Genomic DNA, 144,179 nt, shown 5'->3' with positions numbered 1-144,179 from the left:
GAGAATCCCCTCACCATGTATGCATACTTGCCAAGTACCATTTCTAGAGCTAATTTCCATCCTAGTAACCAAAGTGTGAGGTCATAATACACCCAGTGGGTAGAACAAAGGCTATGAGACATGAGACTTTATTGAAAGAACCCTTTTGCTTTCAAGATCTCTATCTTAATCATGTTGAATTTTTTTTAATATTTATCTGAGGAGGACAGAGGGGGTGCAGAGGGAGAGGGAGTCTTAAGCAGACTCTGCCCACCGAGGGCATGGAGCTTCATCTTACCACCCTGAGATCATGACCCTGAGATCACAACCTGCGCTGAAATGAAGAGTTGGACACTCTGCCAACTGCACCACCCGGGCACCCTTCTCATGTTGAATTTTTAAAGTACTAAATAAAAGTGGAAAGGAGAAGAGAGTGAAAAAATGATTTTTTTTTCTTGGCTTCTACAAGACTGGACAAAAGCCTATGTTAAATCTTATAGGAAATCTAGGTTATTGGATATTTTTTTTAATTTTTATTTATTTATGATAGTCACAGAGAGAGAGAGAGAGAGAGGCAGAGACACAGGCAGAGGGAGAAGCAGGCTCCATGCACCGGGAGCCCGACGTGGGATTCGATCCCGGGTCTCCAGGATCGCGCCCTGGGCCAAAGGCAGGCGCCAAACCACTGCGCCACCCAGGGATCCCGGTTATTGGATATTAATGTAATGACTGCAAAAGGGGAAAAAATGTAATCAGATAAACATTAAATTACAAGGGGACGCCTGGGTGACTCAGCAGTTGAGTTGTCTGCCTTCGGCTCAGCGTGATCCTGGAGTCCTGGGATTGAGTCCCATAGTGGGCTCCCAGCATGGAGCCTGCTTCTCCTCCTCTGCCTATGTCTCTGCCTCTCTCTCTCTCTCTCTCTCTCTCTCTCTCTCTCTCTCTGCGTGTGTGTGTGTGTGTGTGTGTCTCACGAATAAATAAATAAAATCTTTTTTAAAAAAACTAAAAAATAAAATAAATTATGAAATGTGACCTGCATAAGTATTTCTCAGCCCCAGTACATATTAGAATCACCTGGAAAGCTTTTAAATACTATGAAATGCCTGGGCCCCCTGAGATTCTGACTAAATTGTCATATAGTGGAGGCTATGCACTGGCATTTTTCAAATCACTGAGATGGTTTTAATGTGCAAAAGGGCTGATAACACAGATCAACATCTAGCCAATTAAATACTTGGGCAGATTTTTAACCAAAGAAACTTGTTGCTTTAGCACCAATAAATACTTACAAAGGGTCTGCACATACCAGGCACTGTATTAGGCTTGGAGAATACAAAAATTTGAAAATGAACAACTTTGAAAAATAAGAACAGAGCAGCCCTGGTGGCACAGCGGTTTAGCGCCGCCTGCAGCCCAGGGTGTGATCCTGGAGACCCTGGATCGAGTCCCACATCAGGCTCTCTCTGTATGATGCCTGCTTCTCCTCTGCCTGTGTCTCTGCCTCTCTCTCTCTGTCTCTATGAATAAATAAATAAAATCTTTAAAAAAAGAAAGAAAAATAAGAACATAAATGGCAATAACAGCTAAGGTATTTAGTAATAAGAAATGAAGATCGATGGTTCTAGGATTCAGGTCAACACTAGAAATATGAGTCGAAAGTAAGATAGCCAAAAAAGCCTCCTGTCAGATTTACACACAATCAGGTTTTAATGAAAAATCCTGGGACACCTGGGTGGCTCAGTAGTTGAGCATCTGCCTTTGGTTCAGGTCATGATTCTGGGGTCCTTAGACCAAGTCCCACATCGGGCTCCCCACAGGGAGCCTCCTTCTTCCTCTGCCTATGTCTCTGCCTCTCTTTCTGTGTCTCTCATGAATAATTAAATAAAATTTAAAAAGAAAAATCCTGACAGTAAAAATGTCCATCATTTCACTATGAATAAGCCAAAAGACCTCCCCTAATACAAAGGAGATGGAAATCACAAATGCTGAAAAGCAAGAAAATGCAAAGAAATCAGTTCACATTAGTGCTTTTTGGTAGAGAGAGGGGGGCTGTTTACATCAAACAAGTAAAGTTGGGGAAAAGTCCAACTTCCTCAGCCAGAAATTTAATATGGCTTTATTTTTCTTGATATATAAATTCTAAGGAACCATGACAATCCATATTCAACTGTAATGGCATAAAGATACTCCAAAGTTAAGTGAAATTACCTGCAGATTATTAATAAATGAATTTAAAACCTTAATTTGATCCATAAGGGGGGGCACTTTCACAAAAGTTGACAGTGTGACCTTAAAAAAACATAAACAATATCTTGGGCTTCATTTGAATACCCGAACAATGAATATCAGTGCTAGCGTGTCTGATTCCAGAGTGAGAGCTAATAATTGTGTTTCAGGAGGAAAATCTGGAGAGTACATATCACCTGTTAGAAGATATTGATTAAAAGTATATCAAGTTTTCTTCAGATTTCAAGTTAATCTCTAAGCAAAGCCACCTGTAAGAAAGCATTCTTCTTGAGAAAACTGTAGCATTTATCTTTACTCTCCTTGTACTTCATTTCCTGAGAATTGCAATGCTTTTTCAATGGTGAGTTCTCTGAAGGAGTTCTTGTCAACTGATATCTTTAGAAGAGTCCACTACTTTTTTTTTAATTTTTATTTATTTATGATAGGCACACAGTGAGAGAGAGAGAGGCAGAGACACAGGCAGAGGGAGAAGCAGGCTCCATGCACCGGGAGCCCGACGTGGGATTCGATCCCGGGTCTCCAGGATCGCGCCCCGGGCCAAAGGCAGGTGCCAAACCGCTGCGCCACCCAGGGATCCCGAGTCCACTACTTTTATGTCAAAGATGTTTACTACCATCCCCACCACTAGTAATAATAATGTTTTTGGTAATAAGACCATCCATTGGGCCCTATTGTATACCAGGTCCTTCGTGCATACTAAGCGTTTTCTATATTACCTCATTTCATCCTGATGATTAACTTATTTGTTCATATTTTAAGAATGAGAGGACTGCAGCTACTCAAGATTTTAAAATTTGCCCAAGGTTACAGAACTAGGAAGTAGCAAAACTAAAACGCAAGTTCTCCAGTTTCCTTTCTCTTTTCCAATTTGGAAATCTAACACATTCCAATAATACATATATACTGTAGGAAAATCCTGAAATATAAAAAAAAGTTGACAAGAATAAAAAGGCATAGCTGTGAAAAGGTAACTGTACAAGGATTTTCTGTGTGATTTTTTTCTATCTTTTTGATGTACCTGTTCAGCAGCACCTATGATCTCAAGTACTGAGCATGGCAACCCCTCTGTGCTTCCTTCTACATGCAGTCAAAACCTGCCCTTTTGGAGATTTCCTGATCAGGCTCTGTGCCCCATACCTAATGCTTTAGATAGAAGAACACCCAAATGTACAAAAGGTATATCTCCTTTCCTACTTCCCCCATGGTTATCATTCTTTCTGCCCCATCTCTCCCTTGTCAAAAAACAAAAACAAAACAAAACAAAAACTGGCAGAAGAAACAAAATCCAAATGACCAGACAAACCAAGAATTTCCACCAAAACACACACCAAAACAATATAACAAATCACAGGGAAACAATGTCTCATGTCTGAGTATAGAGCTAGAAGTTACCATCAACCCGGATCTCAGAGAATGAGACAGCATTCAAGCCTTAGAATTCAACAGGAATCTTATAAAGTATGCTTTAATCTCTAATGAACACACACACAGACACACATACATAGCTTATAGCTGCCTCCCTACTACCTTTCTTCTTGGGTCAATATTTCTGAAATACAAATTTCAGGAGTATAGATTATTGTGACTTCTTGAAGGGCATTTTGGAAATAGCTACAGGAATGTAAAATATAGTTAATCTATAATCAGCAGTTTTGTTTCCAGAGATCTTTTCTTTAGATCTACTGAAATTCGTACACAAAAATTATGCACAGGATATTTAGTAGTGCATGGTTTGTAAATGAGAAAAATTGGAAACCACTTACATAGCCCATCAATGGAGGGACTATTGCAGATGCTGGGGTGATAGTGGTGCCACCCTCGCTGAGTTTGATTCCAGTGGATATCTGATTTATACTGCAGGAGCTGTCTTAGCCTGAAGCACATTCGGAGTCTGCATTCTGGAACCCCTCCATTGCTACCTCAGACAGTACCACTGGGACATTTTAATATTAGCTTTTTTGTAATGCTGGCATAGCAGGAACAACTAAATGGAGGACTGACCAGCTACGTTGTGTCATTATTTGTTTTCTTTAAATGTTCCAAGAGTGCCATGAAATTAATCCACTTTTAAATTTTTTTTCTATCCAATATGCTTTTCTCCCTCCAAAGTGACAAGGGATTCACATTTCTCTGTTTGCCTTTCAGATTCCCTTACAGTGTGACAGTGGCAGTCCGGTATCCAAGTCACATATTAAAACATCAGAGCCACCACTAGGATCCTTCCAGAGTTTCCATGGTTTTCAGAAATTGGGAGGCATATGGAAAAGAGTGAAAGTCCTTTATAGCCACTTTCCCCAAGCAGAGAGTTTCAAGCAGAGGGACAAGGATTATAATGTATGTTATACCACAAACGCAAACATTTCAGAATGTAAGCAAATATTATCTTTTGGAAACTAATTGAACAACATCTACTGTGAATCTTTGAAAGGGGTTATAGCCAGACATTGTGTGCATTTTCCAGAAGTTATCTACTAACACAACTAATTAGGGAAAGATGGGAAAGATCAAAATCAATGTCTAGACTATATATTTACTTTAAATAAATACAATTTTATTATTTTTCCTATAGTAATATGTATTAAACTACCACAGGGATCATGCCAAAAGTATTAATAAAAGATACAGAGTATCCAGTTTTAGATTACACATTAACTATATGTAAATTAGATTTTAAAACAATTTGTCTAAAACAGTCCCTAAAATCTTACACCCACTATAAATTTCTATATCAAGCCATTTTGATAGGTCTTAAGAAAAACTTTAGCATAATTAAATTCACTGTTAGCACAAATTCAGAATTAGTTAAAATTTAGAATCTTAAGGTTGGAAGAGATCTTAATTAGTCTAACAATCCAACACTCTATAATATCCTTACCAGTTAGTAAGCATATATTTGTTGAGCACATACTATGTGATAATCCCATTGTAGGTGGTTTTTAGCCTATTCTGAAGAAATCTACAAAAGGAGGAACTCCTCACCTCACAAAGCAACGCATTCCTCTTTGAGAAGCTCTGACAATTAACCATAAGCTGGCAGCAATGTATCCTCGGAAACTTTTCTTAGTACTTTTGGCTCTGACTTCCCTTTTGCACATATCAATATTCTGTTTTTAGTTTCATACTGCTTAAACTACTTGGAGCACTTAACACTAATGAACACACCTTCTTTTGAATTTCTGTTCTAGTTTCATTTCTTCTCCTCAAATTACATCTGATCCCCTAGTTATAACCTATTATATATATTGCACCCTACACTTTTCCTAGACAACTTATGAGAGTTTGTAAATAAATGCTTAAAAGCATGGACCTTGGTGCCAAGCTGCCTGTATTCAAGTCCTGCTCTAACATACCCTAACTTATTTATACTTATTTAGTATAAATAAATACTTTAGTTTCCTCGCCTATAAAACAAGGGCAATAATGGTACCTACTTCATGGGTTGTTGAGTATTAAAGAAGTTAATATTTATAAAGTAGTTAGAACAATATAACTGACAAGTACTAAGCACCATTTATTTGTAAATTAAATGGATGATTCTGTAGGTCTCTGCTAGATTGTAAATTGTACCAGGATAAGAAATCGTGTCTACTCTGCTTAACATGTTATCTTCACTGCCTAGTTCTGTGTCTTTTGCATCAGAGTGCTTGTTGAACAAGTGAAGGAATAAGTGTATAAGTGAAAGAAGACTGAAACAATGTAACTGAGACAGATTTTATTGTTTTATATGGAAAGAGTGCACACCCACCTAAGGCTCATCCCTATTCTAGACAATTTCCCTGGAACGTTCCTTCCTTGAAAGCACTTCACTGACTGCCCTTGGTCTTTTCCTCTGACTTTCACATTTCTGATTACAGGAGCCCAGTGTTGGGAAATGCTTCTGGCCCCTTTAGTCTTGGCAACCTGCATAGATACCACTTTCTAGCATTCTGAATGGGCTCCCTGTTTGGCCTTCAGTTTTGTTCCTGCCCTTGATATTGGTGTTTCCTCAAAGTCCAAGGTCCTCAGCTTGTGTGAGTTTAAGCTGACATGGGAACCCAGGTCTTTTTACTTAGGGATGTGATGCCATCTAGCCTCTAGCAATCTACAGTTCTTGGATAGGATTCTAGCAATCTGCAGTTCTTGGATAGGTTAGGAAATTTGTCAATCTACTACGCAGAGTACTTTTTATTCTCCTCTTTATTTCTCAACCAAGGATCTTTCCATTTTGGCCAGATCTAAAGGTGTGGCTCCTATTCAAGGTTTGCTTTGCATGCATTTGATAAAGTCAGCTTTGCATTTGTAACTTGACTCCGTTTTGTTCTTATTGCTGTTGTTGAGTTCTCTGTCATGTTTTAAAAGGAGTACCTTTTAGCATTTAAAAATATTTTATTTATTTATTCATGAGAGACACACAGAGGCAAAGATACAGGCAGAGGGAGAAGCAGGCTCCATGCAGGGTGCCCAATGCAGGATTCGATCCTGGGCCCCCAGGATCACACCCTGGGCTGAAGGCAGGCACTAAACCACTGAGCCACCCAGGCTGCCCTCCTTTTAGCATTTAGATCCTGCAAAACACTGGGAACATGTTAGAAATTATTTGGCAACAGGGAAGATTATGGGAGTACAAAATCAACACCACTATAAAATAGGTGGAAAAGATCCTCATCATCTCTATGTAAGTATAAGTAGATTCTAGTTACCCAGATACAAGTCCTTCTCTAAATCTAAGACCATAAAAGAGTTTACTAGTAGAGTTGACTCCAGATGATATGGGTTTTTTAAAAAAAATTATTGAAATGTTCAAACCCTTCCAAAGACACCCACACATGTACACACATGTACATCACATTTCAAAGTTAGTATCTCAGATTTTTATAAATGTTGATTTTGTTGTTGTTGTTGAAGATCTAGTTGATGATATTATTTGCTATTTGCCTGATGTTAGGGTAAAAGTTTAATTTTTTTTTTTTAATCAAAGAGACTCAACACTTCAGTGGACTAAAAATAATGAAGTCTATTTTTCTCTCCTTTAACAGTCTCACCAGATGAATTAGGGGGCAGCTGTGCTTTACATAGTTATTCAAGGATCAAATTTCCCTCCATCTTTCTAACTTACTTCATTTGCCTTTCAGATCATCACACTTACCAGGTTAACTTTTTATTTATTTTTTATTTATTTATTTATTTATTTATTTATTTATTTATTTATTTATTTATTTATTTTTGCCTCTCCTCCTCAGTTTTGGGAGGGCTAGTTCTCCCTCATCAACCCTGCTTCTAAAGGTTATGGTACAGGGTTCAGTCCTTGGATTATATTTCTTTTCTTTTCTTTTCTTTTCTTTTCTTTTCTTTTTTTTAAGACTTTATTTATTTACTTGAGAGAGTGAGAGAGACCATACGCTGGGATGGGAGAGAGAGAAGCAGACTTCCCACTGAGCAGGGAGCCCAACTTGGGGCTTGATCCTAGGACCCCAAGATCATGACCTGAGCTGAAGGCAGCCACTTAACCCACTGAACCACCCAAGCACCCCAGATCATCTCTTTTTTCTAAATCACTCACTCCCTGGGTGATCTTACCCAGTCTTGCAGTATTAAATATCATCTATATTGATGATTTCCAAATAAATACTCTTAGTCTATTTTGACCATATTTTTACTGGTCACTTAACACTTCAGTTGGAATCTAATGGGTACAACCTTGACATGTCCAAAACCAAGTTCCAAATATTTCCCTCCAAGTTCTCCTCTAGTCTTCCAATCTAAATTAATGGCAATACCAGTTCTCAAGTTCCTCAAGCCAAAATCTTGACTCTTCCTTTTTTCCTATCTCATACCTCATATCTAGTCCCTCAGTAAATCCTCTTGGCTCTACCTTCAACATACATCCAGAATGCAACAGCTTCTCCCTCCCCCCCCCCCCCCGCCCCGTCCTGTTGCCTTGTCTATTCCTGTGTTTGGTCTCATTTCATTTCCTATAATGGCCTAATACCTAGTCAACATTTCAAATCTCCCTTCTCTGCCTTATTTTTCTCCTTAGCATTTGTTCCTAGAAAACTGTACATTGTACTTATTTACCTTTTCTTATTGTCCATCTGAGCTCAAGCTGGGATTGGGCAGAGGCAGGGATTCTGGTCTCTTGTTCACTGATATATCCTCAGCACTTAGAATGCTGCCTGCAGGAAGTGGACTCTCAGTAAATGTTAGCTGCAAGAATGAACAATTCTTGCTTCTCCTCCATGGTCTAAAGAGGCATGTGCATGCAATTGTTTCAGGCCCTGAACCTGGAAATGGCACACATCACTACCATTTATGTTTTCTTAGGGAGGTTTATGGGCCCACCCAGAACTCTGTAGTTTAGAAAAGGATGGAAAAAAACTTGGTGAACAGCTGGTAGTCTCTACCTTACCTGTTATTTACGCAACTCATTTGTATCCAGAATGACAACTAAACCTGAGTTTGAAGTTCCAGAGGTAAATTACAAGCTGAAGGTAGACCAAGCTGTTCAAGAGCTTACAAACCCAAGAGTATTTAATAAACCATTGATCACTAGTTTGCTCTTTAAAACATGGCTGAGGCAAATCCCATTTGAAAGGCTCTGCCAAGTCCCAGATTGTTACTAATTGCTTTAGACAGAAACTGCCCAGAACACACAGACTGTATTTTTAGACTTTTATTATTTTATTGCTCAAAACAACCTGCAGAAATAATATTGAAAATGAAGGGGGAAAAGAAGTGTGAGTCAAAACTCCTTAGACAGTATAATGAAAGAAACTTGTTACTGAGTTTCTGATTATCTCCTCAATTTCTAGAACTCCTGAAATAAAACAGTGGACTAAGTTTCCTCCTTCTAATAGATTCTAGAAATCTATGAAATAACTTCCAGAGAACTAAATGATGTAGAAGTATGGGGTGTGGAAAATCTATAATCCAAAGTCCAAGCATAGATCTTCACAGGAAACATAATATCAGATGTTGAAATTAATCAGTAGCCTAGCAGTAACGTTACTGTGCTTTATCTAAAGTTTAAAAAGTCTTAAGCCCCTTGCAGTCTTATAAAATAACTTAATCGAAGCTAGTTCCCACAGTTAGCAGATAGAATTTATGTTGTTTTGTGTCACAATATAAACATAATATAAACACACACACACAAAAAAACATTTGTTAATGAGGCCCTACTGTTTCAGCAAATGAAATGTATTACATATCTAAAAATGGTTCAGATGTATTACATATCTGACTATGGTTCATATCAGAAGGATTTATTATTTCCTCAACTGCAAGAATTCATGATATATTTTTTTAAGATTTATTTATTCATGATAGACAGAGAGAGAGAGAGAGAGAGAGAGAGAGGCAGAGACACAGGAGGAGGGAGAAGCAGGCTCCATGCCGGGATCCCGACGTGGGACTTGATCCCGGGACTCCAGGATCGCGCCCTGGGCCAAAGGCAGGCGCTAAACCGCTGAGCCACCCAGGGATCCCCGAATTCATGATATTTTAAGCAGTAAGTTTTTTCCTCTGCCAAAGAATCCAAAGAAACCATTTCTTTTTTTTTTTATAAATTAATTTTTATTGGTGTTCAATTTACCAACATACAGAATAACACCCAGTGCTCATCCCGTCAAGTGTCCCCCTCCGTGCCCGTCACCCATTCACCCCCACCCCCCGCCCTCCTCCCCTTCCACCACCCCTAGTTCGTTTCCCAGAGCAAAGAAACCATTTCAAGAGAGTATCCTTTCCTCTGGTTTTCAGTGTCCCATAAAGAATATTCAAATAAAGGCAGCTAGTGGGAGGAAGGCAGGAAGATGGGGCCTTTCAGTTGTATACTTAAAACTATTATCTCAATTGCTATAACTAAAAAAATCAGCGTCTAGATTTTTTCTTCAAAGCCCTTTTAAGTAACTAACAGAATTTTGGATTTCATCTTCTTTACAATTTATTAACATATGTAAAACATTAACACGTAGGACATACAAAGTAAATATTTAGTTACTATTCTAGAAGTTTCTTTTCTTAATTACGACTATCTCAGAAACTCTCAGTTTATTGAAGAAGTTATATATCTTGATGCTCTCAGCATTTACTTATTTTTATTTTTAAGGACCACAACTTGTTTGGAGATGATAAAGAATCCTCATACAAAGTGAGACAATACAACAAAGAAATTAAATAGTGTTTTCCTTTTCAATAATACTTGAATATACTTTAACTATAACACTAAACAAAGCACCAACACAAATCAGAAAAGCAGAAGGTATCTCTATGCAATGCTAAATAAAACAGTGATTAGTGATGCACCCTTTCCTTCTTTACCAGCACTTCTCAAATACTAATTAATAAATCATTAGAACAACACTTTTAGAGATCATTCCTTAAAATATTAGCATGATACCTAAATGGGTCCTTAAGTTTCTTTAAAACTACGTAAGTGCAAAGAAAAATTAATTTTTAAACAACTAAAATGTGGTACAAACTTTGGGGATCAATCACAACCTTGATAAAGCTTTGAATGGTAATCTGAATTTTACCCTCTCCCCTTAGAGCCATGTTCACAGTGGAGAAGTGCTCATTTCCCCTGCACTCTGGTATGGAATCTCTGGAGTTTTAATATGGGAATTAATGGAGTTACCTGGGTTGGCTTAGCCGGTTAAGTAGCTGGCTTTTTTTTTTTTTTTTTTTTTTTTTTTTTTTTGTAGCTGGCTCTTAATTTCAGCTCAGGTCATAATCTCAGGGTCCTGGGAAGTCTGCTTGAAGATTCTCTCTTCCTCTCCTTCTGCCCATCCCCCTGCTTGTGCTTGCTCACTCTCTCTCAAATAAATAAATCTTTTAAAAAAATAAAATAAGGGATGCCTGGGTGGCTCAGCAGTTGAGCACCTGCCTTTGGCCTGGGGTGTGATCCTGGAGTTCCAGGATCGAGTCCCACATCAGGCTCCCTGCATGGAGCCTGCTTCTCCCTCTGCCTGTGTCTCTGCCTCACTCTCTCTGTATCTCTCATGGATAAATAAATAAAATCTTTTAAAAATAAATAAAATAAAATGGGACTCAATGGACAATCAAGAATTAGTAACGATGAAGCTTTTATGTCATACTGAGTCTGCATTGTTCATGTCAAATTTTATGGTTCAACTGCCTCGTCTTGCTGGCAATATCCATTTTTCATGATGTAAGACCAGCCTGAGATTAAGACTGGCCTGCGATGCTTTCTAGAAGGTCAATGCACAATCCTGTGGCATATAGGACTTGAGAAATATTGTTCAAACTTCATACTGCTTAGTTCTATGAATCCAGCCCTCATCTGCCAAGACTTTAGAATCATTTTTCTTTGTGGCCATACTTCTGGTTGTCAAGTACGTATTTATTACTTTCCCATTTCTTTTACAGTTATACAAATGAGAGGAAAATGAAATGATTTTTCTACAGAGTAAGGCACATAATAAGTTAAGCGTGAGTTCAGATTTACTGCCTTAGGACTAGAGGCCGTCAGTCATCTACTGAGCAGTGTATGGAGTTCATATATATTGTGCAATCCTAGCACTTTTTTGTTCTCATTCTCAATCTTCTGAAACAATTATTTCATTGCCTCTCAAACCCATTCAGTTTCATTCTATAGCAGTCACAGTTGTCATCTTTAATACTTACTTAAAACCAAGAATTTAATATTCTTCTGACCTAACATATCTGTAAACAATAGATCATATATTTTATGTGATAGTCTATAAATAATGCTTTTAGACAACAACTTCCTTCTTAAATATTTAATGGTTGAACTCATAAAAACATACCTTGAAATGATAGCCCTTTCCTCTACTAATCCATAGGTTTTCCCTGATTCATTGGGATTGTAGGTTTTGACACATAATTATACATATGCTTCCCACACACCAAACTTAAAAGAAAGAGAAATCACTTCCCAGGCGAAATGCAAAATATGTTGAACTGCATACTTACAAAAAAAAAATCTTATAAGGTACATGCTCTTTGGGATTATTGTTAGGATCTTAATCAAAAACAAATCCCAGCTCAGGCTTTGCAAATGTGGGCAGCACCATAGGCATTCTTTGGAGTGTTAAAGATTTGCAGCTTGGTATTTTTTGGTTACTCTTTCCTAAGAAACACACAGGAAAAAAAATTTTCAAGCTGAGGAGAAGAGTCAGTGAATGAGTTATTTAAACTCCCCTTTTATTTCTTGAGCTGATGGGTGGGAGGGAACAGCTTGCAAGGAGAGGTTCTGTTAGGGCAGGATGTTGGTTGAACAACTGTCTTCAGACTCACCTTTCAGGAGGGACCCTCTTTATTTACTGGCTCCTCCTTCTTGGAAGTTTACCCATGTGCTCGTGGCATTTAAAGTTTGTGGGAAAAATAAAATAAAAAAAAATAAAGTTTGTGGGAGATCAGTTAACATGAAGTATTTTCTTGCACGATTGCATAGTTTTCTCACAACCTTGATAAACCACTATCACCACCATTGATAACCTACAAAATGTGTTATGAAATGTGACCCTGTTTCTCTCACATTACATCCAAGGTGACACTATAATCCCTTTAAAAAAAAAAACATACTACTGAGAAGCACTATCATTCAGGTCAGTAACTGGGGTATCCCCCAATCCATCTGCCCACTGCAGGTCACTAACAACCACACTCCATCGTTAGGATAAAAATCACAGATGCTCAACATTGCCTAAGAAACCTGAATGGCATGTTCTCTGCCTACCCCCAACTTCAAGTCATACCCATGTCTGTCTCAGACAACCATTCTGGCTTTCTTATTTATTCTTCAAAAGGGCCAGACTTTCCCCACAAGATCTTTGCTGTTCTTTCTGCCCAGGATACTTTCCATCTTCCCAGCACTAATCTTCTATCTCTCACACACAAGCACATTCTCCGTCTCTCTGTCTCTCTCTCTCTCTCTCTCTCCTAAGTTCAACTCCAGCCTTCAACTCTCAGCTCTCAGCTTAATGTCATTTCCTCAAAATATGTCTTTCCCCAATGCCCAAATTTAATTTAGGCTCTACTATAACATGCCTCAAAGAATCCTGTACTTCTCTTTTAAAACACATATGGTGGGGCACCTAGGTGGCTCAATTGGTTAACCGTCTGGCCTTTGGCTCGGCTAGTGATCCTGGGGTCCTAGGATCAGGTCTCATATCAGGCTCCCTGCTCGCACTCCCACTCCCTCTGCTTGTGTGCTCTCTGTCAAGTAAATAAATAAAAATTTTTAAAAAATAAATAAAACACATATCACTTTTTGAAAGTATGTATTTATTTTTATGACTTGGTTTTAAAGCTTTTTTTTTCTCAATAGGCTCATAGCAAACTCTGTCAAGGTAATCTGGGTCTCTCACCTCTGTAATCCTGGCAACTAGTATGTAGTAAACAAATAAATATCAGTTGATTTTTTTTGTTTTTTTTGCTTAGGACATGCCTTTTAATTGTCATAAAGCCAGTTCATGCTCAGAGATTGTTATCCAGCCCCAGTCATTCAACCATCCTTCAGAAGAACAACTAGCTCATTCCCTGACCGGTGCTAGCAGAAGGCCAGGTACAGGTGGCCACAAAGTGCCTGTGCATGATAGAGGCTATTTGTATGCTTTCCTCTGTTCTCCACACAGATTGTATACTTTTCCCACTTTCTTCTAGACATTTTCCTCCACTAGCACAGTTAGAAGGCATTAAAGCACTCCCAGCAGCTGTTTGCATGTCTTCAAATGTTAGGTGAAGCTAAGGAATGTAATCTTTGCAGTGCCTCTACTCAAATTGTCGTATGTTATTGGCCCTGAACTCCAAGGAGACCACTTTGTAGAAGTGCCAAGTCTAATACCTTATCCACAGAGTTCTTTGACTAGGAGAGTTTAATGAGCATGCCACTACTTTGTTGCAGGACAGCTGTTGTCTCAAGGCCTCCTTATGAGCTATGGGGAAAGCCATAGTTGAAGCATGTTCAAGCTGGCAGTGTCACTGGCGCTGAGACAAGACACATGTAACTCTATCTCACGCTCTTCTTTCCATATCATGTTATGAAGAGAATGCTGTTCAGTTATAAAGTCTCATGGAGGGAACTTTGTGGCCCTCTATAGGCAGTCATCCATGAAGATAAGCATAATCCTAAAGCCCCCGGTAATAACTCCTAGTCCTTGGCAGGCACTAAGTCATATGTATACTCTCCACGGCTTGTCCCTGACCCCTGGCTGTAGCCACACCGGAGATACCCCTTAGCATTCGTAAGGCCATAGCATGACTAGTAGCAGTTAGATAAATTATTGTTAGAAATTCTTACTCTAAGCCAGCTGACTTTACATTTCTTGGGTCATTTGTTTTAAGTGTAGTTCCCTTGCAGTTCCTAATAGGTCATGGCTATACATAATTTATGGCTTCTATTTTTAAAGTGCTATCAGAAATCAATAAGAATATAAACACACCACTGTTATAAATGTCCACATAGCAACTGTCATCCCATGCCATGCTATTCTTTTCACAGAGATAACTAGAACAATTGATGCCCTTTTTATATCAGTTGTTTCACTCAGGTTGAGCCACAGCTGAATGAAGTATGAGCTAGTGTTAAGGAAGAGCACTCTACCCTAAGACTTTTAACTCAGGATGAGTCATTTAAAGCCTAGTTAGAACACAGCAGCACTGTAGCACAGTTGAGGTTTCAATATATTAAAGAATGTATACCATCTAGGTTATGTTGGGATATTTCTCCAACCAGCAAATGTAATTAAATTACTACCATGCAGATCACTTTGTGGCATTTATTGAAGTCTTTGACTGTATTACATGTGTTTTGCAATTTAACACCAAAATGTGATAATTGCTTTATTAATGGATCACCAATATCTTCATTAAGAGATCAACCAACATTTATTAAATGCCTACTATGTACCAGTCAACATGTCAGGTATCAGTGTTACCTGATAAATAAGTCGTATTCCTGCCTTCAAGGTGTTTCCAATCTACTCTGTTTCCATATTTAAATTCTTCTCTAAACTCTGAAATATGGGCAATAGATCTCATTCATCTCTATATTCTAAGGGTGCCACTGAGTAGCTGGCATATAATAGGTACACAATCATGCTTATTATTCAAGTTAATGAATTAACAAATAAATGAATGACTGAATTAAGACACAGAAGCTCCTGAACAAATATTTGAAGATCTAGGCTGCCAGAACCCACCAGACCAAGAAGCAATATCCATTTTTTCCTCTCTTGAGTTTAGAAAACAGAAGAGACATACTCTTTGCCACCATTCCTACCACTTGGCCCTCACCCAGCCTCCATACCTATTTTCCTATGCATACATCATTTCCCCTTGCTCTGGCATTTGTTTTATATGGAAAAATTGTCTAGAATAACATAAGGACAAGGGTGTTGGGTTTAATAAATAGCTAATTAACCAGGACTTTTTTTTTCATTTAAATTCAATTTGCCAACATATAGTGTAACACCCAGTGCTCATCCCATCAAGTCACCCAAAGCCATAAAATACCTAGGAATAAACCTAACCAAAGAGGTAAAGGTTCTATACTCTAAAAACTACAGAACACTTATGAAAGAAATTGAAGAAGATGTAAAGGGATGGAAAAACATTCCATGCTCATGGATTGGAAGAATAAATATTGTGAAAATGTCTATACTATCCATAGCAATTTACACGTTCAATGCAATCCCTATCAAAATACCATGGACTTTCTTCAGAGAATTGGAACAAATAATCTTAAGATTTGTATGGAACCAGAAAAAACCCTGAATAGCCAGAGGAATGTTGAAAAAGAAAACCAAAGCTGGGGGCATCACAATGCCTGACTTCAAGCTGTATTACAAAGCTGTGATCATTAAGACAGCAAAGTACTGGCACAAAAACAGACACATAGATCAGTGGAACAGAATGGAGAACCCAGAAATGGACCATCAACTCCATAGTCAACTCATCTTTGACAAAGCAGGAAAGAATATCCACTGGAAAAAAGACAGTCTCTTCAATAAATGGTATTGGGAAAATTGGACAGCAACATACAGAAGAATGAAACTGGACCATTCTCTTATACCATACACAAAGATAAAGTCAAAATGGTTGGGAGACCTAAATGTGAGACAAGAATCCATCAAAATACTAGAGGAGAACACAGACTAACCAACCTTTTTGAAGTTGGCCACAGCAACTTCTTGCAAAATATATTTATGTAGCCAGGGCTTCTTTCCCCTTCCATTTCCCAAAGAGTCACAAGGGCAGTTACCATCAGATTTTGATTTAAGATTCTTTCAATATGTGCATTTCCTTCTGTGAATTTATTTAGACCCAGCCAGTGCTTCAGGGGCTCAAGAAATCAGGTGCTTTATAGGATGTAGAATATAACACAAAAGTCAGTCAACTACTTGGATTCTAAAATCCATCATGTAAATAAACTTCGGGTTTGAATGGGGCACCAGATTAGCCTGTGTTTCTCTACTGATAATGGCGAGAGTCAAGTTATCCCACTGAGTCTGGAAGGAGCCTATGCAAGTGATCACTCAGCAGGTTGCCTGAAGATACTAAGGCGCCAGCATTGAGCACCTGGACACTTCCATGAAGAGATCCAAGAAGAAATTGGGCTTTCTTGATCAAACTGTGGGCAAAGCTATAAGTAATGATAAAGGATGTTCAACATAATGTCCCTTCTTTGAATATTAATCTTAGCCTAGACATTTTTGCTTCTGGGTTTGAAGTAATCAAAATTCATAAATCACTTTACTTTGAAGACTATAATATCTATGTGGATCAGAAAAATCCTCAAGACTCTTTGGGAAAAATTATTTATTCGTTCAACTAAAAACTTACCTGCAAGGTGACAGGCAGCGAATTAGGTGAGTGTAGAACAGTTCCTGTTCCAGTGGATCACACAATCAAGGGAGGGAATAATTCCAAATGTATCAAATGCTGTGGAAAAACTTAGACAAACCTCTCTCAGGGCAAAATTATAAGAGCAACATCCTGTATTTCATGCAGAAGAGGATATGTAGCTCAGTTTTTAAAAGTGCAAGTCTGAAGGCAGATTACCCTATCCTACAGCCCACCATCAGGCCTCAGGATTGAGTGAGCCAATACAGGTCAAGCACTTCATAAACATTTACCACTTGCTAGCTACTCTCCCTGGACTAAAATGCCTGACTTATTTTATGCATTTCTATTTGAAACACTATCTGCTCCATGTGCAACTTCACTTTTTTCTCATTATTGAATAGACATCCTCTCCCCCAAAACTTTAGTAAAAATTTAAATACATATTATTATTGTTCATTAGCTGCTAAAAGTTGTTTCTAAGACTAATGAGGATATTGTCCAAAAAAAAAAAAATCAGGCCTCAAAGAACATAGGTCCCAAGGGCAGAGCCAATTGAAGTGGCCCCAAGTGCAACACTGAGTACTCAAGTCTTCCAGTGTCTAGGTAACCAGTGTTTTCTTCAATACACATGTATATATCCTTGAGCCCCAGGAGAGTCAAAACTGACAAATTTTAAGGCAGGACCACAAGCAGTTCCAAAATACCTATTTAATTCCAAAAATTTTCCTTGGGCTACATTTTGAGAATAGGGCAGGGAGGGGAGGTACATTTCCCTACACCTTCACTTTCCATAGGGAGAGGGGTAAATTTCTAGCCCTAGGAGGAGAGAAAGTATTGGGAGCACAGCTGGATACTCAGGCAAGAAGAAATTATGTCTCTGATTGGTGATGTGGAGAAGAAGGTTCAGAACTTATCTTCAGTTCCATTTTCTCTATTTTAGACACCTGGTCTCAGGATGTTGTTGGTTGAACTGTGTCCCCATAAAAAAGATAGGTCAATGTCCTAACCCCCATACCTCAGCATGTGACATATTTGGAAATACGGTCTAGATTACAGAGATAATCTAGTTAAAATGAGAGCCTCAGTGTAGTTTCTATCCTAACATGACCCATGTCTTTATAAAAAGGGGAAATTTAGACTCAGAGATGGACACACATAGGGGGAAGTCCACATGAAGAGAAAGGGAGAATGCTATGTGATGATGCAGGCAGAGGTAGGAATTACATTGCCACAAGCCAGAGAACATCCAGGGCTCCCAGAAACTGGAGGAAGCAAGGAAGGATTCCTCCCTATAGGTTTTAGAGGGAATGGTCCTGACAATACCTTGGTTTTAGATTTCTAGCCTCCAAAACTGTAAGATGTAAAGTTCTATTGCTCTAAGCCACCTCACTTGTGATACTTTGTTACAGTAGCCCTAGCACACTAATATACCAAGACAGACACTTACCTTGCTTACTCTGCCCCTACAAGGGAAGACTGCATATCCTTCCTGGCCTCTGACTTAGACATTTGAATCAAAGTGGGTGAAGTGGGGGTGGATAAGGCAGGGAGGTGTTGGATCATGTTAGCAAACCCACCAACATGCCTCCTTCTCTAAACAGCTTTTATTGGTAGCAAAGCAAACATTTAGATCAGCATCTTATATTTCAATTGTTGAATTTGAAGGTCTGGTTTTCTAATCTAAACTCCAAATCTAGGCAGAGGCACATAGTTTGCATGTATTAACTCACTTAACCTTCATAGCAGCCCTAAAAGGGTATGTCTTACTGTTGTTATACCCATTTTACAGATGAAAAAGCTTAGTCCTCAAGCAGTCAAGTAATTTACCCAAGGACAATGAATGGTGAGGATTGGGTTGTAGGCAGCCTGGAGCCAGAGTCTGTCCTCCCTGCCTATGCAAAGACTACATTCTGAGAGCAATCCATTAAATAGTCCTATTAAAAAAGGGATCTCATGGTCAAATATATGAAACTAATCCTTGACGAAAAAAGTAAACATTTCTTTAGTCTCTTCTGATCTTCTCACAGCTTTTACAATGCCAATGTGCTTTACAACTCTTAGGATATGGAGTTCAGCATTTGGCCACAGAGCACTTTTCAAGAAGCATCTCTTGGGATTAATGTTCTGAGGAACACTAGTTTGGGAAATATGGAGAAACTACTCTGGTCGGGGGAGATACTTTTTGGTTTGGTCACAGATATAGGATTTTTTGTAATTTCTATATGTCAGTTAAAATACTAAGAAATTCCTTCCATTAAATTTTACTAAGAGTTATATGAGTTTTCATAGGTAAGGCTGGGCCATTCCGGCTGACACTGACACATACTCAAACCATTGCAGTAAAGGACAGGGGAATTGTTGTAACAGAGATACAAAGCAAGGTCAGCAGAAGACAAGGCTACGTTTCAGAGGGGGAAAGGGATAATTTCATGGATGAAGTGGAGTTTGAGCAGGACTTGAAGGATAAGCAATTATTTAGGATTAACTATTTTAGGCTAACTAAATCAATTCTGCTCCAGGATAGAGTCAGAAATCCTAGAGACTCTGAAGGTCAGTTATGATCCTAGAGTTTGTACAGGGGTACTAATCCTACAGCTAAGCAAAGACCACAAATTGGCAGCCCCTAGGAAAGATGTGACCAACAGACTCTTGTTTGGCGAGCATAATGTGCTGGTACATATATGTGTATATGTATGTACAGCATTCCTCCCTCTTATCCATGGTTTCACTTTTCACAGTTTCAGTTACCCCCAGTCAACTATGGTCTGAAAGTAGTATAATCTTCCTTCTGACATATCATCAGAAGGTCAATAGTAGCCTAATGCTACATCATGACAGACTGTGGCCTTCACTTCACTTCATCTCACCACATGGGCATTTTATCATCTCACATCATCACGGAAAGGGTAAGTAAAGTAAATAAGCTATTTTGAGAAAGAGATAACATTCATGTAACTTTTATTACAGTATGTTGCTGTAATTGTTCTATTTTATCATTAGTTATTGTTGTTCATCTCTTACTGTGCCTAATCTATAAATTAAACTTTATCGTAGGTATATATGTATGGGAGAAAACATAGCATATATAGGGCTTGGTACTATCGGTGATTGGAGGCATCCACTGGGGGTCTTGGAATGTATCCTCCATGGATAAGGAGGGATTACTATACAAGTGTAGGCTTAATTTAATACATGCACTCTTGGGTCCCAGGATCAATCCCATCTGATTTACCAGCCTGGTCCCTGAAGTCATCTGAGTCTCCCTCTTCTAGGGTGGTATAACTATGTACTGCAGCTAAACGATGCAGTGCCTCTACTCATCTACCAACATATTAATATGACAATATCATGGAAAATTTGACAGTTGGATCTCTGTTGGGGAATACATATGAAATATCCCTCTAGATATGGTACGCTGATTCTTCCTATATTGGTTATCACAACCTCTCTCCAAAATGGATAAGCACATCACCTGTGCTTAGCCCTGCCTATAGCATTTGAGTTCAGTAATTTTTATAATGGATTATATTACATTAAACTTGGCAGATCTATCATTCTTTTAAATATGCTGGGAACAGGAGAAGCATAGGATGCCAAATAATTTAAAACGTAATCTTTAAAAATCATTAGATAATGATCCACAGGCCAACTAAGTCATTTCCCTGAGGGGCTTTTCAGGTTTGTTTTGATATCTTTTATAGTTTTGGTTGTTTTTTTTTATTTTTATTTTCTTAATTTATGATAGTCACAGAGAGAGAGAGAGGGAGAGAGAGAGGCAGAGACACAGGCAGAGGGAGAAGCAGGCTCCATGCACCGGGAGCCCGACGTGGGACTCGATCCCGGGTCTCCAGGATCGTGCCCTGGGCCAAAGGCAGGTGCCAAACCACTGCACCACCCAGGGATCCCAGTTTTGGTTGTTCTTCTGAACAAATATAGTAGTTTCATTAATGTTCAGAAAGTAAACAGTGTATGTTTACAACATATTGTTATGGTTATAGGCACTCAAGTGTAATAAAATGTATCCTTACATATGATACTCTTGTAGAGCTTTGACCACAAGAACTATTCTATACCTCCTTATAATTATTGCCACACAGGGTCTGGACAAAGATACCAACAGAAAGCTATTGTGGGCCTCTTACCATTTCTCTCAAGAGGGGCAGAGGTAGGAAATCACTCTTTTTACTTCTCCTATGGAATTCAGTCCTCACGACTTGAAGCTATATCACACATGGAACTGGGTTTTCTTTTCTCTTGCAATAGACATCTTCTAGTGAGGACACTGATTCTGAGAGATCACAGGATTCCACAGAGCAGTGCCACAGAAATGCCCCAACTGCTTCCTAGCTTCCCCTCCTTCTGAAGGGGCACCCAGGCCCCAGGTGGGAAGACCTGGGCAGAGCAGTTGTGCTAGTGAGACCTTCCTCTCCCTTTTTAGATATCCTTTGTGAGCCTTCCTCTCCTGGGGAGTGGAGGGGGGAGGGACTACACATACACTGAAAGAGGCCATATATTTAAATTTTTATAAGTGAATGGACAGCCATTAGCTGAAAAGGGTGGGGTAGGCGACTTTGCTTTTCTTTATAAACTCTGCACCATTTGATTTGTTAACTAAGTATTATTATCTTAATTTCTAAAAAATGTTTAAGTCCACCCTTGAATATTGGAGCTGCTGTGTACCTTTGTTGCCCCTTGGGGGCAAAGCTTCCTGGAAGATCTTTCCACACTTTCCATCTCTCCTTTCTCACCTTTCATTCAATGTATTTTATTTTATTTTTTTCAGATTTTATTTATTTATTCATGAAAGACACACAGAGACAGAATGAGAGAGAGAGAGAGGCAGAGACATAGGCAGAGGGAGAAGCAGGCTCCATGTAAGAAGACCAATGGGGTACTCTATCCCAGGACTCCAGGATCATGCCCTGAGCCAAAGGCAGGTGCTCAACCGCTGAGCCTTCCAGGTGTCCCTCATTCAATGTACTTTAAAAAGCTACAATGTATAACTGATTTTTATCCAGTATATACATACAGTTTTTAAATATCCAGCCAGTACTTAAAAGGCTTTAGTAAACACTAATAACACTGCCCTACCCAGTCCACAATCCTGCTCGCCACCCTACTCACAGTACAAACCACTTCCAACTTTTATGTTACTTCTACTAGTAATTATTTATGTATTTAAAATTATATTATTATACTGCTATTTGTTGATCTGTTTTAAACATTTTCTATATACTTCCTGTTACAGAAGTTAAAATATGTCATGAGAGATGTACACACACACACACACACACACACATCCTTTTCCTTCCTCGTCCTCTTAGTATAGCTTTATTACAATTTTTGGCTGTCAGCAATCATTTATATTACTATATCCAGGAAATATTCACTGTTCAATCCAAGTTGCATATAATGAATATTTCATTTTCATACAACATTTTCTTTTTTCCTGGAGTCAAAACTACCATTTCTTTAGCTTCGCATATGTCTACCATTTATTTTATTTTAAATTCTTTCCAAGAGATCTACTGAACCTCTATGAATAAATATTCCCAAACATTTGAACACATTCATACCATTTTTCACCTAGAGACCTCCCTCCATAAGCCCTCTGTCTTCTGTTCTAGTTGGGAGAGGTTGGCTGCCCTCTAGAAAGGCTTGGGGCATAACAACCTCTTCACTCTTCTAAAGGATCCTCTTGCATTTATCATGGCGGAATGGACACCATGATAAACTAATCTGAAAATGTATTAAAAGACACAATCGACATTTATTTCTTACTTACTGCTGTGGACTGAATTGTATCCCCCTCTAAATTAATATATTATGGGATGCCTGGATGGCTCAGAGGTTGAGCTTTTGCCTTTGGCTCAAGATATGATCCCAGAGTTCTGGGATCGAGTCCCACGTCAGGCTCCCTGTATGGAGCCTGCTTCTCCCTCTGCCTGTGTCTCTGCCTCTCTCTGTGTCTCTCATGAATGAATAAATAAAATATTTAAAAAATAAAAGAATAAATAAATAAATAAATAAATAAATAAATAAATAAATAAAATTCATACACTGAAGCCCTAACCCCATGTGACTGTATTTGGAGATAGTGTATTTGGGAGGTAATTAAGGTTAAAGGAGATTATAAGGATGGGGTCCTAATTGGATAAGCTTGATAGCCTTATAAGAAGAGGAAGAGAAAGAAATCCTTCTCTCCACCATGTGAGGACACAACTAGCTTTCTGTAAGCCAGGAAGAGGTCTTTCATCAGATTTCCCAGCTTCCAAAAGTGTGGGAAATAAATAAGTGGTTAAGCCATCTAGTCTATGGCATTTTATTATAGTGGTCTGAGCAGACTAAGGCAGTGCCTTTTCACTGGGTGAATATGAAAAATATCAGTATTTGTCAGTCTTAGGGTTAATTTAGGTTCTCCAGAGAATAATCCTCCAATCTGTTTACCAGTCTGTTGACAGAATTCTGAGAGTGTAGCAGAGAAAAGAGTCTAAGAACTATAATTCAGCACAAAAATGTTCATTCTACCCACATTCTTACAACTCCGTGCCTTGTTCTGTCCTTTCACTGGACTAGGTGTCCTGAAGTCAGGAATCTCTCTCTAACCCAGTTTCTCCAGAGAATAAGATCCTTGAGCAGGCTGGTAGCATATGGGAATGTAGTCTGCTGGCTGGGTCATGTAAGGAAGGGGACCAGTAAGCTCAATCATTGCATAAAAACTTTCAACCAACATCTCTGCTTTCATCCAGATACTCACCTCTACCTTCTGAAGTATCTGCTGGATCCAAGTGCAGAACATCTAAAGAGCTCTACATGGCAAACTGACTTGTTTCTCATCAAAATTCTTCAACTCTGCTACTGCGCCCAGGTATCTAGGTGTATATGCTTCATGCCCTGCTAAGTCAGCTTCTACTTCGTATGCATTCCATTTTCCAAAAATGTGTTGACATGGCCTTATCTGCCATTGCCTCCTTTCCCATTAATTTTGACCTTGTGGTTTATTATCTTTTGTTGTTCCTCTTTTCTTTCTTGGTGGAAATATTTTAAGATGCAGTCCCCCAGTGTATCCTCAAGCCATTCTGGCAAACTCTACCTTGGTTTCCATCTCCCCATAAAACTGTCCTTACCAAGGTTGGCAAGTATCTCTATTATTGCCTGTGTGGTAGGGGCTCTTCTAAATGTATCTTACCCAGCACAGTGGGACATGATACTGTTGATCTCTATCTTCATGCCCCACTCCTCTCCAAACATCTGCTGGTTTTCTCTCGCATAACTGCTTCTAATCACCCACCTCTTTTATTGGTTTCTCCATCTTCCATCTCTACTTGAGAAGAAAATGTTGGAGTTTCCCAGTTTTCCTAGTTGTGACTTTGCCTTGGGTAATTTCATCAAATTCTCATAGGTTTAACTATTTTCCACTCCCAGATTAGTATTTCCAGACTTCCCCTCTCCTCGGACTCATCCATCCAACTGCCTAATTTTTTATACCTCTTACACACCCACAAATCCTACCCCTCATCTGGGAACTTCTCTCTGTCTCTAGGTTGACGTCACTAGATGTCAATGGTCTACAACCATTGTCTCCTGTCTCTAAAAAAAAGATAGTAGCCACGTCAAATAAAGCTCTAGCATCAAACTTGTGACAATTGCTGGGAGGTTCCTGCATGGGAGCTACCAACATCTGCAGGGACATATCTTTTCACAATTGGGAGAGAGGCCCTCACTCAGAGATCCTCTTCCTTCATATACTCCAAGTCATTATCCTCCAAAAAGAAAAGTTTTCCCATTAATTCAAATTTCTTCTATTTTATGAAGAGGGAAAAAATGCTGAGATAATCTTTTAAAACAATTCACTGTGGTAGAAACCACCAAAACAATACAGAAATCAGAAAAACAGCAATAAAATTTTCCATTTGGGGAAGGGAGAAAAACACAACTAGGAAAGCATTCCTTTGCTTTTTTCTCTCTGCCACCCAAGTTCTATTTGTACTTGACAAGGCCAAACTAAACTTTTTGCCTTGTTAGGAACTGCAAGGATTTTTCCATTCTTTTTTTTTTTTTCTTTCTCCCTAGACCACAGCAGCTCTCTTCCAGTATAGCTAGTTGACTTCAACTTTTCACCATAATACTATTGGATTTCTCTCCCCATTTTCTCTGGAGAATGTTATTTGAGTACATATTTCAGTGCAAAAAAAAAAAAAGGAAGGAAATTTTAGTTGATTTTTTAAAAAATTACTACTCAGTAAAACAAGGATGCTACCAGATAAAAAAGTATTCTTTCTTTTAAACATGTCTTCATTTTGTAGGAACTGTATATTCATCCTTCTGTTGTTGGTGCTGTGAAAGATTTCATGGGAGCAGTCCTAAGACTAACGAATTGCTTTATTAAATGGTGGCCCAATTTGCTTTGGTTTATTGACTGTTTCATTCATTTCCTTAATATTTCTGCTCATGCAAAGGAAAAACAGTGCAGTGGTTCTGAAGCCAGATGGTTAGGTTTAAATCCCAGCCTAGCTACTTAGCTGTGTGACCATGTGCATGTCACTTAACCATTATCCCTCAGTTTCCTCATGCTGTTGATATACAAGATTGTGACATGGCCAGTGTATTCTAAATGCAATTTAAGTGCTAGTTACATCTAAAGGCTAGGTATACATTTGTTGCTAGGAATCAAATGATAGGTAAGACCAACATCTCACTCTATGGGGCTTTCTAGTTGTAAGATTTAAGCAAACAACTTCACTTAAGCCTCAGTTTAATTATTTGTAATCCAGCATCTCCCTCATAGGATTGTTGTGGGAATCACCAAAGATATGCTAAGGAAAATGCTTAATAGGGTGTGGTGAATATTAAACACTCAATGTGAGCTAACATTGTTCAGCAATAAAGGCAGATAATTAAACAGCTGTAGGGATGTAATAACTTATGGTCGTGAAGTTTAGGGTGCTATACAAGCACCCACTAGAATATCTAAATTGAATGAGTTAGCCCAAAAGAGAAGAGGAAGACAATTTTCAGACAGGTGAAATCACTGGTTTAAACAAACTGGAAGTTTCAGATAGCGAAGAATGACAACCAGAAGTGGCAAGCTTTAAAATCAGAGCAGTAGGTAGAAATCAAGTCCTAATAGACCTTTCAGCTATTCTCAGAGTTGTACTTCATCCTGAGAACTGGGTGAAACGAGAAGTCATGTAATGGGCTCAGGTAGGAGAGTCACCTTTAGAAAGAGCCTGATGGCTGCAAGAACATGGAATGGGCTGGAGGGGCCTAAACCAAAGGCAGGATATCTTTTGGAAGCTACCGCCCGTTCTAGGTTCTAAGTGAGGGATGGAAGGCGGTGACCTGGGACAGGGTAGTGACAGTGGGATGTAGAGACTTGATGTGCTTCCTTGGTCCTGCCACTTTGGAGAGCACTTCCTGATTTCAGTTTGCAGTCCTCTTTTTGACTTACATAGATTCTCCCGTGACCATTTCTTTGGCTCACCTCTCACCTACCAAAGTGAGGGGAATTTTTTGTTCTCCTGCAAATTCCCAAAACATCCTGCCAGGGCAGCAGGCCCTTAAGAGTTCACCAGTGTTTGCTGGTTTGAGGGCTGATTGTTTCCCACAAAGAGAACAATTCTTAATCAAATACTGCTTGAGGCTCATACCATTTGTTTTGCATGCTGCCATCTGGAGCTGCCCCCAGATATGTCATGTGACTGGAGTGCTGCAGAGATGATTAGGACTGCAGTTTTCCATCTAGAAAGTTAATGTTTACCTCACTGGGAGAAGTGCAAGTACTTCTCCGTGAAATGAAATAATGAGTTACCAACTTCTTCACCACCTGACCATACTTTATCCAACTACTTAAAAATAGTTCCTCTAGAAACAACTTGGGTATTGGGCAATGAAGAGGGTGTATTTAGCTTTTTCCTGGGAATCCAACCCACCCCAGTCATTTAATTCACCACGAGAGTTCAATGTGACTCGGCATAATCAGATACAGGAGTCCTGGGTTGTGATAAGATAAGTAAGCAATAAATATCTTATTCAAATAAGAAGACATGACATTTTAGAGGTTATTTGCCTCCATATTTCTCTCCTAGACCATTATGGGATTTGGGGAGGAGAGAGTTTTATGGGTTTTGTTTCCAGCACCATCTTTGTTCACTAGAAGCCCCATCAGAATAGCCTCAAGCAAAATCATAGGTAAAGGAAGTGAATTTAGACAGCACTTCTCACTTTTTATGACTCTGCATTGCCAGCCTTCAATGCCTTCACTCGATACTCTCTTGGAAATAGGAAAACTAATGAACCAATTCCCAGTTAAGTCTTTAGTATGTTTGTCTTAGTATCAGGTGGACGTAGTCCCAGCGAATCAAAGGTGATCTCAGATTCAGAGAGCCTGCAGAATTTGCTGAAAAACATAAATTTGGGGGTCATGAAGCTAACAGGAGGAAGTCCAAGTCAGAACCAGTTTACTTGAGATCAACGTCCAACCTGAGAGCCATGAACATCAGGTCTTCCTGCCCTCCTCTCTGGCAATCCCCTGTGTAGCCTTGACATTTAATTCCACAAACCTTCTAACACACTAACTTCAGATCTCTAGCTACCACTACAGTAGCAAGCGTCACTCTGTGGGACTTATGCCAAAAGTTCCCTTCACCAGCATTGGGTTAAATAATATCCCTTGCAATTGGGCCCACTCCAAAATGATAAACTCATAATCTGTCTCTCTCTCTCTCTCTGAAAGCAGCAGCCTCAAACCTGCACTTCAAGTTCATGGAGACTTCAGGATTTATCCCTTTTCCTGGTCTCCGCTATCTCTAGTTTTAGGGCCTCTCTGATCTGATTCCATTCCTTCATTCACAGAACTAAATTTCATAGGTTTTTTACTTTATTAGATATTGTTCTAGACCAATTGCTCTCATCCTTGGCTGTACACTGAATCATTCAAAGACCTTTAAAAAAAATACTGTGCCAGGGCACCTGGGTGGTTCAGTGGTTGAGGGGCAGCCTTTGACTCAGGTCTTGATCCTGGGGTTCTGGGATTGAGTCCTGCATCAGGCTCCCTGAAGGAAACCTACTTCTCCCTCTGCCTATGGCTCTGCCTCCCTGTGTCTCTCATGAATAAATAAATAAAATATTTTTAAAATTTTAAAAAATACTGTGCCTGGGACCCATCCAGAGATTCCAGTTTAAGTGGTTCGTGGTGTAGTTTAGGCTTCAGGGATTTCTAAAGCTCTCCCAGTGATTCTAATCCACAGATAAGGTTAGAGACTGCTGGTCCAGAGATATAGCAATGACCAAGAAAATAAGGCAGAGCTCATATTCTAACAAGTTCAAATTCTATCCCTCCTCTGAGTAAACAGTGCCTTAATAACCTCACCAGTGTGCCCTTCTACTAAACTTGCTCTTCCTGGTTCTGGTCCTAGATGAAACCATCTAACTGCCTCTTCTCAAGCACTCAGGTGTCCTGGCACAGCTGTGTTAAAGATATAATTCTGCTGATTAACTTCATTATATATTTACGAGCTCCATCCTCAGCTTGGCTCTCAACCTTGGCAAATTTTTACTTATCTTTTGCCAGCTCCCTTTCTCATTTCTGAAAGCAGATATCTCCAATCTCTATCTCTCTCTCTCTGAAAACCCTCTATCAAGATCCTACCTCTCTCACTCTCAGCTGTTAACTCAATCTCTGATTTAACAAGTAGTACAGGAGTAAACTCCAGGTCAGAAGCTTTGCTTCTCTGAAATTGCTCTGGCAAAGGACACCAGTGACCTCCCTGACAAATGCAATATTTGCTTCCCTGTCCTCATCCGTTCTATAGCAGAGGGTATTGATCATGACGATTCTTTACTTAAAATGACCACAGTCTGGTCAAGATAATGTGGAATCGGAGGCCAGGAAATAGGTGGAGATGAGAAGAGCAGGCTGCTTTCCTTTCACTGTCTCCTTGATGAAAGCCCAGTTGTGCCAGAGAACTCTGCTATCAAGAGACAATGCCTGGGAATCCATGGTCAGATTACATGGCCAAGAGAAGGTCATTTGCTACACGCAAAGGGCCCCATAGTCTTAGTTGACTAAATAATTGGCAAATCATGACACTCAAGAAATCATTTTGCATCACTGTACCCTTTAGAATGTTTCCACAAATTAATTCGAATTACTTAAGATCCTGAGTATGGGTTATCTGCAGATTTCTGAGGAAAGGCTATTTAGGGAAGCTCTGAATTACAAAGCTCAGAGTGATTTTTGTTGTATGTTTGCACAGTCTTGTAAAATCCCAAGTCCCTTTAACTTGGGACTATCTGGAGCATACCTACATAACTGCTTACCTTGCCTTCATGGTGGCTTCTTTTTTCTCCTAATTTTCTAACGTTTAAAGATAACGTTAAACCTGACCAAAGAGCATTTTCCCACCGCAGTTACAGATGATGTAATGTTAATAACTTAGGCTACATTTAAATTGTATAGTAGTTGGTATAGGGGAGGGGTTTGGGAGAATAATTGGTTAAATTAAACTCTGAAGTCATTGGTCTTTTTTTTTTTTTTAAGATTTTATTTATTCATTCATGAGAGACACACAGAGAGAGAGGCAGAGACACAGGCAGAGGGAGAAGCAGGCTCCATGCAGGGAGCCCGATGCGGGACTCAATCCTGGGACTACAGGATCACGCCCTGGGCCAAAGGCAGGTGCCAAACCGCTGAGGCACCCAGGGATCCCTGGTCTTTTTAATTTGCCCTACTATGCTTATTCCCAGCTGGGATCTTCCAGTTGAGAATCTTGATGGAGTTCAATGCCCTTAGAAATACCTTATCATAAACCAACCTGTCATGGACTCCCAAAACTCTGTAGGAAGCTATGATGGTTATTCTCCCTTTGCCCTTCCCAGATCCATTCTCACCCTACTCAGCCCTGTTCTGTAGCCTTGGACTCTGAACTTTCCTGCCTGTACCATCTGACCTTCCTTCCTCCCTCCAGGTCAATCACCAGCAGAAAATCTAAGAGGAGAGAGGTCAGGATCACTGTTCATCTCACTCTCTGCACTCTGAATGGCTACATTTCTCTACCTAAGGCCACAGCTTCTGTCTAGCAGCTTCTTTTTATGGTGCTAGCTCTTACTGGCACTGGAGACCTCTTTCCCTCCCTTCCTCTCCAGGCCCAGAGGTGATAATGACTTCCAATGTCCCTGGGTGCTTCATCATTTCTTGTTTCATCTTTGTACTGGCTTCTCTGACTACATCCTTTATAAATAGTCCCTTCATTAGACTATTTAGTTAATCTCTTTGGGTATGCCAACTTTTTCCTGCCAAGACCCTATTTTGAGTATATGTACACCCATATGCCTATGGTGCAACATTTTGGTGAATATAATTACTACTATTATTCTATGTTTTCCTCTTAACTTTTTCTGTTGATTTAGTTATATACAACGGGAACTAACTAGCATGTTGGGAAGGGTGTTATCCTAGAGATGATGGGGTAGGGGGAAGCCAGGAGCCAGAAGTGGTTGGCCCTGGTAGTCACAATTAAAGTGGGTTCTAAGCAGGTTGTCATACAGTCCATGAGATGGGGCAAAAACCTTTGAAAATAAATGTGAAATAAATACATTAACTGTTTCTGAGTGAAATATGATCACATTCTGATAAATGTAATTCTAATGTGTTCATATTATTTTCCCAACTGTATTGAGAACACTTTGAAAATTGATTGATTGATTTAGGGAGCACACATGAATGGGGGGGGGACCTACAGCAGACCAACAGACTGAGCAAGGGGCTGATCTCACTACCCTGAGATCATTTCCTGAGATGAAATCAAAAGTCTGACCCTTAAACTAATGAGTCCCCCAGGTGCTCCTGTGTTGAGAACACTTTGAAACCAGGGATATATGCTATACCTTTGGTCTCCCTTATAAAACTCAGCATATAGTAGGTACTTGATAAATGCTTATGGGACAGATGGACTCAATATAGATGAAAAGTGCAGTTAATCAAATGTATTTATAGAGTAGCAACAGTGGCTAAGTGGAGAAACCTAGAATACATATAATAAATAAGATAAATTTTTTCTTTTCAAATTTAATTGGAAGAAAAGTAGATATAATGAATGAAACCAGACCAAGAAATAGATGGTTAAAAGAAGGACAAGATTAATTTATAAGAACTAGCTAAGAAAGGGCAAGTGAAGGAGAGAATGAAGAATGGCAAGTTAGGGGTAGGAGTGGGTGATACAATGTTAAATTAAGCAGAAAACAATGGATTTTAAAAACACAAAAGAAAATAGGAAATGTTTTTAAAAATTATCATAGGCAATTGCTTGCTTCTGAATCTTAAAACATTCAGATTAAATATTGACTGCAGACTAAGGAGCCATCAGAATTTAAGAGGATGTTGTAAAGATTTAAAAAATGAGTTAGTGATATATGAAAGTAGTCTGGCTTCTTTTCAGTGACATTAGTATAAAAGCAGGTGTTATTTAATGTGAAAATTATAATTGTATATATGATATAATCTTTAGTGGCCACTGCCTGAAAACACACCAAAGATTAGAATTGAAAAAACTGAGAAGCGAAAGATTTTCATCTATTACTCACTTTCCATGTCTCTTCATTCCTGACTATATTTAGTTACCAGAAAGTTTTATATGATATACATATGGTTGTTATAGTATTTATTACATAATTAAGATTATTGGCTGGACACTGTCACATAGAAAGCACAACACTACACAGTTATTACCTCCTTTCATCGTAGAAAGGGCTTGGATAAAGAGGCAGACTTTGTACCTTTCCTATTAGACGTTTTAGTCTGAACTAACAGCTGGGAAGTCAGATCTACATAAAGTTAGCATGTCCTCCAGCAATATCATCCTCCTTCACATTTTAAATTAGAGAAAAAAAATATATGTTTAATCTGCAATTCAAGTCCCACTCCTTTTAAGAAGGGCAAGTTGGGGTAAGGTGATATAATCAAATATAGTGCCCTAATAAACTGTGTGGAGGAAGATGTGTGCGTGCACATTCTAATTGGAATAGGACCAGGAGGAACATTTGGAGAGGCAGCCAAAGGAGAAAGTGCATGTGGCCTGGGAGGTAAGCAGGCTGTCCAGATGTGTCCTATAAGGAAGGGGTTACTTTCCTGGTTTGAGCACCAGGCTGTGAAGTCTGGGCTTTAGTTTAGTTGGCTTAAAATTCAACTTTGCTAGAATGCAAGGTGACTGGCCTACTAGAGACTGACTCACAATAATTATAGTCACAGAACACTCTAAACATTAGAATATAACTATTAAGCTTGTTAGTAAATTTTCTTCCTGCAGACTAGTCTGGACCAGTGACTCACACGGGGAAGGAAGTTGGGAGTAGAATTAGAACGAATGAATATTCGTTCATTTCTTTCAACAAACTTCAGGAAAGAATCTCTAAATTTTGTATCACCTCACTAATCATAAAATGCACACATTTGTAACTTTGTTCTAAATCCACAGTCAAAATAGTGAAGGCTGGCATAGCAGAAACTCATTGCCAAGGCCCTGCCACTAACTTTTGGTACTTGACTGTGGAGCAAGTTAATATTATAGGACAGAATGCTACAAAAAAGAAACAGCAAAAGTATTTTTTAAAAAGTTTAGTTTAATTTATCAGTGAAACGGTCAAATGTGTGAAAAAAATGAAATTACCTTTTGAAAAAGTATCTCCATGGTGACTTTGTTACCTTCAAAAGTATATATGTCATTTCAATGTGAACAAAGTTGTTTGGGTTTTTTTGTTTTGTTTGTCATAAAGGCAGGAGCTTATTAGCAAAAAAAAGAAAAAAAAAAAAAGCTTGTTAAGCTTGTTAGTAAATTTTCTTCCTGCAGACTAGTCTGGACCAGTGACTCACACAGGGAAGGAAGTTGGGAGTAGAATTGGGGGTGGGAGCATGACCCTCCCTATTGAAAAGAAGCCTCAGTGTCCCTGGGAAAGCTGGTTAAAGCTAAAGTCCACCCTCCCTTCTCCCTCTGCCTCTTACCTAACCCTAGCCTGCCTTGTGATTCCCATAGTCCCTTCTAAGATGGCATGATGCCAGATTTAAAATTAGTATTTCTTTAGGAAGAGTGTAATTTGCTCAACAATATAGGAAAAAAAGGTAGAGAATCCTTGCCTTGGGCTGAAATTGTCCAATTTTTTCTCAACATTAGAATTATCTAAGGCGGGATGCCTGGGTGGCTCAGTTGGTTAAGTAAGTGTCTGCCTTGGGCTCAGGTCATGATCACAGGGTCCTGAAATCGAGCCCCACATTGGGCTCGCTGCTCAGTTGGGCTGCCTGCTTCTCCCTTTCCCTCTGTCTCTCCCCCCGGTTTGTGCTCTCTCATTCTCAAATAAATAAAATTTTTAAAAAATCATTTCAGGCACTGACTTAAAATGATGTCTGGAATCCCTCCCCTGAAGATGGATTAAGTCATGGGTGGGGGCTTCACATGATGATGATTCTTATGAATCAAGTCACTGTCATCATTTTTTGCTGCTGCTGCTGTGCTGTGTTTTTCTAAGGCACTTGTTCCCACTACCCTCCAGGAGACTCTCTGCCATTTCTCATGTAGTCCCAACATTTACCCCTTTATGGTAGAAGTGAGTGGCATACAGTAAAAACAAAGCAATCTCTACATTAGCCCAGACCCCAGAAATTAGACCTGCCCTTACTTCTGGTCCAAATACTCTATTTCAAGATTCTCCATGAGAATTGTTCTTCTAGTGCCCTCAACAATTTCTCTTCTTCCCTCCACCTCATCCACCCACATTTCAGGCCCTGCCATTGCACAAACTGCTCAGATAAGTAGTTCATAAATCTCACCACCCAATCTCCTGTGTTTCCAAATTCTTTTCTCTTACCCCTAGTTCCCATTTCTGCAATGTCTACAGGATCTCCAGGCTACAAATCCTTTTACTTTTCCCTTATCCATCAGCCCCCTCCTCCTTTTGCTTTTCTCCTTGACCATCTTTTATTCCCTAATCCATTACTTCATCGACACTGTCCTAGACTCCCTCCATCCTGTCTATCCCATCTACCACCCCCATTATGCCTGCTGGTGCCCCATGTTTGAGCACTGCTAGAGAAGGACATTCTTTTTTTTTAATTTTTATTATTTATTTATGATAGTCATACAAAGAGAGAGAGAGAGAGGCAGAGACACAGGCAGAGGGAGAAGCAGGCTCCATGCACCGGGAGCCTGATGTGGGAGTCGATCCTGGGTCTCCAGGATCACACCCTGGGCCAAAGGCAGGCGCCAAACCGCTGCGCCACCCAGGGATCCCGAGAAGGACATTCTTATACCACTAGGGCCATGACTTCAGTCTTCAGTACCATCTCCCAAATTTATGTTTTTTCTAGTTAATGTCCTTTTTAAAAAAGATTTTAGGGATCCCTGGGTGGCGCAGCGGTTTGGCGCCTGCCTTTGGCCCAGGGCGCGATCCTGGAGACCCGGGATCGAATCCCACATCGGGCTCCCGGTGCATGGAGCCTGCTTCTCCCTCTGCCTATGTCTCTGCGTCTCTCTCTCTCTCTCTCTCTCTCTCTCTCTGACTATCATAAATAAATAAAAAAATTAAAAAAAAAATAAAAAGATTTTATTTAGGGACGCCTGGATGGCTCAGCGGTTTAGAGCCTGCCTTCCACCCAGGGCATGATCCTGGAGTCCTGGGATCAAGTCCCGTATTGGGCTCCCTGCATGGAGCCTGCTTCTCCATCTGCCTGTGTCTCTGGCTCTCTCTCTCTCTCTCTCTCTCTCTGTCTGTCTCTCATGAATAAATAAATAAATAATCAAAAAAATATTTAAAAAATTAAATAAAAGATTTTATTTATTTGAGAGAGAGTGAGCAAGAGAGAGAAGGAACAGGGTGATGAGCAGAGGGAGAGAGAGAAGCAGACTCCCCTGCTGAGCAGGGAGCCCAAGGCGAGGCTCGGTTCCAGGACTCCCGGATCCTGACCTGAGCCCAAGGCAGATGCTTAACAGGTTGAGCCACCCAGGCGCCCCTAGTCACTTCACATTCTTATTCTTCAGTGTGACTACTTTAAACTGTTTTCATTCTTTCTAAAATCACCCACCGCTCCCACTTCCTTACTCTCAGTTGACGATGTCACCTTGTGGTCTGCAGAATGGGCCCCCAGAGATGTCCACACCCTAATTCCTGGAACATGTTAGGTCACATGGCAAAAGGGACTTTGTAGATGTGATTAACATTATGGGCTTTACTATAGAAAGAGTAGCTTGAATTATCCAGGTGGGCCCAATGTAGTCACACAAGTCCTTTTAAAGCAGGGAAATTTCTCTAGCTGAGGCAAAGAGATGCAGCAGGACAAGAAGTCAGAAAGATTCCAGTTGTGAGAAGGATTCCACACTCCGTTGCTGGCTCTGGGACATCCTCTAGCTGGCTCTGGGACAGCCTCTAGCTATCAAAGGTGGCTCCCAGTTGACAGCCAGCAGAGCAACACAGAGACCTTGATCCTGCAGCGAGAGGGAACTGGATTCTGCTAACAGCCTGAATGGATCTGGAAGCTTGCCAGAGACTACTGATAAGAGCCCTGCTTGTCGACACCTTGATTTCAGTCCTGGTGAAACCCAGAGCTGAGAAACCAGCAGAATCTGGAGGACTACTGACCTGCAGAATGGTGAGCTAATACTTTGTGTTGTTTCAAGCTAGTAAGTTTGTAATTTGTTACAGCAGCAAGTGAAAACTGATACATACCTCCAAACTCACAGAAAAATGGAAGCATGGAGAGCAAGAATTTTAACTTCCTAGAAGCAGTCTACAAACGTGATTCCCATGCTGCTTTTTTGCCCTTTTCCCTCCTGTGGTGGAGGAGCTGTTCCTCCTCAATTTCCTTAACACTTCATTCTCCTAGTTTCCCCTCCCCCTAGTTTTGTGATTTCAGGCCCATCTGCAGTGTTCTCCTTCGCCAACCCTTTAATGTTGGGCCCTTTCTTGGACCTCTTTTCTTTTTACTCTGGACCCTATTTCCAGGCCGTCTCATTTTTTTCCCAGTGGCTTCCTCATTATCTTTCCCATGCTGACTATTCTAAAATTTATATCTCCAGTTCCACTTATGTCATGGTCTCAGCATTCCAGGATGGAGCCCCACATTGGGCTTTCTGTGCTCATCAGGGAGTCTGCTTCTCCCCCTCCCTCTGCCCTCCCTCCCTATGCATGTGCCCTTGTGCTCTCTCTCTGTCTCAAAACAAACAAACAAACAAACAACAAAAAACTATGCTCTTTGAAGTCAGAAGTACTGGTTTTATGCCCTAGTGATATCACTTACTTCAATGTGATTTTAGGAGAATAATAATCTCTCTTATCTTTGGTTACCTCCTATGAAGAGGAGGAGATTTTGAGTACCTACCTCATATCATTGGTTAAAGGATTAAATGAGATAATACAGCTTAGTCCCTGGCATATAATAAGTACTCAATAAATCACAGGTGTTTGGTCTGGATGGGCCTGGCAAAAATGAGCATCTAAATTCCAAATCCAGAAGGTGAACAGCCTTATTCTCTAGTTGTTCTGGCTATCATTGTCTCTCCAATGAGACTATAAACCTCCTATGTCATGAACTCCTAGTACTGTCTTCTTAAGTTCTAATGTTGCTTATGTTGCTATTTTTAATTTCAAAAATACAGGTTTTCATAGAAAAATAGTCCAAAAGTACAAGCTTCTTCTTCACACTCTGCCCTTCTGTATCTCATTGTCAAGAGGTAATATAGTTTGGTTCTGGATTTTTTTCACGGGAGTGGTGTTTGCCAAAAAAGGTGTGTGTCTGCTGTGTGTATTTTCCCTCTGCTCCTTCACTGCTTATATTTGTCACTAATAAGGACAGTTTTTCTTTCTTTCTTTCTTTTCTTTTTCTTTCTTTCTTTCTTTCTTTCTTTCTTTCTTTCTTTCTTTCTTTCTTTCTTTCTTTCTTTCTTTCTTTCCTTTCTCCTTCCTTCCTTCCTTCCTTCCTTCCTTCCTTCCTTCCTTCCTTCCTTCCTTCCTTCCTTCCTTGATTTATTTCAGATAGAGAGAAAGCACATAAACCAACAGGAGAGGCAGAGGGAGAGAGAATTTTAAGCAGACCCTGTGGTGAGCACAGAGCCCAACCCTGGGCTTGATCTCACAACCCTGAGATCATGACCTGAGCCAAAATCAAGAGTCAGACACTTAACCAATTTTGCCACCCACGCATCCCAACAAGGACAGTTTTCTAAAGTCAGAGCCTATGGGATTGTTTTATTTTATTGCCTACATAATTTCCCATAACATGGAGTTACTTCACTATTGGTTTGTTTTGTTCATTTGTTTATTTCACTCATTGAATACTACATGCCAGGCACTACACTGGACCCTGGAAAAAATCATAAATAATGCTGCAATAAACATTCTTATGCAAAAAATTTTAAAGAAAACTTTCCATTGTGAGACTGATGTTTAGAAGATGCACATGGTGATTCTTAGATAAGCAGCATGGGCACAAAGTAGGAACTCAATAACCATTGTTGATTGAGTCAATTATTTAGGTTATGTCCAAAGTAGGAGTTATTATAAGGAGTTAAGTACTACAAATGTTTCCCTAACAATCAGTATGTTTTATCATAACAAAGAAATATCTATAAAATGATATTTACACTATGCATTGGTTTAGAAAAAATCGACAAGAACACACTGGCCAGCTCTCTCCCGTAAAGCATTCAGCAACTATAATTTTTGGAAGGTGACTAAATCTAGTACTTAGGAAACTTTGATACATTGTAAGAACAAAAAGTTAAAAAAAAATCTCTTTCTGTGAGAAGGACAAGTTACTATTTTTCACAACATAGAAATTAAGATGAGTAACTTGCTTTCTCATATGTTAACAATGAATAAAATGTAAAAAGTTCATGCAACTCAATCACAATTATACCATTACATTTACTGGAGAATATTTAAGTGAATAATAAAATGACCTAATTATTTATTTCATAATATTTAAACCAAGGCACATTAATAACCACAAATCCAGAACTATCCATTAAACAGCCTACCATACATGGGATGCCCCGTGGTTCAGCAGTTGGGTGAACCTTTGGCTTAGGTCATGATCCTGGGATCCAGGATCGAGTCCTGCATCGGGCTCCTGTGGAGAGCCTGCTTCTCCCTCTGCCTATGTCTCTGCCTCTCTCTCCTTCAGTCTGTGTCTCTCATGAATAAATACGTAAATCTTTAAAAACAAAACAAAACAAAACAACAACAAAAAAACAGCCTTCCATACATAGAGGGGCCCTCCCCAGATGGAGCTGCAAGATTTACTTCATATAGTAAGACAGCAGGATGTCAGGCTTTGTTCTGAGCTTTTTTATTTCACCCTTGTGCATAGGCCCAAAAGCCCACAACGTCATTTTTTGAGAACTGTAGAAAACTTTATTTATACTTCTCTCCATAATGTCCAAATACTTGAACCTTATAGGATATTCACCCAAACTTGCCTGTGGCTATGCATTAGAATGCAGTCCCTTTGTGTTACCAACTGACGGGATATTCAAGCTTCTGATTAGGTCTGTGATTCTCTACAAAAAAAAATGTTGGTTTGAATATCCATTTACTTTGACTGCATCCCAGCAAACCAATCTATTTGCTATTGTCCTCTGGGCAAGATGCCTAGGCTTTGTAAAATTGAACATGAACTCCTACTGAAAAGGAAAGATGAACCCAAGGAAAATAAACTTCAATTGTTGGTGTTCTTTTCTGGGTTCTTACCTTTCTGTAGTTTTTTTTTTTTTTTTAAGATTTATTTATTTATTTGAGAGAGAAAAAGAGAGAACAGGGCATTGGCAGAAGCAGAGGGAGAAGGAGAGAGAATCTCAAGCAGACTCCCTGAGAAGAACTGAGCAGAACTGGAGCAGGAGCTCCATCCCACAACCCCTAGACCATGACCTGAGCTGAAACCAGAGTTGGAAGGCTGAACCGACTGAGCCGCCCAGGTGCCCCTTACTTTTCTGTAGCTTTAAATGAGTGCATTTTCACCGCAGTGATGCCAAACCTTTGATTAATTTTGGGAGCCTCTTCTTTTGGGGGAAACTTCTGTTGTGGCCTCTTATACTTACGTGCTTTGGTACTGCCCTGCATATTTTTTTATTATAGTGGTTTTTAATTACCATAGATAAAGGGTTGTTTACTTTCATGATTTCTGCAATAGGCACCTAGAGATGCCTCTGGATTATTTTTGTTTTATTATATAGAATCACCCACATGCCAGTGCAAATTCTAATCATTACCAATCATTACCCTGTCCAGAAGTAGAAAACAAACATAAAATAATCGTCATTTAAATTCAATCAAGGTTTGGCCACATTCTAATTCATCCTAGTTAGAATCTGAGACTGACCTTGTTTACTTTGAAAACTGCCCAGCAGGTGTATGAATAGCAACTCCAAGAAACCTAGAGCCTTGACCATTTTTTAAGGAGGCAACACCCTTCTAAAAACATAACTGCTGAGCTCATCAAAGAAACCACAGGCCCCAGCGCCCTGTGCTCCAAAAGCTGCGGAAGAGCGCAACGTTCACTTGAGCAAAGAACTACTCTTTCAACTGTTTATTTTGGTTACGGTCGCTTGTCCTTAAAGAGAAGCAAATCAATTAACAGGACGAATGACATGGTAGTTAGTCACCGAAGGGAAAGTATTATTAGTCTCATTAACTTGGAGCACCCTTCCAGCTCACACCTAGAGTTAGCCATCCACCGGACTAACCCTGCCAGGCCACCCCGGGAGGTTTGGAACCCCACCTCTGCGACGCAGGCCTGGGCAAACACCCTCGGAATAACCGCTGACGTCCCCAAGCCCACCCACGCCCAAGTCAGGAAGCAGTTCCTGAATAAGGCAAGGTGTGGGCGCGGGGGACGGGGGGAGGGTGATCCCTTCCCGGCCTCATCCTTAAAAGTTGCCGGGAGTGGCACCCAAAGAACTTTCCCCAGATTGAGCTCGGCCACGGGTGCAGGAGGTCTGCTCCGGGCCCTGGGGCTCGCCGCCGGGAGCCAATCGGCCCTGCCTGCCAAGCCCCTCCTTCCCTGCACCTTTAGTGGCTGAGCCCGGGGAGGGTCGGCTGGGGTTTCTCCTTAAGAAGTCGCACCGGTTTGTCGAGCTCTGCTCGGCGCCTTGGACAGCCACGGCAGCGGGGGAGCGGGTGCCGCCGCCACCCGGCCGGGTGAGTCACTGTTTGGAATGGAGTGGGCGGGCGAGGGTGTGCGAGAATGAATGATGTCAGGAGCGCGCAGGGCGGCGGGCGGGGAGAGCGGGCTGCCGGGCCGCGGTAAACACCGAGCGCCGCGCCGCGCCGCGCCGCGGGCCGAGCGGGCGGGGAGACCCCGCCCTCGGCGCGCACCGAGCCGTCCTCGGCCGCCGAGCCCGGCCGTGCTGCAGCGCCGCGGGCAGCGGCCTCGGGGGCGGCGGCCGCGGGAGGCAGCGGCAGCAGCGGCAGAGCGGGGCCGCGCGCGCACGGACAGACCCCCCCAGCAAACTTTCTGGCGGCTTCGGTGCGGGGGGCGGGGGGTGGCTGCGGCGGCGGGCTCCGTCCCCCGGCCGCGTCCCCGCCTGGGCGCCGGTGCCTCCGGGCTGGCAGCGGCGGGAGCCCCAGCTGGGAGCGGTAAGGAGCGCCCGGAGGGGCCGGCGCGGAGGGGGTGGGGGGGACTGGGCAGAGGAGCGCGCGCCGGGCGCCGCGCGGGGAGGGGGAAGGTGGGTGGCGAGCGCGGACGTGGCTCTAATTCGGCCCCCGCGCGCCCCGCCCGCCCCAGGGCATCCTTGGTGCGTGTTGCCGGGGAAGGGGTTGGATGCGTGGCTGAGTCTCCTTGCGCTGAGCTTTCGTCTCATTCATTTGCAACCATTTTTCGGGGTAACTCGGTCCTGGCGTGGAAAGGACCCAGATTAAACCATACCTTGTCCAGAGCCACTCGGGAGGGCAGGACTGAAGTTCAGAAGGTGGAGGAGGGACGGTCTTGCTCTCTTCCGAGAGCCACTTACTGACGATGTGTGAACAGCAGGAGTCCAGCCCTGGGCTGCCCACCCTCAAACCTTGGCATCCCCGAGCCACTCCGCTCAAGAAGGGAGGGTTGGCTTCTCCGCGCGGATGGGTGGGCATGGACCCGTCTACCCCTCCCAGATCCGGATCGTCGTCAATAACCCGCGGCCACCTCTTGAAACAACTCGGATGTGCTGTGATCTTTTATTTCTATTTTCAATCTTTGCCGTTCTTCCGTTTCATCTTGTCTGCTCTAATATGACCTCAAAACGTTTTGACGTTTATGCTACATTTTGAAGAGCGTCGACTGTGCAGTGACTCTAGGTTGGGCATGGATTTTGAATGTGAACTTTGCAAATCCTTGGCGTCACTCTTAGTCTCATCTATTAACGGTAGGTTCTAAGTTCTGTTAAACATTGACTCAGTAAAATGGGACTGTAACTACAGATGATAGGTCTCTCTCGCTTTAAAACCCTCATTACTCTCATAGTGTCTGGCACAAAGCAGACCCCAACAAATTATAACTGTTTACATATAAATGATGGTGTATTCCAGAGCTGGCATGGGTGACAACCAATTAATGTCCACAAAATTTCCTGCCTATAAACCTGGTGGGCTGAGGTTCAGCCTGGGAAATCCTTTGGCAAGTTCCTTGGATCTTCAGGAAGTTAATAAGCATTTCGTTGTGGATACCTGAAAGGCTTTTGGTTGCCACCCCGTTTCACTGGAACTGTCGATTGCTGTTTAAACTGAGTCGGAGCAACCAGTGAAAAGTGACAAACCTAGAATTTGCAGGAAGACTGGACAGATGGAAAACTCTAACCATAACCTTTTTTTTTTTTTTCTCCAAATAGGCAGTACAAAATTTCCTTTTTATAGTCCTTTCCTTGATTTGTCCCTTGTCTTACCTCACAGTAGTCTTCTGGTTGAAGTGTTGTTTTACGAGTTAATATTTAATTTGGTTTCTTTAGTTTTCATTTTTAAGTAAAGCCGGTTGACTTAGGAACCTGGAGGGAAATACTGGACACCTTTGGGTTGCTGCCTCCTGGCCTCAGTTTCTCTTCTCCTGGGATCTTACAAAAGCCCGAGGAACTATTTGGAAGGATAGGAAGTATTTGCTTGGCTGTTATTGGAAAGATTTGTTCTTAACCATATCTACAACAGCTTTTAGGGTTAAAGGTCACAGGTTTTTAACACCACCTGATGTGGAAAGGTCTTGGGGGCTTTGGAATCCAGGAGGCCTGAGGCTATCCGGGTGGTAACTTACTTGCCATATTTGAGCACGTGACTTAAACTCTGGAAATTGGGGAGGACTTTAAACAAAATATGGGGCAAAATAGAAATAATCTTACATCTATTAAAATATACAATGGAATACAAATGGGAACTTTCTTTTTTAAAGAAGTGATACTTTGAGGGTTTTTTTGGGAGAAAGTGACAATTACTGAGAATTTTAGACAGTTTTGGATGAGAGTAGCCTACCCACCTTTACTTAGTTCTCTTATGGAGGAATTGAAGCCTCTAACCTGAACTATCAGACATTTATTCACTTCATTCAGTTGTTAAACATTTAGTGAGAAGCTACTATATTCTAGCCACTACAGTAGGTACTAGTGATGCTAACATGAAGATTTTGTAACTGTCCTTGAAGCTTCCAGTCCAGTAGAGCGCGCCCCTCACCTTGATGATGGGGGGGGGGGCAAAAAAGGCGGAAAGGATGGGGAATTGGGAGGAAACCAGAAGTGAGTAGGCTTCCTCCTGTGAATTGGGGCTCATACATTCTTATGAGGCTGAACAATGCAAATATGCCTTGCTTTGCCCAATAAAAATATTAGAGATAAGTTAGACCATTAAGAGAAGTGTGTTTTTAAAGATTTTATTTATTTATTTGAGAGAAAGAAAGAGCAAGCGAGCATGAGCGAGTGGGAGAGCACAAGCTAGGGGGAAAGGCATAAAGAGAGGGTGAAGCAGACTCCTCACTGAGCAGTGAGCCTAATACGGGGCTTGATCCCAGGACTCTGGGATCATGAACTGAGCCGAAGGCAGACACTTAACCAACTGAGCCAACCAGATGCCCCCATTAAAATAATCTAAATGAACCCCAGAACAAACTTGCTTAAATGTGATCTGAAGGGTAAATTCAGCTAAGCCAACATTTATTTACTGTGAGCAAAGCACTGTGGTAGATTTTTGAGAAGATAATCACTGTGTGAGAATATTCCAATTTATTACATTTTCCCCATATAATAAGTAGTATATTATTTATGGAAGTTTAAAAGTACAGATTAAACAAACCAGCAGTCACCCAGAAAATCACTTAATGTTCTATCCTCAAATTATTTTTCACCTCTGTAAAAACATACGACACAGAAAGCTAACATGTATTAAGAACACTGATTTGGAGAAATAACTTTTCTGAAGCTGCACTGCTAGAAAGTCATTCTCTACATAACTGAGTTTGTTTCCTACACACTGTTTTCTAACTTGTTTTTTTCATCCAGATATGGACATCTTTATCACTAAAATACTCCTATACAGCAGCTTTTATAGTTCTCTATTATATGGCTGCATCCCAACTGAACCAGGCCCTTGTTTTGGGACAGTTTGTTTCCAGTTTTACTATTTTAAGCAACTCTGCAGTAAGTATCCTTCTAGCTATATCTAAGTCTATATCCATGATGATTTTAGTAATTTTGCATTTTAAAAAGTAAATTATAGGGCACCTAGGTGGCTCAGTGGTTGAGCATCCGCCTTTGGCTCAGGTCGTGATCCCAGGGTCCTGGGATCGAGTTCCGCATTGGGCTTCCCACAGGGAGCCTGCTTCTCCCTCTGCCTAAGTCTGTGCCTCTCTCTGTGTGTGTCTTTCATGAATAAATAAAATCTTTTTAAAAAATGAATTATAATGTTTAAAGTAGCTGCCTTTTTTTTTTTTTACCATTCTTACTCAGAATTAGAAAACTTTCTCTTTAAAATGTAAGAGTTTGAATTTGTGTTCCTTTAGTGTTTCTCATAAGATTTCAGCAATAGGATCAACATTCTCTGTGGAGCTGCACAATAGGTCAGTAGCTCATTACGCAAGGGATTTATCTGATGAAAACAGAACACACAGGCTTTCTTAAAGAGATATTTGGCCTTGCATTTTGTTCTTAGCCATAAAGCTAAACTTTTGTGGGCAAATAGAGCAGAATGGAGGAATGATAATTTTGCCAGGTAGCTCTCTAAAAGAAATTCTTCTACAGTTTGCCTCTTGAGTACCCAGTAAGATGGACAAATTAAAAACTTCAGACATTGCATTTAGCAGATTTATAACTACACTAGGTTTAGACCAAGCTCCATCACTTTTAAATAGGTCACCTTTTTAAAAACCTTATGCGTTTGTTGTTTGATCTCTTGAAAAGCATATCATTGGTAAGACATTTTGGGGTTGATTTAATGGAAGTGCAATAAATTTCCATTATAGGTATAAAGCATTTCTTCATTTAAGGATCCTCAAGTTTTATTATAATATCATACCTTCTTTGCTACCCTGAGTCAAAATTTAAATTTGGTTTGGGTTTGTATTTCCATTTCCAGGGCTGGTTACTTTATCCTCACGGTTTTGATAAAGGATGTTGGATTATGAGTAGTGGTCAGTTTACCTTCTTTGTACAGAAACTTAGTTCTATTTATTAATTGCTAACAACAATTTGTAATTTAAAGCAGAATGTAAAGAAACAGGTAATAGAATGAAAGTATAAAAGGGAGGGTGCCTGGGTGGTTCAATCAGTTAAGCATCTGTCTTAGGCTCAGGTCATGATCCCTGGGTTCTGGGACTGAGCCACACATCAGGCTCTCTGCTCAGCAAGGTGTCTGCTTTGCTGTCTCCCTCTGTCCTTCCTCTCCCCCGCCCCGTCTCCTACTTGTGCTCAAGTGTACAAAGGGTAAGCTGTTATTTGTGGATTGGTTTTCCCTATTACCAAACTCTAATTTGATGATTTGCTTCTCATTTAAGATTCAGGTGTACAGTTTTGTTAGTTTGATCACATCACTTAAGACTTTCAAACCAAACTTGGCACAGTCATAGATTTTTTTAAAAAAGAAGCACCAAATGGATTGAGTGTTCTGTATGTACATCTTTTCTTTCAATATACCCCTCCATACTGGTAAAAAAAAAAATAAAACCACATATGGAAATTGTTAAAGAGGAGGGGATGAAAGGAAATGAAAGGTAACAAATTCAAAGCAAGAGTGGCAGAAAAGACAGCCAGCTACTAAAAGTCAAATCAGGTGAAAGAGTCTGGAAGGGCCCCTTCAGGTAAATATCACTTCTCTGGTAGTGCTTGCGCCCAGGTTCATTTATGTGATACCTTTCACCTGTGGAAAGAAAGCTGCCCAGTTGTCAGGGCTAGCCTTAGGCAGACTTGAGAAGGAAGTGAGATACCCACCTTCCAGCATCTTTGACTCTTATGTTTATCCTAGCAGTACTCACTTCTAGAAAGTCTCAATGAGTAGCTGAATAAAGGCAAATTGCTATCCAACAGAAGCTGTGGAACTAGAAGTATCCTATTTATGGAGAATTGGGGGATGTGTGTCTACCCCCTGGAATTTAATTAGCTCTTTTTATTAAGATGATTAGAAATGTAAAATACATGGTAAGAATTAAACTTTTTTTTTAAGATTTTATTTATTTATTCATGAGAGACACAGAGCGAGAGGCAGAGACAGGCAGAGGGAGAAGCAGGCTACATGCAGGGAGCCTGATGAGGGACTCGATCCCGGGACTCCAGAATCACATCCTGGGCCAAAGGCAGGCGCTAAACCGCTGAGCCACCCAGGGATCCCCAAGAATTAAATTCTTGAAAAGCTTTTTCACAAATAGGAAGGAACTGAAAGGAGGAGGAGCCCTGAAGGCGGAAAGACCATTGCAGAAGCAAGGATGGGAATGTGCCAGAGGCAACTCTATGCCCTCTGGAGGATCATACCCAATCCTGAGGCTACTGGGGATTGACTCCTCCTCTTGGAACTGGGGTCCTGTGTGATCCTGGAGGGGCTGGCCTGGCAGGCGTGAAAACGTGTGTCAGAGGCCTTCTTTGGTCTGTTACACTGATGAGATCCATCCTGGGAAGACACCTCTTAACACACTCTCCACTGGACAGGGTTAAGAATTACTTTAAATAGGTAATTCTGATCTAACATCTACATAAAATGTAAAGGAATGAGTTTTCATTTAGGGGTAGAGAAGTGGGGCAAAGCAAGAATACATGGTTTTGGATCATGGACCACTTAACTAATTGAGGTGCCTTGGAGGCATACCTTTAGATGGCAGTCCATCTCCAAAGAGAAGTGGAGACCTCTCAGGAAAATGCTTGTGGCAGTAGTTGACCATGAAGCCAAACCTTTAAAACAGAACTGGTCCTCCAAGCTTTATCACACCCAGAAGCCGGAGGTAATCCGGTAAAATAGTAATGGTTAAATAATGGGAGAGACTCTGAGATAGTATTTTAAAATCTATATTAGAACCTCTCTTCATCTTCAGACTGACCTGCAAAATAGAAACTGTGTGCTCTCCACTGTGGAGGTAGGGAAACCATTTTTAGAAAGGTTAACATACTCAAGACTGCAGAGCTGGTAGGAAGTAGAGCAAGGGTTTGAAGTGAGGGCCAGATGATTCTAATGCCATGCACTGCCTGGTATCCCTCAAGACTTTCTGTAATCTTCCCACTGACTTTGAAGATATGGCAGTTTGGGGGCGGATAATATGTTTTTATATGGGATTGTATGTTTACTACCCCATCTTCTGGGATACTTATCTGGTCTGTGCTGCTTTAAGATCATGAAGTAGCCAGAGGGATGAACACACATAGGGTTAGGCCCACCTGGGCAAATGCAAATCTGAGAAAACAGTAGCAGCTGTATGAAATATAAGGTCTCAGGGCTTCCTAAAGAAAGACACACTCATCGGGGAGGAAGTGGGATGTTGTGGGTCCCAACACCCCTGCTCCCCACTAGGTGACCTTGGGCAGCTTCCTTAGATAAACCTCCATTTCCTGGCTGTAAAAAGGGAATAAAATATTTACTTCATAAAGTGACCATAAGACCTATGGAACTTTGTGAGTAAAACACTGAGGGTAATGCTTGGTTCATATACCTACTCAATGGCTTAGCTTTCATTATTTATTTATTTATTTTTTGCATACAGGCTACATCTCTAACTTTTTTTTTTTTTTTACATTTATTTATGATAGTCACACAGAGAGAGAGAGAGAGGCAGAGACACAGGCAGAGGGAGAAGCAGGCTCCATGCACCGGGAGCCCGACGTGGGATTCGATCCAGGGTCTCCCGGATCGCGCCCTGGGCCAAAGGCAGGCGCCAAACCGCTGTGCCACCCAGGGATCCCTACATCTCTAACTTTTAAAACAAAATGTTCAATCTGATTATCTCAAAAATCAAATGATTTCTTATTTCTTTTATAATAGAATAGCCATTTGTCACATCATGCCTATATTGGTAGGGTCCTGTCCTTTACCCTTCCCTCATCCTTCTTATGGGGGTTAAAATAAAATCATTGAAGTTGTTTGTACACTGCCATTGAATTCAAGAACTTTTGTAAGAAGTGTATAACATCAGCTGTGAATGCTGAAAAGCTTTCAAAGCAGCAATCACAATATGCCAGCCCTCTCAGCAGATGCTGCGAGCGTTAATGTAGCACAACTGTTACTGTGCCTTACAGAGCTCAGCCTTCTGAGGGGTATTGTACCATGAACACCACTGTCCCAGAAAATGCCTGGGGCCATTAAGAATCACAGACCCCACTGTCTTCCCCGATGCTGTGAGTCTTTCTTTAGGAGGCCCTGAGACGGTTTATTTCACACAGCTGCTAGTGTTTTCTGATATTTGCATTTGTTCTGCAAGTTGTTTAAGGTCCAGTTGTGACCACCCCAGTAGCTACCAAACTTTAATAGTAAGAGAGGGTATTGTTTTTATTTAAATTATATGTGTGTGTGTATAGGAATATATCCCTCTTTGATGGATTGATTAGTGCTGAAAAATACACTAATAGTGGAATATAGTTTGGCCAGTTATAAGCACCAAGAAGGAACACTTAAAATTGTATTTACCAAACACTTAAAGCACTCAGTATTTGCCAGGATTTTTTTCTGAGCACTTATAACTTATTTACTTCTCCTCCAGACACTCTGAGGTGCGTTTTATTGTCCCCATTTTAAAGATGACCTTTCAAGACAGAAAGATTAAGTCACTTGCCTAAGGTCACACAGCTGGTACAAGGCAGAGTTGGGTTTTGAAAGCAGACAGTTTGGCCGCAGAGTCAAACCACCAAACTGTTGGTTGTAGAATCTAGGATGTATCTCACAACTTAAACATCACACCTGTCCAAACATGCCATCAAATCCCTGTGATTTACTATGTGGAGGATTAAACCAGGTCCTATATTTCAGTATCAGTATTGAAAGATGGCGATGCTTAATTTTCAATGTGGTATTGTCAATCTTCTTTTTTTAAGATTTTATTTATTTGGGGGAGGGGCAGAGGGAGAGGGAGAAGCAGACTCCCCACTGAGCAGGGAGCCCAATGCAGGGCTCTATCCCAGAACCCCAAGATTGTGACCTGAGCTGAAGGCAGATGCTTAACGCACTTGAGCCACCCAGACGCCCCTCAAATGTTTTTCTCTGAAAATTCCTGAGTGTTTGGTCAGGTTTGGTGCTGAGTCTGGGAAAGAGGTGAATTCTTCCATTTCCCTGATTGGTGCACTCAGCTCAGCAAGGAGATGATCTGCAGTCTTATACCTGCTACTCTAATGATACTTATTTTTTAAGTTTTAGAGCTTTCACCTATTATAAAATAGTTGAGAGTCCTACTGGGGGAGAGTAGCTTGTACATGTGAGGTTTCATTGACTGTTTTCCAATTAGTATTGGAGATGGTGGTAGGCAGAAAAATGGCCCCTCAAAGGTTTCACATCCTAATCCCCAGAATCTGTGTATCCCTTATATTATACGGCAAGAGGGAATTAAGGTTGCTCGTCTGCTGATGTTACCGTGCAGAGATTCGCCTGGATTGTCAGGTTGGACACAGTGAAAAAGAGGAGCTCAAGAGTCAGAACCAGAGGGTCAGAACTAGTAGAACTTTGAGTTGAAAAAACTCAGAGGACCATTGCTGGCTTTGAAGATGGAAGGGGGGGGGCCACGAGCCAAGGAATGTATGCAGTTTCTAGGAGCTTGAAAAGACAGGGAAATAGGTTCTCCCTTATGGCTTCCAAAAAGGAATGCAGCCCTGCTGACACTTGGATTCTAGCCCAGTGCAACTCATTTTGTACTTCTGACCTCCAGAACTGTAAGAAAATAAATGTGTGTTGTTTAAGCCACTAAATTTTTGGTAACTTGTTACCGTAGCAAAAGGAGACTAATAGAGTTACCAGAACAATCTGCATTTGGATCTGTTCCTTAGGCCAGCCCTGGGAAAGCTGTTTATTAATCTGTTGATTTATTGTTATGAGCATATCAGGTGTAGCAAGTGTTGTTTACATTTGGGGGGCTATCCTGTTTTACATGCAAAATTAACCACTTTAGGGGTAGAGGAGTTAACTTTTGACAATTCATTTTGATAAATGACATCATTTTTTACACCTAGCAGATGTTTAAAACAGCAGTAAGTACCAAGGTTTCAGAAAAAAAAAAAAAAAAAAAAACCATGGGTTTTGGAGCAAGTTGCACCACTTTGGGCCTTTTTCCATCAGAGCTGCTGGGCAGAAATGTGGCTCTGCATTGCACATAGTGGTCCTCATCACCCTGCATTTGCTTGGGGGGTAAGATGATAGTCCAGATGTGGTGGGTATTATCACTTGAGCTTTGATTCCAGATTCCCTTTAGTTTTTTAAAATTTACTCTTTGCTTATATAGCAATGTTAATATGAATTCTCTGAGAGCAGGGACATATCTATGCAAGGACTTTCCAAACTATAATGAATTAAATAAAAGACGGTTTTGTTCATTGGATCATCTGTAATAAGTATCCAGAGGGTTATAGGCCTCCCAAGTGGTGATATCTTGGAGTTGAAGCAATAATTATTGAAATTAAAAATAATAACTTTAATGGATGAGGTTACTTTTTTTTTTAAAGGAATCCTCCAATAATCTTACCTTGTAGCTGGGAGACAACTTCCATTAATTGAGGGTCTCTCCTTTGTACAATGTAGAAATAGCAGTGTAAGGAATAAAATCTTGAGTATTTCCCTGTATTAAAAAATGAAAGCTCATGTAAGATTTTTAAAAATAATTTTAAAGAAATATGGGTGGAAAATTACCTGGATGGCATAAATATTATATTTGGCAGTTTCTAGGGGGAAGAGACTGCCTTATGTAAAAATACTTTAAAAATTAGAAACTCGTAAGACCACAGAAATAGGACATTTTCATATTTGTATTTCCTTTAAATATACCCTTTTTAGATTTGGATGGGAAATTATAGATATATAAAAAATAGGATTGATTTCCTCTTATAAATGAAGATTTGGAAAAAACAATGTGGGGGAAAGAGCGTTTCAGTCTGTATTCTAAAATGCTCTGGGAGATTTTTTCTAGGTTCTCTAAGAACTTCTTGAGTCCTGGCCCGGGGGATGCAATGTTCTTATACAACTCTTGACTCATTTGCTTGCATTTTATCCTCATCAAGTAATTCCTGGTTAATAGTTTGCTTTTTCCTGTCAATATCTCTATAGCAGAATGAGGTTGTCTAGGTTATGTAAGAGGCCTACTAACCTTTGCTAGTACCAGAAGGTATCTATCCTACCTCCTAGCCATCATTGATAAGTTAATAGATTGGTGTTTTCTGCTGCATCTCCCATTAGTATGAATCAGTTCCCAACCTCTTTCCTGGGTGAACTGATGAAAGAGTTTCTGGGCAAAGACCAGACCTGGGACCAATGTGATGACCTGCTCCCTCCCCTGGAAGTAACCATCCGTTAAGAACCCAAGGTTGTCTAATAGAAATATATATGAGCCCCACATAATAGTCACATACACAATTTGAGTTTTCCAACGGCCACATTTTTTTTTTTACAGAAAGTTAAAAAAAAAGGTGAAATTAATTTCAACCTTTTAACTGACATAAAAATGTTATCAATTATGATCAATATAAAAATTCTTGACATGTTTATGCATTTCTTCTAAATCTTTGAAATCTGGTATATGTTCTGTGCTCACAGCACATCTCTGCATGGATTGACACTCTGCAAGTGCTCCGTGGTCACGTGTGGCTGGCAGCTACTCCACTGGGCAGTGCAGCTCTGGCTAGGTTTATCCTTAAGCAGCAACACCCTCCGTGAAGCTGAAGATAATTCTTTAATGGTTGCCATCCAGTGACCCTGGTGTGTTGTAGAAAAACTGAATGATGTCATGGAATCGCCCGAGTGAGCACCAGAGAAAACTGTTTCTGGTGCCTTTTGCTAGAAAGAGTGAAAAAGCCGAATGGTAAGGTGGAACATGTCTCTAAAGTTATCTGTAACATAAATTTTTGAATTTCGATGTCAGGAGGTGTGCCTGGGCCTACAAAAGAAAGATTTAGATAATTAGACTCAAGCTTACAGAAAAGATGACTGTTAATAGGGGTTTGTGAACTGTGATACCATAAGATGTGTGCAATGTCTGGCTTGGTGTCCCCTCACTGTCAGATCTATTTATCTGCCACAGTCTTCATCCTGCTCTTACCCTATTTATATGCGTAATGCTCCTCATTAGTATATGCACTTCCTCAGTTCCTTCCACATCTCAGCTGATGGTAACAATCTGAGAAGCGAGACTACTATAAAACCTAGATGACAGAAGTCATTACTTGATATCAAATACTGTCTGCCAGGAACTTTGAGATTAGAATAGAAGACACAGGCACAGAGTGAGAGGGAGAGAAGGGAGGGGTGGGAGGAAGGGAAGAATGCAATTCTGTGTAGGGAATATAACTAAAAGCAGAGGATTTCATAGCAAAAAATTCCCCAGCTACTGGACAAGCCACTGTTCTCATGAAATTCTCAAGAAAGTTTGCTTTGGGTTTCAGAAACATATTGACTAATTCAAATACCTCCACAACACAGATGGTTGAGACATAGTCCCAAGCCCTTCTCAATTCCTTCTGAAATTAACGCATCCAACACAGTGTTTTGCGCACTTGCCATGCTCTAGACTTTATTCTTGATTCTAGGGATTCAGTGAACAGTAGTCAAGGTTTCTACCCTAGTGGAGATTGAGTTTATGTGTTGAGAGAAGAGGCTGAAAAGAGAGGTTGAGCAATGTAAACAAGTCAAACCAATAAATAAATAAAGTTCAGAGTTGGACCTGTTCTTCAAAGGCAACATGGTCATACTGTGGAGTGACTGGGAAAGCCTGTGCTATCAGTCAGGAAAGGTTTGTTGGAAACAGCAAGACTTGCAGTAGGGGGTAAAGGAGGAGGGTAAAGAGGAAGAGTGTGTGTGGCAGCCTGGGAAGGAGAGTGGTTGGTCACAGGAGAGGAGGGGGGAAGCCAGAAGTGAGGCCAGACCCGGCAGGGTGGGGCTTGCAGACTTTGTAAGGAGAATGAGCCTTCTTGCAAATGCAGTGAGGAGGTGTCCTGAAGTGGTCTAAGAAAGAGCAGGCATGATCTGATTTATATTTATAACAGACCTCGGGCTGCTGAACAAAAAATGGAGTAGAAGGGGATGAGAGTAGAAGCAGGATCAGTTTTGAAGCTACTGTATGAGGAAGGATGCAGCCAGCAGTAGGGTGGCTGTGCTGGGGAGGGAGAGTCCTGGATGGATTTGAGAGGGATGGAGGGAGAATTGATAAGACTTGTGGTGAGGTTTGGATGAGTGACACGAGCGAGTAGAAGTCAAGCAGGACTTCCAGATGTGTGGTGGGTGAGAGGATTGTAGGAAATAGAGTTGTGTCCTGGCCATGGGTTTGTTCGAGTTGCCTGTTAGTCATTCCTAATGGAGACAGGAGTCAGATAGCCAGCAATGACCAAGAGACCTGCATTCAGGTGTGAGGTCGGGGTTAAAGCTGTTTTTCAGTACGGGAGTGGTGGCATATAAAGTTACAGGGAATCTCCAGTCACCTCGGGAGATTTCATAGGCAGAGAAGGGAGGAGATCAGACTCCAAGCAGTAACAGACATGAGAGCTCATGTAGGAGACCAGGGAGTAACCAATGAGGCAGGAGGAGGACCAGAAGAGGGGTGTTCTGACACCAGCAGAATCGGGCGTCTAGGGATCCCTGGGTGGCAGTTTAGCGCCTGCCTTCGGCCCAGGGCGTGCTCCTGGAGTCCTGGGATCAAGTCCCACATCAGACTCCCTGCATGAAGCCTGTTTCTTCCTCTGCCTGTGTCTCTGCCTCTCTCTCTCTCTCTCTCTCTCTCTCCCCCTCTCTTTCTCTTTCTGTGTATCTCTCATGAATAAATAAATAAAATCTTTAAAAAAAATGGTGTGTCTAGAGCAGGTTGGCATCATCAGTTCTGATGTAAGTTCTTGAGAAGTTGAGGAAGAGGAGAACACAAGTATTCATTGGGTTTAGCAATATGGAGGATTTCTTTAGGTGATCTTGTTCTTTAGAGATGTGACTATGGCACCAATGAATTGGCCTCCAGCATCTCCTGCAGGAAACTTTCCCTACTTCTCCACATCATCTTTGCGGGCTAGGGGTTATCTCTCTGTTCCACAGTACTGAGGTCTTTTCTCTGTCACTGGGCTACCATGTCCTAAATCATACCATGATTTCTGTTGAAATCTGATTCTGTAAGACTGAGTTCTTTAACAGCAAAATTTATAAGTTGTGTTTTTGTTTTTTGTATTTCCTAGCACGAGGCAGACATTCAATATGTATTTTCTGAATTAATGCATGGAGTATTTTTGAATACTGCATTTTTGCTTGTGTTACTTACCCATGTGTTGTGGCAGGCAGAGGCCAATGAAGAGCACAGGTTTTCAGATTCTGTCTGCTGCTCTCTGCCTTTTACATGGTGGTCTTGCTGGGCTGAGGGTAGCTTTGGCCCTGGTTTGCACCCTCACCCCTCGGCTCCTCTCCTTCCCCCCCCCCATACCACTTACTAGTGGCAGCTTTGGAAGCCTTGCTTCGCTCTCTCCTTCTGGTCCTCTCTCCTTACCTCTTTCACTCATACCTAGTACCTTCTTGGAAGCACCTGTGAAAATAATTTCCCCTTTCAGAAACCACATCTCTTCCCCACCATCATATTCTTTGAGTGAAGTCATCTGCAATTACTTCATACAATTTACCACTTTTACCCCATTGCGTACTTACGCGTCTTACAGGCCTCAAGGCAACTGACTATAGCAACCTCAAAAGGGTTCTTTTCAGCAAGTTTCCTCTTTTTTTTTTTTCCTTGTGGTTATTTTCCCCATCAGAGCTGTGTGGAAAATTTTTTTCTACAGTATTTCTATCACTTTGTTTTCCACTTCATTATCCTCCTGTTGCGACACCGCAATTATACTAGTTGCTGTGGAGATATTAAGTGCTTTGCTAATAATGGAGGATTATTCCTTTAGGTGGAAGAATAGAAGCAAGAAGAGAATATAAGTCTTGTTTTTGTGCAAATGTTTCCTAGTAACAAAAATAACTAAGTGGTACTAAAGACTGTGGTGCAGAAATATCTATATAGGGTTGGCTTATGTTTGTTTTTGTTTTCTTTTTTTCTTTTTTTTGGCTTATGTTTTTAGAAAGAATTGGCTTTCTTAACTAAAGAAGATATTAATTTAAGCTTCTGGTCCTCTTAGAGATGAAGTCCTTAGTTTAATACTTTACTATTCATTCTTTATATTCTTTGTCTAGTGAGGTGTTGTCCCATAAAGACCAAATTTTTTGTGGACTTTTAAAATTTTTAAATCTTTTTAAAAAAACTTTACTAGGGCAGCCCCGTTGGTGCAGCGGTTTAGTGCCGCCTGCAGCCCGGGGTGTGATCCTGGAGACCCAGGATCGAGTTCCATGCCGGGCTTCCTGCATGGAGCCTGCTTCTCCCTCTGCCATGTCTCTGCCTCTCTCTCTGAATAAATAAATAAATAAATAAATAAATAAATAAATAAATAAATAAATAAATAAATAAATAAAACAAATAAATAAATAAAAATAAATAAAAATAAATAAATCTTTAAAAAAATTTACTAGAGGATATAAATCTTAATATTGTTCATCTGATTTTTATTTAATGAAATCTTAGTTTTCCATGGACCTTTTTTTTTTTTAAGTTGTATTCATTTTTGACAGAGAGCTCATGTGAGCACGGGGTGGGGCAGAAGGAGAGGGAGAGAGAAACTTTTAGCGGACTCCTCGCTGAGCTTGGAGGCTGATGTGGGGCTTAATCTCATGGCCCTGAGATCATGACCTAAGCTGAAACCAAAAGACAGATGCTTAACCAACTGTGCCACCCAGAGGCCCCTCCATGGACTTTATTAGAATTAAAGTGATCATGTGTCCTGGTTTGCTCAGGATAGCCCTGGTGTATAACTGTTGTCCTGGTGTAATTATTAGTAAGGCTATCTTGCACTCTCAGAACTGGCCTGGTTAGGATGTTAAATTATGGTTACCCTAAAAGAGGCCACATTTAATTTTTTAATTTTTAAAGATTTGAGAGAGCGAGAGCAAGGGGAAGAGGACAGGGAGAGAATCCTCAAGCAAACTCCCCACCGAGCACAGAGCCTGATGTGGGGTCGATCCCAGCACCCTAGATCATGACATGAGCTGAAGCTAAGAGCCAGACTTTTAACAGATTGAACCACCCAGGTGCCCCTAAAGATCACATTTAACTAAGAAAACTAAGGGAATGAAGTACTTTATGTATTTTTTTGTTTTAATCCAGATAACATATATGTACATATTTTTAGATAGCTATAGATGGATATACATATGTGGATTGTATACATCCATATATACACAAAAATGAATGTGTTTTTCTTTTACTTCCTCCAATAATAGTTTAAAACTTGCCAAATATCATGAGGTATCTTGAAAGACACATGTATACTTATACACACATGTATACACACACACACACAAACATTTCTCATCTTAATGATTCCCTTTCACTAAAATTTGTTTTACTGTAATAATGCCTGACCTGGCTCTTCCTAAACAGACGGGAGCTATTTTCAGGGACTAATGTCCAAATGTTAGCTATTCTGATTTGAAATGACTTCTCATATCTCGTTTCATTTCCCTCTGTCCAATACAAATGCTCATCTGTAGTTCACATGAGATTTTTTTTTCCCTGCATGTAGTAGGATTGGGTGTGTACCCTAGACTATTCCATTGTATCATCTATTAGCAGCTCAATTATTGATACACCCAAAGGTAGGATAACAGCCACTAGAATAAGAAAAGTCTTTTAAAATCTTGGATAGTTTTTTTTAAAAAAGATTTTATTTATTTATTTGAGAGAGAGAGGACAGCATGAGCAAAAGCAGAGGGAGAGGGAGAGGCAGACTACCTGTTGAGCAGAGAGCCCAACATCATGCTCTATCCGGGACCCTGGGATCATGAGCTGAGCCAAAGGCAGACACTTAACCCACTGAGCCATCCAGGCACCCAAAATCTTGGACACCTTGAGAGTAAAATGTACCCTTTAGATATTCAAACTTGCATTTAAAAAAAATATGCACATTCCTTCCCTAATCCACCCCCTTTAGTGTCAAGTTTATTATTGTAAACACTCTGAAAATTGTATTAAGATTTTCATCATTGATTGAAGACCCTTGGGAAAATTTCTGGCAGTTGATGTTCTGGGGGACCTTGAGGTGGCTTGAAAAGAAAGGAAGAGTTAGTGAGTTGCCAATATGGAAGGCTGTCTCTCGGGGTTTATCTCCAGAGAAGGGTGCTGGCACATCCTTAAGTACATCAGGAGAAAACAAGTTGGTTGAAGGAGGAGGGCTTGGCAAGAAGCAGAGAGCACCCTTCTGTGCTAGGCTGGGTGTGCAGTTGTGAACAGACAGACATGGTCTCTCCCCTCAGGAGCCTACGGCCTAATCAGGGAGCCAGCCACCCGATTAAAACAAGAAAACAAGTATATAATCACAAGTTGTGAAAGTGGGTCAGTGGTGCTGAGAAAGAACAAGAGGGGAGACCTTTCTAAGTTTGGGGAAGCACCCCTTGAGGAAGGAACATGGAAGTTGAGAAGCGAAGGCTGAGAAGATGCTGGCCGTATGCAGCTGTTTGTGCAAGCAAAAAACCAGTGGTGATGTTGCTCTATCAAGGTGGGACTCGGGTTAAGTAATTTGTTTTGGATCATTTATCCAATTAGTAGCAAATGAGGGGGCCCTTTGGATTCTTTTTTTTTTTTCATTATTGCCTTTTTAGATAGTTTTTTCCTAAACGACTCCCTTCCCTATGTGAAATTTTAATGCCCTTTGGAGGATCACAAACCATTTCTTCCACCCTGAGAGCACCAGTTTTCACCAATGAGAATAGCCATTCTAGTAGTAATTGTCTGTGGGGTTCATTTTAGGACAGTCAGAAATAGGCTTCTATTGAGTTCACATAGTATCCTTGGATCTCCAACTGGATTTGAAGTTTCTTGAGGCAGAGACCATCTCCAGGAGCAACAACAGTAAGAATGGATGGCACTTACTGTGATACTTTTTAAAATCTTCCTTGAGATTGGGAAGAGTGAAATAAAAGTGTCTGAAGTAGAGTATGAAAAATCCTAATTTATCTAGTTTAATTTTATATTTAGATGAAGAAACTAAGACTACTAGGAACGCTCTTTAATTCGTTTTGGCACCATTTTCAGGACACTCTTAGGACCAAATTCAGGAAGATGTGGATTGTCAGGAGTAGTCCAGGTTTTATTGTATAGCCAGCCTGAAGATTGCATGTGCATCAAGTTGCAATCCTACCTAGGGAGATTAAGTTAGCAGATTCTTCCAATACTTTTCTAAGACATGATGAAGATTGTGAAAACAGTGCTGTATAGAAGGATAAAAAGGAAAATATGATTAAATGATCACTTCTATGTTTCAGAGGCAGCACATCTAAAAGGCAGCTCTATAGGAATTTAGGAGAAAAGCAAACTAAAGATACAGGATACTAGTAACCTTTCTAAGAGAAGGAAAATTTAAGGGAGTGATATCACTGTTTTTTACCACTGAGATTCTTTTGTCATTAAGGTTGCAATTATACACGTCTAAAGGATGTGAGTTTATTAAGGATAATTCATGTAATATATAAGGTTGGGGGAAATTCAGGGAATATATCTGAAATTGGGTGATGGAATTGGTTGGCCTCTTTTTCTGTATCAGTCTTTGCATGTTCACATATGTGAACATCAAGCTTGTTCTAGTTTTCTGGCCAGCAGTCATGGAAATTGGAGAAAAGGGCACCTGTCCAAATGACCAGGTCTTGTATTGTCCTTCTGTGCCTCTGAATTTTGGAGGTAGGCTCAGTGGATGACACAGACTTCTAAACTTTGCAGTGATTATTTACTTTTACTGTATCTTCATCCCCCCCCCCCCAGTCACATACAGATTTTAATTTTTCTTCAAGATCTCTATTCAGTGGTGTAACCCAAGTCTACTGCCCACTTCTCCCAACCCTTTCTAATCTTTCTTTTTGGTTGTTTTGTTTATCTTCTTGACAAGTTCATCACCTCCATAGTAGGTGAGCAAGAAGCTAGAAAGTTATGAAACTACAGCCAGGTGGACATAATTTATAAAAATCCCTCCAAAGAGTAAAGTGAAAAAGACAAAAAATAAAGATAATGCACAGTATCAGTACCTAAACCTCACTTATATTCTTTGTGCTTCATTTGCACAAGCAGTGGAGCCCTAGCCCTACTCAGCCATCATGAAGAAAATGAAGCTGAATTGGGTTGGTTGAAATGATGTCCTTGCACTGCACTTCTAAAGTGCTATTTGTGAAACAATCAGGGTTGGATATATACTTTTTTTATACAAGTACTTAACTACCTATTTTTGAATTCTGAGAATCCTTCGACTCCTTCCAACATGAAACCAAAAACAGGAGATGTTGACAAAATGCTTTTTTGAATCCTTTGTCTTCAAAGACATTTTTATTCATTTAAATGAGATTTGGGTTATCTTCTATGAAGAATTTGGGTTGACTCTTTAAACCTAGTCAGAATTTAACAAATACAGCTGTCTGATGAGCCACCTTTATTATTAAATATTTGTTTTTAAATCATGTTACTAACAGTTTTTAAATATTATGTCTGGAAACGGAAGTAGTGGAAGTGATATGGTGTCAGCTGTGAATTGCCGTGGACACAGTTGTCAGTGAGAAACAGAATAAGCTGAGGGTGTGCCAACTACAGGACACTGGAAACAGAACTATGAGGCCCAGACTCCTGGGGGTCAGCCTCCATCCTGAGACTGCTTTCACAGGAAGCAGTTTTAAGGTCTTACACTCTTTGGGTTAGGACTAAAGAGGAAAATCATTGTGCAGGAGGGTTCTACTTTATAAAAGGCTTTCAGGGTAATTAGGTTCTATGAACAACTGTGAACTGAAGATGTAATTCATAGGAGCCTTAAGAAGGCTCGATTGAAACTGAGATGTATTAATTTAAAATCACTGTATACCACTCACATGGAATTTTGCAAATGGCAGAAAAATATCTTTTGGACCTGGCCACTATTTCTTTAGTCAAATTTCTGTCTTATCAGCTGATACGCTTCATGTTGGCTGCATTTGAACTGATGGCAAGGTTCTTGGTAGAAGGTTCTTGAGGCAAAAGCACCTTGAGAACTCTTCAGTGAAGGGGCTTCATTAATGTGTTTGCCTACAAGAATGTTCTTAAGGAATGTCTTAGGTGTCATGTTGGAAGCCCCATTAAGTCTTCTCTTAGGTATGGTTTCATCCCGATACAGTTTTGCAAATGGCACGTTATGGATCTGTGCTAAGCGACTCCCTCCGCGTGCGTAGGCTGTACTGAATGAGGCCCTTAACTTCAGCAGTGATGAGATGTGCCCTGACATTTGGTATACAGAGCATGGCCTTCGTGTTTGTTGGAATGAACATGTATGTGGAATATGAAAACCTATGAGGGCCATGATGGAGTTATAGATCTAAACATATTATACCACAAAATGGAGTGCTGCCCTGACCACAGAGGTTGCTTCATCAACATTAAGTAGTGTTTAGAATGCTCTCTACATTTAGAAGGCCTAAGTGCTTTTGAATTATAAAGCAAATTGTCTTTGTTCTTGAAGGATATATCAGGGCTGCTTTTGAAATTAACGTTGGAATATTGCTTTATAGCTTAAATCCCAATATTTGGAATATTTTTAATTTTGAAAACTTATCACTATCTTAAATATGAGTGAGTTTATAGGTAAATTGAAGAAGTATTTTCTTTTAGTCAATAGGTTTAATTTTTTGGAGCAGTTTTAGGTTTACAGAAAAATTGAGCAGAAAGTACAGAGTTCCCACATGCTGCCCCTCCCCCCACTCCCAGTTTTCCCTATCATTAACGTCTTGCTTCAGTATCCTACATTTGTTATCATTGATGAGCCAATATTGATACATTATTATTAACTAAAGTCCATAGTCTACATTCAGGTTCACTCTGTGTTATATATTCTATGTGTTTTGAAAAATGTGCAATGACATGTATCCACCATTACAGTATCTTATAAAATACTTACTCTGCCCTAAAAATTCCCAGTACTTTACCTTTACATTCACCAGCCCTAACTCCTAGCACTCACTGATCTTTTTTTTTAAGAGACATTTATTTTACAGAGTGCGAGGAGAGGGGCGGGCAGAGAGTGAGGGGAAAAGGAATCCCAAAGACTTCATGCTAAGCACAAAACCCAACATGGGGCTCAGTTAAACAACGCTGAGGTCATGACCTGAGCCAAAATCAAGAGTTGGACATTTAACCAACTGAGCTACCCAGGTGCCCCTTTGTAGATATATTTTATCAAGTTGAGGAAGTTTCCCTGTAGTCTTAATTAACTGAGAGTTTTTATCATGAATGAGTGCTGGATTTTGTCAAATACTTTTTCTGGATCTATTGATATGATCATGTGATTTTTCTTTAGCCTCTTGATGTGATGGATTACATTATTGATTTTTGAATGTTTAATTAGCTTTGCATGCCTGGTACAAATTGTAGCTATAGTGTATAATTGTATATATTGTTGGATTAAATTTGCTAATATTCTGTTGGGGATTTTTTTCATCTTTGTTCATGATGAGAGATATTGGTGGTCTTTTCTTTTTTAATGTTTTTGTCTGGTTTTGGTGTTATAGTAATGCCTCATAGTGTGATTTAGGAAGGACTCCCTTTGCTTCTGTCTTTCAAAAGAGATTGTAAAGAATTGGTATCATTTCTTCCTTAAATGTTTGGTTGAATTTACCCATGATGCCATCTGAGCCAGGTGCTTTGTATTTCGGAATATTGATTCAATTTCTTTAATAGATATAGGCTTATGTGGATGATCTGTTTCTTGTATGAGTTTTCTCAGATTGTATCTTTTAAGTAATTGGCCCAGTACACCTAAGGTATCACATTTAAGGGCATGGAATTGTTAATAGGTTTACATTATTATCCCTTTAAAATCTGCAGTGATGTCCCATCTTTTATTTCTGATATTAGTGATTTGTGTTGTCCCTTTTTTTCTTAATCTGCCTAGAGACTTCCTAAGTTTAGTGATCTTTACAATTTTCAGAGAATCAGCTTTTGGTTCAATTGATTTTTCTCTGTTAATTTCATTTCATTTGCATTGATTTATGCTGTAATTTTTATGATTTTCTTTTTAATTTGCTCTTCTTTTGCTTGTTTCTTAAGATATAAGCTTAGCTTATTGATTTATATCTTCTTTTCTAATATATGCATTTGCTACTATAGATTTCCCTCAAGTATGATTTTTGCTGCATCCCACAAATTTTGATAAGTTGTGATTTTTATTTTGATTTAGTTTAAAATATTTTAAAATTTCTCCTATTCTTCATTGACCTGTGTGTTAATTAAAAGTGTTATTTAATCTCCCACTATTTTGGGATTTTCCAGCTCTTTGTTATTGATTTCTAATTGAATTCTGTGGCCTGAGAAAGGAGACACTGATTTCTGTCTCTTAAATTTATTAAGGTGTGTTTTATGGCCTGGAATGTGGTCTATCTTGATGAATGTACATGTGAGCTTGAAAAAAAAATGTGTAGTCTGCTTTTATTAGATGAAATCCTCTACTTATGTCAATGGATGCAGTTGACTGATTTTTTTTTTTCTTTTGAGAGAGCATGTGTGTGCAGGAGTAGGAGGAGGGGGTCAGAGGGAGAGAAAGGATCTTAAAGAGGATGCAGGGCTCAATTTCATGACCCTGAGATCATGATCTGAGCTGAAATCAACAGTCGGACGCTTAACCGACTGAGCCACCCAGGCACCCCCCCCCCCAGGTAATTGATTTTTATTGTTGGGTTAGACTATATCCTTACTGATTTTCTGCCTGCTGGACCTGTTAAAGTGACTTTTTAAAGATCACAATTAGCAATATGAGAATCCATATTAAAGCCAGGTCTCCTTTTTTTTTTTTAGATTTTATTTATTTATTTATTTATGAGAGACACACAGAGGCAGAGACATAGGCAGAGGGAGAAGCAGGTTCCCCACAGGGAGCATGATGTGGGACTCGATCCCAGGACCCTGGGATCACAACCTGAGCCAAAGGCAGATGCTCAACCACTGAGCCACCCAGGCATCCCAAAGCCAGGTCTCCTAATTTAATGAATTATTCTTTGCCCATGATGTTTCTCCCAGGAAGCCCCTTTGCTTCTTATTTTCATATTTTTTGCTGCTGACAAAGAATAGCACACCCACTAATACACTATTACAGTTTAACCAGGGTACCGTGAAAAGTGAATGTGTATACCCTGACTGGCAAGAGGACACATGCATGCATTTCTTTTACACATTTTGTTTGTTTAGAGATGTGATGGAGAACTGGGATTATATACTATCTGCAAACCTTTCTGCAAGTATAAGTTAAGAATTATTCTTGACTTTTCCCTGTAGCAAGCTCTAGATACTTCAGGGAAATGGGGGTGGAGTGAATTGGGAGTTCTTTCTATGTGCTGAACCTCATCCTTCTCCTGAAGGTGGCATATTCGAAGGTCAAGGTGGCAACCAAGGTGTCCAAGCCTATAGAGAGTGCCCTGAAAGCAAAAGAGAAGAAGCATGGTCTTTAATAATGACATTCATAGTGTTTACTCCTTAAACTTTAACTTTTTGTGCTTGAGGCATAACCTCTGACCACACGTAACTTAGAAGCTCAAGGAAAAAGCATGTGGCTGACTTACTTATTTGCTCAGCATCACCGTCCCATTTTGTGGCAGCTCATTAGAGCCTCAGGTTCCACCATCAGGACTTCTGGTTTACATCTAAATGCTCAGCTGTGGCCCCTACCCGCAACATGTGTTCATCATCCCAGATCTCTGGGTGCTTTGCTTCATCTTCCTTTATCTTGCTCAAGACTCAGTTACAAAAAGTTCTATCAGTGAGCCCCTCATTTCACTTCCTTCTTTTTTCTTCCTCTTTTCTAGTTATTCCTGGTTCTTTCATTGTTCTTCTATTTGGACACCAATTAATTCCTGAGAGTTTACTTCCTCGACTCTCATTTTGTTCCCTACACATCATCCTTAATCTAATACTTACAAGAAGGGATCCCTGGGTGGCGCAGCGGTTTGGCGCCTGCCTTTGGCCCAGGGCGCGATCCTGGAGACCCAGGATCGAATCCCACATCAGGCTCCCGGTGCATGGAGCCTGCTTCTCCCTCTGCCTATGTCTCTGCCTCTCTCTCTCATTCTGTGTGACTATCATAAATAAATAAAAATTTAAAAAAATAATACTTACAAGAAGACCTTGGGGCACCTGGGTAGCTCAGTTAAGCTGAGTTAAGTGTCTGTCTGTTGGCTTCAGCTGGTTAAGTGTCTGGCTGTTGGCTTCAGCTCAGGTTGTGATCTCAGGGTCCAGGGACCCCTAAACACAGAGTCTGTGTGAGATTCTCTCTGTCTCTCTCTCTTTAAAAAAAAAGGGAGGGAGGGAGAGAGAAAGAGAGATCGATCTTAAAAGATGTTGGCTCTGTGAAATAAGGATTATGTCACTATACCAGTATGTAATTTGCCCTGGCATTGTTAGGAGGGAGTGTTGGAAGCCTGTTGGATGAGACCAAGAGATGGGTGGGCACAAGGTAAACCAGGTAACTATATAAGAGTTGAAGGAGGAAGTGTAAATTATTCATTTTTAAAACCAGGTTTCTTACCAGAGAAGCAAACTGCTGATAACTAGTAAGGAAGCCAGAGTTAACCACCTCTTAGAAATCTTAAGAGCAAGGACAACAAAAGAGTAGAAGAGAAAGAGACAAACTGGAAGAAATGGTCCCAGATCCAAGAGACTGGCATGGCTGGGAATCTGAAGGAGATGGCTGAGGGAGAGATGGAAGGTTTGCATGGTTTAGCTCTGGATAAGTGCCTTAGGCGTAGCTTGTCTGCTTCTTCTGTTAACTTACTGGGTATGTACAGGGTACTGTAGGATCCCAGTGGTTTTGGTTGTAACACTTAATGTGTGTCCTGAGGAGCTACACTGCCTCCAACAGATATAGTCTCTCCTTGACCAGAGGTGAACTCTCTGGCAGCCCCTTACTAATAACAGCCTCCTCCCAAATTTGTTTCCATCTTAGTTCATATTTATCCATGTCTCATTTTTACTTCTAGCTTCATTTTTATTTTAAAAGACAAGATTTTATTTGAGCCAGAGTCATCATAGTGCATATGTACAGTTTGCTTTAATTTTATGAGCTATATAATTATGCCATATTTAACCAGAGGGGCTGACCTCTTTGCTGTTTGGTGGTACATTACCACAAATGGTATCTTGCTAAAAAGAAAACTTTTAAGTTTCTAGGACAGAGTATTTTTATTTGCTTACCCCACACACAGTGACCAAAATGAAAAATAGAGTTTATTATTTTTATCCTCGGTACATACTGATATCATTATTAGACTTTGTGCTTATGGTGTTTTTTTGGATTGTAAATATGGTAAATAATATTTGGAAATTTGTATTGGGATTTTAGCCTCATCTTTTCTCTTTAACTTTTTAATGATAATAACTACTTATGTTTATCTTAGAAACATTTATATCTGGATAAGAAGGAAAGTTTAAGTCACATATAAATCTATCACCTGTTACTATTTTGCATTATATTTGCATCATTTCCTTCGAGAAGGCTTTCATTGTTCAGTCTTCCAGAATGGATTAGGGCCCCCTCCACCAACTCCACATTTTCCTCTCTCTCCATCGTACCAGTTTGGTAAGTACAGCTATGTAGTCGATTGTTAGTAAAGATTTACTTGTCTCTTTTCTGAAAACTCCATGAGGGAAGGGACCGATTTGGTCAAGTTTTCTACTATCTCCAGGGCATACAGCCAATGGTTATTTGTTCATAGCCTAACTCCTTCGTTGTAAGATAGTAGTCAGCTGTGTTCCTGAAGAGTCCTGTGTAAGCTCCTTGCAAGTCAGATAAGGAAGTCACTGAAGTAATCCTATAAAGGGCAGGGAAGAGGGAAAGCACTTTAATAACATAAAATCGACAAATTTGACGCCTTGAATATTTTCAGAAGCAGAGTCCTTGGATGTACCTATGGCAGATATGAATGAGAGAGGGAAAGAGAAAAGGAGGGGTAGGAATGACCCACCCATTTAGATGGGTACCTTAAGAGTAAAATTATGTTATGAGAACTCAAATAGTGTTTTCTAATTATAGACTCTTAAACTTAAAATATCTTGAAAGGTCACTCTGTACCTCCCTCTGCCTAATACAGACTGCATTCAAAATATCCCAGAAATAGGAGTCAATTTTTTTTTTTTTAAGGCTAGAGAGAAAAGTTGAACAACAGATTAAAAAACCCCATGCCTTGCAACCTCTGCTTTTGATAGTTTTTCTGTTAGGTCTTCCACAAAGAAATGACTGGCAATCTAGTCCTTTCCTTAATGATACAAAGGTATTACTATTAAATCCAAACTCCTAAAATCCTTAGAGTAAAAGTCATAAGAAATAAGAAGATCACACTGGGTATCACACTAGTGAAATATATAATTACTTAACTTTATGAAATGCTTTCAGATCTTCTGCAATAAAAGAAAATAACCCCTTTGTACTTTAATACTGAAAGTGAGAAACTGTTTAACCTTATTAGTAAGCAAAGAAACCCAAGTCAAAGTGAGATGTCATCCTTTCACATATTAAATTGGCTATAAAAACAAAAACCAGGGACAGCCCGGATGGCTCAGCGGTTACGCCGCCTTCAGCCCAGGGCCTGATCCTGGAGACCTGGGATCGAGCCTCACATTAGGCTGCCTGCATGGAGCCTGCTTCTCCCTCTGCCTCTCTCTCTCTCTCTCTCTCTCTCTCTCTTACTCTCTCTCTCTCTTTGTGTCTCTCATGAATAAATAAATTAAAAAAAAAACAAATCCTCATGCTCCTCTCCAGGACTATCATAAAATACATTTCTTATATTTTACAAACACCCTAAGAACGTGAACAAAGCTCTGAGCCTCTAACACTGCCGGTAACAGTAAAAAGCTGGAAATAACTAGGTGTCTAACAGGATCTAATCCTTTAGATTGCTTAAATACACTGTGGTAGATGGACACAATGGAATACTGAAATACTTCCTTACTCTGTTTAGTGGGGAGTGATAAGAGATTCATTATACCCCCAAGAGTATAAAACAGTAGTATGTCTGGCTTTAACAACACTTCACAAGTATTAAAATGAAAATATATGGCAATATTTGATTAACAATTCAAAGACTAACACTGAAGATAAATTCTTAAATAATTAGCCTTAAGAACAACATACTTTGCCTGATGGAATGAAAAAGTTGACAAGTCTCTGGGACGTCATCTTATTCATAGGACTTGTGGAATAGCCAGGGAAGTTCAGTGGCACCCTGTTTTCTAAGTATAGGACAGGAATATCTGAAGCAACAAAAGATCCTTTTCTAAAGTCTGTTCGCTAATAACTAGTCTTTTTTTTAAAGATTTTATTTATTTATTCATAGAGACACACAGAGAGAGAGAGAGAGGCAGAGACACAGGCAGAGGGAGAAGCAGGCTCCATGCAGGGAGCCCGACACGGGACTCGATCCAGGGTCTCCAGGATCACACCCTGGGCTGCAGGCGGCGCTAAACCGCTGCGCCCCCAGGGCTACCCAATAACTAGTCTTTAAAATAAAAATCCATCTCTTTTCCAATTTATATATTTTTAAATATTTTATTTATTTATTCGAGGGAGAGAGAGAGAGAGGCAGAGGCAGAGACACAGGCAGAGGGAGAAGCAGGCTCCATGCAGGGACCCCAGGATCACACCCTGGGCTGCAGGCGGCGCTAAACCGCTGGGCCACCCGGGATGCCCTATATTCTACATTCCAACTTACATCACAATAAAACGTGCCTTAACCATACTGGCCTTTGTCATTTGGAAAATCTCCATGTTTTACTGCCAGGTAGAGCCTGAGATGACTATGACAGAAGGAATATTCTTTTAAATTGTTTAATCCCCTGAGATGATTATGGCTGTTCTTTGCCAGACAATGACTCTGAAGTCCATTAGACATAGATGCTTCTAGGGAGAGTTGCTTTCAATGCATCAGGTTACTCAGGTCCATCTCCTGATGCTGGAGAATTTGTCTTACAAATCTGGAGCTGTCTCCTCCTCAGCTCTTATCAGAAGCATGGCTGAAGGAAATGCAAATACAGGAAAAATTTCTGGTGCAGTTGTATCCCTGAAATGAGCCAGGCAATCATAGTTGCTTATTTGTATCATATTGCCTTGGCTTCCTACCAAAGAAACTCTAGAGAGTTATGCTTTGGAATCTATTGAGGGACACGCTGAAAAACCAGCCTATGACATCGCAAGATGGACCACCTGGTCTGAGCTATTGCTTATGGCCCGCCTCCTGTGCACAGACTTGCTGCAAGCGTATTTCTAGAGCTAAGTGTCAAGAAAAGCTTTTTTCCCCTGGGGAACAAAACATAGTTCCCCACTCTTCTTTCTCCCAACATGTAGGGATATGGAGATACCTGTCTCTCGCTAAGTTTAGAAAATCTTGTTTCTTCTTTTGCTTTACCTTGTATAAAGTAAGTGAGCTAAATATGCAGCCAGCTCAGTGCCAGTTTTTGTCACATTGTAAGCCTTAGGACATTCTATTACCCCTTGTCTTTCTCTGTTTTTGTTATTTTAACAGTAGTGCACAATATGCCAGGTGCTGTTACTGAACTCTTTGTACATATTAATCTCTTCAATCCCCTTCAAGAGCCCACAGAGTTAGTACTATTGTTATCCTCATATCTAGATGAAGAGACTGAGGCACAGAGAAGTTGGGTATCATGGCTGGAGTCACACAAGTGCTGAGAGTGAAGTTCGGTTTCAGAGCCCTTGTTCATAAACCACCCCCACCTCCCAGCTATGCTGCCTTAGCAGTGATTCCCTAAGCAGAGCAGGCGGGACAATTTTATTTTGTAAGTTATATCATTTACATGAAGTTATGCAGGGTACATATATTTCAAATTAAAATCCATCATGAACTTCTGTGATATTTTTTTTAATGGGTCTTTTCTTAACATGACACACAAGGATGTGTGCATAGAGCTTTTGGAGTAGTTAGGATGAATTTGCATTCTACCATCCCCCCCTTTCCCATTCTTTTTTTTTGACGAGGGGACACATTCTAAGTTTGACTAGAAAGGTACCATGTTAGCTATTGAAAAAAAAATCTGTAAACTGGGGCGCCTGGGGGGCTCAGGTGGTTAAGCATCTGCCTTCGGCTCAGGTTATGATTCCAGAGTCCTGGGATCAAGTCCTACATCAGGCTCCCTGCTCAATGGGGAGTATGCTTCTCCTTCTCCCTCTGCCCCTTCCTCCCCGAGCTCATGTTCTCTCTTTCTCACTTGCTCTCTCTCAAATAATTAAAATCTTTTTTTAAAAAATATATAAGCTGAATATATTATTATACTATCATTAATAGCAAGTTATAAATAGTTAAAGTCTGAAAAAATCCATTAAAAAATTGCAGCAGCTGTATGTATTTCAAAGAGAATCCTCCAGCATTGTCTTAGGAACCAACAGAGTGTACACCTCCTAGCAGCATGGAGGTCCTCTGCGCTATGTGTGGGCAGTCCCTCCACCTGGCCTGCAAAGCTCTCAGCACCCCAGCCTCTCTCCTCTGCTTAGCTTCTCTGCTCCTCTGATCAGAGTGCTTTTAGCAGTGCCTGCCTTTCCATTCTTCAAACCTGCCTGGTTCATTCCTGCCTCAGGACTTTTGAAACAGCTGCCCCTTTGGCCTGCGATGTTCTTCTTCCCTGGTTTCCCACCCCGACCCCCCATATCCCCTACTATTATTGTCCTAAATAGCATCCCCTCAGCATCCCTGACCACTTGCACTACATGAGCCACACCAGCCTTGCTCTGATTCTGATTGACCTCTCTGGGTGGCATTTCTCACAGTCTTCATATTTATCTGCCTGTTTGTTTCTGCATTAGAATGTGAGCATCGGGGCAGCCCCGGTGGTGCAGCGGTTTAGTGCCGCCTGCAGCTCAGGGTATGATCCTGGAGACCCGGGATCAAGTCCCACATCAGGCTACTTGCATGGAGCCTGCTTCTCCCTTTGCCTGTGTCTCTGCCTCTGTCTCTCTGTGTGTATCTCTCATGAATAAATAAATAAAATATTTAAAAAAATAGAATGTGAGCATCATGAGAGAGGGGGATCTGCTCCACCTCTGAACGGGGTCTGGTGCATATTAAGTAAATGGCAGTGGAATGAATGGCTGAGTTGCTTTTCTTCTCTCCAAATGCTGGTACCTGGTAGAGTCAGTGTTTTCCTGGTGACTCCTCCAGGAGGACAGTATTAGCTCTTCATTTCACCTCTATCCCCAGAAAACCAACAAAACATAACAACAAAGCATCTTTCTTATTGGACCTCTTGCTTTTTTCATTTTTTTAGAGCTGTCATCCTCTGCCCCATCTGACTTCACAGAAAAGATCTGCTTCAAGACGGGGTGTCAACTGCTACGAGAACCAAGGTGGGGTTCGGCAAGCTGCCATCTGCAAACAGTAGGTTCACTGCTTCCTGGTGCTAGGTCATAAGCATGATTTGCATCAGCTAACTGGTTACCTACCAGTTGTCCTGCAACTTCTCTGCTATCTTCCCTTTCCAGTTAAGACATTCAATTAATCTTTTAACTGAGTATTTCCTTAGACGAGTCTTAGATTTCATGTTGATCCAGGTGAGTGGATGTTTCCTCACTCATTGGATTGTTGCCTTAAATGACTAAGAACTAGAAGTGATACCAAAACCTCCTAACCTCTTCACATTACTGCCAAAAGGCAGTCCTGGGAACTGCCTCACCCAGGCATTAAGAAAAGTTGGTGGCACTACAAATCTTCAAAGAAACATCTGTCCACTATGCACCTCTTTGGCCACATTACTGAAATGGTTACTAGCAAAGTTATTTGGTTTTTAGTTATTTAAACCAAGGTTAAAAGGTTGTGGTAGTTAAACCCATTCCGTGCCCACTGAGGAGGAAGTTTTCTCTTTTAGGATTGATATTGTGCAATTCATTTCATTGCCTAGACTAGTTTGAATTTGATTTGAAGGATAATTTTATTCTTAAATAAAAAGAGATGTTACTTTTTTTTTTTAAGATTTATTCATTTATTTTGGAAGGTGGGGGAGTAACAGAGGGAAAGAGAAACTTAAGCAGACTCTGTGCTGAGTGTGGAGCTCCATACGGAACTCTGTCTCATGATTCTGAGATCATGACCTGAGCCGAAACCAAGGGTCTGAGGCTTAACCAACCTCACCACCCAGGCACCCCAGCAGTTACATTTTTAATGTAAAATATTTTTTCTTCTATTCAGCTTATGGGCACCTAATGAAAGTGTGGTGTTTGCCTAAAAAGACTTCAGCCCTAAGATGGACTCCAGGGTCTTGTAATCCCAAGTTAATTAAAAATAATTTTTTATGAATATTTAAGAGTCATTGTTCAGCACAACATTCTATAACTTGTTTGTCTTCTATAAAATTCAAAATAATTCTAGGAATGTTGCTAGGATTAAAATGCCTATATAGAGCCAATACTAGGAATGACAACAATTTCTGAATATTTGACCCCCATGATATCTCCCTCTTTGTCTGGTAGTGTCTGTTCCATTGAAACTGGATGAAGAAAAGAACTCATTTATTCAACAAATACTTACTGAGCAATTTCTTCGTGCCAGGCGCTCTGTTCAGTGTTGTGAATAAGGCAGTGAACAAAACAAAATCCCTGCTTTCAGAAATGGAGCTTTTAAGAAGCTCCGAAATTTCCTCAGCAGATGAATGGGGAAAGGGAGGCATAGAGAACCTTATTCACTGCCAGGTGTCCGGGGGAAACCCCCTTCAAGATGACAGGCAGACAGGATGAAAAGGAAAGAGTGGAAATCCGATCTGGAAAGTAAGATAAAGCAATCTTACGCTCTAGTGTAACCACTGCAGAAATACAGAAGCCTATTAAAATGAAACACACATGCAAAAAGGGGTAGGTTGATATAACCTAGACTTAGTAAAGTAACAAGCATCACTTTTCAAGCATGTCATTCAGGTTCACAGATACTGCCCAAATTCTGCCTCCACACCACCCTCTCCCAGCCTCTGTTATCAATGTCTGATGCATCCTTCCAGAGTTTCTCTGTACACAATTTATATTCATATTTGCTCTTTTCATAAAGTAGAATATAGTGAACTATACTTCTGTACAATGTATGTTTTTCTCCTAACGTATGTAGGAGGGTTTAACAAATCGGTGCTAAGAGAGCTTCCTCATTCTTTTTTTTTTTCCCCTCAACAGTTACAGAGTAGTCCATTGTATGGATGTACCACAATTTAAATAGTGACCTATTGATGGATATTTGGGTTGTAGCCAGTCCTTTGCTCTTAAACAATGCCGCAATAAATAACTTTGTATATATGTTATTCTGCATATACACAATTATATGTGTATAAATTTGCAGAGCAGAATGGCAGGTCATAACATGTATGTATACTTTTGGTAAGATATCTTGTCAAATTGCCTCCCAGAGGGAGTTTTTCTTATTTGCATCTCTGCTGGAAACTTGTGAGGGTAGCTGTTATCTGGATCTGAATTTTATCACCAATCTGGTAGGCTAAGTGGTTCTGAGAGTAGTTTCAATTTAGGAACACTATTTGTTCAGAATTTTCAGTGGTATTTTATAAAAGACAATGTTCAGAAAAGTAAATAGGACTAGAATTCAGGTTTTTTTTTTTTAATTGTACAACAGGCCATCTTAAACCTTCTATTATGTGATTAAAGACCATGGTTGCTGCCCACATTAAAATCCTACATGTTGGGGATCCCTGGGTGGCGCAGCGGTTTGGCGCCTGCCTTTGGCCCAGGGCGTGATCCTGGAGACCCGGGATCGAATCCCACGTCGGGCTTCCGGTGCATGGAGCCTGCTTCTCCCTCTGCCTGTGTCTCTGCCTCTCTCTCTCTCTGTGACTATCATAAATAAATAAAAATTAAAAAAAAAATTAAAAAAATGCTACATGTTAAATACTGATATAATATATATATATATATATATATATATATATATATATATATATATATATATATATGATAAGAGTGCTTCTCAGGCTCATGATGTACCTAGGTGACCTGCTAAAAGTAAGACCTTTCTTCTATGATTTGGCTTTATATTGCTAATTGAAATAGGACAGCATACACATATGAGTTAACAAAGCAGGCCTGAGACTGCTCTCCTTAGAAAGGCCTGCTTGCAACCTTGGGTCTTGGCTGGCATCTGGGAACTTAGATTTGAGGGGAGTTCCCACCATTCACATGTTGGCATGGCTTGCTGTGCCTAAACTGTGCAAACAAGACAGTTTCTGTTGAATACCTGCTTGCATTCCAGGAGTATGGAATTTGAGTACATGCCCAACAGCAGGTTTCTGTGTGACCAGCCCCAAGGAATCTTTAGACGCTGAGTCACTAATGTGCTTCCCTGGTAGACAGTATTTCACAGGTGCTGTCACAACTCAGTGCTGGGAAATGAAGCACAACTTATGTGATTTCCGTGGGAGAAGACCTTTGGAAGCTTGTTCCTGATCGCCTCTCAAATTTATCCCATGTGCCTTTTGCTTTGCTGATTTTGTATCCTCTTGCTGTAACCAATTATAGCCATGAGTAGGACTATAGGCAGGGTCCTACGAGTCCTCCTAGTGAATCATTGAACCGGGAGTGGCCTTGGACCCTGATTCAATTAGCTTTGCAAAGATTTTAATATTCTAACTCAACAAGTATTAGTGGTAAGTGACATATTTTTAGAATGCAGTTAAGTAACCTTTTGGCATTATATTTTGACTTGTAGTCTGTGTTCTGTTGTAAAATATATAATTCCTCAGATTTCTGGACAGTGATTTAGCATTTACATCTAACAAATAGAGGCGGCAAGAAGGCTGCTGGATAGTGGAGGGCTTTATGATTAATCGTGAATCCACAACAGGTTCTTTGGTCCTCTCAATGTCTCTATTTAGGCCCAAATGCTTTTTGAGCCTATAATCTGAGTATTAGATAAGTGGACTTACTGCAATTTCTTTAGACTCATGGCCATAGAAGTTTAGTTAGGCAGTCTGATTTCAGCTATGCCCTGATTCTGAAGCTTACCTGCAAATAGTCCTAGGAACTTCACTTAGGACAGCAGATCTTTGTCGAAATGGGACATAAGACCCCACTATTGAAATAAAGCTTATTTTTAAATCAATGTATTATGTTAGCATCCCATTTTAAACGTTTAAGTATTCAAATGGAAAACTGGATTAAATGTTAAACACAAAGATTTGTGTAAGCTACTTTCCCTAAAGAAATCAGATGGCTTCTAAAGAAAAGTGTTTATATGGTTTAAAAATATAAAATGTAGTCTAAAGCAATGGTTCTTAATGCTTGCAGTTGGTTGACTGGCATATTTGTGATGATAATGACTAAGATTGAATAACATTATGGCAGCTGCTGTTCTTACTGGTTCATATATAGAGTCTCACTCATTTATATAGCAACCTTATGAAGTAACTACTGTTCAGTCCATTTTGAGATGTAGGGGGTTTCAGGACTTGCCCAAAGTTAAGTATTGGTAGAACTTGAGAGAGTGAATTTGAATCCTCTGTGTTCACCAGCTGAATGCTTTAACCACTCTGCTTTCCTGGGTCACATAGTAACATCTCAGTGGTGCTACACGACATAGGTTACATAAAGAACCTTGTACATTTACCCTTGGGTATAGGGATGACATGATCATTTTCTGTTGAGTGTAAGAAATGCTCATCTCCTTGGTTTCTAAGTGTGCGGAGTCTTCAGTGGAATCCTTACAAAATACAAAACTGAGCATGTCACTCCCTGATCCCATTATCTTGGGGGCAAAATCCAAATATAATAAAAAGGTAGGTTCTTTAAGAGCCTACCTTTCTCCATTTCAGCCAAGCTGACTTTCCTTCTGTTCCCATACATACAAACCACATTCTCCTTTGTTGCTTAAAACCTATGCACATACTATTTCTCTGGCTTAAATAACCCCACCCCATCCCACCTCCTACCTTGCCTGACTCCTCTTCACTTTTCAGATAGGACTTGAGAGGCCCTTTCTTCTAGAAAGTTTCACCTGACCTTCCCGAACTAAGGGGTATACCTTTACAGTGTGTTTCTAGAATCTTGATTTTTAACTCTCCAAACGTTTATCTCCCTGTGTTATAGTTACTTTTTTCCCCAAACTAAATCCCAAGCTCTGGGGGGACAGGGACAAGGTCTGTCTTGGTTCACCTGACCACAACAAATGTTCTTCCTTTAAGATTTTATTTATTTATTTGAGACACACAGAGAGGCAGAGGCATAGGCTCTCCTGTGGGGAGCCCTATGTGGGAACTCAATCCTAGGACCCCAGGATCATTCCCTGAGTCAAAAGGCAGGCTCTCAACTGCTGAACCACCCATGCACCCTGAATGTTCTTCTTTTGTGACTGAAACTTGCATGAAGCAGATGGTCAGCAACAAATTCATGAACTTAAATCCTGAGCTTTCTGCTGGCAGTTTCATTCCCAAGAATAACTATTTTGGGAATCCTAGGAACAGAGCCTACTATCCTCAGTTATATGCACAAGCCCAAATATGTTATAGTGCTCAGCAGGTTCACTTATCAACTATGAACCCCAAATTGGGAGAACCTACTTCAGGCATGGTTAAAGACTTAATACTTTGGAGAGGAATTCACCCCCATATTGCTTGCCAATAGTAATTGTAACCAATTAGCCAATTCTAGATAGCGAGAGCAACTTTTTCTTAAGTCTGTATGGAATTTGTCTGGCAGACTTCAAGAAGTTTTTAGACATGGAAAGATTTTTTTTCCCCTAAAATATGCCCTTCAAAAAAATGTTGAAGAAAATAAAGTTTTAACATATGTTTAAGATAAAAATCTTTGGTAAGTACACTTACATACCCCTTTTATAGCTGTCAAGAACAAAGTAAAATTTTTTTATATCATGTATTAGACTTTTTAAAAAGGTTTTATTTATTTGAGAGAGAAGAGAACACAGAGGGAGAGGGAGAAACAGACTCCCTGCTAAGCAGAGAGCCAACGCAGGGTTCAAGTCTAGGACCCTGAGATCACAACCTGAGTTGAAGACAGATGCTTACCCGACTGAGCCACTCAGGTGCCCCCACATATTAGACTCAATAATCTTACAGAAAACATGCATACTGGAACCCCTCTATTAGGGTGAATATTATATCATGCAGGGAAGAAAAAGACAACTTCCTAAACTACATTTGTATCCTTCAGTCCATAAGCATTAAATAAATTTAGGATTCAGGACTTCCCCACCAAGATTATGGGTACCATTTAGGTACATTCTTGGGTTTTACTTCCTGTATCTAGAGCAGGCATGGCTGAAAAGAACAAAAAACCCACTATTGGTATGTGTATATGTGTGTGGCTATTTCAAAACCACTTTTCTTCCTTTGAATATTTAAAAAATGGATATCACTAGGAAAAACGGTGGATCCATAAAATATCAGGGGAATCAAAATGACTGTTGGAGAGTTTGGTTTCTGGAGTGATGTAGGCATGCATGCTAACTTGAATTGGAAGACAGAGATCAGCGAGGTGATCTCAAGCCCATTGTGACATCTCTATTCATGTTGGTATTTGAAAGTAAATCCCTTCAATTCTGAAGCTACTTATATCTGATCATCAATTCTTTTAGGTAAAAAGACAGGTATGTTTATAAGTGAAAAAGGTTTTCTGGCCTAGAATGTGCTGCGCCAAATGCATCAACCCTGTTTGTTTGAAAAAAATTGTTAAGCATGAGATGAAAATAAGTGACTCATTGCTGTTTAGTAATATGTTATATTAACGGAATTCATGAACTAATTCTCAGAGGGCTGGAAGGTAACTTCCATGACAGCCTATAATTTCAATTCACTTTTATATGTAAGAATCTTCTAATTACTTTTGTCTTATTAAAGTTTTTCTACAGAACTCCACAGGGAAAATAATGTAGCCTGTATTTCAGCTATAAGGGATTTACTGATGCTATCTATGCACAGCATACTATATTTTGAATTTTCTGACTTGGAAAGAACTGAAGGAGCCTCTACTAACAGTGACATGTGAAAGAACAGTGTCGAGGTTAAGCATGAAATCAGCAGTATAGGGCTTGGAGGAGCTTGTGCTAAATAAATATCTGCCCTGTGTCTGAGTGTACCTGTGTCTGAGTCACCTTCCTCCTGCCAAACACAAGTTACTAGGCAACAGGAATGATTCAGACGCTCTGAACACTTCACCACAGTGACATGTCCATCCACAATATTTCCAGGAAATGTCCCTCTTATAAGTCACTGGGGAGTGGGTTAATCATTCATGCAGGCACTGAAGGCATCAGATGACCCAGGGTGAGTAGCTGGGTGTTAGGAGGTGGGACTAATATTTGAAAGGAGGTCACCTCACAGGGCAAACAGATGGTTACCTGCATGGTAACTGGGGAGGAAGGGTGGAAGAAGGAAAGACGAACTCTCCTCCCAGAAGGATTCATGAGGAAGGAAATACATTTCTCTTTGGGAAAAAATAGCACATTCGTAATTGTAAAAATAGGCCAAGATCTCAGAGAATCACAGCATAGCATGGTGGCTAAGAGCATGAACTTTAGAGCTAGATTGCCTGGGTTCATAGCCTCTGCCCATTCACTAGTATTCTAAATTTCACTTCCTCATGCCTCAGATGGAGGTGACGGTGGTGCCCACCCCACAGAGTGGTTGTGCATATTAACATACTAATATTTGGGGAGCACCAATGTCTGTTATCATAAGCTCTGCGGAGTGTTACCATGCCTCCTGCCCTCCAGACAACTCTCTAAGTGGTAGGAGCAGAATGGGGAGGGAATGAAGGAAAACCGAAAGAGGGGAACTCTAAGAATTCATTTATTCTTTTATCACTTTGGGAACTGCAGTTAATAGAAATTATAATTATAGCATCCTTAAGAAACAATTACTATGTACTTTGTAAGTTATATGTTCAAAAACTACATTAGAATTATGCAGAGGGAGAGGGATATAATCAGGTTGCTTGTGGGCTTCTGAGGCATCTATAATGTTCTGAAGCAACATACGAGTTTTTGCTTTACTATTTCTTACACCTTATGCTAGATTGCCCTTCTTATGTAAGATACATTATAATAAAGAATGTAGTCATGCTAAGTAAAGCATCTCAAGTCAGGTGAAACTTTTGGGCTTTGTAGCACATATGGAAATCCTAATTATGCAGCTACATTATTGACTCTTTTAGAAAAGAAAAGACACCTGAGGTTCTTGGGAGAGGGGTGAGATAGATCTGGTGTCTTTGAGTGTGAGAGCTGACATGTTCATTCACAGCCACTCTAGTGCCCTAGAAGCCAGGCACTTGGCTGGTGGCCAGCAACATTGACACAAGTCAGATATGGGCTGCCCTTGCACCTTGCACCCCAGCAGAGGAGGTAACCCACGTAGGCTACCACCACCTGCATATCCTCCTGAGCTGAGCTGTACCAAAGAAATGGAAAAAGCTTAGGTAAGGAGAGGAAGCCATGGGATTATTTCCAACTTGATCTTTTAAGAGGCCTAACTTCCCCTGAATTTATTTCTTGAAGGAAAACAGAGTGTTACTGCCCTTTGGGCTAATGGAACAGCCGTTCCTGGACTATGTTCGATGTTCTGTAGTGATTCAGCAGTGCTATGAGAAGTGTTGTAAGATGAGGAACCTTAACTTCTTCCTGAACTTGTAGAGAGTTTCCCTCTGGTTTTGTCAGGTGGGAGTGTTTCCCAAGGAAGGAGCTGATATAAAATCAACAGGAAGAAAGGGGTTAGGGGAGTGGCTCTCCAGGTTATCTCAAAAGCTAACAACATTAGTTCATGTAAAGTTATTTAGAAAAATAAATAAGATAAAATCATTTAAAAACTCAGGTTAGTGACACAACCTAAGTAACTGACACCATTTTATTCAGCAGCTATAAAGATGTATTACCAAAATAATAGCCTAGTGCCTTAAGGTTAACTTTTGGATCTCTATAAAAACTAAGAGAAAAGCTCATTTAACTCTAAAATTTTCTGACTTTTCTTGAAATCACAGTAGTGCTCACTGAATTTAGTATTGAGGGTAGGATTCTTGTTTTATATGCAGTCTCGTACCTTGAATAACTTTGAGTGTAAAATGTTGATTTGGGGATTCATAAAGAACCTAGAGTCTTTCTATTAATTTAGGTTTTCAGTGTTTTATCAGAAATCTTTGTTACTTGATGGAAAACTGTATTAATCATTCCTAGAAGATTACTGAACAGATATAACTTATTTTCAAAAACAGAAGAAGCCATAAATAATACTTAAATAGTTCAAATAAACTTTGATGGAGTTCACTTAACTCCATTTATTCTAAAAATTTGAGGGAGGAATTTGTTATTTTACAAAGCTTTAATACTTGACCCTCTGCTTTTCCAAAGTTACTTATCTGCGTGTGTGCACATGCGCACACATGTGTGTTTCTATGTGTGTATATGAATGTATGAATGTTGGTGTGTGTGTGTGTGTGTGTGTGTGTGTGATGTCTGAGGTTAAAAGTGGAATAGTCTGCTACCCAGAAAAAAAAAAATCAAGGATTGCTAATCCATTACCAGAGAAGTCTAATCTTTTTTGATATTTTAAGTTGTGTACTATTAAACTTTATTGCTAATAGAATATGGATAGTTATGCTCTTTAAATCAAATTATACAATTTCAAGTTACTTAGGTATTTTTACTTCTCAATTTTAAATATTTTAGAAAAGTCCTTTTTTAAACACTACTTTAAATATAGTTTATACTAACTTGTATAACATTTCTTAATTTTGGATCTGTATCCATATAATGGTCAATTAGTATAATAAAACATAATGGTTGATTCTCTTGTGTCTTTTGGTATTGGCCTCTGAACTTGCCCAATAGTTTTTTGTTGTTTACCTTGCATCTAAATTAACCATTACTTGTTCTATGTGATGTGAGCTTTCACTTCAACCTTATAAAATTATGTTCTTCAGTTTTAATGTCTTATTTATTCTTTAATTAAACTGAGATTAGCAACTCTTTGTTAAGATCTTATTTAACTGGCTTCAGTCCTGGCACGGAAAAGGTTCAGCCTCAGCCCTCCCCTGCTCCCCAATAGTCTTCTTACTCCATTTAGACCAGCTAAATAGTGAAAGGAACCTAATGGTGTTTGTGTGCTTGTTTGTTTCTTCCTTCCTTCCTTTCTTTTTTTTTAAATGAATCATTTTCTGCTTTTTTTTTCTTTTAAGATTTCTTATTTATTTACTTGAGAGAGAGAGCGAGCTCAAGCAGGGGAGCAGCAGAGGGAGAAGCAGCCCCCCCACTAGGGAACCTGATGTGGTGTTCCATCCCAGGACTCTGGGATCATGATCTGAGCTGAAGGCAGATGCTTAACCAACTGAGCCACCTAGGTGCCCCTGGATATTTCTTCCATGAATTTATTTCCCTGTTCATGTGGCATATTTTGACAAATGTGATTTCTGACCATAAGAAACAAAGATATAAGATAAACCATATTTTTTATTGTAATATGCCAAAGGCCAATTATTTGACATAGTCCCTTACTTGAGAATGTGAGAGGTAGGCAGAAGGAACTGGGGACCAAAGAGATTGCTTCACTTCTTATCAAGTGGTGGTTTTAGGGTTCTAAAATACTACCATGTAGGGGATCCCTGGGTGGCTCAGCGGTTAATTGCCGGCCTTCGGCCCAGGGCAGTCCAGGGATCGAGTCCCATGTTGGGCTCCCTGTGTGGAGCCTGCTTCTCCCTCTGCCTGTGTCTCTGCCTCTCTCTCTCTCTCTCTCTCTCTCTCTCTCTCCCTCTGTATCTCATGAATAAATAAATAAAATCTTAAAAAAAAAAGATACTACCATGTAGATTCAACCTGTATTTAATTTGCTTCTGATATTATCAAGGACATGTAGGGGCTGTGGTTGCTGAGTAAACTTTTGTCATTCGTTATCTTAATAAACCCCCATGGACCTGTTACCCATAAATTATCTACACCAAACTAAATTAAAATACCAGACATTTTTATGTCTTTGACAGAATGAATTTCTCACCCATAGGACCAATCTCATGGTGGTGTTCTGACCTCTAAGGAGAAATACCTTAGAGCAGTGATGGTTAATTCATTCTTTAGCAGTAAGTTACCTTACCCTACTTTATGTGAGAAATAGGATTGATTTTTTCTTTTTTGCCTTTTTTAGATGTCTTTGTTGAGATTACTATGCATCTTTACTTTCTTTTTATAGGATATATTTTTTAAATATGGCAAAAGGTCCTAGAAATAAAATAATGAGTTTGTATTAAATGAAACTGAAACCCAGGGTTCATACATTATGTACCCAGGGTTAGTCATGGCTTCTTTGTGGCCAAATGCAGAGATAAGGATTCTGGTGTGTTCTGATCCAGGGCCTCAGCATGTCACCATCACATTCATTACTTTATAAACTTTTTAACCATGGAACGCAGATTTCAGATGAGATTTCGGGTAACCCCTCCAAAGCAGAAAGAAAAGCAAAGCTCCTTTTGTTAGAGATGGGGGCATGGAGACATGTCTACATAAACTCCCTGAGATTCTGCACTGGAATGTACTTCTTCTCAGTATAGTTCACAACACAGATAAAATGTGTGGCCGGCCCCTTTCTCATTCCCAGCCATGTCCTTAATAGCACAACAAAGTAACCCTGGTCTGGTTCTACTTTTCCGGAGCATTTCTGTGCCCTATATCTGAAAGAGAATATAAATGGAAAAGTTGGGGGATGCCCTGGGTGGCTCAGTGGCTGAGCATCTGCCTTCGGCTCAAGGTGAGTCCTGGAGTCCTGGGATCGAGTCCCACATTGGGCTCCCAACATGGAGCCTGCTTCTCCCTCTGCCGCTGTCTCTCCCTGCCTCTCCCCATGTGTGTCTCTCATGAATGAATAAATAAAATCTTAATTAAAAAAAAAAAAAGGAAAAGTTGGGGGAGGTGAGTTGATCCAGTCTGGGAGTCATAACAGTAAAGTTAACCTCAGGTCTTCCCTGTTGACTCTGGAACATTCTCACTCTGTGTCAAGAGGAAGCAGCACAGCAAACCTGCCTATGAGAGTCCACTGATCTTGAGGTTGACTCGTTGGATTGAGTGGGAGTGTGCTGTCACATTTCCTTTAATTTGCTGCAAGAATTCATCCTGAAGCCATGTGCTCATTTGTAGATGTTTTCTTTCCTCAAAAAGTGGTAAAGTGACCTATGGAATTAGAACCACCAAAGTACCAAATGCTAAGTATCCACCAAGTGCTTAGTAGCTGGTGACTTTGGGCAATTCACTTCACTTTACTGTGTTTGCTTATAAAATATGGGTAGTAATAATATCTATCTCATAGTTGTGATGAAGATTACATAATATAAAGCATTTGGAATAGTGTTTGGCTGATAGTAAATACTATTATGAATGTTAGCTGCAGCTCTTATTCTTAAATGTAGGTCATATAAATTTTAATCATTAATAGGATACCGATTCAAAAAATTTTAAACAAATATTCCAACCTAGTGTTAGCTAAAATATGAATTAACTAATATTATTGGCAGAGAGAATCAAGCCTAATAGTGGTAAATCCCAGCTAGCTAGCTTTGCTTGATCGTAATGTTGATAACATTGTTTAAAGTGTATATTTGTAAAACTTTCCCCCAAAAAAAAGCTTTCTTAAAATAATACAAAGCCAAAAACATAGTACAAATTGGATTGTTAAGGCCCTAGAGAAATGTTCACTTTTACCTAATCATTATGTATGATCTTATTTTCATAGGTAAGAAAATCGCACCAAAAAATAAATAAATAAAATAAAATAAAATAAAAAAGAAAAGCTGCACCAAGTGGTCAAACATTTCCTAGAAAACTCCTTAACCATTGATAATTAAATACAGTTTTCTGCTTGCACTTTGGTGAAAATCTCTGCGGAGAAAGTCTGTTTACTTAGGCAATTATCTGCTGAAGAACAGCAATGTCCCTGATAAGTGCATTTTTGTTTTTAGGAGTTGGTGCCACTTTCAGAATAAAGTGGAGCAGTTTTCAGCTCCTGTAACAGGCAGGATTCCAGAGCCTTTTCTTTATAGTTAAGGTCTTCTTTACCTACTAGCACCTTTGTCTCTGTCTTTATTACACCCAGATATTTGCTAAATAAATAATTCACATTTGAAAGGCTTTATGGTTATTACATATAATGTTTAAATAAAATGCTGTGGGTTTTCTTATCATTGACAAACTTTGAACTAAAATCTGATGTTTCTATAGAACACCATTTATGATGAGTTTGCATAATAATTGTGCATGAACACATATGTCAAAAGGCCTATGTGAAGAATAGTAGCCAAACTGTGGAAATATTAGACCCAAAGGACCACAGGGGAAAGGTTAATTGCTAAACAAGCCAGAAGTTATAAATTCCCATTTGTTTTTAAATGGGGACTTGGGGAGAGGAGAGATGGCTTTGTAACCTCACTGGGCCAGGGTGTTGTATTTGACAGTTCATTTCTGAGTCCGGGAATTATAGCAAGAAAGGTTTCTTGGAGGAAATGCCATCAAAGCTCTGAGACATGGCACAGGAGAGGCAGGTAGGTAAGCAAGAGGGTAGAGGTGAAAAGGAGGTTTAGGCTACTAAAAAAAAAAAAAAAGAAACAAAAACTATACAAAGGCCTGATAAGAGAGGATATGGTGTGTGAAGGGAACAGAAGGTAAGTAAATGTCACTTAGAAGCGCAAGATTTAAGGAAAGGAAAAAAAAAAAATCTCAAAAGCTGAGCCTGTAAAGGAAGGCAGAGGCCAGATTATAAGGGTCCTTGTGAGCAATGTCAAATGTCAGAAGATGCACCCTCTGAGAAGCAGTCTGGGGAAAAAAACCTACTTAACAGGAGAAAGGTCACCTGACTGGGTATTTGTTATTATGGAAATTATGTTAATCTTGTTTAGCCCTGGGAATGGCAGTAAGCTGTTTTGTTTGTTTTAAAGAGAACCTTTATCTTAAAAGAGGCAGACTGAAATTTGTACGGATGAGATGAAGAGATATCTGGGATTGCTTCAAAAAAATCCAGGGTTGGGGGATGGTGAAAAAGATTTCCTGTGACATTTGTTGTAACTGATAAGGTTCCCTACACTGTTCTCTCCACTTTCAGTAGAACATGTTTGAAATGTTCTGTTGTACTTTTTTTTTTTTTAAGTCAAAATAAGCAATGGATTTTGGCCATAGATAGCCATTTAAGGGCTTTCAAGAAAACCAGTAAAACAGGAAGTGGACCGGGAACAAAACCAGAGAGGGAGGGAGGGCTGCACCAAATAGCCAGTGGTGGTGAATCCTTCCCCTGCAGGGATGGTGGTGCCTCACTTTCTCTTGGGCAAGATTGTTTGTGACTTTATATCTTCTTAGTGAACCATTGACTCAATATTTTCACTTCGTGCTCTGATAGTACAAAATACTAGCGGTGCCCCATATTTCTAGCACTATATCAGCCTGCTTTGTATTTGAAACATGATTTTTTATGTATCTTTTTGGTGGATGGATATAATCCATTTACAGTTTATTGTGGCTATTGGTATCCCGCCCTTTGTAAGTCAGGATATTCATGACCTGAACTAAGCTGGAGAAAGCAGACCTAAGTAGATGGGTGGAGAATTAAAATGGATAGGACCTGGCATGATTGTCAGTGAGCAGAGGAGGGAGTTGGAAGCTGAGATAATAACTAAGATTTTATTTATCCGGTGAACCCCTTGGATGGAATTCACTCTTCTTTCAGATGCTCCTCATCAACCCATAATCCTTTTTGACATTCTTAAAATGTGCCTCTGAAGTATAGATACATATTAACCAGAATGTGATTTTTGGTTTTACTCAGTTTAAGCTTTGGAAATGGGCTCCTAATCTCCTAATATTGCTGCAGATTATGCTACAACAGGAGGTGTTAAAAGCAAAAACATAAAACAAACCAAAGTGGGGGGATCCCTGGGTGGCTCAGCGGTTTAGTGCCTGCCCCTTCAGCCCTGGGGCCTGATCCTGGAGACCCGGGATCGAGTCCCGCATCGGGCTCCCTGAATGGAGCCTGCTTCTCCCTCTGCCTGTGTCTCTGCCTCTTTCTCTCTCTCTCTCCTTGTGTCTCTCATGAATAAATAAATAAAATCTTAAAAAAAAAAAAAAAAAAACCAAAGTAGGAAAAAGATTTTTTCCAGCCTGTTACTTTGTTTCAATTTTTTAAATATAGGTTTTTGATAACATAAGTTTATTTAAAAAAAAAACAGTTTCAAAAAATTATTTATAGTCAAATACTTTTGTGAGGGCTCATCAATGAAAATTAGATTTAATGGAAATAAGATTAAGTTTGGAATTACATCTTTCAGCTTCCTGATGCTAATTGAGCATTGAGTTTATAGTGTTTCCTGGCTACTTCGTGGCATCATGTTCAGGTTTAGAGACAGTGCTTTTAATCATCCTGTGCTTTTCTAAATCTGCTTCACTCTGTAGAAAATAATTCTGACCATAGTTTACTCCCAAGGATAGACCAGTGCTAAACTGAATAGGATAACTACTTCACTGATTTTCTATCCACTACCAATATGTGAAGCTTGGCATTTTTATTCTTTAAAAATATTTAAATTCCAGTTTTGTTAACATACAGTGTAATATTAGTTTCAGGTGTACAGTATAGTGATTCAGCACTTCCAAACAACACCCAGGAGAGCTTGGCATTTTTAAAGACTATTTAAAAATCTTTTTTTTTATTATTTTTAAAAACGTTTTCAGTTTTCATCTATTTATCTAGACTTTTAAAAGTCCTGTTACGTATGTTTTAATATACATCTATTTCTATATATATCTCTCTCTAGTCTTTTTTCCTCCCATTTTATGTTCATTATCAAATTTTCTTTTCAGTTTTACTTCTTTCAGGTATATGGTTTTATTAAACTTCAAATGTTATTTCAGGCTCTAATCTAATTTATGAAAGTTGTTTTCATTGTTCTTTGGTCTTTTTTAAGTCACTTCTGGTTGGAAAGATGCGGGGGGCGGGGGGGGGGGAGCAGTTACTTAACCAAAAAATCCCTTGAGAATAGGAGCCAGTTTTCTCTTCTGCTACCTTCCTTAGCATTTCCGAGCCAAATTCTGCACAGAACGGAAGACCAGAAATAATTCTGTCTTCTATGTTGGCCGTCCATGTATTTGCCTTACCTTCCAGGCTTTCAGCAGTGAGTATAGCAGTTACTATGTATTTAACCTTGGAGTATTGCTTGAGTTTGGTCACTTGGTTGTCATTAACCTTGGGGTACAGTTTTTGAAATTTTCTATATCCATAGTTTCTATTCTACTATTAGGATTCAGTGATGAAATTCCTGCGTTGAAAGTCTAATTGAATTCTAAATCCTTGTTATTTGCTACCTTCAACCTTTTTGTTCCCACATAATGCCTTTGTTTTTATTCTTCCTATGATTATAATATTGTGTCTTTAACCTTTTCTTAAAAGTCTCATGTGGGTTAAACATCTTAGAAGATAGCACTGGTGTGATCAATTAAATAAAAGTCCATTATAATGATTATAATTAGAATATTAAACATGCATTATTTTTGGTCTATTAAAAATGTAAAAAATCTCAAAGGCAAAAATCCATTATTTATTGGAGCATTTCCAGTGGAATTTCTTTTTTAAAGTTTTTAAAAGTTCTATTTGTACAGATTTCTAGAAGCTATTTACATTAATTGGGTCTCAGCAGGTTGGAACATAGATGTTCTTGATATACCTTTGACTTGATGATACAGTGATTTTTTTTTTTCTGATGAAGAGTATTCAATGTGAAATGTTTAAATAGACTGTTATCTCATAAGCCTAGGGATCTGGTTTGAATAATCCTCCTGTTAACCCATCCTGTTTTATTTTTCTTCATAATAACTTTAATCTTTTTATTATTGTTGTTTTACATAGTTAGCCGAATGGAACCTCTGTGAGGGAAGTGACATTTTTTAAACTGTGGTATCCCTACAGTATTTCCTAGAATAAACATTAAATACCCTTGAATGAATAATTGTCTTTGTCTTTTTAGCAGTAAAATCAAAACATGCTCTTATTTTTTCAATACAAAAAAGTAGAAAGTAAATATTCCATGTAGTATCACCTTTCCAGTAAGTATGTAATTTATTTACATACACAGCATAGTTTTTCCCCCACAGCAAAGAATTCTGCTATATATGTAACACCATTTTGCAATTTTTTCACCTAACATGGTATGATGGTACAATAGTATTTTATTGTACAACTAAAATGTGTTTATAATGTAACTAGTCTCATCTTGATGGACAGTCTTACAAGTCTGGAATCACATCTGTATTTTCAAAAACTAAACTTCCAAAAACTAAAGGCCCTCCCATCCTGTCTGTTCCTCCTCCCCTCCTCCTCTTCGCCCGTGCTCCCTCCCCTCCTCCCCTCAATAACCCTTGGTGCCTAAATACTTCTTGAACTGACCAAAGCTCTTTATAGTCTTTATTTACCTAAAGTGGTGTGAATATTTTCATATGTCTGATTCAGATGTATCAATGTTTGAGTATCTAATGTTTCCCAGATCCAGCAAGGGGGTAGTGGTGAGCTGTGGGACCTAATATATGCTATACCTGTATACAGGTTTTCTGAAAGTCAAAGCTCTGAATTTCAAAATGCATCTATTGCCCAAAAATTCTGATGAGTAGATTTGGAAAACAATCTTTTCACGCGTGTGCAGGTATCTTTAGACAAGTTCCTAGAAGTAATTCCAAAGTGTGTAATATATAGCTTTTGGAATTAGGGGGAAAAGCACTAATGTAACTTTTTAAAAAAAGAAAATATAGGATTAGAATTTTATAGTACTTGGGATTGTTAGTAATACTTACAGATTTTTGCAAACTGGCTTAAATGACTGTTTCCAATCATTCAATTTAAAAAAAAAGACAAAAAACTTTTTAAAAAGATTTATTTTAGTGGGGGGAGAGGGTCAGAGGGAAAAGGAGAGAGAAATCCAAGCAGACTCTGCATGGAGCCTGTCCCTGGACTCAGTCTTACACCCCTGAGATCAGATCTGAGCCAAAACCAACTTTGCACCACTCGGGCACGCCTAATCATTCTTTCAATTTTTAAAAATAAGTTTTATATATGGAATACATGCTGTTTTGAAGACCATAATTTATTTAACTGATCAGGCATTTTCAGGTTATTTCTGAAGTTTTATTATAAAGAATAGAGGCTAAAAACTATGAATTAATGATGAGTACAATGAAGCAAAAATCCACCAACTGTCAGGAAAAAAGGGTATTAAAATGCTCAAGTACACAAGCTTATAAAATATCCACAGTGTGCAAAAATTACCAATATTTGAAAAGGGGGCTTGGGGATTTGCATTTTTGACTGAATTGTCTCCTCTGTCAAATCTGGTTTGGCCTGATTTCTCTGCTTTTGGCCCCTGGTTTTATTCAGGTGAAATTATACCGAATCAGTGACTGGTTTTGTTTTGTGAAATATTGAGTGACATCCATTATGTGGAAATTTATAAAACAGCCCTCACTCCTTTATTGCAAATAAACCTTGCAGAAGATAACCACACTGCAATATAATTAAGTCTTTTTTTGAAAGTTGACACGAAGACTAATTTAATTGTATGTGTATGTCAAGTTAGGGCTGTAACACTTCATAACTGTTAGTTTACCAGACTTTCCCTAGCAGCAGCAATAATGCAGACAGGTCTAAAAACACATTTTAGACATATATTTTTTATTACACCTAATTGAGGCTGAGGGAAGATAGGAAATCAAGAGATTTCAGTTGATAAGTGTTTCCCTGAAAGCAGTAATAACAAGTAGGCATAGTTTTGGATACTTTTAGCTACAAAATAATACGTTTATAATGAAAATAGTTTAAAATGTGGACTGTATACAAATGTAGGAGGGAAAAAAATCTCATACTCCTACCACTTACAACCATTCTTAATACTTGTGTTCTGACTTTTCTATAAGTGCGTTCTTTACATACTTAAAATTGTACAAAACAAAATACAAATTCTCCTTTTTTAAAAGGTTTCCTTTATTTATTTGACAGAGAAAGAGTGGGGTAAGGGGCAGAGGAAGAAGCAGACTTCCTACTGAGCAGGGAACCCTATGCAGGACTCCATCCTGGACTCCTGGATCATGACCTGAGCCAAAGATAGATGCTTAACCCACCGAGCCACTCAGGCACCCCACATTCTCTTTTAACTCTGTCACTACTATTATAGTTAAAACAGCTGTCAGCTTTTTTTTTTTTCCATCAGCTTTCTTGATTATAAGAATGATTAATGTGGAAAATTAGAAAATACAACATAGAGTAAGGACAAAATTAAAATCATCTTAAATTCATCAAGCAGTGTTAATATTTAGTATATTTTCAGATTTTTTTCTCTATGTAATATACATCTTTATATTGCTGAAATTATACTATATTTACTCATTAAAATCATAAGCATAATCTTCATAAACTGAAAATAATTTTTCAAATACGAGTGAACACTTTTATTTCAGAAAATTTAAAGAAAATAAGAAAGTACAGAAGAAAATAAAAATAATTGGTAAATCCCACCACTAGCATTACATCTGATATTCTTTTGGTTTATTGACTTGGTTTTTAAAAATTCATACATTTACATTTTTATCAAAATAATATGGTGCTTTTTTTTAAAAAAAAGCTGTATTTATTTTGGAGAGAGTGAGGGGTGGTGAGGCAGGGGCAGAGGGAGATAATCTCAAGCAGACTCCCTGTTGAGTACAAAGCTTATTGCAGGACTCCATCTCATGACCCCCTGAGATCATGACCTGAGCCAGACTAAGAGTCAGAAGCTTAACAGACTTAGCCACCCAGGCACCCTAGGTGCTGTTTTTTAAACAATAAGTGGAATGTATTTCATGGATGCTTCAAAATGTCTACTGCAGACATTTAGATGTATTTAATGTATTATATATATTTTAATGTACTTCACAGATGCTTCTAAATGTCTCCTGTAGACATTTAGATTGTTGTTTCACTGAATATATTTTTGGATACTGTTTTTTCTATATTCTTTAAGACTTGTTCTAAAATAAATTCTCAGTAGTAGTTACTACGTCAAGAGGTATAAGCATTTGTAAAGTTCTTGACATGTTTAAAAAGAGACAGAATTTAAAAACAATTATACCAATTTTTGATCCTAAACTTGCAATTTGTTGCAGGTTTTTTGTTTGTTTGTTTGTTTTTGTTTTGTTTTGTTTTGAGAGAGAGTGAGCACATGTGAAAGCCAGGGCAGGGGGGTGTGCAAGGGAGAGGAATAGAGAGAATCCAAGCAGGCTCCATGCTCACCACACCGCAGAACCCCAGATGGGGCTCGATTTCACCCTGAGATCATGACATGATGCCAAAATCAAGAGTTGGGTGCCTGACTGAGCCACACAGGCACCCCTCATTGCAGTTTTTATGCTCCTTTTCAATTGCATCTTAAATTATAATTTAATGGTCTTTGTTTCAAGATAACTTTCTAGTGTTCTTCTTATCCAGGGATGACAACAGGGTAGAGGTTGGTGTGTTAATCTGTCAATGAGACATTCTGTAGGAAGTTTTTGTTTCAGTAACTGGGAGATATTTAATCACAGGAACTCTTTTGCCTATGATATGTCAGAGGGGTGGGGGAAATCAGCTTCAAATAGTAAGTAAGGAAAGGGGTTCTGGCTATGAGACAGGCCCTGACAACTTTATCCCTTCCTTATGTTTCCTTTCCTGCCCACTTTCCACTTGCCCTGTGGATAGCCAACGTAAAAATTCCTCTCTGTTCCCTCTGTCTCTTTCCATGCTCTCCCAATTCCATTTGAGGGTGGGCTTTCCTAGTTAGGGTCCTGAAATCGCCTGGCTTGGACATAAAGAATATGAGAATGAAACACTGACTTAATCTACAAAGAAAGCAGAGAGCCAAGGCCCCACATGGAAGCCTGGATTAAAGAATAGTAACTATATTATTTATATAGAAGCTATTCATATTTATGTTATATTTGTTTACATATCATAGTTTCTGCTCAATGAGTATCTGACCTTTTTCATATGCTAAGTTTTAATTATGGTTACGTTTATATTGCTATGGTAGAAATGTGCCAGTGTGGGTAGTCCCCAGATTTCCAATACTGTGTTGCTGAGTCACAGAGCCTACCCCCTGTCCCTACTGGTTTGGCTTCCCATCCAAATACTTCCCATCCAAGTACTCCCAGCATTCCTGCCTTTGATACCAAGGATTGATGCTCCCCCCTGTGCCTCTTTGCACTCCCCAAGGTATAAACTGCCCTTACAGAGAACAGAGCTTACTTTGGGCCCCTATAAGCCATCTAAGTGTAGCTCTGATGTCTATACTTTTCCATATATTTTTTTTCTCTTTTAAGGCTTCATTGTAAGAACTCTTACTCTTTTTCTGCTACCTCTTTTCTCTTCCAAAACTCTTCCCTCTTTCTCTAATTATCTCCTGGAGGGACAGCTGAGGTATATTGGAACTAAATGTCTCATGTGATGGTATACCTAAAAGAAATACAAAATAAGAGCTGTGTATCCTGTTCTAGATTTTTGCTGAAGGGAAACAGGCCAGTGGCTAAGGATCATTATGTAACCGATGGTGTATGTACATCCACTCTTGTGATCCTTACTGTACCAGCAGTCCCTAGGCTTTGTGGTGGAGTGGTCAAGCTCCATACAAGGGGTCTTTTTTTTTTTTTTTACTTATTTATGGTAGTCACAGAAAGAGGCAGAGACACAGGCAGAGGGAGAAGCAGGCTCCATGCACCGGGAGCCCGACATGGGATTCGATCCCGGATCTCCAGGATTGCGCCCTGGGCCAAAGGCAGGCGCCAAACCGCTGTGCCACCCAGGGATCCCATATACAGGGGGTCTTTAGTCAAATAGACAAATAAAAGTCTTGAGTGAGCTGTCTCCTGTCTTGAGAGAGAAATGTATCCAAATGCTTTAATGCTCAGAGATTCCTGGATCATTTGCTCTTGCTGAAGACATTGGGATTTAGTCTTAAAGAATCTCATTTTCTTTTCTTTTTTTTTTTTTTAAACATTTATTTATTTTTTATTTATGATAGTCACAGAGAGAGAGAGAGAGAGAGAGAGAGAGAGAGAGAGGCAGAGACACAGGCAGAGGGAGAAGCAGGCTCCATGCACCGGGAGCCCGATGTGGGATTCGATCCCGGGTCTCCAGGATCGCGCCCTGGGCCAAAGGCAGGCGCCAAACCGCTGCGCCACCCAGGGATCCCCCAGAATCTCATTTTCTATAGCAAACCATGACCATGTCTGTTGGCAGTCATTTTGAGTATTCAGATACTTAGGCACTAATATTTACTAAGATGATATTTAAATATGATGGTATATAAACCAGATTTATTTCCTCCAAATGAAAATTTTTAATTTTTAAAAAGATTTTTATTTATTTATTAATGAGAGAAACACAGAGGCAGAAACATACAGAGGAAGAAGCAGGCTTCCCACAGGGAGCCTGATGTGGGACTTGATCCCAGTATCCCAGCATCACACCCTGAGCCAAAGGCAGACATTCAACCACTGAGCCACCCAGGTGCTCCTGAAAATTTTTTTTAATATGCCAACTTTCTGGTAATAATTATAGAAATGTATGCTTTGTGATGGTTTCTTTTTAAGTCATTAGGATAAATGAAAATTCAGTAGGCAAATATTTTATAGATATATTTCAGATACCAATATAACACTGAAATTGTTGCATTCCTTGAAAGTGTTAAAATGGCATTGGTAGGAGATCCCTGGGTGGCTCAGCGATTTAGCGCCTGCCTTCGGCCCAGGGCGTGATCCTGAAGTCCTGGGATTGAGTCCCGCATCCGGCTACCTGCATGGAGCCTGTTTCTCCCTCTGCCTATGTCTCTGCCTCTCTCTGTGTATCTCTCATGAATAAATAAATCTTTTTTAAAAATAAAATAAAATGGCATTGTTAGACTCAGGATTTTAATCTTTTAAATTACTTTTTGCTGCCTTTCCCCCAGCGTATGCTAATGCTTGTTTTGGATCAAGTTTGAAAATCCGGGTCTCTTTGGAGACCCAAAATTAGGAAACATAAATCATCATTATCAGGTTTTTTGCAAAAAACAAAATCCTAGATTAGAAGCATTGGTCAAATAAGAGCTTTTGAGAAACAAATAATGTATTTAAAATACAACATGGCAGCTTAAATTCTGAGAAACTAGAGCCAAATATAGTGACCTTAATGGCTTTGGAGAAAGTATTGCTTTTTATAGCCTCATACCATTTGAAAGCAGTGGCTTGTTCGGCCAGTCATGCAAAAGAACATTTTTGTGGTTGGCATCAGAAAATGAGAAATGTAGGCTTTATACAGACCTTTCTGGGTCTTCCATGGTCTCTTTTTTCCTATTTTTTTCCTTGCCTTATAGTGAAAACCCTGCTCTGCCTTAAGGAACCCAGGTGTGCTGGAGCACAGGACTTCAAAACACAGAGAAATACCTCGCCTTCATGCTCCCCAAGCACCTTTACCCTCTACCCAGTCCTGTATAACACCACACCCAAATCCCAACAAGCAAATCGGGCAAACCTCCTGAAGGTACAGATTCTAGGTGCTTCCTTCTCCTTAATCTTTGAGTGTTTTAATTCTTGCTACAAGGAAGTGCTCCCCCTAAAAATCTCTTGGATTGTATTAAGCTGTTCCTTGAACGTGGTTGTTGCCACAGCACTAAGCAGAAATACAATAACCATTATATATATATAAAGATTTTATTTATTTATTCATGAGAGACACATGGAGAGAGGCAGAGACATAGGCAGAGGGAGAAGCAGACTCCATGCAGGGAGCCCCATATGGGACTCAGGACTCAATCCTGGGACTCCAGGATGACGCCCTAGGCCAAAGGCAAGCCCTAAACCACTGAGCCACCCAGGCGTCCCTAACCATTATATTTTAAATATATATTAAAATGTCTAATTGCAGACTTTAGACCTCTAACAAGGAAATTGTATCGGAGTGTGTCTGGGTGTCATTCCTACAACAGCACTGGGGATTGAGTAAACTTCCTGTTCTTTGGCATCTGCCCTCTGCTGTAACCACAGTATGTCTTAACTGCCAGCGCCTGGTTAAATGCTTCTCCTAAAGCCTCACCTCCACACTACTGCAAGATCTTTTAACTCCCTTGCGGAGTTCTTGCTTACAGGTGATTTCACTCACATCTCAAAGTGGTAGTAGCCTGGTAAACAGCAAGCTGATAAATAGCAAGCAGAGTTTCAAGATGTCATTTTTAAATACCCATTTAAATAGGCTATGAAATTGTATAAAATATCTCCACAGTTTGGTCACCACATGGTAGAGGGAGAAATCAGTAAGTGTATTTCTAAGTAATCTGAAGGACGTGAGGGGGTATAGCTCAGTGGTAGAGCATTTGACTGAAGGACGTGAAATAAAGGAGCTTTATTATAGTAGAGAATTATGAAATTATCCTTAAGGAACTATTCTTTTTTTCCTTCTCTCATTTTTTATCATGGTTTTCCAGTAATAATGATATGCATCCAAATCTAGAAACATTTTTGTTTTTGTTGAGGAAATACACCGTTAACTTGACTCTGATCTACTCACTCCAAAGGAGGTCTTCTAATATCATTCAGAATATGCTGTGTGGTTTGGAGACTGTGTGAAACTGTTCGACCCAGCTTCTGCTTTTCTTTTGGACCAGCCACTGCTCTTAGGAGAAACCATAGACTCTAATATTAGGCTTAACTATATTAAAAATGGAATTTTTTACAGTTTCTGGAAAAGTCCTCATTGCAATAGGTAATCTGTGCTCCTATTCCAGAGTAGTAAATATAAAAACCCAAAGGAATCCGTTTCTGTGTATATAAATCTTTGGGTATATAAGGAAGAATAGGAATGTAGAAACAGATCATTATCACCGCTGTTTAGTTAGGCTGTAGACTTAACCTTTCTGCTAAACACCCTGGGTGTTTATGCTGAACAAGAGCTCGTGGCTTTTGTTTGACCGTAAAACACGGAGGAGGTAGTACCAGTCATGGGGGCAAAGGGGCAGTGGGCATGCTTCTAGTGACCAAACATCTATTCTCTAATACAGTTCAAGTTCTCAAGAGTACACGTCTGTTTAAACCAGAGGAGCCTTCTTTTGCTCATGTGCTGAAGTAGACAAGCATCATTGGCACAAAGGTAAGACTTCAACCAGCTAATTTTCTGAGGCCATGGGTCTATCACACTTCACTTGCAGTGACTTTAGAAAAGAGGAATGGGAAGTAGAAAATTCTAGCCTACTTCTACTGAAGGCTGAAAACAGATAAAGGAAGAAGACAACACCAGGAGTACTCTCTATCACCCCACCCTCTGGAAACTCTCTGAGCTTTCCTAGGTGTCCAAAGTGGAGGTCAGGAGAAGGGTTTAAGGCAAGCACAAGGCAGCCTTTGGGGAAAGTGCTTGGTGTGTCCCTGACTATACCCCTTAACTCTGAGAATGTCTGATTTAGAGTATATCTAAAGGAACTTAAAGAATTTTTAAAATATTTCCTAGTCTTTGACCTCGTTTTACAGCCCTCTTCTATCTGCTGGTTCCTGGTCAGTCTGTCTGTCTGTGTTCCTATCTGTCTGGTGGGTCTGTCTAACTTGTCTACACGCTCATTCACTCATTCATTGATTCATTTATTCTCCACACCACATATTACACATCGTACCGCAGATTGTCACCTTGTCTTTCCCTGTGATTTTAGCTCTCTTGAGTCCACCCCACCACCACCCTGCTCCTGTGAGAAAACCTCGGTCCCTCAACCCTAGGATGGTGATTTTGTCTTTCCAAAATACACTGGAATCAGATCTGATCATCGAAATTCTGCAGCCATTGCAATAAAAAAGAATTGCAATAATAAAATATAAATAGCAAAAATAATTTTTATTAATAAAAATAAATTTAAATATAATAAAAGCCATTGCAATAATAAAGGCAGCTTAGGGTTCCTGAGTGGCTCAGTTGGTTGAGCATCTGATTCTTGGTTTTGGCTCAGGTCATGATCTCAGGGTCATGAGATCTAGCCCTGCGTCAGGCTCTGAGCTCAGTGCCTCACTGCGGAGTCTGTTGAGATTCTCTCTTCCTCTGCCCCTCCCCTTCTGCTCACTCGCACTCTCTCAAATAAGTAAATGAATCTTAAAAAAAAAAAGGCAGTTAGGAAGTAGAAGCCAGATTTTAAAACATCCTATGAAACATTTTACAAGTCAAATCTTAGGGAAGGTACTTATTATTATATCAAACTTAAGTCAGAAACAATACAGGCTGAGTACTGCTCTCCCTCTCATGCTGCACTATGGCCTGAAGATGATCCCTTCTTGTGAAACACTCCCAGTCCCACGATTTATTGTTTTCCAATTTACACAGCTAATATTTGCTCTGTGTGAATAAGTATTCCTTTCAACAAGTATTAAATTGTCTACCTCACCAGTTAAAGTGACCGTTTTTTTGTTGTTATTGTTGTTAGTGAGAAAGAAAATTAACCATCTCTTTTTTTCTTTGAATACAACTCGGTAAATTTTAAATCTGTTAGAGGAAATCCATCTTTTTTTGTCTTTTCATATTATTTAGTTACAAGGGTTTTTCTGGAGGATAGTTTATGCAAATTTTCTTAAGTGGTTTGATTTTCATTGATTGGTTCTTGATTTTGTCTGTAGAAAACTTAGAAATGTATATTGCAGAATCACTGCTAAAGAAATGCTCAACTGGTGAGTACTACACTTGACAGGAATACGTGAGCCTGGAACATAATAACAGCATGTGGAGTAGCCCTTGGTTTTCTGGTTCCTTAGAAACAACTTATCTCAACAGGCTACACACACACACACACACACACACACACACACACACACACACACATTTAAAGCTTAATGGGGTTATTACTCACATAGTATAAAATTCATGTAAGGGCACAACTAAAATGATTTTTAGTAAATTTGCTGAATTGTGCAACCATCATCCTTAATTTAGGACCTTTCCATCCCCCCAAAAGAAACTTCCAACCCATTTGGAGTCACTCTGCATTCCCACCAGCAGCCCCAGGCAACCAGTAGGCTGGATCTTTCTCTTACGACTACTGGATATGGAGCTAATGTCCAACCTTCTCAAATAAGGGATAGTAAATCAGTACCAGAAATCAAAACAACTTTCCTCTACCCAAGCATATCTCTCCCCAAATTCAGAAGTTCGGTTGTATCTTTTAATTTTTAAATTTAAAAAATTCTTTTTCAGATCCGTTCCCAGAGTTGTCACCCTACAAAGCCTGCCCATTTCCTTGTCATCATACCTATACAGCTGTGGGACCTAGTGGCAGTATAAAAACTTATTATAAAGGTCTGACAAAGACTCATGTTACTTTTGCTGGGAAAGTATTTCACAAAAATACATGATAATTAGTAAACTGATCCTCTATTAAGTTTTCAAGAACTCATTAGTAAAAATACTTAGAAAATTTTGTGACTCCTTCTGAAATAGAATCCCATGACTGATATGATATCCTCGTTATCTGTAAACATTTTTAGTACTTATCCATTTTAGGTGAGAAGAGTTTTGTAAGCAAGCTAAACTCTAAAATTGTTAAGAAAGGAAAGCTAAGATGTCTTTGTTTCTGAAAAAAGTTTCTGGGCATAAAATATCTTAGCTAAAATGGATCTTGTTAACATAAAGTGATATAAACTTAAATGGTAGTTTATTAGTAACAATAACTATAGTTAAACGGTAGGTATAGAGATGGGAAATACTTAATTGGCTCTTCCCTTTTCCCCTCCTCCCACAGGAGGAGTGAGTTATATATTAAACTTTTTCTAAGTGTATACAAATTTTTGCAAAATTACAAAGATTTAAAAATGTGTCTGATGTTACCTAGAGGACTTTCCTATGTATTTACGCATCTCTTCTTAAAAAAAAAGAAAGCTATTAATTGATAGTCACTTATTTATTTATTTGCTGATTGTATTGTTGACCTCTACATGTAATGGCACCGGAGGTGGTGGTGTGCCAGTAAGAATAGGGGCCCCTGAGGTCAGATTCCTGGTTCCAGTCTAGCCTTCTACCTGTCTGGCCCTGAGCATCTCACTTTATCTCAGTTTCTTTACAATACTTCCTAGGGTTATAATGAGAATTAGTTATGTAAGTAGTATTTTCTGAGAACTATTCTACAACTTCACTTTTTAATGGCTTTATGGTGACAATTGATTTTTGAGGTTTTCTGGGTTTTTTTTTTTTGTTTGTTTTGTAAGTCTGAGGAAGCTTTTATGTCTGTTAAAAAACTTACTTACCAGGTGTTTGTTTCCATTGATTTTTCAATTCACTGTAATTGTTTCAAGACCTGGTTTTTCCTAAGCCTTTAAGGTCTATGTATAAATTTCTTTTATTCATAATTCCAACTTGCAAATGTTAAAAACAGATTTTCTTTCTTCAGTGTTTAACTTCCTTTTTCAACAGATAGCCTCTTTTTAAACATTAAAATCCAAACATAAACTTAGATAAGCTTCCTTAATTTTTAAACTACATTTACACATTTGTCTTAACCACTGCAAATGCACAATGAGGCTGGCGTACAAATCTAGCAAGCAAACCATTTTTGAGTTTTGAGTGGAGCCCGTGTCTCCACTCTGGGAAGCCATCAGCAAGCTTCGGGTTAGGACTACTGAGGAGATGCATATGTCATGAGTTTCAAACTTGGACCTTTTCTAATAGTCTTGAGTATCTGTCACATGCCCCTTTCCCATTTTTTAAAAACCATAACCTCTGATATAAATTATTAAGATTCTACATCTCCTTTTCAGATCTAAGTTTATTATTTTATTTTATTTTATTTTATTTTTTAATATATTGTATTTATTTATGAGAGACACAGAGAGAAAGGCAGAGGGAGAAGCAGGCTCCATGCAAGGAGCCCAATGTGGGACTCGATCCCGGGACAGTGGGATCACACCCTGAGCCAAAGGCAGATGCTCAACTGCTGAGCCACCCAGGCATTCCTTGTTTTGTTTTTATTTTTATTTTTTAAAGATTTATTTAGATATAGAGAGAAAGAGGCAGAGACACAGGAGGAGGGAGAAGCAGGCTCCATGCCAGGAGCCCGATGTGGGACTCGATCCCGGGACTCGAGGATCACGCCCTGGGCCAAAGGCAGGCACTAAACCGCTGAGCCACCCAGGGATCTCCCAGATCTAAGTTTATATTTAATTGGATACTGCATCCTTCTTAGGTAATATTTATATATTTGCCTCATACTTTTATAGTTACTATATAAAAACATAGTACTTTATAATATTAAAATAAACAGAATTCATTTAACTAATCCCCTCTTGTTGGATAGTAGATTATTTTCAATTTTCTCTTATAAATGACTGTTGAAAACATACTTGTAGAAATATTTTGTGTACATTCTTATTTCCTTTGAATAAACTCAAAATAGAATAACTGGGTACCATTACACCAGTATTAGTGACTGTAATATATAGCCTTATACCTACCAGTGTGAACCATGGAATCATTTTGTCAAATTACATAAAATCATCCTGAGATAATTAAGGGGAAATGACTAATGTAGGAATATGGTAATATCAAACCCTTTACAAAATTGAGGTGATAGAAATAAAACAAGTTAATAATGTGTTTTCTGGTAATTTGACAGAAAGATTCCAAAGTTCATTTAGGGCAGAAAAGAGAAGTAACAGTGGAAGACTTTCTACTACATATTGGCACGCGTAGCACATGCTACTGGTATTGAAGAATGTGGCTCTGTATAGATACTTCTATTTCCTTTATTGAATACTTTCTCCCCCACCAAAATCAAGTAAATATTTGTATCAAATGCCTTTTTTACTTCATTCAAGATAATCGTATCTTTTTTATTTGTATTTTTGTGTTTTATTACAGCCCTTTCCTAATCTGAAACCTTCCTTGAATTTCTAGAATACATCATGCTTTGTCTGCCCAAAAACCTAACAGTGTCAGTGTATCAAGAGTTTCAGAGTTTTGCACTTGCCTTTAAAGGAAAATTAGTTTATAGGGGTCTTTAACTTTTAAAATATTCTCTAGGTTAGCTTCTGGTATTTTGCAGTGTAAGAGGACTTGGAAAGCTTTTCATTTGCCTTGTGCTCTGGCATAGTACCCAAAACAAATGAACTAATGGGATTACTCTCCATCCAGAGAAACTATTGTGGCTTTTGTCACTTTCCCAGATACTTACTATAGGAAAAGATCACCATAGGAATGAAGATGTTGTAATTATCATCTTGATGGCAATCACTGTCCCAAGATTGGTTGACACAGGATGAATGTGCTCTGTATATTCAATCTTCTTAATGAAATCCCAAGGAAAATATCAGTCCTGCTACTAATGACAATAAATGGGCTTTGCACTCACAAAGTGCTCTCACTCCCAGGAGCACAAAGCTCTTCATGATTAATTATTTCAGTCATCTTCACAGTTGTCCCATGAGGTGGGTGGCTGAGTGCTTCCTCTTAGGGAAGAGAAAAAAAACAAACAAACAGGTAACTCATTGGATTTTCTTCTGTTCTACATTCTATGTTCTAGAACGGGATACCTACCTTATAAAGCCTGTCAGTATGTTCACCATTGGACCAGGGCTTCAAAAAATCACAGGCTTCTTTCACATATGAACACCAGGCTAGGAGCAGATGTGGAATAGTAAAGTTGGGAGGGAATTTTGAGGAGTTTGGTAAGATGCTGTGTGTGGGTTAGCCTAGACTTGGTGAGGAAGGGCAATGGCTGAGTTAGTGTTTTGGCGTCTCTGTTAGAAGTGGTGATTCATGGTGTCAGAAGTTTGTTTTTGCAAATATCTTCACTAATGCTTCCCACAACACTGTGCTAGGGTTCTACAAAGAGTATCTGTCAATTCTCGTTTCTAGAGAGGGGCACTGGTCCTTTCACATCCTACTCTCGTGTGTTAGTGGCTGTGGTTTTTCACAGGGATCAGATATCTGCTGCTCAGCGATAACTCTAGCCCCTCTCCATCCTCCAGTGACCCTCCATCTCTCTCCAATTCAACTTTCCTCATGCTCTCACTTCCCCGGAGAAGGACAGTGCCTCTCTGTAGACACATCGGTCCGGGGAGTAGGGATAGAACTAAAACTGTGTTTGTTTTGTTTTTTTTTTTTTGCTAAAAGATTTATTTGGAAGAGAGAGAATGAACAGGAGGGGCAAGTGGAGGGGCCTGGGAGAGAATCTCAAGTCGACTCTGCACAGACCCTGATGTACAGTTCCATCTCATGACCCTGAGATCACCATTCTGAGCCAAAACCAAGAGTCGGATGCTTAACCGACTGTGCCATCCAGGCGCCCCTAAAGCTACATTTTTATCTAGTGATCCCCTCATCCTTTCTTTTATAATATGCCTTTCTGTCTACTTAAGGAGTTTTTTTTTCACATGAGTTCTGTCTCTCCAATCAGACTGCAAGCTCTTTGAATGAACGTCCACCATGGTTTTTAAACTCCTTTTAATTCCTGCCCCGTTGCTCCTTCAGCGCTAGCGTTTTCAGGTGCACAGTAGACACTTGTGGTAGCTCTATTTGCTATCTATACTGTCAACAAATATTCCCTGTACTTACTATGCCATTTTAACTTTTCCCCTTTTTCTTTCATTAAATAAAGGCTTAGCTGTCCCACTTTGAGTTTTTAATCTCCCTGTTTTTTTCCCGAAGTTCCCCTGAAAGGGAGGTCTTTAAAATGTGAAGAATTATGCTTGAGTTGTGCAGTGTACTCAGGGCGGGGACTAATTATGAGGTTTGAAAACCTCTTCAGGTGGCCGGGTTCGGCAGCATGACGAAAATACTGCTTTCCTAAATTGAGAACAGCTGGGGCTGTGTTGCCAACAAGTATAAAAGAGTTGGTGCCGGTGCTCTGTGTTGGGAAGAAGTCTTTGCTCTCTGGACCTCGTGGAGCTTAAGCCGAAGGCACCCTTTCCTCATCCGTGTCATGGTGGTGAGTGCCTGGAGCTGGTCTCTGGGTGTCAGTTTCTGTTGTCTGGTAGATGATGTGGTGGTTGTCTCAAAATGTTCCTTACTGGTTTGCCATGCCAGTTGTGATATTTTATCTTTCAAGTTACAGATAGAATGCGTTCCCTCAGTAAGACACAGATAGCTAAGGTTTTGTGTATCTTTTCACTGTATTATTTTGAAGGCTGTCAGCTTTCCTGGTATATGGTGTGCATCTCTACATATAAACGGATAAACCTAGGCAGTGCCATTTCAAGTATCTTGAATGTGTGGTCCTCAAATCTGTTCTGAAAAGTGGTCACCTGAAGAGACTCCAGGTTTTTAAGGAGAATGTAAAAAATGGGCTCATTGACCAGTGGAAAGAGTAACAGTTATTCAGTGCATGTGAGCAACTCATCACAGTTTTGGTTCTTCCAGGTTCATAGAAAAGCTGCAGTCTTAGGAAAGAGTGATGTGATCTCCAGAGAGGTTCTAGCTTATTGTGACTTCATGGTTAGCAACAAGTAATAGTGTCTGATGAAGTGTTTGCAAAGTTGGATCCTTATTTCTATTTAAAGAAATTTTAAAGGAATTGATTATTAAAATGTTCCTATTTATACTGACATCACCTCAAAAAGAGACAAGAATTCCAAGATAAAACAACGCAATATTTTATAAATAAACTCCGTCTCAACAGCTTTAACCATGTTCTGACAATATATTTATATAAAGAAATGGCTTTGGTATTTCCTTATTTTGACAATCTTTTTGTTTGGATGGTTGACAAGTGGACAAGCACGGTTTCTGAACATAATTTTTGTTTTATTTTTGCAGGTGGGATAGTGACACCTTTGGGAAAAAGAAAATTGGTTTCCCCTCTTGAAAGTGGCGAGTGTACAGCAGGTAGCTGCATGGAGGGAACAGTAATCAGATGGCTACCTTCTACCTTTTGTGCTAGGAAACAAAATCAGTTATAGGAATCCATGTTGATCTCAGAAATAGAAAGATTTAAAACCGTTAAGTTTGCACAAAGAACAAGAACTTTACCATCTTTTTGATCCGAAGATTGGAGAACAATGGATATTATAGAGACAGCAAAACTTGAAGAACATATGGAAAATCAAACCAATGATCCTGCAAATACTTACACGAGACCTGCTGAGCCTCCCGAAGAAGAAAACAAAAATGGCAACAGTAAACCTAAGAGCTTATCCAATGGGTTGCGAAAGGGCACCAAAAAGTACCCAGACTATATCCAAATTGCTATGCCCACTGAATCAAGGAACAAATTTCCCCTGGAGTGGTGGAAAACAGGTATTGCCTTCGTGTATGCTCTTTTCAACCTCGTCTTAACAACCGTTATGATCACAGTTGTACACGAAAGAGTGCCTCCCAAGGAGCTCAGCCCTCCACTACCAGACAAGTTTTTTGATTACATTGATCGGGTAAAATGGGCATTTTCTGTATCAGAAATAAATGGGATTATATTAGTTGGACTATGGATCACCCAGTGGCTGTTCCTGAGATACAAGTAAGTAGGTCTACTAATTATGGGGCTTGCCATAAGTCTGTATTTAAGGGGGTAGATGTGTAATTGAAATGGTCTTCCTCAGTTTTGTCTGATAAATTCAGTCCTATCCAGGCATTTGATGACAGGAAGCAATGGAAGGATCTACCTCATTGAATAAATAAGCATTTAAAAAGCAACTGTGTATGAGAGGTAACCATGAGGATGCTATGGATATATCATGGTCGGTGATTCAGAGTTGATTAATTCAAGGTGCAGTTCCTGATTTCAAGTAACTCAGTGCTGTGGTATCTGCATGATAAATCAAGAGGCTTGGAGAGGAATAACATTCACTTCATCATGCTTTTGTTATTTTAGGCCTTTAACAGGTGGGGAATGGAGTTGCCTGCGAACTTGCCTCTCTTACTCATAGTGTGATGACTATATCAGTCTATAGTCAATAGCATTCCTTGAGGTTTGCTTCTATTCAGGAGTTCTCAAATTTTACATTTCTTTTTATTTTACGTATTAGCAATCCAGTCACAAGAATGTAAGAAACTGAATTTAGACGTGGGTCCATGTGGTTTGGGTTTGAGATTTCCGAAGTAAATGTGCTGTCCAGTTTCCCCATGGCACCATAATAGAGCCCTTAGTTCACTGGTTTCAGTCTCCCTGTTTTGGAATAGGGGCAATCAGGAAGTAGGAAAGCCACGTACTTTTGCTTTAAAGGCACTTAAAAATAGGACATAACTCTGAAGTGGTTATTTTTGCTTCCCTATGAAATCTGGCAGCTAGTCTATAAAAACAAGGCCCCTCAATTCCCTTTCCATCTCATTTATCATTCAGATGTTTTGTTCTCTACTAAGATTCTAGCAATTAAGTCCCTAAAATATAAGTTTGATCAAAACATTGCCCATAAACTGAGGCTTTTGAAAATGTTATGTGTACTTAGTCGATACTGTTCAAAAACTCACAAATGGGATTTCTGCATGAATGCCACAAAATTATTTATAGAAGAGAGAACTCATGCTATGTTGTTCTTTCAATTGCTAGCTACTTTGAGAGTAGAATTCAGTCTCTCTTTGCCCAAGAACTCCCCAAACTCACGTTGGCAGTTTTGAAAACCTTGTTCCACAAACTGAACTTGTTCCTAAACATTTTCCTTAGTATGTATAAGTAAAAGGCACCTATCAACTGTCTTTCCCTAGAACTTTTTACTGCCAAAGTTGTTAAGTTATGGTATGCCAAAAACAAACAAGATTTGTTGAACATTAGTGTTTCTCTTTTTGGTGTCTACAACTGACACTGAAAATAAAAGAGCCTACTTAGGCCAAACATGTTTGCTTTCTCCCTTAACTGAGACCAATGTTTTCTTCATCTATATGTGAAAAGAGACATTTTCCAGGGTCTGGTAAGTAACTGGCTTCTATCTAGAATCACAGTCTCAATTTTAACCTTCATCTAGAGAGTTATTATGAGCTGCCTCTCCCTGACTACCCTGTCAAAACATGTGTGGGCGCCACATGTCAAAACTTGTGGGGGCGCCTGGGGGGCTCAGTCAGTTAAGCATCCAATTCTTGATCAGGTCATGATCTCAGAGTCTTAAGATCGAGCCCCATCCAGTTCTGTGCTGGGCATGGAGTCTGCTTAAGATTCTCTCTCCCTCCCTTTCCTTCCACCCCTACCTCCTTGAAACAAACAAACTTCTGGTCACATAGCTGGCCACACATTTTAATTTCTATACTGTTTTGATCACAACCCATTTTCAGGTTGGTTTGTTGGGGAAATCATACCTTTTTTTTTTTTTAAGTTTTGAGGTAGAATTGTATCATATTTTAGCAACTAGTAGAATAATTTTTATAACCTGTTTTGAATAATCCTAGCTAAATGAGAAATCCTACTTACTCTGTCTTGTAAAAGCACCTTCAAAGCTGTGGGGGAAAAATAATTAGGAATGGTTATTTTTCTAAATAGGGTTGCAGAGTGCACATTTTACCTTCTAAGTTAATTTTCAATTCTGAATACAGCTGAACTCAAAATGCCAGAATGAATATAATTGACTCATAATAATTCTTACTTATTACTTCACCTTGTCTAACAGCAAGGAGCACAACACAGTTTAGCGCTCTTTCTGGGTCTGAGGTTGAAGCAAAGGGTGAATTGTTTTTCACTTAACCAAACGGAGAAACTCAGCACTGATTATCACTTACTCCTTTTCAGTACTAGAAACGACAGAGTTAGTATGGCAAGCCTTTGAAAGAAATGGCCTTGCCCTAAAATACTTTCATCTAATAGTCTATTTTTTAAAGATTTACTTATTTATTTAAGAGAGAGTGAGCACGTGCATGAGCAGGGGAGGGGCAGAGGCTGACAGAGAAACAGACTCCCTGCTGAGCAGGGAGCCCAATGCGGGCTCCATCCCAGGACCTCAGGATCATGACCTGAACCAAAGGCAGATGCTTAACCAACTGAGCCACCCAGGTGCCCCTCATCTAATAGTCTAGGTAGTTTTCTTCTCTATATTTTGACCCCAGAAATCCTGGAATATTCTTAAAATAGCTACTGGAAACAGGCAACTAAAATTATATTCGTACATAATCCTGTAAATTAGAATTCCCAGCGGTTACCTGAATTAGACTTTGATCCACATCAGACCACAATCTTTAGAGAAAACTAAAAATATGCCACATGCCTGAAACTGCCTAGTTTTCCAGAAGTCTTTTATCAGTATTAGTTTTGAAAGTTTGAGAGCCCCAAAAATGAGAGACCTGTAGTAATACAGTTTATGTGCTAGGGAAGTTACAACTATCAATTCTAGGGGCTTTCTGGACCCCACCCATTTCAGAATCCCCAGAACCCAGTTTATAGACCCACCCCTAATTACACAGTAGAAAATGAGTTGTCCTCTTCAGCTGGACATAAGGACACTCAGAACCCTTGAAGCCCATTCAAATACACATGAGGCAGTGGTGCAAACAGGGAGAGCCTTTCCCATCTCAGAGGACAATGTGCACAAAGTCAAAACCACTGGGAACCACTGCCTTGGAGTTAGGACTCAGTGGTACCGGACAGGGACTGGTGTTAATCAAGACCACTGTCCCCACCAATATAAAGTATAAAAGGACTTAAGGGATTTTTTTTTTTTTACCTTTTTTGATCAAGGTTGAACAAAACAAGGGTAAACTGATCAGTTTACAGCTTTACCATTAAATGTCCATAAATGCACAGGGTGCTTTGGACATTTTCAAAATATAATTCTCTGAAAATCTATATAGTCATAGACAAAATAGTTCGTGCCCAAGTTGTGAAGATACTTTTGGATGGTCTCCAAATAAAACTTGCTTATATAACCTAGGTTAAATTAGTTGTCCCATTTCCCTATGTGTCCAATTATGTAATATCACCTTAGTTCATTAGTTAATTCCTCTGTGACTGTGGCTCATTTATACCTTTGCTATGCTCTCAAGAGAAGGTTTTATTAATGCGGTGAGTTGACTGAAAACATAGAGCAGTTCATTGAATTCTTTGGCAGAGAGTGACTTTTTAAGTATAGGTGGTTGTCTAGAAGCCTTAATCTACTATAATGTCCTCCCTCTACAGATCTTCCTTTTGGGTCCTAACCCACCTAGATTTATTATAATAGGTGAACCTTTGTTTCTGAAAACTGCAGTGTGACCTCTCCATGGAATTGTAGGTGTGGGCCGTTCACATGTAAGTCTTTTGAGCTATGAAACTGTGGTCTATTAATGCTACTCTGTATTGATTATCCTTTATTCTGTTAAACGTTGTTTTATATTACATTAGGAGGAGAAACAAGGAGTAAACCTGTTTTTCCCTATTCCTATTTTTCCTTTAGGTCAATAGTAGGACGTAGATTCTTTTTTATCATTGGAACTTTATACCTGTATCGCTGTATCACAATGTACGTTACTACTCTTCCTGTGCCTGGAATGCATTTTCAGTGTGCCCCAAAGGTAAGCACCTCAGAGTTAGCATGTAGAGATGAAGAAAGCTGTTATTGAACACCTGCTTGCTGTATGATATGTTAGACCTTTTTATAGGTATTAACCTATACTTTTTGTTTCTCTTTGGATTTGGGGGGAAGAAGTTCAAATATGTTCATAAAATATGTATCTTTGTGCATCAGAAATTCATTTTCTGCTAACTAAAAGTTACAGTGGGGTGTTCAACTCTGGTTTTTTGCCTTCTCACTTATTCATTCATGCACTCATTCAGGCTGCAAGTGTTAAGCTCCTGTTATGTACCAGGCCAGGCTCTATAACAACAGCAATGACCAAAGCAAAGTTCTTCTTCAAGAGCTTATATTCCTGCGATGTGTACGGAACTAGAGGGTATTATGCTGAGTGAAATAAGTCAATCGGAGAAGGACACTAACCATATGGTTTCACTCTCATGTGGAATATAAGAAATAGTGAAAGGGATTATAAGGGAAAGGAGAGGAACTGAGTTTGAAAAATTAGAGAGGGAGACAAACCATGAGAAACTTCTAACTCTGGGAAACAAAGGGTTGCAGAAGGGGAGGTGGGTGGGGAGATGGAGTAGCTGGGTGACAGGCACTGAGGAGGGCACTTGATGGGATGAGTACTGGGTGGTATACTATATGCTGGCAAATTGAATTTAAATTAAAAAAATAAAAACCTTATAGTATATTGAGGGATGATAACTGAAAATTAAATGCATAACTTGTAACATGATGATGAGTCAGGTCGCTATTAGATAAAGAACAGAAAAGCTGCATAAGGGTGATGGGACGCTGAGGGTAGACAACTGTATAGAGAAATCAGAAAGGCTTCTATAGTAAGAAAGCATTTGGGCAGGAAATGAGATGAGGAAGTGAGCCCTGTGGATGAGGGGAGCACTAGGCCAAGGAAATAGCTTAGTCACAGTGGATTCAAGGGATGGCAGGAGGCCCATCCCTTGGCTAAGGAGAGGTGGGAAGGGTGGAAGTGGTACAGGCCGTGGGTCCTCTAAGCCCTTGTGGCTCACTGAAGTGAAGAGAAGTCATTTGATTCAGGATGCATTTTGAAGGTAAGGCCAACAAATTGTGCTAATAAGTTGGACATGAGCAAAAGAGAAAGAAGTCAAGGATGACCCCCAAAGTTTTTAGCAAATGGAAAGATAGAATGGCCTTTTGCTGGATACATTGTGGGAATGAGTACTGAAACTGTCTTAAGCAGGATTTACAGTCTCTCCAGGTAGAGTCATTTCTTGAGAGAGCTGTTAATCATCTTAAACCCCAGGATGCCCTGGTTTATAAAAAAAGAAACTTACAAATCATGTGCTTTCTGGACACAGGAATGAAGCCTAACATCATATTTTACTGAACACTAAGCAGATGTCCAAGGTGGAAGGAATAATAGAGTTGTTCTAAGGAAGTCAGTCTCCCTCACCAAATATAGGTGTGGTTTGGAGAAGCTATAATTTTCCAAAGCCATCAAAGCAGAAAGTATCTGTAATTAAAACAGTGTACATATTGAATTTAAACATTGGCTGATTTTTAGTGAAACTAATTTAAGGCATGGGAGAAGTTCAGAAACATAGTAAACATTTCTAAGGGGTCAAAGCTATGTGTTAAATGAAGAAATGGGCACAGAAAAGAAGGCAAGCCCATCCTAGTAATGGATGAGGTTTGCGGAGATGAATTGCTATGATTATAGAAAGAAAGTAAATTAAAGATTATCCTCCTGGGAAGAGTTGCAATTTTCAGAAGCCACATCAGTAAACGTACCACTGGATAACCAAGCTTACAAATACAATGGAAGCTCTGGTGGCATCCTAGCTAATCAGCCCCCATGTTCAGTTGTCAAGACCTCTTCCTGCAGTAGAAGCAGGCTATAGGTGCCTGAGTAATGGTTCGGTAAAACAAACACACAAATCATTTTGACTGGAGGTGATGTGGTGTTACAAAACAGGAGTCAGAATTGTGTTCTAAATGTGGTTCAGCCATGGGCTTTGAGTGCTCCTTAGATTTTTGTGGTTACAAGGCTATTAGGTAATCCACCTGCCTCCTCTGCTGCTGACTTCATAGAATGCCCTTCGTGGCTATGAGAAATGCTGGAACCATGTATGCTGAAACTGCTCACTGTGGGAGGGTGTCCGACATAGTCCTCGATGCCTAATCCAGCTTGTTACTCTGTAGATACGATCACCACAAGTGATTTCACAAGATTGGTGAAATCCTTGGCTTTTGGTTTCCCAGCTGCTCCTCCCTTATCTATTCCTCAGGGCTCACTCTAAATCTTTTTGCTTACAGTTTACTTCAACATACCAATCCAAGTGTTGGGATTCAACCTACCAATCCAAGTCATAAAATCTGTGTTCTGAGAAGAGTGCTTAAATAAATTTGGGCCCAGTTATTGGGACTTGCCTGAAATGATTTAGGTTCTCAAAGCCATTTTGCCATGTACAAGAATGTTGGGCTGGGATAGCTATTGTCCCTTCCCTGAGAAAGCTCACATATCCTCACCCTGGCCATAGGTGCCCAGAGGACTTTTCTTCTGAACTGAAGGCACAGTCTGCAGGGTGAGTTTGCTGGTTCAGCAGCAGCCAAGTTGCACTGTCTTGTACTCTATTGCTGTGGACATGGTGTGCAGAGGTGACAGTGTAAGGACTTAAGAACATGGAGCACCTGTCTGCTCTTGTGATTGAGGCCTCTCCTCTTAGCTGTCTACAACTTCAGTTCCATAGCCTGTCATGGCACAGAAATGGTGTCCAAAAAATGAAATTAATAGGAACTAGAGTCTTAAGTGATGAGGTATAGGGGTCCCAGTGAATTAGAAAAAGACACCATTAATCCCAATTCTCACCATGAGCCTCTCGAACCCTCCCCAGTTTTCTTTCTATCCTCTTTTTTTTTTCTTTTACTTTCTTGAGGGGCTATTTAGCATTTATAATGAATGTGAACTGACAGGATAACAATGATAGGATCGATAATGAATCCCATGCTATCAGAAATCTCCATTCACCCTCTCTGCTGAAAGGAAGAGGGGAAAAGACAGCATGTGTGGCAATAGTTTCTGCTTAGACCTTTGGGCCCATCTGATCCCAGGTAAAGGGACTGATGGCTTCAAGTGTTTCTGCCCTTAGAAAGTTGGGATATGTGAGCAGATTTTAAAAAATGTATTAGAAATGAAGAATGTACTTGAAATGAAGAATAATGTGTCCTTTTAAACTGGAAACACAGCAGTTGGGCAGCATATGTACTTTTTAATTTGATCTCAGTGTTGACAGTTGTTTGTACCATGTGACGAGAAATTCCTGAAGGACTATGATTGATATGATAAAGCACAGGGTTAGAGCCTATCTTCCATATCAAGGGCATATCACATTACGTAGTTTGCAGTATACCTTTCCTGAGGTACACCTGAAATGAGTCCTATGACTCTGTCAGCAGTACTTAATCTTCTAGATCCTGTCTTTTCAAGGTAGGATCACCTGTTACTTGGCATGTTGGTTTGAGGACTATGTTCTGGTTTTGCCACCTGGGCTTGCCCGAAGTAAACTTTTGGAGAAAATGAGTTCTCACCTTACCCTCTAATTGTGGTATGCCATTTTCTCTTGCAGAGTCTTATTCTCAGCTATCAACCAGTCATGGTGTGTTTGCCTTTTTACATGGGTCATCTGAATACCAGAAAGCTTTCCAGATCCAGATGATTTTTTTTTTAAATCAGGAAGGTTCTAGGCTCCCCAATAGTGATGTTTTAGGCAAGGAATCCTGTCCCGATTCCTATTGTAATGGATAGGATGATTTTCCACTTCCTTTAGAGGCTAACTGAATCTCCCAGACTCTCCTCCCATCTATCTGTAAGCATCCTATCCACCTTCAACCCTTTGCATCCACTTAGGCAGGATACTGCCTGTCTTTACCACCTGTTTAACCACCATCATGGCTAAACTGGCCATGCTTCAGGGACCAGTTGCCCAAAAGAATCATCATTCTGTATAAAAGGCAACATGTCATAGAACTGTCCCCCTAGGTCCCAAATGAATAGTCCCTAGTGGTCTTTCTGTATTTCTCTTCTTATGTGTACTATTACCTAACTATATTTCTGACTATCATTTTTTTATTTTCTAAGTCTATTCACCTGATACTAGATTGATCTGAAACCCTCTATCTGGGTCCCAAGTTTCAGTATTTCAATTTTCCATGCCTAACATTTTTTTTTTTTAAGATTTATTTATTTAGGGCAGCCCGGGTGGCTCAGCGGTTTAGTGCCCCCTTCAGCCCAGGGCCTGATCCTGGGGACCCGGGATCAAGTCCCATGTCGGGCTCCCTGCATGGAGCCTGCTTCTCCCTCTGCCTGTGTCTCTGCCTCTCTCTCTCTTTTTTTTTAAAAGATTTATTTATTCATGAGATATACAGAGAGAGAGAGGCAGAGACACAGGTAGAGGGAGAAGCAGGCTCCCCACAGGGAGCCCAATGCGGGACTCAATCTGGGATCCCAGGATCACAACCTGAGCCGAAGGCAGGTGCCCAACTGCTGAGCCACCCAGGTGTCCCTCCATGCCTACCATTTTGACCAACTCAGTCTGCTACTGTTTCTTATATACTTAAGTTTTAATGAGATATAAACTTTTGACCATTGGGCCAAACTCCTGTCCTAGCCCATCATTTTTTCCTGTCATCATTGTAGCCTCTAGGGGCTTCTACACTGTTGTCCAAGGGAGCTCTCTCTTCTGACACTTTGCAACAGCACACAGATTATTTCCTTGGAGGATATTTTTCCTGAGCAAAGCTATTCCTTTTTAAAGCTGTCAATACATCTCTAGTCTGTCACTTTCAAACCTATTTAAATTATGTAATGTGTTGCAACTCCCCTTCTTAAGTGTAAATGTCTTGATCAGATATTAATACAGCTGTATGCACACTTTAGGCTGCCCACTTAACACAAGGTCCCCCGAATACACTTTAGAATATTAGTAATGTGGCATTCAGCTGAATCAAATATTAACCATCCGAAACCCTGACTTCCCCCTACAAAGAGGAAAGAAAGTAGCTTTGATCTTTTTAGTGCATAGCTGTGGTGAGGTCATTGGTTATTAATATTTTTAAAAGCTTTGCCCAAGGACACACCACCACCATAACATATTAATAGTAACATCCTGAATAATTTAAAACGTGTCACTAAAACTTGCCAGTGCAACAAATAAACCCTAATTTGAGGAGCTTCCCCCTTGGACTCTTTTTGGCTTTTTAGGTTAAAAAGAAAAAAAAAAAACACAGCCTGGTAGCCTAAGTACCGTACAAATTAGGCTGAAGTGTGATTTTATTGGCTTGTAAAGTTTCTTCCTGATATTTTTGTCATTCAGCTCAACGGAGACTCTCAGGCAAAAATACAACGGATTCTACGATTGATTTCTGGTGGTGGATTGTCCATAACTGGATCCCATATCTTGTGTGGAGACTTCCTCTTCAGTGGTCACACTGTTGTGCTGACACTTACTTATTTGTTCATCAAAGAATGTGAGTACTAACTCCTTCCCATTCTGTTGACCAATGGGAGGGATTCCTAGGCCTGGAAACTGTTGGGAACCCTTATTCCTTTGGGATTGATAGCTGTGAAACAGACAGGTATGTGCCTGCGTGTGTGTATGTGTGTGTGTATTTAAATGATTTCCGCTAGTTCTATGTGATTTGGACACTGGAGGCTTAAGACTTGACCCTTGGATCCTCTGAGATTTAGCATGCCTCCACAATATCTCCCTCCTTGGTTAGAACTTCTCAAGGTCTGAAAAGCTATTTTAGTGTTGCAGCTAAGAAGAACACAGTGTTGTTTATTGCAAACAGGATCAGTGTACTGGAAAGCCAAATGTAAATGACTTAGGAGCAAAACTTCCATTGTAATGAACTTCCATTCTTCTAAATAATTTACTGCTTTCCCCTTTTTTTAGATATTTTCTTGTCCCATTCCAATTTCATCATTTTCTAGCTGACTCCTATGATTTAATAGGCATCTTCAAGGAACATTTTGCCAATATCGATCACTTTTGTTGTACAAAACAACATGGAGGCAAGAATGTGAAGTATCTTTCCATATTTATATGCTTAATCCCCATTATACAAAATCCTTGTGTATCCTATCAACTTTCATGGCTGTTATAATGTCTCCTTCATCATGAGGTCTGTATTTTAGTTGCCTGGCAGATCCAATTAATGTGGATTTCTGAGGGTTTGATTTAATTAGATCCATTATGTCAAAGTCCTTTCAAAGTGAGTGATACTTTTTCCTTTATTTTTGCAAATCTGGTTAACCTTCCCCTTTAGCCTTTAGTTCCAGTATACTCCACAGTGTTTTATAGAGCTTTATCTCAACTTTCTTTGCTTACTCAACATTGGAAAGAGGTCTTTTGGTGAGGCCCAGCAGAAGGATATATTAGGCTGAAGTGTGATTTTATTTTGGCGAGGCCCAGCAGAAGGACATAGGTCTTCTGCTCTGTTGTCCTGCTTTTCCCACCCTCTCTTGGCCTATCATTAATCCAAATATGTTTAGCCTCTCCTAATAGCAGTATGGACATCAGTTTATCTGTCAGTGGTGCGTAAGTTAGATCTTGTCCCATAGATTTCTCGGGGTCTTAGGTTTAAGTTCTACTTTGAGAGTATCATGACAAAGAGTTGAGATTCTCTACAAAGAGTTGAGATTCTCTACCAAAAAGATGGAGTCCTTTTTTGGTAAAAATTGTGTCACTTCTGAGTTGTTTCCTTCATAAATGCTACCTACACTCTTAGGGTACAGAGAGTAGCATGTCAAGTGCACAGCCTTCATTATACCTGACTTTTTTATGGTGGAGGGTGTTCTGGACATTTCCCCTTATTTCTACCCTCACCTTTACACTGTGGGAGGTGGTAATAGGAAGAAACCGGAGTCTGTTTCTTTTTTTTTTTTTTTTAAGATTTTTATTTATTTGTTTGTTTATTTATTTATTTGTTTATTTATTGAGAGAGAGAGAGAGAGAGAGAGAGAGAGGGACAGGCAGAGGGAGAAGCTGGCTCCATGCAGGGAGCCTGACGTGGGACTCAATCCCCGGTCTCCAGAATCAGGCCCTGGGCTGAAGATGGCACTAAACCACTGAGCCACCCGGGCTGCCCCCTGAGTCTGTTTCTGCACCAGTATCAAGGGGTTATCTCTTCCAATGTCATTGTCTACATATCTAATACCTAGTTGTTGGTTATGATGAGCCAATAGAGTGATCTGTGTTATGATTCTAACTCTAGCTTTTGTTGGGAAAAGTTCCCCCTATGTGTAAGATCAATTATTTTCCAGTCCAGAGGTGTCCTTGAGTTGTAGGAACTTCTCTCTCCCTCTCTCTCTCTCTCTCTCTCTCTCTTTTAAAATTTTAGTTATTTGAGAGAGAGAGCACAAGCAGGAGGAGCAGCAGAAGGAGAGGGAGAAACAGACTCCCACCAAGCAGGGAGCCCAACACAGGGCTTGATCCCAGGGTCCAGGGATCATCACCTGAGCCAAAGGCAAAAGCCCAACCAACTGAGCCACCCAGGTGCCTATAGTTGCTTCTCTCTAATATGAAAATCATAAGAAACTTATAGAAAAAGATGAGGGTGAGGAGGAGTTGCATGCTGGAGTAAAGCTGTCATGGGTTCAAAGTAATGAAGAGTACCACCCCAGGAAACTGAAGGCCAATTTTTTTAAATAACCAAAGACCAAGCGATGTTAACAATAATGGCAAAGGGACATAATGCTCTGTGCCAGACACTATTCTAAGCCCCTGATGCAAAATAACTCATTTAATCCTGTAGCCACCCCATAAGGGAAGCACTGTTTTCCCCATTTTTCAAAGAAGAAATGTAAACATAGAAATAGTGAAGTATTCCCACAGTCCCCAGTTGGTAATTAGAAGGTAGGGTATTCAGACTCAAGCAGGCTGACTCTAGAGGTTATGCTGTTAATTTCTTGGCTCTCTTTAGAATATTTGGGAACCCAACCAAGTAGTCTGATCTCATAAAATTGCTAAGGAACAGTTTGAGTATATTGCTCATTATTGTTTTTCTCCTTGAGAGTAATAGCAAAGCAACTTGTGATTATTTTTATGTTTTAATGAAGGCTATGCAGTATGTAGAGAGATTTTCTTCCCACGACATGATTTTGGCTTGAGGTTTTTAAAACTTTCTAAGTTTATATACAGCAGTGAAAGAACTATATTCTGATTTTTCTAGTTTTTGGTGAGAAATGAAACAGCAAATCTCTAATGCTTAATAGAAACCCAACTCTAGAGTCAGTTCTGTACATAAATGGAGCATTCCATGTTTGTGCTTGTTTCCTATGCAATTAGGAAAAAACATCACTTTCTAAATTATACCATGTGTTATTGTTCTGAGTAAGCAGTGGTTCCAGTGGTTTCTTTGAGCAGTCTGCTTCTAGAATTAAATGTATCTTTCATATATTTTTTGTTTTCCTGCCTTTTGATCTGTTTGGTCTCCTTCCTATTTTCCTCAGTTGTCATGAATAGATTTGAATGTCATCAAGAGAACAGATGAAAACAGGAACAGGACCATTTTATAGGCTTTACAGAGGGGGGCTTTACACAGTTGTGCAAATACTATCCCTGGGACCTAGGTTCCTTATAAAGGAACAGAAAGTCCATTGTCTGTAAGATTATTCAATGACACCTAGGACTAGGATCTCACACAGACAAACGGAGTGAATTAATATTTGTATCATCATCTTTCAGCTCAACGTTATCCCTATGGTAAAATGGAAAAGCAGAAAGGGATTACCATTTTCCCATTTCTACTTCAAAATAATTTAAATTAAATGTTTTCTTTGAGTCAGCCAGTGTTCTCAGTTAGTGTGCAGTGGTCCCAAAGTGGTAGCATAATTGGGAGTATATTTTTGTGGAAGAGCAGTATTCGTATTTCCAGCCACTCCTAAAACTTCATTTTCAGCTCCACAAGTAGTAAAATGGTCGTTCAGCCCACCTCTTTACTCCTTATCTACTTCAGCTTTGCTTCTTGTGGATAAACGAATACAAAATGGTTTGGGTTTGCCCACAATCAGGAGTTAAACAGTTTTAACTTCTAAGGTAATAAATATCGGGTAACTTATAAGCAAAGGAAGCTGGTTGGTGTGGGAAGGGTGCAGACTGTAGGTCTGTAGAATGCATATTTAGTGAAACATTCTGATTTCTAAATGTTGGTTCAATTTTTAATATTCTTAGCCTAACAGAACAGTTATGGAGCTTGGATCTGGCCACCTGGCTATAAAGGGTAAGGCCTCTTCCAGCTGTAAAATTCTGGAAGTCTATCAGTTATCTGCTAGAACTTAGTGGCAGGATAAACCAACTGGAAAGAAATAAAGGAACACATTCAGAATGTAAAAGTCAGACTTTCCAGTGCAAGTACAGGTTTATTATCTCTCTGTTTCAATTGGGACCAAAAGAGCAACAGCTTTTTCACCAAAAAAAAAATATTTTTCATTTGAATGATACCTGATTTGGTATTTCATCTAAATTTCTGGAAATATGGACAGCCCGAGTGGCTCAGCGGTTTAGCGCCGCCTTCAGCCCAGGGCGTGATCCTGTAGACCGGGATCAAGTCCCATGTCGGGCTCCCTGCGTGGAGCCTGTTTCTCCCTCTGCCTGTGTCTCTGCCTCTATCTCTCTTTCTCTGTGTCTCTCATGAATAAATAAATAAAATCTCTAAAAAAAAAAATTTCTGGAAATATAGATCCTTTTGTTGTTCTACCATTGTTCTGCACTTAGAAATAAATATCACTATGAATATAAACACAGGTAAATATGAAATAAATTTGTGAGATTATTTACTTTGTGAACGAATAAAGCTTTAAAATAGAAAAAAAAACCAGCCATTAAAAAGAAAGAAAAGCATTATTAGCGATGAACCAGAGATTGCATACACACCTGTGTCATTACTGCTTGTGTGGGCAGGCTGTGGCATTCGCGATCCTGTTTCACCTGATGAGTGCTCTAGTTCTCTCTTAAAGCCGATCAATATAATGACCTTCTAAAAAAAAAATTTTTTTTTATTTATTTATGATAGTCACAGAGAGAGAGAGAGAGAGGCAGAGACACAGGCAGAGGGAGAAGCAGGCTCCATGCACCGGGAGCCCGACGTGGGATTCGATCCCGGGTCTCCAGGATCGCGCCCCGGGCCAAAGGCAGGCGCCAAACCGCTGCGCCACCCAGGGATCCCATAATGACCTTCTAGAAGTGGACTCACTAGAAGGCTAAAATCCACAAGTGAATGGGCCAGAATCCTCAGTTTTGTATAGGGAGTGTTTATAGTTGCTATCAGCAATAACAGTATAAAAGTGCTGAGAAGCAAATGTTGCTGGCCACAATACCAATTCCAACCAACCTAATAAACAATTCTGTTCTCTTCCTTACTGAAAAGCTTAGCAGTGGGCAAGGTCTAGAATGTCTAGAGAATGACTATTCCCCAGTGAATGACTATTAGACAGACCTGCTACCAGTGGTCCCTCTCCTTCTCCCTTCCTACCTGAGCAAATCCCGGCTAATGACAGTGACTTTTGAGGTTAATCAGTTTTCTCCTTCCAGTGACTTCCTGATCTTAGATTATTCTACTTAAGATCATTAATGTAGACTGTAATTATTAAATTCATCTCTGGAAATCTTATTAACTCTATACTTTTTCTACTGTCTAGATTCACCTCGTCACTTCTGGTGGTATCATTTAATCTGCTGGCTGCTGAGTGCTGCTGGGATCATCTGCATTCTTGTAGCACACGAACACTATACTGTTGATGTGATCATTGCTTATTATATTACAACACGGCTGTTTTGGTGGTACCACTCAATGGCCAATGAAAAGGTGAGAGCAGTAAAGTTATCCCTGGATGATTTGTTTTCTTTAAATGTAGTGCCCCTTGTTTCATACAGTAAGATTTCTGATAGCTTAGTGGGAATAACCACCAATGCCACTCATGTGTGTGGTCTATCAGTTCCCTGAAACATCTACCCATTACTGCCTCTTCAAACAAATAATGTCACAAATAGAAATGACATTCAAGGATAAAAGTGCTGTGTAATTATAGAGCATGGTGTTTTACTAATTCAATTAATCGAAACCAGAGTTGAAGAAGTATAAATGCTAAATTATAATACAGGGACTGGGCAGCCCAGGTGGCTCAGCGGTTTAGCGCTGCCTTCAGCCCAGGGTGTGATCCTGGAGACCCAGGATCGAGTCCCACATCAGGCTCCCTGCATGGAGCCTGCATCTCCCTCTGCCTGTGTCTCTGCCTCTCTCTCTACCTGTGTCTTTCATGAATAAATAAATAAAATATTTTAAAAAATAAAATACAGGGACTTTCTCTATAGAAGCATTGTAGTGTAGCTTGGTAAGACATGCTCCCTGCCCTCCAAAAACTTAATTCTGAGGAAAAGGCAGCAACTATTTTTAAACGTCAGGCAAAATAAGTAGTCCATGAATTCCTGGATTTGGTACATCTTTTGGTGATACTGTGCGCTCTTGCTTCCCTTCTTATATACTTCCTTATTTGTTACTGCTGCCTTCTGTTCCCAGATAACCTTTTTTTTTTCTTCTATTTATATTTAAGAATTAACTCAAATGCCACATCTTCTAGGAAGTCTTCCTAACTCTTGCTCTCTTCTTGTGATCCCAAGTTGGGATGAGTCCTCCTCTTCTCTGTGTTTTCCTAGTCCAGGTATATGTGCTTGGTGTCCAAGAGTAAGTCTGTGTGGCATGACTTATCTCTGGATAGTCTTGCCATATTGTCCGATGCATATAACTTGTGAGCAAATGTTAATCCTGAAAGGTCTAAACACCACCTCTCATTTAATGACATCCACTGATAGATGCCCATGCTATGGGTTATTTTGTCTCTGTAGCTCTACTTCCCATTTTGTAGACTCTCTCATTTCCACCTTCCTTCTTTCTAATACTTCCATCTGGATATCTCCTGACACCAGCAGACCAAAACCTTCACCTTTAGTCTTAAATTTGCTCCACCCTGTGAGCTTTCCTCTCACTCTTCCATCTTCCTCAGCCCAGATTCACCTGCTGACGCACCCTAAGAACTATTTCTACTGGCTAACTCTCACATCCGTTCCTGAGCCTCTACTCTTACTGGGATTGCAGGCAGGGGAATTTGCATGAGCTGGAAAGGGGGGAAGGCCTGGAACCAGAAACATGTCAGAATCAGGGAAAAGACAAAAAGACAATTACTGCCTTGTGATCCTGATTCTGCTGCTTTCTCTGTTATGGTACAATGAATGACAATTTAATTAAGAAAAAAATAGGATGCAAAGCATGGAAAATTGGTCTAATTTTCTTTTCTTCTTATTTTTTTTTTTTTAACTTTTTACAGAACTTGAAAGTCTCTTCACAGACTAATTTCTTGTCTCGAGCGTGGTGGTTCCCCATCTTTTATTTTTTCGAGAAAAACGTACAAGGCTCAATTCCTTGCTGCTTCTCCTGGCCACTCTCCTGGCCCCCTGGCTGCTTTAAATCTTCATGCAAGAAGTATTCACGGGTTCAGAAGATAGGTGAAGATAATGAGAAATCTACCTGAGGAGCAAAACAAAGGCATCAGCTCTTATACCAAAAGAGTTAACGCTGTAACCAAAGGTATAGTTTTGGGGTTTTATTTTAGAAGAACTGACTGGCAAAATGAAGAAGTGGACCAAATTTCGTGTAAATGATTAGAAAGATGAACGAGGTATTACCCTTTGACTGGTTTTTTTATTCATCCTGAGAAAGGTATATTCTCCTGCAGCTCTTCATTGGTGACAAGCCCCCAAACTGGGATTTTACTAATGAGCTTGTTAAAGAGGTGCCAAAGAACATACTATTCCTTTCCTTATTCTTTATCCACTAAAGCCCTCTACTGAGTTTTTTCAGGATTTTTTTTCCTCCAAGGTCAGAAGAATTTGTTAATGTTTTAAACAAAATATCTGGATATATACAGCTACTGTGTAAATAGAATAACCTAATGTGAGCGTGGTCTTAGCATTAGGCTTATTAATGAGGGGGAAATCTATCGGTTGTAAGTAAACTTGAGATGAACTTTGTTTTCCACCTTGTGATGGGGAAAGTCTGGGTCAGGTCTGGGAATGTGCACTGCTGCTACCACCCAATGCACTATGTATCACTTTTACTTTTTTTTAAAATGATAATTTTATAAAAAAAAAAAGGAAAGGTGATCTAATATGGAAGTATTTGACACATCTCACAGATTTTATGTGTGTAAATATTTCACTTTAAAATCTCTATGAAACACAGAGCTATTTCTGCTAAACAAGTGGTCCTTGTGTATACATTTATATGCTATCTGCCTGGTAAATTTGCATCTGGCGCCCCCAGAGCAGTCTGCTGCTCCAGCACAGGCCGAAAACATGTATGTATGTGAAAGTATGCTCATGCCACTTGGGGAACAAGCCTGTGTTTCTCTCCCGTCCTACCCTGGGTGAGCTCTGTTTGACAGCTGCTAATTGGAACTCAGAAATGCAGTTGGTCACATTTCACGGAAAGCTCTTTCTTCCTAGCTACATTGTACTTTATGGAAAAGCCAAGATGGAATCCAAAAGTGTAATGTATCCTTGCCTTTTAGCAAAAGACTCAGCTTCTTATAGACTGGTCCTAAGGACATATGCCACAATTGAGTAATTTGACTTTGATCTTGAAATTACACCACGGTGCTGCACTATAATCTACTGTTGGAATCAGTCCTCTAGACAGTTACAGCTACTCAGTAAAGGAGGACAACTGTTTCTAAAGTTCTTTGAGGTGATACAAAAAGAAGATGGATTTTTAAAAATCAGATCAGATTAATGTGGTCACTTGGTTCATTTCTTGAGACTTCTAGCAACTCTTAAAAAAGATTTATGGTTACAGAATCATCCACACTAGATCAGCAGACAGGCCAATGTGGTAGAAACGGGCAGTTACTTTTATTTTGAAGGTGAAAATTTCCCTTCACATGAGAATGAAAAATATCCCTTAATTTGTCATTATAAACTAGTTTGCCTTGATTTGGTACACAAAATTGACCTTCAGATTGCTTGAGAGAAGCACAAATATAAATCTTTTCAGAAAGGTCATTTTTCTGGTGCTAAAATTCTGTGTATGTATGCAGTATGGCTCTTTCCCTAGGTAATAGAAGAATCACTGAAGGGGAGAGGTAGTTGAGTTCAAAGGCAGGAAAAAAAGATACTCTTCATCTACTTATTTAAAACGAGAATTGAAATCCTGAATATCTTTGGCAGGCTTTGAAACGCGAGGAGTTTTCTGGTATTTGTTATTAAATAAACCAATAAGAAATATATCTATAGCTTACCAGATGTGCTTGGGCAGAATTCTCTCATTTGTTAAATATTGACATCTGTGATACTTAAGGCGTTGTGCTCGAAAACACAGAGTTTTAATTCCTGCTGTCTGATTATTAGAAAAAGCATCTGACACTGAAGCCTGGGTTTTGTGCTCTTGACATTGGTATATTCCTTGAGCATCATAACCTGATAGACCCAAGAGCCTTATTCAGGAGTGTCCTAGATAACCTACTTTTCTTCAGCTTAAATAAGGAAGAGTATTTAAGATTGAAGAATCATGATATGTTAATTATTGGAGACCCTCTAAACAGTAAACCTTGCATTTTGGTCAAGTGATGCGGTTTTTTAAAAAAAATATACCATCACCTTTTAAAGAACTTTAAAAACCTCTCTGACCTCATGTGTGGAGACACTATTGCTCATGTGTTCCTTACATGTATGTGTCATAGATGTCTAATAGACACTGAGGAAGCATGTGATTTGAAGAGAAGGAGGAAAAACACCAAAGTTTCAAGATGGGAAAATAAAAGAAATAGAGAAACTCCTTTACATTTAGCAAAGCAAACTTGAGGCTTTACCTCACATGCTACTTCGTGATTTAAAACTTAAACATTACTATCTTGCCTTTGAAATGGTCAAATTTTGGAGCTCCTTTTCCTTGCTAATTACCATGCAAGATTTTACCCATTATTCTTGTGTTTGTAGACCAGTGCTCCCGTTTGAAGCTTTTCTTGTAATTAGCCCTTCTGCACAATATAATGTATGATTCCCATAAATTATGGCATATTTGTTCCAAATTCTTTTAAATGGAAAATGGGTTCCTCTCAGATTCTATTTTTTGAGCTCCTCTGCAGCTCTGAAAATACAACATTGCTCCCGGTTCCACCCAAAGTATTTTAAATTTGTTGTTTAATTTACTGGCATCTTGGAAAACGAGGTTTGCTGAGGAAGGAAGGCTGTTTTGGGCAGACGAGCCCAGGCCCCTGGTCTAGTGTAATGATGACCTTGCAGAAGGTTCTTTGCTGTATACCAGTGCCCCCTCGTGGAAATACATTATGTGACTCGGAACGCAAACTTGACACTATAGAGTATATTTTCAAGTTTTTAAAAGACGTTTATTTGGGGTTTTGTTTTGGGTTTTTTTGCCAGTAACTTGAAAGCATCATGCAAAAGGGATTACTTTAAAGGTATTTTAAACCTTTCCTGAAGGGAAGATGTGCTTAGATCCCAGGGAGTTGCAATTCTGGTCTCTTGTCCATTTGATCAAAGAAAATTTGCAGACCATTTTACCTCTCATTATCACAATCATTAATGTCTCCCTTTATAACTACCTATACTTTGTTTACTTTGAAACACCAGGTTGGCAGTCTTTCTTATTTTTTATTTTTATTTTTTTACATGCTAGAGCTCATGCAGTTTCTTTTAAAGTTCACATCTTGTTTCTTCAATATTTTAAACATTTCCTTTTTATTTCTTTGTTGTTTTTGTTTTGCACTGTAAAACTATTTAAAAATTTAAGCCGGTCTTAACATATTCACTTCTGTAGTGCAAGGAAGTGTGAGAAGGAATTTCTTGATAAATGAGTTTACAAGTTTTAAATGGAGCATATTATAAGTAATATACTCTGTGTTGAAGGCTTTTCTATTTGTATGTATAAATATTTCTGGTATTTTTTTAATGTCCTTGTGTTGCAATAATTTAACTCCTTTGACTTACTTGCTAAAAATATTTCTTCTATTAAGAAGTGCTCTTGACTTCAATACCTAAACACTGAAAATCATGTCAAAGGTACCCAAAGATAAGTTTTTATACAGATACACACCTTTTAAGTTCTGATTTATTTTATTACTCATTAATCTAACTATGCTGTGTTCTAAATGAATCATGAATGAGAATAGTTCTTTTATTATGGAATTATTTAAAACTGTCCTTTAAAAGAAAAAGAAGAAACTGTAAACATAAGCTAATCTAGTTGCCAAGTTGGAATTCATTATTTAATTTACCTCCTATGCAATGATTAATGCTGCAAAATGTATGGTTATGTTATAGTATATTCATAAAAGAAAAAGCATTACAAGGTTTGAGAGGTAGCCAATTGCATTCTTTCGGAAATTTACCGTACTGTTTCAATGTGTTAAGTGCCTTGTTGTAAAGTAAAATTTTAAGTCTAGAATTCATTATTTTCCTGACATATTTTTCATTATGATATATTACTGTATGCTATTGTAATAGTTTTATTAAATGCTTATATTTTAATCAAACATGTAAATTTCAGAAGCTCTTTTCTCCTACCCCCAGTACCTTAATCATTGGTCTATCATATAGAATTTGTGTTCAGGTTTGTTGTTGTTTTTTAAAGAGGAAATTATCTTTGTTTAGAAATGTTTTCCGTGCTTTTGCTTTTGTGTTTGTAAAAACATTTCAGGAGGAATTTAGGAGTGGAATGATAGTTTATACTTCTAAAAATGCCATTTTACATTTACATTTTAAGTGCCTAATTTTTAAAACTAATTTATGTTTCTACTCTAAAGAAGATATATGTACTTGGTTTCTAATCTCCTTGGCTTTGCTTTAAAAAAATAGCAAAGAAAAAAAAAAAAAGCAAGAGCCTATACTTTGTATTTACCAATAAACCACAGTGACATCAACAGTCTTTTCAAAATTAGTATTACTGTTTCTTTTGACTTTAAAAAAAAATGTGTTTTCTTTAAGGTTTTAATTTTTTGTTTGGTTTTAAGTACTTAAAACCACAAGAGGATTATGTTCTCCAACCACTATTTTTGAAATAAGCTGATAACCTTCAATTAATAGAACTGCAAGTAAACTGGAATGTTGTGTTTTTCCTACACTTGGATATAAGGTGAAAAATAAGAATAGTAAAAGGTCATTCATGGGGAAGTAAAAAAAAAAAAAAAAAAAAAAGCCAGCTACATGCTCCGTGATTCTGATTTCCTTTGCTCACAAAAGACAACATCTTTAATTCTTCAAGAAGAGCAGAGTCCTTTCTTTGACTCAGTTCTGCAAGAAATGTCATCCTTCTCCCTTCACTGACAGGGTTGAGAGGGTGGGAGGGAATGTCATCTCTTAGTCTTCAACAGTCAGTGCTTCCGTAGATTGTAGCAAGTTGTTTTTGGACCCCTGAGGAAAGATGACGCCATGACCCCCAAGGACAAATTTAGTAAAAGCAGTTCAGTGGGACATGGGAAGTAAGATAACATGGTTCCAAGGTTAAGTTGTCGGTTATAGTTCAGGTTTTTTCTTTAGAATGATCTGGACGTGATAGGGTACTTGATAGATCAGAATAGTCTTTCTGCTACCTGCACCCAAACCTTGGATGGAAAGCTCATTTCACTGATGATCCCATTCTCCTGCATGAAACATTGGCCTATCGGTTTCATTGTCCACAGACTTGAAAACTGCCCTCATCTAGAATGCAGTACACAAGAAACTGATGCAATCCTCTGTAGACCTTGATGTCTAATGTTTCCTTTTCTTCTAATAGATGAGAATATCAGAAGCAGAATCACTGGATCACTGGATCCAGATCACTGGATCACTCACTAATGTAAATTAGAATAGAAATGGATTATGGACTACTATGTGTCTGCATAATGCATATTTAATTCCTATGTGGCACCTGTAATGAGGCATAGCACTTTACAGTTCTTTTATGCTTGACATACATTCTTTAATCTTCACAAAACCCTGTGAAAGTAGGTAAGGAAAAGAGCTGTGACCCCATTTTGTGAGATGAAAGAGTTCATAAGCATTAGAGCTGGAACTTGAGTTTTGTTTTCTTCTTTCTCTTGCTGCCTTCCTGTCATAATTAATGTGATCACCACTACCATTTGTTAGAGATGTGTATTTTTTTGTTTGTTTTGAGGGGGAGTTTATTCCCCCCAGTTTAAGAGGGAAACTGGTCCTTGGAACAATTTTTTTTTTTTTTTTGTCAAATGCTACTACTTTTTCTTATACTTGCAGTTTACTGCATTTCGGGAGGGGGGGGGGACCCATGCTAAATGCCTCAAATGCAAAAGAATCCCCGTGTGTGAGCTCACAAATTTGCTTGCTAGAAGCAAACTTTTGAGAGGATGGCACATTATTAATGTACTTTTGTCTTAAACAGGTTAATACAGGGGACAAGAAAGTACATAAGAGCTTTACCTCTGATTGTTTCAGGGATTATTCCCAAAGGAATGTCAAAAGCAGAGATGGGATGACGTGCTTTCAGAGGCAGCAAAAGTCTGAGGAAATGGAACAGGGTTCTTGAGAGTCCTTGTAGTCTGAGTTGATTCTAGGCTCCCCAAAGGACCAAAGTGAATCCATAGGAACTTTTGGTCCTGCCATGAACTCTGTTCTGTTCTAATAATCTGCCCAAGCCAACATATGTGCTTGCTTCTGGACAGGTTTCTGGGTGCATGACTTCAGTACTTAAATCCAAGCATTTATCTCTTCTTCTGAGTTACTTAAATGATGTATTTCTTTGGGTAAAGAGAAAAGCCACTATTTTTGAGTTAGCGACCATGTATCAGGCACCACTAGCTGGTTTACTCCTGTTTATCACAATATTTGTGCAAGAGGATTCTCATCACATCCCCTTTATAATTGAGGGAACTCGGAGGTAAATATGGCGATACCAAGCCCAGGAATGCCAAAACCCATAATCTTCCCATTGCTCCAGTGTAACGAAAGAGTCACCATACGTAAGGAATTTAGGAAAAGAAGAAAAGCCTCTTCCAGAAATCTTTTGACAACCAGATTTTGTGTTGTTGAGACCAAAGTTGAGGAGTGCTTGAGAGTGAGTGTGTTAGCACCTTTGACCCACATTTTGACAATTGATGTGGTGAATGGGTCAAAACCCTACTGCACCCTTCCCTCTCCTTCCATCACACACCTGCTTGAGGCCAACGGCAGAGGGGCTCTGGGACTGTAAGGAGACACCCCCAGAGCGTACTCAAGATCCCCAGGCATGCAGCTCTTTGTTGGGAGGAGATGGCACTTTTGAATATATTTTGTATTACATCTAGTTTTTCCAGTGTTTGCAGGGAATGTTTGACATCAGACACTGGGAAAAAGACATTTCCCCTCTTAGTCCATTTGGACTGCTGTAACAAAATACCATAAACTAGGTGCCTTAAACAGACATTTATGTCTCACAGTACTAAAGGTTGAGAAGTCCAAGATCAGGGTGCCAGCATGATTGGGTTTTGGTAAGGACATTCTTCTGGTTTCCTCACATGTTGGAGGTGGAGGTGAGGAGAGAGAAAAAGCTTTCTGCTACCTCTTCTTACAATGACTCTAATCCCATCATGGGGCCCCTACCCTCATGACTTCATCTAAACCAAATTACTTGGGGATCCCTAGGTGGCGCAGCGGTTTGGCGCCTGCCTTTGGCCCAGGGCGCGATCCTGGAGACCCAGGATCGAATCCCACATCGGGCTCCCGGTGCATGGAGCCTGCTTCTCCCTCTGCCTATGTCTCTGCGCGTCTCTCTCTCTCTCTCTCTCTCTCTCTTCTCTCTCTCTGTGACTATCATAAATAAATAAAAATTTAAAAAAAAATAAACCAAATTACTTCCCAAAGACCTCACCTTCTAGTAACATCCTATTGGGATTAGGGTTTCAGCATATAGATTTTGGGAACATGAACATGTGGTAACACTTGAGTTTTCTTAAATATATAGACCTCTTTTTTTTTTTTTTTTAAGCAAAGTACACTGCTTTTAAAGCATAAAGTCTTAAATGTTTTGGGTCCCATCGCTCTTCTATCCTGGGAGCCCAGTCCATGGACAGCACTTTCCCACACGGTTTTCAACGAGCAATGCCTGCTGCCTGGTCTGGCTGCTCCTCCAGTCATCCCCATCCTCTGTCCTGCGGTGCTCAGTCCAGCCACACGATGTGCTCCCCCACCCAGAATATCACCCTTCTCCCCCAGAAGGCAGCACAACCCAGTGGCCCGATGCTGCCTGGGTTCAAATCTCATTCTTCCAGAACTGGCTGTACATGGAAGAGGTTAAACACGTTGCCTAAACTGTGTGCTTCAGTCTCTTTATCTGGAGGATGAAAATAATGAAGAATCCGTGCCTCACAAAGCTGTTAGAAGGACTAAATGAAAAAAAAGTCATTGTAAGATACACATTTAGTGTTAACTATATTCAATTAACAAGTGTTTTAGGTACAATGATTCTAGCACTGAAACTATTAATGTATATCTAGGTCTTGCCTGCTTAAAACTTCAGCTTTATCTTCTCCTTCTCTGAATTCCTCCCTAAAATGCACATATAAGCTAATCACCAAAATCACTGCTGTAAGGTTTTTTTAATCCTATTTCTATACCAAATTAAGGCTCCTTAAAAGAAGGGAGTCTTAGTATTCAATACCTGATAAAGTTTTTTTTTAATTTTTTTTTATTTGTTTATGATAGTTAGAGAGAGAGAGAGGCAGAGACACAGGCAGAGGGAGAAGCAGGCTCCATGCACCGGGAGCCCGACGTGGGATTCAATCCCGGGTCTCCAAGATTGCGCCCTGGCCAAGGGCAGGCGCCAAACCGCTGCGCCACCCAGGGATCCCCTGATAAAGTTTTTATCACATGCAAGATAGCAAATACCTGTTGAATGAATTTTTTTAAATGTCATGTGTATTTGAATTAACAGAATTCATAAAGATTCATTGAAAAGGAAATTGCCCATTATGCCACCAAATAATTTGCTATTAAAATAATAGAGGCATTTGCCAAACCACCAAATGTTTATAACTTGAAATTGTTCAGTAGCCATCGTATCCTATGTATTTTTTAATATTTTGGTCAAAAATATGGATTGAAAAATAAAGATTGAAGTGGAAAATCCAAAGGCTTTGGACTTGACCCCTATACTTGAATCCCGAGGCAGTTGCTTCCCAGCCATCCAACTTTGGGCAAGTTACTTTACCTTTTTGGGACAACATGTTCCCTCTATAAAGTAAGAGTGAAGAAACTTACCACTTAATGTCACAGTGAGGATTAGAGGCACTTGATACTTGACTTACATTAATATATATTAAAACCTAATCGGAAAATAAGATTCATGGAATTCTTAAATATTTTAAATTTTGGGACACCTGGGTGGCTCAGTGGTTGAGCATCTGCCTTCAGCTCAGGGTGTGATCCTGAGGTCCTGGGATTGAGTTCCACATCAGGTTCCCCATAGGGAGCCTGCTTCTCCCTCTGCCTAGTCTCTGCCTCTCTGTGTCTCTCAAGAATAAATAAATAAAATGTTTTTTAAATTATTTTTTAAAAATAAAAACTTTAAATTTTATTATAAATATGAGAGTTCTTTAAATTGTAAGAACATAAAAATGAAACATTCTACTTCATATGAGATACAGATACTTCTCATGTTATGTAAGCTTTCGGATTTCAATTGTGAACAGGCCAGGTGTTTAAGCTTATTTCCAAAGGCCCACTCTGCCTGCCTTCCCCACACTTCATACACTAATCAGACGCATGAATTATTTCTATCTCTCCAAAAACATCCAGAAAAATGAGTGATGAATTGCTAATGTGGAATTATTTTTTATTAGAAAAAATAATTTTTCTTATTTTCTAATAAAAAAAATAATTCAATGAAATAATCCATGGCTCATGCTGGCCCTGCTGGCCCTGATCATGAAATTAAGAGTGATCATTTTATCCTAGTCTATCCTATCCTAGTAGCTAATAGCTGATTCATCACAGTGGGATCAACGTTTGTACAATGTTTGTACAATGTTGTGCTGCCAACAAAATTACTAGGTTTCACCAGTAAGTAATTTAGTGAGCTGATTTGCACACGACCTGCCTATGTATTGAGGGGACACCAGAATTTGGGCATTTCCAAACAACCTTGAGATTGTTATATTAAAGAGACTTGAACTCAAAAGCAGAAAAAGTGATAAAAGGCTATATACAACCTGTATATACTATACAACCTTCCCAAGAGAAATGATAAGAAATCCACTGTGGGAACTATTTAAAATTAAATTGCTCAAACATAAAAATTCACAAATATACGGAAACCAACACATTCTTAGCCAATGGGTCAAAGAAGAAATCACAAGTGAAATTTGAAAATACCTTGAGACAAATGAGAAAACACAGCATATCAAAACATACAGGATACAGTGAAAGCTCAGAGAGAAATTTATAGCTGTGAATGCATGTATTAGAAAGAAATCAATAACCTAACTGTAGACCTTAAACTAGATGAAAGAGAGCAAACAAAATTCAAAGCTAGTAGATGGAAGGAAATAAAGAAGAGAGCAGATTCAGGAATAGAAAATAGAGAAATCAACAGAACCAAATTTGGTTGTTTGAAAAAAGCAACAGAATTGATAAATCTTTTGCTGGAATGGCTATGAAAAAGAGTGAGAAGGTTTAAATTACTAAAATGAGAATGAAAGTGGGGACATTACTGGGGATTTTACAGAAATTTTATAACAGTACTATGAGTAATTGCAAATTGGCAACCTATATGAAATGGACACATTTCTAGAAACATAAAACCAACCAGTGCTGAATCATGAAGACATAAAGTATCTGAATAGACCTATAACTAATAAGGAGACTAAATCAGTAATCAAAAACCTCCCAACAAATAAAAGTCCTGGACCAGATGGCTTCCCTGGTGAATTTACCAAATATTTAAAGAATAAACACAAGAGGCGGCTAGGTGGCTCTGTTAAGCATCCAACTCTTGATTTCTGCTGAGGTCATGATCTCAAGGTTGTAAAATCCAGTCCCACTTGGGGCTCCATGCTGGGAGTGGAGCCTGCTTGGATTCTCTCTCTCCTCCCTCTGCCTCCCACCTCTAAAAAAAAAAAAGAAAGAAAAAAAGAAAAAAAAAGAATTAACACCAATCTTTCTCAAGCTCTCCAGCAAATTGAAGAGAACACTTTCTAACGTATTTGATGAGGCCAGAATGACTATGACACCAAACCTAGGCAAAATCACTACAAGAAAACTTCAGACCAACATCCCTTATGAATACTGACTCAAAAATCCCCAACAAAATACTATAGCAGAACTGAATTTGGTAGCATGTTAAAAGAATTATATACCATAACCAAGAGGGACTTATTCCTGGAATGCAAGAGTGATTTACCTTGAAAATCAACATACTACATTAACAAAGTGAAGGAGGGAAAAAAAACCCGATTATTTTGAGGCAAAAAAAGCATTTTACAAATTCAACACTCTTTCATGATAAAAACACTCAACAAACTAGGAATGAAAGGAAACTACATCAACATAATAAAGGCCATATAGGAAAACCCCACAGCTAACACCATATGCAGTGTTTTTCCTCTAAGATCAGAAAGAAGACAAAGATGCCCAGTCTTGCCACTTCTACTCAATAACAATATAGGAGCTTCTAGCCAGAACAGTTAGGCAAGGAAAAGGAAGAAAAAGCATCCAAATTGGAAAGGAAGAAGTAAAATTAATTCTGTTTACAAATAGTATGGCCTTATATGTAGAAAACTCTGAAGATTTCACACACACAAAGACTATTAGTTCAACAAATAGTGTTGGGAAAACTGGCCGGCAACATAAAAAAGAAACTAGGCCACTTTCTTACACCACACAGAAATAAATTCAAAATGAATTAAAGACCTAAATGTGAGACTGGAAGCCATAAAAATCCTAGAAGACAACACAAGCAGTAACCTTTTTGACATTGGCTGTAGCAACTTTTTTCTAGATGTGTCTCCTGAGGCAAAGGAAACAAAAGCAAAAATAAACTATTGAGACTTCATCAAAATGGAAAGCTTCTGCAAGGAAATAATCAACAAAACTAAAAGGCAACCCACCAAATGGGAGAAGATATTTTGAAATTACATACCCTGTAAAGAATTTGTGTGTGTGTGTGTGTGTGTGTGTGTGTGTAAATATCGAAGAACTTCCGCAACTCCATACCAAAAACCAAATAATCCAATTAAAAATGAGAAGACATGAACAGACATTTTTCCAAAGAAGATATTCAGATGGTCAATAGACAACGAAAAAATTTTCATCACTAACCATCAGGGAAATGGAAATCAAAACTACATACATCGTCTCACACCTGTTAGAATGGCTGAAATCAACAAAAGAAACAACAGGTGTTGGCAAGGATGTGGAAAAAAGGAACTTAGTGCACATTGGTAGAATGCAAACTGGTGCAGTCACTGCGGAAAACAGTATGGAGACTACTCGAAAATTTTTTTTTAAAGATTTTATTTATTCATGAGAGACAGAGAGAGAGGCAGAGACACAGGCAGAGGGAGAAGCAGGCTCCCTACAGGGAGCCCGATGTGGGACTTGATCCCGGGACTTCAGGATCACACCCTGGGCCAAAGGCAGGCGCTAAACCGCTGAGCCACCCAGGGATTCCCACTACTTGAAAATTTAAAAATAAAACTACCCTATGATCCAATTACACTACTGGATATTTACTCAAAAAATACAAGGACACTAATTCAAAGGGATACATGCATCCCTGTGTTTACAGTAGCATTATTTACAATAGCCAAATTATGGAAGCCCCCCAAGTGTCCCTCAATTGAAGAATGGATAAAGAAGGTGTGACACACACACACACACACACACACACACACACACACAAGGTGGAATATTATTTAGCCATAAAAAAGAATGAAATCTTACCATTTGCAATGACATAAATGGAGCTAGAGAGTATAATGCTAAACAAAATAAGTCAGAGAAAGACAAATACCATATGATTTCACTCATGGAATTTAAAAAACGAAACAAGCAAAGAGAAAAAGAACCCAAGGAAAAGATTCTTAATTATAGAAAACAAATTCATAATTCCCAGAGGGAAGAGGGGTGTGGGGATGAGTTAAATAGGTGATGGGGATTAAGGAATGCGTTTGTGATGAGCACTGGATATGAATCACTATATTGTAGACCTGAAACTAATGTAACACTGTATGTTAACTTGGCTGGAATTAAAAACTTAACAAGTTTGGAAATTTTTTAAAAATGCAGTCAACCAGGGCAGCCCTGGTGGCTTAGCAGTTTAGCACTGCCTTCAGCCCAGGGCGTGATCCTGGAGACCCGGGATCGAGTCCCGTGTCAGGCTCCCTGTATGGAGCCTACTTCTCCTTCTGCCTGTGTCTCTGCCTCTCTCTCTCTCTCTCTCTCTCTCTCTCTCTCTCTCTCTGTGTGTGTGTGTTTCTCATGAATAAATAAATATTTTTTAAAAAATGCAGTCAACCAAAAGAGAGATTTGTCCTTTACATATTTAATTCCGAGCTTGGACTGGAATGATTATTTTCATTCATCTCAGTTAATCCTGGAACTGCAAGATCTCCAAGGTCAAAAGGAAAAAACCAAAACACTGCAGAAAGGTCAGGCATAAGTGGACGGTGAAGACAGAAGGAGTCCAGAGAGGAGGGACTCAATTATAGACTTGATAGGAGACTCAAGGAGGAAAATTAGTTTTGCAACAACTTCTAGACTTCATGTACAGACTTGTCTAAAAAGATATATAAATTATATATATTACCAGGAACTTACCTATTAGGAGATATCAATTTATACAAATGGCAATACTTGGAAGATATACAGAGAGTAGAATAAATAGCTATTTAGGAAAAAAGATTCTTGGGTATCTGGGTGGCTCAATTGGGTAAGCATCCAACTCTTAATTTGGCTCAGGTAATGATTTCAGGGTTGTGAGACTGAGCCCCACATTGGGCTCGATGCTGGGCGTAGAAACTGCTTAAGATTCTCTCTCTCTCTCCCTCCGCCTACCTGCCCCCTCTCCGGAAAAAAAAGAAAAGAAATAAAAAACAAAAGAACAAAGATTCTGTTGCATTTTGTATTGTCTTAGACATATTATAGAGCTTGGGGTGGAGGAAATAGGCTTCTCCTAGGAACCCTCTTATCAGAAATGCAGGGATTGCCTGGAAATGGGCCTCAGCTCCTTACTGAGCCCTGTTATCTGAAATGCTAAACAAGTGGTTCCCACATTACTAAAACCAGTCAAAGTCTGATTTAGCTTATTACTGTCTCCTGTCTTGAAATGACTGATAAACATTTTTTAAAGGACTATCAGATCTAATAAATGAATTCAAAATTATAGGATACAAAACACACAAAAATCAAGTCCTATTTCTGTATTTTTAACAACAATCTGAAAAGGAAATTAGGAAAGCTATTTCATTTACAATAGCATCAAAAAGAATAAAATAGGAATAAATTTAACCAGGGAGATGAAAGTCTTCTATGCTAAAAAAGTATTGAATAAATGAGAAGATATTCCATATTCATGGATGGGAAGATTTATTTTGTTAAGATAATACTATCCAAAGGAATCTACAAATCCAACACAATCTTTATACAAATTTTAATGGTGCTTTGTACAGAAATAGAAAAACTCATTCAAAAGTTCATATTGAATTTCAAGGAATCAAAACAATAGGAAAATTGTCAATGTAGCCAATATAGCCAAAACAATCTTGAAAAAGAAGAAATAGTTGGAGATCTCAAACTTCCTATTTCAAAACTTACCGTGAAGGTACAGTAGTCAAAATACTTATGGGGGGCCTGGGTGGCTCAGTCGGCTAAGCATCTGACTCTGGGTTTCAGCTCAGATCATGATCTCAGAGTCATGGGACAAAGCCCTGCATCCAGCTCTGCTCTCAGCAGGGGGTCTGCTTGGGATTCTCTCCATCTTCTTCTGCTCCTCCTGCTCTCTCTCAAATAAATAAAAATTTAAAACACACACACACAAAACCCTAAGCCAGATGATGGTATTTTTTCTCAAAAGTGCTTCAGTGGTTAACCATCTTAGAGAAAAGCCAAAGTGTCTACAATGCCTACAAGTCTACCTCTTTGATATCATCTCTTTGTATCCTCCCCCTTGCCTTCTTCACTCCAGCCACATGGCCTCCTTGTTCCTGGAAAAGTCCCAGCATACTTCACCTCAGGGCCTTTGCACTTGCTGCTTTCTCTGTCTGGCATGCTCTTTCCCCAGGTGCCTACAAGCCTCCCATCCAGCGACAAGCTATCTATTCAAAAGAGCTTTCCCTGAATCCCTAGTGTGCGAGAACAACTCCCCCCCCCCCCCCGCCACACACACACAGATAGCAATCTTAACATGCTTTATCTCCTCCATGGTACTTGTCACCAACAGACACTATACATTTATTTATTCATCTTCCATCTGTCTTCTTCCACTGGAAAGTAAGCTCCTTGAAGGCAAACACTTTGTTTTGTTCACACAGTATTCTCAGTACTGAGAGCAATGTCTGACACTCAGTGCTCAGTAAATATTTATTGAGAGAATAAGTCCATTTAATAAAATATCAAACAGCTGTTTAAAAAGGATGAGGCCGGACGCCTGGGTGGCTAGCAGTTTAGCGCCCCCTTCGGCCCAGGGCGTGATCCTGGAGACCCGGGATCGAGTCCCATGTCGGGCTCCCTGCATGGAGCCTGCTTCTCCCTCTGCCTGTGTCTTTGCCTCTCTCTCTCTGTGTGTGTCTCTCATGAATAAATAAATAAAATCTAAAAAAAAAAAATAAAAATAAAAAGGATGAGGCAAATCAATACTCACTGACATGGCAAGATCCTCAACATACACTGTCATGTGGAAAGAGCAGATTAATGAACCAAAAGCATATTATGATGACATTGATGGGAGAGGGAGAGTCTAAGCATGTAAAAAATCTGAAAGGATATATTTCACACTTAACAGAGGTTATCTCTGAGAGTAGAAAGGCAAAGTGTGTGTGTGTGTGTGTGTGTGTGTGTGTGTGTACTTGTTTTATGTAACAATGGCCTTCGTACCAGTTCTATTTCTCAGCATTCATCCTACTGAAATTAATATATATATATATATATATATATATATATATATATATATATATATATATTGTTCACAGTGGCCAAAACAAAACCAAAACTCCTGATGTAACCTATGTGTTGACAATAGGGTGTTGGTCAGACAAATTTCGAAATATTCCTAAACAATGGATTTCTTTTTAATCTAGAAGTCAACAAATAATGGCCTACAGGTTCAAGTCCAGCTGCTGGGTTTTTTTTTTTGTGTGTGTGTGTGTGTGTGTTTTTTCTTTTAATAAGTAAAGTTGTATTGAAATACAGCCATGCCCATTCGTCTACATATTGTCTACTGCTGATTTCCCACTCGCAGGGCAGAGCTGTATTGTGACAGAGACCATATGGCTTGCAAAGCCCAAAATGTTTACTATTTGGCCCCTTCACAGGAAAATATTGCTGAAACCCTGGACTAGAATATGATCATTAAAAATTATTTGTGGGAAAACAACATGGAAATGTTAATGATATGTAATTGTTCACATATTTGTTAACTATGTGAATACTATACATAGAAATATTTGTAAAGATTTAAAATATTGAGGCACCTGGGTGGCTCAGTGGTTGAGTATCTGCCTTTGGCTCAGGTCGTAATTCCGGGGTCCTGGGATCGAGTCCCACATTGGGGTCCCTGCAGGGAGCCTGCTTCTCCCTCTACCTATGTCCCTGCCTCTCTCTTTCTGCCTCTCATGAATAAATAAATAAAATCTTAAAAAAATATTTAAAATATCACAGATACTTAGGGGGCAGAGACTGGAAAAATACAGAAATGTTACAAATTACCTAAGTGGAAACAATTAAAAGATGATTATTTCTTCTTTTATGGTTTCCTGCATTTTCAAATTAAAAAAAAAAGACTTATGTATTACTCTTTTTAAAATCAGAATAAGGGATTGACTTTCAAATACCTGGTTTGCTGTACGTTCTTGCCTAAAGGAAGGAATGGGTAACTTTTTTTTTAAAGCTTTTATTTAAGTAATTTTTACACCCAACATGGGCCTCAAACTCATGACTCCAAGATCAAGAGTTGCATGCTCTTCTGACTGAGCCAGCGAGGTGCCCTAGAAGGAGTAGGTAACTTTCAATGCCCTTCCGAAAACATGATTCTTTAAGACCCTTAGAAATGAGGCTTCATTATCAGACCAAGAACCAAGCATGCTACCTGCAGCAGGAAGTCACAACACTTAGTTTTATTCGGCAACCAGCTTACACTTTGCCTTGTAAATACACTTTATTTTTACAGATTTTATTGACTTGTTATTAACCAGGGCCAAGTTCAAAGCTCTGACAATCTGATTGAGAGGGCAAATGTCAGGGACGGCCGAAATCTTTATAGAGTCCTGGTGTTACAGCTCACAGATTTTACCAGGAGAAGAAAACAAGAGTCAGAAGATTAACAACTTATCCATGCCAACCGAATTAGGTTTGGGCAGAACTAGGTTTGGGCGGAACTCGTGTGTGGTTTCCACAATGACTTCTGCATAATAAATGGAAGTAAATAAGGGAGAAGAAAAAAACAACAGGGAATTTGGGGATGGTTCAGCCTAGGAAAATCAAACATCAGGAATCCTTAACAATTATAGCCAGGCTAACTAAAGTAAGGGAACATTTAATTTTTAAGAAGAATGTCACTCTTTAACCACTTATTCTGCTATCCTTCTTCTGCTGCTGTGCTCAGCACAGAGCCCAACCCAGGGCTTAATCTCACAACCCTGAGATCATGACCTGAGCAGAAACCAAGAGTTGGAGTCTTAACAGAATGAGCCGCCCAGGTGCTCATCTGGTATTCCTCTTTATTTACATACTAAACCACTGGTCACTGTTGTAACAACAATGTATCATGTACCTGCTACTAGTTGGCATTCATAGTTGGTAGCTAAGTCTTCTTCAGCGTGTCTTTTCTTCCCAAGATATTGGATTTTTAAAAATTTGTCCTACTGAGATATAATTTGTCTATAGTGAAATACACCGTTTGGCTTTGACAAATGCATTCACCCAAGTAACCAACACTCTGATCAAGATATAGAACACTTCCACCACCCCAGAAAAGTTTCTCATGCCCTTCCCAGTCAATCCCACCTCCTGGTCTCATTTCTTCACCACATATCAATTATATACCTGTTCTAAAACTTCATATAAATGGAATTATTCAGTATGCACTCTGTAGAGACCAAGATGGAGTCAGTCATGTCAAGCAGGGGCCTGTGTCAAGCAGGCAACACAAACAGGGAAGGATAATGCGCCTAGGAGATATCGCTGGGACCAGCGTCAGCTGACACCCCAAAATCGATAACTAGCAGAACCGGAGGAGGTGTTGCGGGGGACTGAGACCTTTAAAAATGGGAGGATTTTGGCAGAAAACTGTCAACTCTTCAGACATGACCTATGTCTGACCACTTGAAAAAGGTGACTGCCCTCAACACTTAAAGGCTCTGCTAGATTGATCTCTGAACAGAACCGAGATCCTCCACTGCTTGAACATAAGAAGCACTGAGTGCCAAGAGCTGACCTGGACCAGGTTGAGACCTTATTTCAACTGTGTGCCCACAGACCGACCTCAGAGTTTGGGTCATTAACTTCCTGCGTCTCTCTGTTATCTTGTTGGTTGTGTGGCTTGTGTTACATTCCGCTCTGTGTGCTGTGTAAGAAGCCAAGTTAATCACATGGTGAAATGTCGTTGAGTTTGGAATCCTGTACCTGCTTTATAATTATGCTAACCTTGCTTTATGATTGAATAAAAGTGACATCATGGAAAGACACAACTCAGTGTGTGCGCCTTCCTAGCATGCTCCTGACACACTCTTCTGTGTCTGGCTTCTCCACACAGCATAATGTTTTTCAAGAAACATCATGGCGTGTATCATAGCTTTTTTCTTTTCTCTTGCTGAGTAGTAATCTTTTATAAATATACCACAGTATCCTCCTCCTTTCTTTTGTTGAAGGACACCTGGCCTATTTCCAGTTTGGGCATTAAATAACAAATTTGTTCCAGTCCTGGCACCACTTTATCCAAACAAAAAAAAAGAAGTTTTGGGAATTGGATTTTGTTACTTTTGAGATTCTCCATTCCACTGATATTTAGATTTTTCAGGGACCTCCCTCCCTTTATCCCTCTTCAGGAAAATCATAGTACATACATGCACCCGGAGAGGAATGAAGTGGGTAACATTGAAGATTGGCAAGTTTATTTATTCAGATAAGGCATAAAGGCTGAATATAGAAAACCAGTTCTGTCCAGTCTCACAATCAAATTTTGGAAAGGGTAGGGAAAAGCTGCAAAGGGTGATAAAAGCGCAGTGAGAGTGCCAACCTGTAGTGTTTAAAGCATCATTAGGGCCCCGATGATAATTCTTATATTCTTATAAGCTTACACTTACCGAGCTCTAACTAAATGCTACACAGTGTGCTAATTATTTCATCTAATTCTTATGCTTGAGGTGGGTACATTTATTATCCCAATTTCATATAGAGCACATGAATGAATGCTCAGAAAGCACATAAAGAAGTCCATGAATACTATACATAGAATATACTCAAATGAGTATATATGAAGTAAATCATAGAAACTTAAAGGAAATTGGGACGCCTGAGTGGCTCAGCGACTGAACGTCTGCCTTTGGCTCAGGGCCTGATCCTGGGATCTGGGATCGAGTCCCACGTCGGGCTCCCTGCAAGGAGCCTGCTTCTCCCTCTCCCTGTATCTCTGCCTCTCTCTGTGTCTCTCATGAATAAATAATCTTAAAAAGAAAGAAAGAAAGAAAGAAAGAAAGAAAGAAAGAAAGAAAGAAAGAAAGAAAGAAAGAAACTTAAAGGAAATGAAGTGGTTAATTTTTCTAAAAGATTTTATTTATTTATTCATGAGAGACACAGAGAGGGGCAGAGACACAGGCTGAGGGAGAAGCAGGCTCCCCGTGGGGAGCCTGGTACAGGACTCACTCCTAAGACCCCAGGATCACAGATCATGACCTGAGCCAAAGGCAGACACTCCCTGAGCCACCCAGGCGTCCCTGAAGCGGTTAATTTTAAAATGCCTTGTGGAGTCGTGCAACTAAATAGCATAAATAATATTTCTGCTTTCTCTTTTCATTAGCATTTTGCAAACTCTTCCTAAACCATAAGGTCTCTCTGTTCAGGCGCACTGACTCTAGATAGGTGTAGTGTGTGGCGTTTACTTCCCAGGGAATTACAAACCAGCTGGGCAATTGTAGTTTCACAAATAGAGTAATCTAACACCATTCTTGGACACAAAATAGTAAGTACTTAGATATTTTAGATATACTGTTACCAACACGTCTGGCCAAAATTCATGTATAGCAAGAAGGATTTCAGTGGGAAAGCGGCTGGTGTAAAATTATTTTGGGGGATTCAATAAAAAATGATTTTTTTTCCTTAATGTGCTCTTTGTCTTCTTTCCCCTCGCTCCCTACCCCAAAAATATTTTAGTATTCTCTTTCTTAACTGCAAATTATTATTATTTTATTCACATATTTAAAATAGGAAGAGTGGAGCGGAAAATATTCCTTTTTCTGGCAAGAAAGCCCTGAATATAATGTGGGGAAATTAATCCCCAAGAAGCGCTGGATGAGCTACATGGTTTCATGTTGAAATGTTTACCCTGGGGCACCTGGATGACTTTGCAGTAAAGCATGCAGCTCTTGATCTCAGGGTTGTAAGTTCAAGCCCCACGTTGGATGTAGAGATTTCTTAAAAATGAAATCTTTAAAGAAATAAAAAAATAGTTTCCCCATGGTATTATAAACAGTGAGCTTTCTGTATTCGTTTGTGACGACTGCCTTAACAAGGTACTACACACTGGGTATTTAAGCAACAGAAACCTATAGTCTCTCAGTTCTGGAGCCTAGAAGTCCAAGATCAAGGTGTTAGCAGGATTGGTGTCTTCTGAGGCCTCTCTCCTGGACTGCAGTTAGTCATCTTCTCCCACGTTTTCATGAGGTCTTCCTCTTTGGACTGTGTTCTAATCTCCTCTTTGCAAAGGACACTAGTCATATTGGATTAGGGTCTACTCACATGATCTCAATTTACCTTCATACCTCTTTAAAAATCCTATCTCGAGCAGCCCGGGTGGCTCGGTGGTTTAGTGCCACCTTCGGCCCAGGGCCTGATCCTGGAGACCCGGGATCGAGTCCCGCATCGGGCTCCCTGCATGGAGCCTGCTTCTCCCTCTGCCTCTCTGCCTCTGTGTGTGTGTGTGTGTCATGAATAAATAAATAAAATCTTTTAAAAAAATCCTATCTCAAGTACAGCCACATTCTGAGGTGCTGGAGTTTCGGACTTCAACATATCAATTTTGAGAAAACACCATTCAGCCCATACCACTTCCTAGCTGCATCACACAGCTGTTAACCTGATAAAATTAGAGAATACTTAGGAAAATGCTATAAATGCAATTATATCCTGTACAAGAGGGTGTTTGTTAGGGTCGTTAAATCAGTCACATTGCAACTATTTTAAAATCGTTAAGTTGGTTGTATGGAAGGATGTTAGTGGCTATTATTTTAGAGGGCTAGAGTATGAAGAGAATCAGGACATGATGAAGGTCGTATCTACAAACAAGTAGTTTAATTTTTAAAAATCCTCTAAGTTAAAAAAAATTAGAAAACTAATCTAACAATGGGTAATTATAAGAGCATATGAGGTCTGTTTTTGTTGTTAAGTTTAAAATGACTCATGAAGAGCATGGAAAAAATAGTATCAGGACAGAATGGCCTTGAAATTTAGCGTATCCTGCTGGCATCACTTGCCTATGGAAAAATTAGAATGAATCATAGGATGAATAGAGAGGATGCACTATGCTTTGGTCGCACTTTTGCGTGACTAGAGCATAGTTCAATCTTCTAGTGTCCAGGGAAGAATTAAAGGGACCCAATATTGGGAAAAGAACAGAACAGATTGTTCGTTATGAAGATTAGAAGACTTTGTCTTAAAAGTATTATGCGAGTCACAGTTAACATCTCAGTCTCAGCATTTCAGATTTGATCTCATGCCTATAATAATACTGTCATCCCTCTTCACCCGATTACTTTTCTTTTTATATCATTAGCTACTTTGATCATCCAAGTCTCTCTCTTTTTTTTTTTTTTTTTTAAGATTTTATTTATTCCTGAGAGACACAACGAGAGAGAGGGAGGCAGAGGGAGAAGCAGGCTCCAGGCAGGACTCGATGCCGCGTCTCCAGGGTCACGCCCCGGGCCCAAGGCAGGCGCTCAACCGCTGAGCCGCCCAGGGAGCCGCCCAGGGAGCCGCCCATGGACCCCCCCGTTTTCAATCAGTTCCTGGATTTGTCTTGCTTTCCCCAGGCTACACGCCGAAATAGACGCCGAGCTCTCCCTCTGCGCCTGAAGAGGCCTTCCTGCCCGGGGCAGGTTCTGAGAGCGCGAGCGCCCCGCCCCCGCCCCCGCCCCCGCCCCCGCGTCCTCCGCGCAGCGTCCGCCTCCTGCACCTGCAAACTCTGCGCTTTGCGTTCCCGTCGCCCTCGTCCCTCCGTCCTCCGCATCCGCCTCGGGACGGAGCCTCGGCGCCGGCGGCCAGGCTGAGTCACGCCAGCGGCCTGCTCGCCGGACACTGTCCGTACGCCCAGGGGACACTCGGGGGACGCGAGGAAACCGACAGCCAATCCGCGCGCCGGCATCTCCGGCCTCCGGGGTCGGGCGCCCGCGCCCCGCCCGCCCCGCCCGCCCCGCCCGAGGACCGCAGCTGCGGGGCTGCGGGCGCCGCCCGGTGCCTGCTCGGGCGCCGCTGATTGGAGGCGCGGGGCGGGGGCGGGGGGCGCGGCCAATCGGGGCGCCCCGCCGCCCCCGTCCCCGCCGCCCGGTCCCCGCCGCCCCCGTCCCCGCCGGCCCCGTCCCCGCCGCTCCCGCCGCCCGGTGCCCCGCGCCCGCGCAGCCATGCCCTCCGCCCGGCCGCCCGCGGCCCCCGCCGACGCCTCGCCCTGGCCCCCGGGGCCGCCGCCGCCGCCGCAGGTGCTGCTGCTGCTGCTGCTCGGCCTGGCCGCGCTGCTCGCGGGGCGCTGGCTGCGGCGGCACCGGGCGCCGGGCATCCCCCCGGGGCCCACGCCCTGGCCCGTGGTGGGCAACTTCGGCTTCGTGCTGCTGCCCCCGTTCCTGCGGCGGAACAGCTGGCTGCACCGGCGGGCGGCGGCGGCGGCGGGCGCGGGCGACGCGGGGGGCGCGCGGGGCGCGGAGCCCTCGGCCCGGGGCCCGCAGCTGCTCCTGGCCGACCTGGCTCGCGCCTACGGCAAGGTCTTCAGCTTCTTCATCGGCCGCCACCTGGTGGTGGTCCTCAGCGACTTCCGCAGCGTGCGCGAGGCGCTGGTGCAGCAGGCCGAGGTCTTCAGCGACCGGCCGCGGGTGCCGCTCGTCTCCCTGGTGACCAAGGAGAAGGGTGAGCCGCGGCCGCCTCCCGCTCTCTCCGCCCCTCGTGCCCGCGCGGCCCGTCCCCGTCCCCGTCCCCGTCCCGGTCCCCGTCCCGTCCCCGTCCCCGTCCCCGTCCCCGTCCCCGTCCCCTTCCCCGTCCCCGTCCCCTTCCCCGTCCCGGTCCCCGTCCCCTTCCCCGGGGCCTCACGGTCGCCCCGAGCGGCCGCAGGAGCGACTCGGTCCCATTCCCCAGATGCCAAGTAGGAAGCCCGCCCGAGAGCTGAGGACGGTGGTGGGGCCGGGGCCGGGGGCCGGGGCCGGGGCCGGGGGAGCGTGCGAGGGCCGGGCTCTGACTGCCTCGGGACGCGGGCCCCGTGTCCCAGGGGGCGCGTTGGCCGCGGTAGGAGGAGGCAGGGACGTTCCGGACTCTTCTGAGCTCTGACGGAGGGTTTAAGGCCTGCTCCATAAGGTAGGAGGTCCAGGGGGACCTCCGGGTGGCCCAGCGGTTCAGCGCCTGCCTCCAGCCCGGGGTGTGATGCTAGAGATGGGGGATCGGGTCCACGTCGGGCTCCCTGCGTGGGGCCTGCTGCTCTCTCTGCCTCTCCCTCTCCCTCTCTCCCTCTCTCTCTCTGCCTCTCATGAATAAATGAAAATCTTAAAAAAAAAAAAAAAGATAGAAGGTCCAGAAAACACCTTAGAAGCATCATTGGCCAACCTCTGGGTTTGCAGCCTCAGTGATTTCTGCTTCTAGAGACACAAGTAGGGCAGTTTTGAAGGTTGGCAACATGCTACCCACGCAGTAAAGGTCGCGTCACCCTTGCACTACCTCCGGCCCAGCCCCCATCGTTCATCCGTCTTACCCTCGTCTTACTGGCTGGTAGAGATCCCAGACTTCTTTTTCTTTTTTTGTCTGACGTTAATTTAATTGCCTTTCATCAATCAGATGTTAATTTAAAGGTCTTTCCCTCAGGAAGCTTTTTGTCACTTCCTCTCGAGTTAGGCTCCCTTTTGGAAACAATTTCTTTTGCTTGCTGCACTTCACAAAACTGGGGGTGCATAATCTGCAGCCTTGCGCCTGGATGTGGGTCTTCACCACTAGACTGACATCTAGGAGAATGTGGCATAAAGAGATCCGGCTTTTTAGAATCTGATTACGCCATAGTTTTGCCAGGATTTTAAGTGAATAGTAAATGGTGATCATAATGTTTTGAATGTCCCACTGAAAAACACATGTCATAGTTCATAACTCACCATCTCCATGCCTTTACACATTGCTACCACTGCTTCTACCTAGAATTCTCTTCCCGTCTCATGGCTGCCTAGAGAACTCCTGTTTGCTTTGCTTTTCTCTTTATTAAAAAGAAATGAAATACATATAACATAAAATTTGCCATCTTAACCGTTTTTTAAAAGATTTTATTTATTTATTCATGAGAGGCACACAGAGAGAAAGAGGCAGAGACACGGGCAGAGGGAGAAGCAGGCTCCATGCAGAGAGCCA

At 40.0% G+C, this 144,179-nt stretch overlaps 2 protein-coding genes across 16 annotated transcripts in view; both read left to right on the top strand.

The window, feature by feature from the left end:
• Positions 1 to 35,227: 35,227 nt before the first annotated feature.
• Positions 35,228 to 124,096, top strand: SGMS2 (sphingomyelin synthase 2). Of its 14 annotated transcripts, none has more exons than XM_055342377.1 (10): positions 40,396 to 40,647; positions 70,001 to 70,079; positions 93,084 to 93,250; positions 94,764 to 94,852; positions 101,469 to 101,648; positions 102,476 to 103,172; positions 107,005 to 107,122; positions 112,479 to 112,632; positions 117,806 to 117,972; positions 119,489 to 124,096. In XM_055342377.1, the coding sequence occupies exons 6-10, from the start codon at positions 102,718 to 102,720 to the stop codon at positions 119,690 to 119,692; spliced, it is 1,098 nt and encodes a 365-aa protein (XP_055198352.1). In that variant the 5' UTR covers positions 40,396 to 40,647; positions 70,001 to 70,079; positions 93,084 to 93,250; positions 94,764 to 94,852; positions 101,469 to 101,648; positions 102,476 to 102,717; the 3' UTR covers positions 119,693 to 124,096. The 14 variants fall into 14 exon arrangements, with proteins under 14 accessions (XP_055198348.1, XP_055198354.1, XP_055198347.1 ...); XM_055342376.1 differs by having other exon boundaries at positions 70,001 to 70,110; XM_055342373.1 differs by lacking the exons at positions 40,396 to 40,647; positions 93,084 to 93,250 and adding an exon at positions 35,228 to 35,665 and having other exon boundaries at positions 70,001 to 70,110.
• An 18,104-nt stretch (positions 124,097 to 142,200) lies between these two features.
• LOC129521251 (cytochrome P450 2U1) overlaps positions 142,201 to 144,179 on the top strand; it is a 21,952-nt gene continuing 19,973 nt past the window's right edge. For both annotated transcript variants that reach the window (XM_055342548.1, XM_055342547.1), the window contains exon 1: positions 142,201 to 142,706. In XM_055342548.1, the coding sequence (XP_055198523.1) occupies positions 142,211 to 142,706 (496 nt within the window). In that variant the 5' untranslated portion in view covers positions 142,201 to 142,210. The remainder of the gene's footprint in view (positions 142,707 to 144,179) is intronic.

This window comes from Nyctereutes procyonoides, unplaced genomic scaffold (genome assembly GCF_905146905.1).
Source record: "Nyctereutes procyonoides isolate TBG_1078 unplaced genomic scaffold, NYPRO_anot_genome, whole genome shotgun sequence".
NCBI lineage: Eukaryota > Metazoa > Chordata > Mammalia > Carnivora > Canidae > Nyctereutes > Nyctereutes procyonoides.
This window is presented reverse-complemented; position numbering and strand designations above follow the sequence as displayed.

What these genes read in the sequence shown, in the direction of transcription:
- SGMS2 (XM_055342373.1), top strand. Translation starts at nt 102,718, where the DNA reads ATGGATATTATAGAGACAGCAAAACTTGAAGAACATATGGAAAATCAA. An exon ending in TGGCTGTTCCTGAGATACAA is followed by an intron (nt 103,173 to 107,004) that starts GTAAGTAGGTCT and finishes TTTTTCCTTTAG; the next exon opens with GTCAATAGTAGGACGTAGAT. An exon ending in ACTCAATGGCCAATGAAAAG is followed by an intron (nt 117,973 to 119,488) that starts GTGAGAGCAGTA and finishes AACTTTTTACAG; the next exon opens with AACTTGAAAGTCTCTTCACA.